Source organism: Aristolochia californica, unplaced genomic scaffold (assembly GCF_029961685.1).
Source record: "Aristolochia californica isolate CCGP_79_NKW_82.1479 unplaced genomic scaffold, dmAriCali1.0.hap1 SCAF_7, whole genome shotgun sequence".
Classification (NCBI taxonomy): Eukaryota; Viridiplantae; Streptophyta; class Magnoliopsida; order Piperales; family Aristolochiaceae; genus Aristolochia; species Aristolochia californica.
The window spans coordinates 16,190,347-16,334,525 of NW_027182268.1; positions in this window are offsets into that span (position 1 = coordinate 16,190,347).

The window sequence follows — 144,179 nt, forward strand, 5'->3', positions numbered from 1 at the left end:
GGGCTATATTTTTGTTAGAAATGACTTATGGATTGGAACTCACTCAGTTAAAAATCCACTGCCTCCCCCTTTTCCCGACTATTGCATAACCTTAGATACAAAAAAGAAAAAGTGCTTACAATCTGTAAAAATTACAGAGACTCTTTGGAATTATCTCTCTCTACATTTGTGCATTGTGTTTTTCCATTTTAGATGTACACTTTTTTTTAAAATCAGAACTTTGAGTTTTCGCCCTCCCTTCATCACGTAAACAAAACAGGCAAATTGATCACAACAAAATGAAAATTTTATAGTTGATGTATGGAAAAACTTTAAAACAATAAAAAATGTAAATAAATAAAATTTATTCACACACCAAAAATGAACACAAAAGTTTTGTTATCCATGTTTGGGAAATTCCACTAGTCCAACACTAATATCTTGGAATTTTACATGAAGGAGATTTTTTCTACACCTGTTTTAAAAATGGATATGCATGCTAGAAACATGTTAAAGATTCAAATGACCTATGGATCCAAATATTTTAAAGAGAATAACAAACCTTCATTAAATTCTCAAGCGAACGTGCGGTGGGATATTTGCCCGAGTCAAACAAGCCAGTATTTTGCCCACTTTGAAAAAATTAACCCAACAATCATAGGTGATTGTAAAGTGGTTTGTCATGCGTAACGTGCTATATTTTTTTAAGCAATGACTTATGGATTGGAAATCAACACTCAGTTAAAAATCCCCCGCCTCCCCCTTTTCCCGACGATTGCAAAACCTTAGATATAAAAACTAAAAAGTGCTTACGATCCCTAAAAATTACAGACACTCTTTGGAATAATCTCTCTTTAAATTTGGGCATTATGCAATTCAATTTTAGATGTACACTCTTTTATTAAATCAAAACTTCGAGTTTTTCGCTCTCCCTTCGTCCCGTAAAAAAAAAGGCAAATAGATCACAACAAAATGAAAATTTTATTGTTGATGTGTGGGAAAATTTTAAAACAATATAAATAGTAAATAACGAAAATTTATTCACACACCACAAATGAACACCAAAGTTTAGTTATCCAAGTTTGGGAAATTCCACTAGTCCAACACTAATATCTTGGAATTTTACATGAAGGAGATTTTTTCTACAGCTATTTAAAAAATGGATATGCATGCAAGAAACATGTTAAAGATTCAAATGACCTATGGATCCAAAGCTTTTAAAAAGAATAACAAACGTCATTAAATTCTCAAATGAACGTGCGGTGGGATATTTGCCCGAGTCAAAAAAGCCATTATTTTGCCCATTTTCAAAGGGTTGACATAACAATCATAGATGATTGTAAACAGATTTATTATGCGTAACGGGCTATATTTTTGTAAGAAATGACTTATGGATTGGAAGTCAACACTCAGTTAAAAATCCTATGCCTCGTCCTTTTCCCGACTATTGGAAAACCTTAGATATAAAAATGAAAAAGTGCTTACAATCGCTAAAAATTATAGACACTCTTTGGAATTATCTCTCTCTACATTTGTGCATTGTGCATTTCCATTTTAGAAGTACACTTTTTTCTTAAATCAGAACCTTGAGTATTCGCTCTCCCTTCATCCCGTAAACAAAACAGGCAAATAGATCACAACCAAATGAAAATTTTATAGTTGATGTATGGAAAAAATTTTAAACAATAACAATTTTAAATAAAGAAAATTTATTCACACACCACAAATCATCTCAAAAGTTTTGTTATCCATGTTTGGGAAATTCCACTAGGCCAACCTTAATAGGTTGGAATTTTACGTGAAGAAGATTTTTTCTACACATGTTTCAAAAAGGGATATGCATGCTTGAAACATGTTAAAGATTCAAATGACCTATGGATCCAAAGCTTTTAAAGAGAATAACAAACGCTCATTAAATTTTCTAGTGAACGTGCGGTGGGATACTTACCCGAGTCTAACAAGTCATTATTTTGCCCATTTTCAAAAAGTTGACCTAAAAATCATAGATGAATGTAAAGTGATTTATCATGCATAAAGGGCTATATTTTTGTATGAAATTACTTATGGATTGCAATTCAAAACTCAGTTAAAAATCCCCCGCCTCCCCCTTTTCCCGACGATTGCAAAACCTGAGATATAAAAACTAAAAGGAGCTTACAATCCCTAAAAAATACAGACACTCTTTGGAATTATCTCTTTCTAAATTTGTGCATTGTGATTTTCCATTTAGATGTATACTTTTTTCTTTAATCAAAACTTTAAGTTTTCGCTCTCCCTTCATCACGAAAACAGAAAAGGCAAAAAATTCACAACAAAATGAAAATTTTATAGTTGATGTATAGGAAAAATTTTAAAAAATAAAATTGTAAATAAATAAAATTTATTCACACACCACAAATGAACACAAAAGTTTTGTTATCCAAGTTTGGGAAATTCCACTAGTTTAATCCTAATAGCTTGGAATTTTACAAGAAAGAGATTTCTTCTACACATATTTTAAAAATGGATATACGTGTTTGAAACATGTTAAAGATGCAAATGAGCTATGGATGCAAAGCTCTTAAAGAGAATAACAAACGCTCATTAAATTCTCAGGTGAACTTGCGGTGGGATATTTACCTGAGTCAAACATGCCATTGTTTTGCCCATTTGCAAAAAGCTGACATTTTTTTATCTTGCATAACGGGCTATATTTTTTGAAGGAAACGACTTTTGGATTTGGAGTCAACACTCAGTTAAAAATCCCCCGCCTCCCCCTTTTCCCGACGATTGCAAAACCTGAGATATAAAAACGAAAAACTTCTTACAATCCCTAAAAATAACAGACACTCTTTGGAATTATCTCTCTCTACATTTGTGCATTGTGCATGTCCATTTTAGATGTACACTTTTTTCCTAAATCAAAACTTCGAGTTTTTCGCTCTCCCTTCATCCCATAAACAAAAAAGGCAAATTGATCACAATAAAATAAAAATTTTATTGTTGATGTATGGAAAAATTATAAAACAATAATAAAAGTAAATAACGAAAATTTATTCACACACCACAAATGAACACAAAAGTTTTGTTATCCAAGTTTAGGAAATTCTACTAGTCCAACACTAATATCTTTCAATTTTACATGAAGGAGATTTTTTCTACAACTGATTTTAAAATGGATATGCGTGCTAGAAACATCTTAAAGATTCAAATGACCTATGGATCCAAAGCTTTTAAAGAGAATAACAAACGCTCATTAAATTCTCAAGAGTACGTGCGGTGGAATATTTTCCCGGGTCAAACAAGCCATTATTTTGCCCACTTTCAAAAAATTGACCCTACAATTATAGATGATTGTAAAGTGGTTTGTCATGCGTAACGGGCTATATTTTTTTACGAAATGACTTATGGATTGGAAATCAACACTCAGTTAAAAATCCTCCGCCTCCCCCTTTTCCCGACGATTGCAAAACCTTAGATATAAAAACTAAAAAGTGCTTACGATCCCTAAAAATTACAGACACTCTTCGGAATAATCTCTCTCTAAATTTGTGCATTGTGCATTTCTATTTTAGATGTACACTTTTTTCTTAAATCAAAACTTCGAGTTTTTTCCTCTCCCTTCATCCCATAAACAAAAAAGGCAAATAGATCACAACAAAATGAAAATTTTATTGTTGATGTATGGAAAAAATTTAAAACAATAAAAAAAGTAAATAACGAAAATTTATTCACAAACCACAAATGAACACAAAAGTTTTGTTATCCAAGTTTGGAAAATTCCACTATTCCAACACTAATATCTTGGAATTTTACATGAAGGAGATTTTTTCTACACCTGTTTTAAAAATGGATATGCATGTTAGAAATATGTTAAAGATTCAAATGACCTATGGATCCAAAGCTTTTAAAGAGAATAACAAACGCTCATTAAATTCTCAAGTGAACGTGCGATGGGATATTTGTCCGAGTCAAACAAGCCATTATTTTGTCCATTTTCAAAGAGTTGACCTAACAATCATAGATGATTGTAAACTGATTTATTATGCGTAACGGGCTATATTTTTGTAAGAAATGACTTATGGATTGGAAGTCAACACTCAGTTAAAAATCCTTTGCCTCCCCCTTTTCCCGACTATTGCAAAACCTTAGATATAAAAACGAAAAAGTGCTTACAATTGCTAAAAATTATAGACACTCTTTGGAATTATCTCTCTCAACATTTGTGCATTGTGCATTTCCATTTTAGAAGTATAATTTTTTCTTAAATATGAGCTTTGAGTTTTCGCTCTCCCTTCATCCCGTAAACAAAATAGGTAAATAGATCACAACCAAATGAAAATTTTATAGTTGATGTTTGGAAAAAATTAAAAAATAACAAATGTAAATAAAGAAAGTTTATTCACACACCACAAATGAACACAAAAGTTTTGTTATCCAAGTTTGGGAAATTCCACTTGCCTAACCCTAATAGCTTGGAATTTTACAAGAAAGAGATTTCTTCTACACATGTTTTTAAAATGGATATGCATGTTTCAAACATTTTAATGATGCAAATGAGCTATGGATGCAAAGCTTTTCAAGAGAATAACAAACACTCATTAAATTCTCAAGTGAACTTGCGGTGGGATATTTACCCGTGTCAAACATTCCATTATTTTTACCATTTGCACAATGCTGACTTAACAATCATAGATGATTGTAAAGAGATTTATCATGCGTAACAGACAATATTTTTGTAAGAAATGACTTTTGGATTGGAAGTCAACACTCAGTTAAAAATCCTCCGCCTCCCCCTTTTCCCGACAATTGCAAAACAGTAGATATAAAAACGAAAAAGTGCTTACAATCCCTAAAAAATACAGACACTCTTTGGAATTATCTCTCTCTAAATTTGTGCATTGTGCTTTTCCATTTTAAATGTACACTTTTTTCTTAAATCAAAACTTTAAGTTTTCGCTCTCCCCTCATCCAGAAAAGAAAAAAGGCAAAAAGCTCACAACAAAATGAAAATTTTGTAGTTGATGTGAGGAAAAAATATAAAAAAATTAAGAATGTAAATAAAGAAAATATATTCACACCCCACAAATGAACACAAAAGTTTTGTTATCCATGTTTGGGAAATTCTACTAGTTTAACCCTAATAGCTTGGAATTTTACAAGAAAAAGATTTCTTCTACACATGTTTTAAAAATGGATATGCATATTTGAAACATGTAAAAGATGCAAATGAGCTATGGATGCAAAGCTCATAAAGAGAATAAGAAACACTCATTAAATTTTCAAGTGAACTTGCGGTGGGATATTTACCCGTGTTAATCATGCCCTTATTTTTCGCATCTGCAAAAGGGTCACATAACAATCATAGATGATTGTAAAGTGATTTTTCATGCGTAACGGGCTATATTTTTGTAAGAAATGACTTTTGGATTGGGAGTCAACACTCAGTTAAAAATGCCCCGCCTCCTCCTTTTCCCGATGATTGTAAAACTTGAGATATAAAAACGAAAAAGTGCTTAAAATTCCTAAAATTTACAGACACTCTTTGGAATTATCTCTCTCTACAATTGTGCATTGTGCATTTCCTTTTTAGATGTACACTTTTTTCTTAAATTAAAACTTTGAGTTTTTCGCACTCCCTTCATCCCGTAAACAAAAAAGGCAAATAGATCACAACAAAATGAAAATTTTTTAGTTGATGTATGCAAAAAATTTTAAAAAATAAAAAAAGTAAATAAAGAAAATTTATTCGCACACCACAAATGAACACAAAAGTTTTATTATCCAAGTTTGGGAAATTGCACTGGTCCAACCCTAATATCTTGGAATTTTACATGAAGGAGATTTTTTCTACACATGTTTTAAAAATGGCTACGTATGCTAGAAACATGTTAAAGATTCAAATGAACTATGCATCCAAAGTCCTTAAAGAGAATAATAAACGCTCATTATATTCTCAAGTGAACGTGCGGTCGATATTTGCCCGAGTCAAACAAGCCATTATTTTGCCCATTTGCAAAGTGTTGACCTAAGAATCATAGATGATTGTAAACTGATTTATTATGCGTGACGAGCTATATTTTTGTAAAAAATGACTTATGCATTGGAAGCCAATACTCAGTTAAAAATCCTTCGCCTCCCCCTTTTCCCGACGTTTGCAAAACCTTAGATATAAAAACGAAAAAGTGCTTACAATCCCTAAAAATTACAGACACTCTCTGGAATTATCTGTCTCTACATTTGTGCAATGCGCATTTCCATTTTAGATGTACACTTTTTTCTTAAATCAGAACTTTGAGTTTTCGCTCTCCCTTCATCCCGTAAAAAAAAAGGCAAATAGATCACAATAAAATGAAAAATTTAAAGTTGATGTATGGAATAAATTTTAAACAATAAAAAATGTAAATAAATAAAATTTATTCACACACCACAGATGAACACAAAATTTTTATTGTCCAAGTTTGGGAAATTCCACTTGTCCAACCCTAATGGCTTGGAATTTTACATGAAGGAGATTTTTTCTACACATGTATTAAAAATGGATATGCATGCTTGAAACATGTTAAAGATTCAAATGACCTATGGATCCAAAGCTTTTAAAGTGAATAACAAACACTCATTAAATTCTCAAGTGAACTTGCGGTGGGATATTTACCCGAGTCAAACATGTCATTATTTTGCCCATTTGCAAAAGGTTGACATAACAATTATAGATGGTAGTAAAGTGATTTATCATGCCCAATGGGCTTTATTTTTTTAAGAAATGGCTTTTGGATTGAGAGTCAACACTCAATTAAAAATCCCCCGCCTCCCCCTTTTCCCGACGATTGTAAAATCTCAGATATAAAAAAGAAAAAATGCCTACAATCCCTAAAAATTACAGACACTCTTTGGAATTATCTCTCTCTACTTTTTTATATTGTTAATTTCCATTTTAGACGAACACTTTTTTCTTAAATCGAAACTTTGAGTTTTTCGCTCTCCCTTCATCCCGTAAACAAAAAAGACAAATAGCTCACAGCACAAGGAAATTTTTTTAGTTAATGAATGGAAAAAATGTAAAACAATAATAAAACTAAATAAAGAAAATTTTTTCACACACCACAAATGAACACAAAAGCTTTGTTATCCAAGTTTTGGAAATTCCACTATTGCAACCCTAGGAGCTTGGAATTTCACATGAAGGTGATTTTTTCTACATGTTTTGAAAATGGATATGCATGCTAGAAATATGTTAAAAATTCAAATGACCTATGGATCCAAAGCTTTTAAAGAGAATAACAAAAGCTCATTAAATTCTCAAGTGAACATGTGGTGGGATATTTACCTGAATCTAACAAGTCATTATTTTTCCCAATTTCAAACAGTTGACCTAACATTGATAGATGATTGTAAAGTGATTTATCATGTGTAACGGGCTAAATATTTTTAGGAAATGACATATGGATTGCAAATCAACAGTCTGTTAAAAATTCCCCACCTCCCCTTTTCCCGACGATTGCAAAACCTGAGATATAAAAATGAAAAAGGTGCTTAAAATCCCTAAAAAATACAGACACTATTTGGAATTATCTCTCTCTATATTTGTGCAATGTGCTTTTCCATTTCAGATGTACACTTTTTTCTTAAATCAAAACATTAAGTTTTCGCTCTCCCTTCATCCCGAATACAAAAAAGGAAAAAACCTCACAACAAAATGAAAATTTTATAGTTGATGTATGAAAAAAATTTAAAACAATAAGAAATGTAAGTAAAGAAAATTTATTCACACTCCACAAATGAACACAAAAGTTTTGTTATCCAAGTATGGGAAATTCCACTAGTTTAACCCTAATAGCTTGGAATTTGACAAGAAATAAATTTCTTCTACACAAGTTTTAAAAATGGATATGCATGTTTGAAATATGTTAAAGATGCAAATGAGCTATGGATGCAAAGATTTTAAAGAGAATAACAAACACTCATTAAATTCTCAAATGAACTTGCGGTTGGATAATTACCCGAGTTTAACATGGCATTATTTTGCCCATTTGCAAAAGGTTGACACAACAATCATAGATGATTGTAAAGTTATTTATCATGCGTAACGGGCTATAATTTTATAAGAATTGACTTTTGGATTGGGAGTCAACACTCAGTTAAAAATCCCCTGCCTCCCACTTTTCCCGACGATTGCAAAACCTGAGATATAAAAACGAAAAAGTGCTTACAATCCCTAAAAATTACAGACACTCGTTGGAATTATCTCTCTCTACATTTGTGCATTGTGCAATTTCATTTTAGATGTACACTTTTTTCATAAATCTAAACTTTGAGTTTTTCGCTCTTCCATCATCCTGTAAACAAAAAAGGGAAATAGATCACAAAAAAATGAAAATTTTATAGTTAATGTATGGAAAAAATTAAAAAAAATAAAAAATTAAATAAAGAAAATTTATTCACACACCACAAATGTTACAAAAAAATTTTTATCCAAGTTTGGGAATATCCACTAGTCCAACCCTAATATTTCGGAATTTTACATGAAGGAGATTTTTTCTACCTATGTTTTAAAAATGGATATGCATGCTAGAAACATGTTCAAGTTTCAAATGACCTATGCATCCATAGCTTTTAAAGAGAATAACAAAATCACAATAAATTCTCAAGTGAACTTGCGGTGGGATATTGGCCAGAGTTAAACAAGCCATTATTTTGCCCATTTTCAAAGAGTTGACCGAACAATCATAGATGATTGTAAACTGATTTATTATGCGAAATGGGCAATATTTTTGTAAGAAATGACTTATGGATTGGAAGTGAACACTTAGTTAAAAATCCACTGCCTCCCCCTTTTCCCGACTATTGCAAAACCTTAGATATAAAAACGAAAAAGTGCTTACAATCCGTAAAAATTATAGAGACTCTTTGGAATTATCTCTCTCTACATTTGTGCATTATGTATTTCCATTTTAGATGTACACTTTTTTCTTAAATCAGAACTTTGAGTTTTCGCTCTCCCTTCATCCTGTAAACAAAACAGGCAAATTGATCACAACAAAATGAAAATTTTATAGTTGATGTTTAGAAAAAATTTAAAATAATAAAAAATTAAAATAAAGAAAATTTATTCACACACCACAAATGAACACAAAAGTTTTGTTATCCATGTTTGGGAAATTCCACTAGTCCAACCCTAATAGCTTAGAATTTTACATGAAGGAGATTTTTTCGACACATGTTTTAAAAATGGATATGCATGCATGAAACATGTTAAAGATTCAAATAACCTATGGATCCAAAGCTTTTAAAGAGAATAAAAAACGCTAATTAAATTCTCAAGTGAATGTGCGGTGGGATATTTACCCGAGTCTAAGAAGTCATTATTTTGCCCATTTTCAAGAAGTTGACCTAACAATCATAGATGAATGTAAAGTGATTTATCATGCGTAACGGGCTATATTTTTGTAAGAAATGACTTAAGAATTGCGATTCAACACTCAGTTAAAAATCCCCCGCCTCCCTCTTTTCCCGACGATTGCAAAACCTGTGATATAAAAATTGAAAAGAGCTTACAATCCCTAAAAAATACAGACACTCATTGAAATTATCTCTCTCTAAATTTGTGCATTATGATTTTCCATTATAGATGTACACTTTTTTCTTAAATCAAAACTTTATGTTTTGGCTCTCCCTTCATCCCGAAAACAAAAAAGGCAAAAGGCTCACAACAAAATGAAAATTTTATATTTGATGTATGGTAAAAATATAAAAAAAATAAAAAATGTATATAAAGAAAATTTATTCACACACCACAAATGAACACAAAAGCTTTTTTATCCAAGTTTGAGAAATTCCACTGGTTTAACCCTAATAGCCTTGAATTTTACAAGAAAGAGATTTCTTCCACACAAGTGTTAAAAATATGCATGTTTTAAACATGTTAAAGATGCAAATGAGCTATGGATGCAAAGCTCTTAAAGAGAATAACAAACACTCATTAAATTCTGAAGTGAACTTGTAGTGGGATACTTACCCGAGTCAAACATACCCTTATTTTGCCCATTTGCAAAAGGCTGACATAATACTCATAGATGATTGTAAAGTGATTTATCAAGTGTAACAGGCTGTATTTTTTTAAGATATGACTATTGGATTGGGAGTCAACACTCAGTTAAAAATCCCCCGCTGACTGTAAAACCTAAGATATAAAAATGAAAAAGTGCTGACAATCCCTAAAAATTATAGACACTCTTTGGAATTATCTCTCTCTACATTTGTGCATTGTGCATTTCCATTTTAGATGTACACTTTTTTCTTAAATCTAAACTTTGGGTTTTAGCTCTCCCTTCATCCCGTAAACAAAAAAGGCAAATAGATTACAACAAAATGAAAATTTTATAGTTGATGTATGGAAAAAATTTAAAACAATAAAAAAATAAATAAAGAAAATTTATTCACACACCACAAATGAACACAAAAGTTTTGTTATCCAAGTTTGGGAAATTCTACCAGTCCAACCCTAATATCTTGGAATTTTACATGAAGGATATTTTTTCTACACATGTTTTAAAAATGGATATGCATGCTAGAAACATGTTAATGATTCAAATGACCTATGCATCCAAAGATTTTAAAGAGAATAACAAACGCTCATTAAATTCTCAACTGAACATGCGGTGGGATATTTGTCCGAGTCAAACAAGGCATTATTTTGCCTATTTTTTAAGAGTTGACTTAATAATGATAGATGATTGTAAACAGATATATTATGTGTAACAGACTATTTTTTTTGTAAAAAATGACTTATGGATTGAAAGTCAACACTCAGTTAAAAATCCTCCGCCTCTCCCTTTTCCCGACGATTGCAAAACCTTAGATATGAAAATGAAAAAAGTGCTTACAATCCCTAAAAATTATAGACACTCTTTGGAATTATCTCTCTCTACATTTGTACATTGTGTATTTCCATTTTAGATGTACACATTTTTCTTAAATCAGAACTTTGAGTTGTCGCTCTCCCTTCATCCCGTAAACAAAACAGGCAAATAGATCACAAGAAAATGAAAATTTTATAGGTTATGTATGGCAAATTTTTTAAAAAATAACAAATGTAAATAAAGAAAAAATTTTCACACACCACAAAAGAACACAAAAGTTTTGTTAGCCTAGTTTTGGAAATTCCACTAGTCCAACCCTAATAGCTTGGAATTTTGTATGAAGGAGTTTTTTTCTACACATGTTTTAAAAATGGATATGCATGCTTGAAACGTGTTAAAGATTCCAATGACCTATGGATCCAAATCTTTTAAAGAGAATCATAAACGCTCATTAAATTCTCAAGTGAACATGCGGTGAATATTTACCCGAGTCTAACAAGTCTTTATTTTGCCCATTTTCAAAAAGTTGACCTAACAATCATAGATGAATGTAAAGTGATTTATCATGTGTAATGGCCTATATTTTTGTAAGAAATGACTTATGGATTGCAATTCAACATTGAGTTAAAAATCCCCCGCCACCCCATTTTCCCGACGATTACAAAACCTGAGATATAAAAACTAAAAAGAGCTTACAATCCCTAAAAAATACAGTCACTCTTTGGAATTATCTCTCTCAAAATTTGTGCATTGTTCTTTTCCATTATAGATGTACACTTTTCTTAAATCAAAACTTTAAGTTTTTGCTTTCCCTTCATCCCGAAAACAAAAAAGGCAAAAAGGTCACAACAAAATGAAAATTATATATTTGATGTATGGAAAAATTTTTTTTTAAAAATGTATATAAAGAAAATTTATTCACATACCACAAATGAACACAAAACTTTCGTTATCCATGTTTAAAAAATTCCACTAGTCCAACCCTAATAGCTTAGAATTTTACATGAAGGAGATTTGTTTTACACATGTTTTAAAAATGGATATGCATGCTTGAAACATGTTAAAGATTCAAATAACCTACAGATCCAAAGCTTTTAAAGAGAATAAAAAACGCTAATTAAATTCTCAAGTGAACATGCGGTGGGATATTTACCCGAGTCTAACAATTCATTATTTTGCCCATTTTCAAGAAGTTGACCTAACAATCATAGATGAATGTAAAGTGATTTATCATGCATAACGTGATATATTTTTGTAAGAAATGACTTATGAATTGCAATTCAACAATCAGTTAAAAATCCCCCGCCTCCCTCTTTTCCCGATGATTGCAAAACCTGAGATATAAAAACATAAAAGAGCTTACAATCCCTAAAAAATATTGACACTCTTTGGAATTATCTCTCTCTAAATTTGTGCATTGTGATTTTCCATTATAGATGTACACTTTTTTCTTAAATAAAAAATTTAAGTTTTCGCTCTCCCTTCATCGCGAAAACAAAAAAGGCAAAAAGCTCACAACAAAATGAAAATTATATATTTGATGTATGGAAAAAATTTTAAAAAAAAAAAATGTATATAAAGAAAATTTATTCACACACCACAAATGAACACAAAAGCTTTGTTATCCAATTTTGAGAAATTCCACTGGTTTAACCCTAATAGCCTTGAATTTTACAAGAAAGAGATTTCTTCTACACAAGTTTTAAAAATATGCATGTTTTAAACATGTTAAAGATGCAAATGAGCTATGGATGCAAAACTCTTAAAGAGAATAACAAACACTCATTAAATTCTGAAGTGAACTTGTGGTGGGATATTTACCCGAGTCAAACATGCCTTTATTTTGCCCATTTGCAAAAGGCTGACATAATACTCATAGATGATTGTAAAGTGATTTATCATGTGTAACGGGCTATATTTTTGTAAGATATGACTATTGGATTGGGAGTCAACACTCAGTTAAAAATCCCCCGCTGACTGTAAAACCTAAGATATAAAAACGAAAAAGTCCTGACAATCCCTAAAAATTATAGAAACTCTTTAGAATTATCTCTCTCTACATTTGTGCATTGTGCATTTCCATTTTAGATTACACTTTTTTCTTAAATCAAAACTTTGGGTTTTAGCTCTCCCTTCATCCCGTAAAAAAAAAGGCAAATAGATCACAACAAAATGAAAATTTTATAGTTGATGTATGGAAAAATTTAAAACAATAAAAAAAAGTAAATAAAGAAAATTTATTCACACAACACAAATGAACACAAAAGTTTTGTTATCCAAGTTTGGGAAATTCCACCAGTCCAACCCTAATATCTTGGAATTTTACATGAAGGAGATTTTTTCTACACATGTTTTAAAAATGGATATGCATGCTGGAAACATGTTAAAGATTCAAATGACCTATGCATCCAAAGATTTTGAAGAGAATAACAAACGCTCATTAAATTCTCAAGTGAACGTGTGGTGCAATATTTGCCCGAGTCAAACAAGCCATTATTTTACCTATTTTCAAAGACTTGACCTAATATTGATAGATGATTTGTAAACTGATTTATTATGCGTAACGGGCTATTTTTTTGTAAAAAATGACTTATGGATTGAAAGTCAACACTCAGTTAAAAATCCTCCGCCTCTCCCTTTTCCCGACTATTGCAAAACCTTAGATATGAAAATGAAAAAGTGCTTACAATCCCTTAAAATTATAGACACTCTTTAGAATTATCTCTCTCTACATTTGTGCATTGTGTATTTCCATTTTAGATGTACACATTTTTCTTAAATCAGAACTTTGAGTTTTCGCTCTCCCTTCATCCCGTAAACAAAACAGGCAAATAGATCACAAGAAAATGAAAATTTTATAGTTGAAGTATGGAAAAAATATAAAAAATAACAAATGTAAATAAAGAAAATTTATTCACACACCACAAAAGAACACAAAAGTTTTGTTATCCTAGTTTTGGAAATTCCACTAGTCCAACCCTAATAGCTTGGAATTTTATATGAAAGAGTTTTTTTCCACACATGTTTTAAAAATGGATATGCATGCTTGAAACATGTTAAAGATTCCAATGACCTATGGATCCAAATCTTTTAAGGAGAAAAATTAATGCTCATTAAATTCTCAAGTGAACGTGCGGTCGGATATTTACCCGAGTCTAACAAGTCATTATTTTGCCCATTTTCAAAAAGTTGACCTAACAATCATAGATGAATGTAAAGTGATTTATCATGTGTAACGGGCTATATTTTTGTAAGAAATGCGTTATGGAGATCAATTCAACACTCAATTAAAAATCCCCCGCCTCCCCCTTTTCCCGAAGATTGCAAAACCTATGATATAAAAATTAAAAAGAGCTTACAATCCCTAAAAAATATAGACACTCTTTGGAATTATCTCTCTCTAAATTTGTGCATTGTTCTTTTCCATTATAGATGTACACATTTTTCTTAAATCAAAACTTTAAGTTTTCGCTCTCCATTCATCCTGAAAACAAAAAAGGCAAAAAACTCACAACAAAATGAAAATTTTATAGTTGATGTATGGAAAAAATTTTAAAAAATAAAAAATTTATATAAAGAAAATTTATTCACACACCACAAATGAACACAAAAGCTTTGTTATCAAAGTTTGAGAAATTCCACTGGTTTAACCCTAATAGCCTTGAATTTTACAAGAAAGGGATTTCTTCTACACAAGTTTTAAAAATATGCATGTTTTAAACATTTTAAAGATGCAAATGAGCTACGGATGCAAAGATCTTAATGAGAATAACAAACACTCATTAAATTCTGAAGTGAACTTGTGGTGGGATACTTACCCGAGTCAAATATGCCTTTATTTTGCGCATTTGCAAAAGGCTGACATAATACTCATAGATGATTCTAAAGTGATTTATCATGTGTAACGGGCTATATTTTTGTAAGATATGACTATTGGATTGGGAGTCAACACTCAGTTAAAAATCCCCCGCTAACTGTAAAACCTAAGATATAAAAATGAAAAAGTGCTGACAATCCCTAAAAATTATAGACACTCTTTAGAATTATCTCTCTCTACATTTGTGCATTATGCATTTCCATTTTAGATGTACACTTTTTTCTTAAATCAAAACTTTGGGTTTTAGCTCTCCCTTCATCACGTAAAAAAAAGGCAAATAGATCAAAACAAAATGAAAATTTTATAGTTGATGTATGGAAAAAATTTAAAACAATAAAAAAAGTAAATAAAGAAAATTTATTCACACACCACAAATGAACACAAAAGTTTTGTTATCCAAGTTTGGGAAATTCCACCAGTCCAACCCTAATATCTATGAATTTTACATGAAGGAGATTTTTTCTACACATGTTTTAAAAATGGATATGCATGCTGGAAACATGTTAAAGATTCAAATGACCTATGCATCCAAAGATTTTGAAGAGAATAACAAACGCTCATTAAATTCTCAAGTGAACGTGTGGTGGGATATTTGCCCGAGTCAAACAAGACATTATTTTACCTATTTTCAAAGAGTTGACCTAATAATGATAGATGATTTTAAACTGATTTATTATGCGTAACGGGCTATTTTTTTGTAAAAAATGACTTATGGATTGAAAGTCAACACTCAGTTAAAAATCCTCCGCCTCTCCCTTTTCCCGACTATTGCAAAACCTTAGATATGAAAATGAAAAAGTGCTTACAATCCCTAAAAATTATAGAAACTCTTTGGAATTATCTCTCTCTACATTTGTGCATTGTGTATTTCCCTTTTAGATGTACACATTTTTCTTAAATCAGAACTTTGAGTTTTCGTTCTCCCTTCATCCCGTAAACAAAACAGGCAAATAGATCACAAGAAAATGAAAATTTTATAGTTCATGTATGGAAAAAATATAAAAAAATAACAAATGTAAATAAAGAAAATTTTTTCACACACCACAAAAGAACACAAAAATTTTGTTATCCTAGTTTGGGAAATTCCACTAGTCCAACCCTAATAGCTTGGAATTTTATATGAAGGAGTTTTTTTCTACACATGTTTTAAAAATGGATATGCATACTTGAAACATGTTAAATATTCCAATGACCTATGGATCCAAATCTTTTAAAGAGAATAATTAACGCTCATTAAATTCTCAAGTGAACGTGGGTGGGATATTTACCCGAGTCTAACAACTCATTATTTTGCCCATTTTCAAAAAGTTGACCTAACAATCATAGATGAATGCAAAGTGATTTATCATGCGTAACGGGCTATATTTTATTATGAAATGACTTATGGATTGCAATTCAATACTCAGTTAAAAATTCCTCGCCTCCCCCTTTTCCCGACGATTGCAAAACCTGAGATATAAAAACTAAAAAGAGCTTACAATCCCTAAAAAATACAGACACTCTTTGGAATCTCTCTCTAAATTTGTGCATTGTTCCTTTCCATTATAGATGTACACTTTTTTCTTAAATCAAAACTTTAAGTTTTCGCTCTCCCTTCATCCCGAAAACAAAAAAGGCAAAAAGCTCACTATGGAAAAAATTTTAAAAAATAAAAAATGTATATAAAAAAATTTATTCACACACCACAAATGACCAGAAAAGTTTTGTTATTCAAGTTTGGGAAATTCCACTAGTTCTCCCTAAGAGCTTGAAATTTTACTAGAAAGAGATTTCTTCGACACAAGTTTTAAAAATGGATATGTATGTTTGAAACATGTTAAAGATACAAATGTGCTATGGATGGAAAGCTCTTAAAGAGAATAACAAACACTCAATAAATTCTCAATTGAACTTGTGGTGGGATACTTACCCGAGTCAAACATGCCATTATTTTGCCCATTTGCAAATGGCTGACATAACACTCATAGATGATTGTAAAGTGATTTATCATGCGTAACGGGCTATATTTTTGTAAGATATGACTATTGGATTGGGAGTCAACACTCAGTTAAAAATCTCTCTCCCCCGCTCCCCCCCTCCCCCTCCCCCCCCCCCCCTTTTTCTAATGATTGTAAAACTTGAGATATAAAAACGAAAAAGTGTTTACAATCCCTAAAAATTACAGACACTCTTTGGAATTATCTCTCTCTACATTTGTGCATTGTGCATTTCAATTTTAGATGTACACTTTTTTCTTTAACCAAAACTTTGAGTTTTTAGCTCTCCCTTCATCCCGTAAAAAAAAAAGGCAAATAGATCACAACACAATAAAAATTTTATAGTTAATGTATGGAAAAATTTTAAAACAATAAAAAAGGTAAATAAAGAAAATTTATTCACACACCAAAAATGAACACAAAAGTTTTTTCTTCCAAGTTTGGGAAATTTCACTAGTCCAACCCTAATATCTTGGAATTTTACATGGAGTAAATTTTTTCTACACATGTTTTAAAAATGGATATGCATGCTAGAAACATGTTAAAGATTCAAATGACCTATGCCTCCAAATATTTTAAAGAGAATAACAAACGCTCATTAAATTCTCAAGTGAACGTGCGGTGGGATATTTACCCGAGTCAAATAAGCCATTATTTTGCCCATTTTCAAAGAGTTGACCTAATAATCATAGATAATTGTAAACTGATTTATTATGCATAACAGACTATTTTTTTGAATGAAATGACTTATGGATTGGAACTCAACACTCAGTTAAAAATCCTCCGCCACTCCCTTTTCCCGACGATTGGAAAACCTTAGATATAAAAACGAAAAAGTGCTTAAAATCCCTTAAAAGTACAGACTCTCATTGGAATTATCTCTCTCTAAATTTGTGCACTGTTCATTTTCATTTTAGATGTACACTATTTTCTTCAATCAGAACTTTGAGTTTTCGCTCTCCCTTCATCCCGTAAAAAAAAATGCAAATAGATAAAAATTTTATAGTTGATGTATGGAAAGAATTTAAAACAATAAAAAATTTTAAATAAATAAAATTTATTCACACTCCACAAATGAACACAAAAGTTTTGTTATCCAAGTTTGGGAAATTCTACTAGTCCAACCCTATTAGCTTGGAATTTTACATGAAGGAGATTTTTTCTACACATGTTTTAAAAATGGATATGTATGCTAGAAACATGTTAAAGATTCAAATGTCCTATGAATCCAAAGTTTTTAAAGAGAATAAAAAATACTCATTAAATTCTCAAGTGAACGTGCGGTGGGATATTTGCCCGAGTCTAACCAGCCATTATTTTGCCCATTTGCAAAGAGTTGACCTAACAATCATAGATAATTGTAAACTGATTTGTTATGCATAACGGGCTATATTTTAGTAAGAAATGACTTAAGGATTGGAAGTCAACACTCAGTTAAAAATCCTCCGCCTCCTCCTTTTCCCAATGATTGCAAAACATTAGATATAAAAACAAGAAAGTGCTTATAATCCCTAAAAATTACAGACACTCTTTGGAATTATCTCTCTCTACATTTCTGCATTGTGCATTTCCATTTTAGATGTACACTTTTTTCTGAAATCAGAACTTTGAGTTTTTGTTGTCCTTTCATCCCGTAAAAAAAAAGGCAAATAGATCACTTAAAAATGAAAATTTTATAGTTGATGTAAGGAAAAAATTTAAACAATAACAAATGTAAACAAAGAAAATTTATTCACACACCACAAATGAACACACAAGTTTTGTTATCCAAGTTTGGGAAATTCTACTAGTCCAACCCTAATTGCTTGGAATTTTACATGAAGGAGATTTTTTCTACACATTTTTAAAAAAGGATATGCATGCTTGAAACATGTTAAAGATTCAAATGACCTATGGATCCAAAACTTTTAAAGAGAATAACAAACGCTCATTAAAGTCTTAAGTGAACTTGCGGTGGGATATTTACCCGAGTCAAATATGCCATTATTTTGCCCCTTTGCAAAAGGCTAACATAACAATCATAGATGATACTAAAGTGATTTATCATGCATAATGGGCTATATTTTTTTAAGAAATAACTTTTGGATTGGGAGTCAACACTCAGTTAAAAATCCCCGTCCTCCCCCTTTTCCTGATGATTGTAAAACCTGAGATATAAAAACAAAAAAAGTGCTTACAATCCCTAAAAATTACAGACACTCTTTGGAATTATCTCTCTCTACATTTGTGCATTGTGCATTTCTATTTTAGATGTACACTTTTTTCTTAAATCAAAACTTTGAGTTTTTCGCTCTCCCTTCATCTCGATTTCAAAAAAGGCAAATAGATCACAACAAATTGAAAATTCTATAGTTGATGTAAGGAAATAATTTTAAACAATAAAAAAAGTAAATAAAGAAAATTTATTCACACACCACAAATGAAAACAAAAGTTTTGTTAACCAAGTTTTGGAAATTCCACTAGTCCTACCCTTATTGCTTGGAATTTTACATGAAGGACATTTTTTCTACACCTGTTTTAAAAATGGATATGCATGCTAGAAACATGTTAAAGATTCAAATGACCTATGGATCCAAAGTTTTTAAAGAGAATAACAAACGCTCATTAAATTCTCTAGTCAACGTGGGGTGGGATATTTACCTGAGTCCAACAAGTCATTATTTTGCCCAATTTCAAAAAGTTGACCTAACAATGATAGATGATTGTAAAGTGATTTATCATGTGTAACGGGCTTAATTTTTGTAGGAAATGACTTATGGATTGCAAATCAACACACAGTTAAAAATCCTCCCCCCCCCCCTCCCCCCCTTTTACCAACGATTGCAAAACCTGAGATATAAAAACGAAAAAGAGCTTACAATAGCTAAAAAATACAGACCCACTTTGGAATTATCTCTCTCTACATTTGTGCATTGTGCTTTTCCATTTTAGATATACACTTTTTTCTTAAATAAAAACATTAAGTTTTCACTCTCCCTTCATCCCGAAAACAAAAAAGGCAAAAAGCTCATAAAAAAATGAAAATTTTATAGTTGTTGTATTGAAAAATTTTTAAATAATAACAAATGTAAATAAATAAAATTTATTCACACTCCACAAATGAACACAAAGTTTTGTTATCCAAGTTTGGGAAATTCCACTAGTTTAACCCTAATAGCTTGGAATTTTACAAGAAAGAGATTTCTTCTACACATGTTTTAAAAATGGATTTGCATGTTTGAAACAAGTTAAAGATGAAAATGAGCTATGGGTGCAAAACTTTTAAAGAGAATAACAAACGCTCATTAAATTCTCAAGAGAACTTATGGTGGGATATTTACCTGAGTCGAACATGCCATTATTTTGCCCATTTGCAAAAGGCTGACATAACAATCATAGATGATTGTAAAGTGATTTACAATGCATAACGGGCTATATTTTTGTAAGAATTGACTTTTGGATTGGGAATCAACACTCAGTTAAAAATCCCACACCTCCCCTTTTCCCGACGATTGCAAAACCTGAGATATAAAAACGAAAAAGTGCTTACAATCCCTAAAAATTACAGACATTCTTTGGAATTATCTCTCTACATTTGTGCATTGTGCATTTCCATTTAAGATATACACTTTTTTCTTAAATTAGAACTTTGAGTTTTTCGCTCTCCCTTCATCCCGTAAACAAAAAAGGTAAATAGATCACAAAAAAATGAAAAATTTATAGTTGATGTTTGGAAAAGATTTATAAAAAATAAAAGTAAATAAAGAAAATTTATTGACACACCACAAATGAACACAAAAGTTTTGTTATCAAAGTTTGGGAAATTCCACTAGTCCAACCCTAATAGCTTGGAATTTTACAAGAAGGAGATTTTTTCTACACATGTTTTAAAAATGGATATGCATGCTTGAAACAAGTTAAAGATTCAAATGACCTATGGATCCAAAGCTTTTAAAGAGAATAACAAACGCTCATTAAATTCTCAATTGAACGTGCGGTGGGATATTTACCCGAGTCAAACAAGTCATTAGTTTACCCATTTTCAAAAAGTTGACCTAACAATCATAGATGAATGTAAAGTGATTTATCATGCATAATGGGCTATATTTTTTTAAGAAATGATTTATGGATTGCAATTTAACACTCCGTTAAAAATCCCCTGCCTCCTCCTTTTCCTAACGATTGCAAAACCTGAGGTATAATAACTAAAAATAGCTTAAAATCCCTAAAAATTACAGACACACTTTGGAATTATCTCTGTCTACATTTGTGCATTGTGCATTTCCATTTTAGATGTACACTTTTTTCTTCAATCAGAACTTTGAGTTTTCACTCTCCCTTCGTCCCGAAAAAAAAAAAGGCAAATAGATCACAACAAAATGAAAATTTTATAGCTGATGTATGGAAAAAATTTAAAACCAAAAAAAATGTAAATAAAGAAATTTTTTTCACACACCACAAATGAACACAAAAGTTTTTTTATCCAAGTTTGGGAAATTCCACTAGTCCAACCCTAAGAGCTTGGAATTTTACATGAAGGAGATTTTTTCTACACATGTTTTAAAAATGGATATGCAGGCTTGAAACATGTTAAAGATTCAAATGACTTATGGATCACAAGCTTTTAAAGAGAATAACAAGCGCTCATTAAATTCTCTAGTGAACGTGCGGTGGGATATTTACCCGAGTGTAACAAGTCATTATTTTGCCCATTTTCAAAAAGTAGACGTACACTTTTTTCTTTAATCAGAACTTTGAGTTTTCGCTCTCCCATCATCCTGATAAAAAAAAAGGCAAATAGATCACAAAAAAATAAAAATTTTATAGTTGATGGGAAGAAAAAATTTAAAACAATAACTAATGTAAATAATGAAAATTTATTCACACACCACAAATGAACACAAAAGTTGTCCAAGTTTGGGAAATTTCACTTGTCCAACCCTAATAGCTTGCAATTTTACATGAATTGAGATTTTTTCTACACATGTTTTTAAAATGGATATGCATGCTTGAAACATGTTAAAGATTCAAATGACCTTCGGATCCAAAGCTTTTAAAGAGAACAACAAACGCTCATTAAATTCTCAAGTGAACGTGCGGTGGGATATTTACCCGAATCTAACAAGTCATTATTTTGCCCATTTTCAACAATTTGAACTAATAATCATTGATGATTGTAAAGTGATTTATCATGCATAACGGGCTATATTTTTGTAAGAAATGACATATGGATTGCAATTCAACACGCAGTTAAAAATCCCCTGCCACCCCCTTTTCTTGACGATTGCAAAACCTGAGATATAAAAACTAAAAAGAACTTACCATCCTTAAAAAATACAGACACTCTTTGGAATTATCTCTCTCTACATTTGTGCATTGTGCTTTTCCATTTTAGCTGTACACTTTTTTCTTAAATCAAAACATTAAGTTTTCGCTCTCCATTCATCTCAAAAACAAAAAAGGCTTAAACCTCACAACAAAATGAAAATTTTAAAGTTGATGTATGGAAAAAATTGAAAAAAATAACAAATGTATATAAAGAAAATTTATTCACACTCCACAAATGAACACAAAAGTTTTGTTATCCAAGTTTGGGAAATTCCACCAGTTTAACCCTAATAACTTGGAATTTTGCAAGAAAGAGATTTCTTCTACACATGTTTTAAAAATGGATATGCATGTTTGAAACATGTGAAAGATGAAAATGAGCAATGGATGCAAATCTTTTAATGATAATAACAAACGCTAATTAAATTCTCTAGTGAACTTGCGGTGGGATATTTACCTGAGTCTGACAAGTCATTATTTTGCCCATTTTCAAAAAGTTGACCTAAAAAAGATAGGTGATTGTAAAGTGATTTATCATGCGTAACGGGCTATATTTAGGTAGGAAACGACTTATGGATTGCAAATCAACATTCAGTTAAAAATCCCCCCCCTTTCCCGACGATTGCAAAACCTGAGATATAAAAATGAAAAAGAGCTTACAATCCCTAAAAAATACAGACATTCTTTGGAATTATCTCTCTGTACATTTTTGCATTGGGCTTTTCCATTTTAGATGTACACTTTTTTCTTAAATCAAAACATTAAGCTTTCCCACTCCCTTCATCTCGAAAGGAAAAAAGGCAAAAACCTCACAACAAAATGAAAATTTTATAGTTGATGTATAGAAAAAATTTAAAACAATAAAAAATGTAAATAAAGAAAATTTATTCGCACTCCACGAATGAACACAAAAGTTTCGTTATTCAAGTTTGGCAAATTTCACTTGTTTAACCCTATTATCTTGGAATTTTGCAAGAAAGAGATATCTTCTACACATGTTTTAAAAATGGATATGCATGTTTGAAACATGTTAAAGATGGAAATGAGCAATGGAAGCAAAGCTTTTAAAGAGAATAACAAACGCTAATTAAATTCTCAAGTGAACTTGCTGTGGGATATTTACTCGAGTCAAACATGCCATAATTTTGCCCACTTGGTAATGGTTGACATAACAATCATATATGATTTTAAAGTGATTTATCATGCATAACGGTCTATATTTTTATGCATTTACTTTTGGATTGGGAGTCAACACTCAGTTAAAAATCCCCTGCCTCCCCCTTTTCCTGACGATTGCAAAACCTGAGATATTAAAACGAAAAAGTGCTTACAATCCCAAAAAATTACAGAAAATCTTTGGAATTCTCTCTCTCTATATTTGTGCATTGTGCATTTCGCATTTCCATTTTAGATGTACAGTTTTTTCTTAAATCAAAATTTTGAGTTTTTGCACTCTCCCTTCATCCCGTAAACAAAAAAGGCAAGTAGATCACAATAAAATGAAATTATTTTTTTTGATGTATGGAAAAAATTTAAAACAATAAAAAAGTAAATAAAGAAAATTTATTCACACACCACAAATGAACAAAAAAGTTTTGTTATCCTAGTTTAGGAAATTCCACTAGTCCAACCCTAATATCTTGGAATTTTACATGAAGGAGATTTTTTGTACACATGTTTTAAAAATGGATATGCATGCTAGAAACATGTTTTAGATTCAAATGACCTATGGATCCAAAGCTTTTAAAGTGAATAAAAAATGCTCATTAAATTCTCGAGTGAACGTGCGGTGGAATATTTGTCCGAGTCAAACAAACCATTATTTTCCTCTTTTTCAAAGAGTTGACATAAAAATCATAGATGATTGTAAAGTGATTTATCATGCATAACGGGCTATATTTTTGTCAGAAATGACTTATGAATTGGAAGTCAACACTCAGTTAAAAATCCCCCACCTCCCCCTTTTTCCCGACGATTGTGAAACCTTAGATGCAAAAACGAAAAAGTGCTTACAATCCCTAAAAATTATAGACACTCTTTGGAATTATCTCTCTCTCCATTTTTGTATTGTGCATTTCCATTTTAGAAGTTTACTTTTTTATTTAATAAGAACTTTGAGTTTTCGCTCTCCCTTCATCTCGAAAACAAAAAAGGCAAATAGATCACAACAAAATAAAAATTTTATAGTTGATGTGTGGAAAAAATTTAAAACAATAACTAATGTAAATAAAGAAAATTTATTCACACACCACAAATGAACACAAAAGTTTTTTTTTTCCAAGTTTCGGAAATTCCTGTTGTCCAACCTTAATAGCTTGCAATTTTACATGAATTGAGATTTTTTCTACACATGTTTTACAAATGGATATGCATGCTTGAAACATGTTAAAGATTCAAATGACCTACGGATCCAAAGCTTTTAAAGAGAATAACAAACACTCATTAAATTCTCAAGTGAACGTGCGGTGGGATATTTACCCGAGTCTAACAAATCATTATTTTGCCCATTTTCAAAAATTTGACCTAACAATCATAGATGATTGTAAAGTAATTTATCATGCGTAACGGGCTATATTTTGGTCAGAAATGACTAATGGATTGCAATTCAACACTCAGTTTAAAATCCCCCACCACCCCCTTTTTTCGACGATTGTAAAACCTGAGATATAAAAACTAAAAAGAGCTTACAATCCCTAAAAAATACAGACACTCTTTGGAATTACCTCTCTCTACAATTGTGCATTGTGCTTTTCCATTTTATATGTACACTTTTTTCTTAAATCAAAATTTTGAGTTTTCGCTCTTCCTTCATCCTGAAAACAAAAAAGGCAAAAACCTCACAACAAAATGAAAATTTTATAGTTGATGTGTGGAAAAAATTTAAAACTATAACTAATGCAAATAAAAAAATTTTATTCACACACCACAAATGAACACAAAAGTTTTGTTATCCAAGTTTTGGAAATTCTACTTGTCCAACCCTAATAGCTTGGAATTTTACATGAAGGAGATTTTTTCTACACATGTTTTAAAAATGGATATGCATGCTTGAAACATGTTAAAGATTCAAATGACCTATGGATTCAAATCTTTTAAAGATAATAACAAACGCTCATTAAGTTCTCAAGTGAACTTGTGGGGCGATATTTACCCGAGTCGAACAAGTCATTATTTTGCCCATTTTCAAAAATTTTACCTAACAATCATAGATGATTTTAAAGTGATTTATCATGCGTAATGGGCTATATTTTTTAAAGAATGACTTTTGGAATGGGAGTCAACACTCAGTTAAAAATCCCTAGCCTCCTCCTTTTCCCTACGATTGCAAAACCTGAGATATAAAAACGAAAAACTGCTTACAATCCCTAAAAATTACAGACACTCTTTGGAATTATCTCTCTCTCCATTTGTGCATTGTGCATGTCCATTTTAGATGTACACTTTTTTATTAAATCAAAACTTTGATTTTTTTGCTTTCCCTTCATCCCGTAAACAAAAAAGGCAAATAGATCACAACAAAATGAAAATTTTAATGTTGATGTACGGAAAAAATTTAAAAAATAAAAAAAGTAAATAAAGAAAATTTATTCACACACCACAAATGAACACAAAAGTTTTTTTATCCAGGTTTTGGAAATTCCACTAGCCCAACACTAATATCTTGGAATTTTACATGAAGGAGATTTTTTCTACACCTGTTTTAAAAATGGATATGCATGCTAGAAACATGTTAAAGATTCAAATGACCTATGGATACAAAGCTTTTAAAGAGAATAACAAACGCTCATTAAATTCTCGAGTGAACGTGTGATAGATGCCATATTCTGACATGAGAACTAGGTTAGTTATAATAAAATAACCTTTATAATTGTGTGATAGGTGGTTATTTATCGATTTTCAAATGAAACATGCATTTATTGAATTTGGCATTAATCACTGTCGATATTGCATATTTTTCTCTCCGGAATTATATTTCATTGTTTTTAAGGTTTATTTCTTTCTTAAATGCTTTTTATGGATTCAATTATGGAATTTTAGGAGAATTTTGGTGGAGAAGGAGATATTTACCAAAATGCCCTTAGTGAAATGGAGGTATTTTTAAGGGAAAATCATATTAAAAGAAAAGTAAAAATTGTATTAAAGGGGGAGAGCATCGAGAGAAGGGGGGGGGGGGGGGGGGGGGGCATCGACCAAAACAGAGGACGAGGGGACCGAAACAGGGGAAGACCCGAGAGGAGTTTGCCACCGTCGTTTGCCACGCCACCATCGTCCACAGCCGTCCACCGCCATCCGGCAACCGAGAACAGACCCGAGGAGAGCTCGATAGAGTCTCCATCGCGGTGAGTTCGACAGTGCCAGTTTCTGCTCGCCAGGCTGATAGGTGATCCGAGAGAGCTTCTCCGGTGCCAATTCTGCATTCCGACCATCCTCCAATGTCGATTACGTATTTCCGACCATTCCCGGAGCTATTTCGACTCCAACCGAGACTCAAGAGAGCCGGTTAGAGGACTTCAGCTTTGTTTTGTTCTTCGCCGGACGTCACCTCCATCCGTCGGCTTATATCCTTCGTCACCGGCGTCGTCTCTACCTTCGGCCACTCACTCTTGCTACCTGAAGCCATCAATTTCGGGAAATTATAGCACCCGTGAGAACGAGTCTGCTGCCCAAGCGAGAGGAAGGAGAAGGGGAGTAATTCGTCATTTTCTAATTTAATTTTTCTATAGTTTGAACTTAGGTCTTGAATGTTTATTAAATGTGATTTGATAATTAGTGTTTATTGAAAATTTGTTTTCCGAATATTTGATTAAATTAGCTAGTTAGGGTAGGATTAAAATTTAGGTTGGATTTTGGTATTTTAATCCGATTTTTGTCTTTCACTCAATGCGCCCAAGAGGGGCTAGACGCAAGGATTGAGAAATCGGATCCGTGGTTATGTGGCGCTCGAGAGAGGCACGAATCACCGTAAAATCCAGAGTTGACGTTTCCTGTTGTGCAAGTAGTTAACCAAATGATTGCTTGATAATTTAGGATATAATTAGTGTTTAGTTCAGATTAATTCATCATATTTGGTTAGGCTAGTTGACTGAAGAATACACAAAATTCAGTCGTCCCTATGGATATGACCCTTGCTTCCCGCTAAATTACATGAACGATTCGTACGCTTGCGAGGTATTAAAGTCGATGTAATTAAATTTTCCATCAACGTGCTGTGGGATATTTGCCCGAGTCAAACAAGCCATTATTTTGCACAGTTTCAAATAATTGACCTCACAATCATAGATGATGGTAAAGTGATTTGTCATGCACAACGGGCTATATTTTTTTAAGAAATGACTTATGGATTGGAAGTCAACACTCAGTTAAAAATCCCCCGCCTCCCCCTTTTCCCGACGATTGCAAAAACTTAGATATAAAAACGAAAAAGTGCTTACAATACCTAAAAATTACAGACACTCTTTGGAATTATCTCTCTCTACATTTGTGCATTGTGCTTTTCCATTTTAAATGTACACTTTTTTCTTAAATCAAAACTTTGAGTTTTCCCTCTCCCTTCAGCCCGAAAACAAAAAAGGCAAAAACCTCACAACAAAATGAAAATTTTGTAGTTGATGTATGGAAAAAATTTAAAACAATAACAAATGTAAATAAATAAAATTTATTCACACAACACAAATGAACCCAAAAGTTTTGTTATCCAAGTTTGGGAAATTCCACTAGTTTAACCCTGATAGCTAGGAATTTTACAAGAAAGAGAGTTCTTCTACACATGTTTTAAAAATGGATATGCATGTTTGAAACATGTTAAAGATGCAAATGAGCTATGAATGCAAAACTTTTAAAGAGAATAACAAACGCTCATTAAATTCTCAAGTGAACTTGCGGTGGGATATTTACCCGAGTCAAACATGCCATTATTTTGCCCATTTAAAAAAAGTTGACATAACAATCATAGATGATTGTAAAGTGATTTATCATGCGTAACAGGCTATATTTTTGTAAGAAATGAGTTATGGATTGGAAGTCAACACTCAGTTAAAAATCCCCCGCTTCCTCCTTTTCCCGACGATAGCAAAACCATAGATTTAAAAAACAAAAAGTGTTGACGATCCCTAAAAACTACAGACACACTTTGGAATTATCTCTCTCTAAATTTGTGCATTGTGCATTCCAGTTTTAGGTGGACACTCTTTTCTTAAATCAGAACATTGAGTTTTCGTTCTCCTTCATCCCCGAAACAAAAATTGCAAATATATCACAAGAAAATAAAAATTTTATAGTTGACGTGTGGAAAAAATTTAAAACAGTAACTAATGTAAACAAAGAAATTTTATTCACACACCACAAATGAACGCAAAAGTTTTATTATCCAAGTTTGGGAAATTCCACATGTCCAACCCTAATAGCTTGGAATTTTACATGAAGGAGATTTTTTCTGCACATGTTTTAAAAATGGATATGCATGCTTGAAACATGTTAAAGATTCAATTGACCTATGGATCCAAAACTTTTAAAGAGAATAACAAATGTTCGTTAAATTCTCAAGTAAACGTGCGGTGCGATATTTACCCGAGTCTAACAAGTCATTATTTTGCCCATTTTCAAAAATTTGACCTAACAATCATAGGCGATTGTAAAGTGATTTATCATGCGTAACGGGCTATATTTTTGTAAGAAATGAATTTTGGATTGGGAGTCAACACTTAGTTAAAAATCCCCCACCTCCCCCTTTTCCCGACGATTGCAAAACCTGAGATATAAAAATGAAAAACTGCTTACAATCCCTAAAAATTACAGACACTCTTTGGAATTATCTCTCTCGATATTTGTTCATTGTGCATGTCCATTTTAGATGTACATTTTTTTCTTAAAGCAAAACTTTGAGTTTTTCGCTCACCCTTCATCCCGTAAACAAAAAAGGCAAATAGATCACAACAAAATGAAAATTTAATTATTGATGTACGGAAAAAATATAAAACAATAAAAAAATTAAATAAATAAAATTTATTCACACACCACAAATGAACACAAAAGTTTTGTTATCCAAGTTTGGGAAATTCCACTAGTCCAACACTAATATCTTGGAATTTTACATGAAGGAGATTTTTTCTACACCCGTCTTAAAAATGGATATGCATGCTAGAAACATGTTAAAGATTCAAATGACCTACGGATCCAAAGTTTTTAAAGTGAATAACAAAATCTCATTAAATTCTCAAGTGAATGTGCGGTGGGATATTTGCCCGAGACAAACAAGCCATTATTTTGCCCATTTTCAAAAAATTGACCCAACAATCATAGATGATTGTAAAGTGATTTGTCATGCGTAACGGGCTATATTTTTTTAGGAAATGACTTATGGATGGGAAATGAACACTTGGTTAAAAAGTCACCTACCTTCCCCTTTTCCCGACGATTACAAAACCTTAGATACAAAAACAAAAAAGTGCTTACGATCCCTAAAAATTAGAGACACTCCTTGGAATAATCTCTCTCTAAATTTGTGCATTGTTCATTTCCATTTTAGGTATATACTTTTTTCCTAAATAAGAACTTTGAGTTTTCGCTCTCTCTTCATCCCGTAAACAAAAACGGCATATAGATCACAACAAAATAAAAATTTTATAGTTGATGTGTGGAAAAAATTTAAAAAAATAACTAATGTAAATAAATAAAATTTATTCACACACAAAAAATGAACACAAAAGTTTTGCTATCCAAGTTTGGGAAATTCCACTTGTCTAACCCGAATAACTTGGAATTTTACATGAAGGAGATTTTTTCTACACATGTTTTAAAAATGGATATGCATGCTTGAAACATGTTAAAGATTCAAATGACCTATGGATCCAAAGCTTTTAAAGAGAATAACAAACGCTCATTAAATTCTCAAGTGAACGTGCGGTGGGATATTTGCCTGAGTCAAACAAGCCATTATTTTGCCCATTTTCAAAAAATTGACCCAACAATCACAGATGATTGTAAAGTGGTTGGTCATGTGTAACGAGCTATATTTTTTTAAGAAATGACTTATGGATCGGAAATCAACACTCAGTTAAAAATCCTCCACCTCCCACTTTTCCCAACGATTGCAAATCCTTAGATATAAAAACTAAAAAGTGCTTACGATCCCTAAAAATTACAGACACTCTTTGGAATAATCTCTCTCTAAATTTGTGCATTGTGCATTTCCATTTTAGATGTACACTTTTTTCTTAAATTAGAACTTTGAGTTTTCGTTCTCCCTTCATCCCGTAAACAAAAAAGGCAAATAGATCACAACAAAATAAAAATTTTATAGTTGATGTGTGGAAAAAATTTAAAACAATTACTAATGTAAACAAAGAAAATTTATTCACACACCAAAAATGAACACAAAAGTTTTGTTATCCAAGTTTGGGAAATTCCACTTGTCCAACCCGAATAGCTTGGAATTTCACATGAAGTAGATTTTTTCTGCTCATGTTTTAAAAATGGATATGCATGCTTGAAACATCTTAAAGTTTCAAATGACCTATGGATCCAAAGCTTTTAAAGAGAATAACAAACGCTCATTAAATTCTCAAGTAAACGTGCGGTATGATATTTACCCGAGTCTAACAAGTCATTATTTTGCCTATTTTCACATATTTGACCTAACAATCTTAGATGATTGTAAAGTGATTTATCATGCGTAACGGGCTATATTTTTTTTAAAAATGACTTATGGATTGCAATTCAACACTCAGTTGAAAATCCCCCGCCACCCCCTTTTCCCGACGATTGCAAAATCTGAGATATAAAAACTAAAAAGAGCTTACAATCCCTAAAAATTACAGACACTCTTTAGAATCATCTCTCTCTACATTTGTGCACTGTGCTTTTCCATTTTAGATGTACACTTTTTTCTTAAATCAAAACTTTGAGTTTTGCTCTCCCTTTATCCCGAAAACAAAAAAGGCAAAACATTCACAACAAAATGAAAATTTTATAGTTGATGTGTGGAAAAAATTTAAAACAATAACAAATGTGAATAAAGAAAATTTATTCACACAACACAAATGAACACAAAAGTTTTGATATCCAAGTTTGGGGAATTCCACTAGTTTAACCCTAATAGCTTGGAATTTTACAAGAAAGAGATTTCTTCTACACATGTTTTAAAAATGGATATGCCTGTTTGAAACATGTTAAAGATGCAAATGAGCTATGGATGCAAAGCTTTTAAAGGCAATAACAAACGCTCATTAAATTCTTAAGTGAACGTGCAGTGGGATATTTACCCGAGTCAAACATACCATTATTTTGCCTATTTGCAAAAATCTGACATAACAATCATAGATGATTGTAAAAGTATTTATCATGCATAACGGGCTATATTTTTGTAAGAAATGACTTTTTGATTGGGAGTCAACACTCAGTTAAAAATCCCCAGCCTCCCCCTTTTCCCTACGATTGCAAAACCTGAGATATAAAAATGAAAAAGTGCTTACAACCCCTAAAAAATACAGACACTCTTTGGAATTATCTCTCTCCACATTTGTGCATTGTGCATTTCCATTTTAGATGTACATTTTTTTCTTAAATCAAAACTTCGAGTTTTTCGCTCTCCCTTCATCCCGTAAATAAAAAAACCAAATAGATCACAACAAAATAAAAATTTTATTGTTGATGTACAAAAAAAATTTAAAACAAAAAAAAGTAAATAAAGAAAATTTATTCACACACCACAAATGAACACAAAATTTTTGTTATCCACGTTTGGGAAATTCCACTAGTCCAACACTAATATCTTTGAATTTTACATGAAGGAGATTTTTTCTACACATGTTTTAAAAATAGATATGCATGTTAGAAACATGTTAGAGATTCAAATGACCTATGGATCCAAAGCTTTTCAAGAGAATAACAAACGTTCATTAAATTCTCAAGTTAACGTGTGGTGGGATATTTGCTAGAGTCAAACCAGCCATTATTTTGCCCATTTTCAAAACGTTGACTAAAATATCATAGATGATTGTAAAGTGATTTGCCATGCATAACCGGCTATATTATTGTAAGAAATGACTTATGGATTGGAAGTCAACACTCAGTTAAAAATCCCCCGCCTCCCCCTTTTCCCGACAATTGAAAAACCTTAGATATAAAAACGAAAAAGTGCTTACGATCCCTAAAAATTACAGACACTCTTTGTAATTATCTCTCTCTACATTTGTGCATTGTGCATTTCCATTTTAGATGTACACTTTTTTCTTATATAAGAACTTTGAGTTTTTGCTCTCCCTTCATCCTGTAAACAAAAAAGGCAAATAGATCACAAAAAAATAAAAATTTTATAGTTGATGTGTGGAAAAAATATAAAACAATAACTAATGTAAATAAAGAAAATTTATTCACACACCGCAAATGAACACAAAAGTTTTGTTATCCATGTTTGGGAAATTCCACTAGTACAACCCTTATAGCTTGGAATTTTATATGAAGGAGATTTTTTCTACACATGTTTTAAAAAAGGATATGCATGCTTGAAACATGTTAAAGATTCAAATGACCTATGGATCCAAATCTTTCAAAGAGAATAACAAACGCTCATTAAATTGTCAAGTGAATGTGCGGTGGGATATTTACTCGACTCTAACAAGTCATTATTTTGCCCTTTTTCAAAAATTTGACCTAACAATCATATATGATTGTAATGTGATTTATCATGCATAACACGCTATATTTTTGTAAGAAATGACTTATGGACTGCAATTAAACAGTCAGTTAAAAATCCCCCGCCACCCCCTTTTCTCGACGATTGCAAAACCTAAGATATAAAAACTAAAAAGAGCTTACAATCCCTAAAAAATACAGACACTCTTTGGAATTATCTCTCTCTACATTTGTGCATTGTGTTTTTCCATTTTAGATGTACACTTTTTTTCTTAAATCAAAACTTTGAGTTTTCGCTCTACCTTCATCTCGAAAAAAAAAAAAGTCAAAAAGCTCACAACAAAATGAAAATTTTATAGTTGATGTGTGGAATAAATTTAAAACAATAACAAATTTAATAAAGAAAATTTATTCACACAACACAAATGAACACAAAATTTTTGTTATCCAAGTTTGGGAAATTCCACTAGTTTAACCCTAATAGCATGGAATTTTACAAGAAAGAGATTTCTTCTACAAATGTTTAAAAAATGGATATGCATGTTTGAAACATGTTAAATATGCAAATGCGCTATGGATGCAAAGATTTTAAAGAGAATAACAAACGCTCATTAAATTCTCAAGTGAACTTGCGGTGGGATATTTACCCGAGTTAAACATACAATTATTTTGCCCATTTGCAAAAAGATGACATAACAATCATAGATGATTGTAAAGTGATTTATCATATGTAACGGGCTATATTTTTGTAAGAAATGACTTTTGGATTGGGAATCAACAATTAGTTAAAAATCCCCCGCCTCCCCCTTTTCCCGTCGATTGCAAAACCTGAGATATAAAAACTAAAAAGTGCATACAATCCCTAAAAATTATAGACACTCTTTGGAATTATCTCTCTCTACATTTGTGCATTGTGCATTTCCATTTTAGATGTACACTTTTTTCTTAAATCATAACTTTGAGTTTTCGCTCTCCCTTTATCCCGTAAACAAAAAAGGCAAATAGATCACAACAAAATAAAACTTTTATAGCTGATGTATGGAAAATATTTAAAACAATAACTAATGTAAATAAATAAAAATTTATTCGCACACCACAAATGAACACAAAAGTTTTGTTATCCAAGTTTGGGAAATTCCTCTTGTCCAACCCTAATAGCTTGGAATTTTACATAAAGGAGATTTTTTCCACACATGTTTTAAAAATGGATATGCATGCTTGAAACATGTTAACGATTCAAAAGACCTATGGATCCAAAGCTTTTAAAGAGAATAACAAACGCACATTAAATTCTCAAGTGAACGTGCAGTGGGATATTTACCCGAGTATAACAAGTCATTATTTTGCCTATTTTCAAAAATTTGACCTAACAATCATAGATGATTGTAAAGTGATTTATCATGCGTAACGGGCTATATTTTTTATAGGAAATGACTTATGGATTTTAAGTAAACACTCAGTTAAAAATCCCCCGCCTCCCACTTTTCCATACGATTGCAAAACCTGAGATATAAAAACTAAAAAGAGCTTACAATCCCTAAAAAATAAAGACACTCTTCTGAATTATCTCTCTCTACATTTGTGCATTGTGCTTTTCCATTTTAGATGTACACTTTTTTCTTAAATCAAAACTTTGAGTTTTCGCCCTCCCTTCATCCTGAAAACAAAAAAGGCAAAAAGTTCACAACAAAATGAAAATTTTAAAGTTGATGTATGGGAAAAATTTAGAAAAATAACAAATATAAATAAATAAAATTTATTCACACTACACAAATGAACACAAAAGTTTTGTTATCCAAGTTTGGGAAATTCCACTAGTTTAACCCTAATAGCTTGGAATTTTACAAGAAAGAGATTTCTTCAACACTTGTTTTAAAAATGGATATGCTTGTTTGAAACATGTTAAAGACGAAAATGAACTATCGATGCAAAATTTTAAAGAGAATAACAAACGCTCTTTAAATTTTCTGGTGAACTTGCGGTGGGATATTTACTTGAGTCAAACATGGCATTTTTTTGCCCATTTGCAAAAAGCTGACATAATCATCATATATGATTGTAAAGTGATTTATCATGCGTAACGGGCTATATTTTTTTAAGAAATAACTTTTGGATTGAGAGTCAATACTTAGTTAAAAATCCCCCATTGCCCCTTTTCCCGACAATTGCAAAACCTGAGATATAAAAACAAAAAAGTACATTCCATCCCTAAAAAATACAACCACTCTTTGGAATTATCTCTCTCTACATTTGTGCATTGTGCATTTCCATTTTAGATGTACAGTTTTTTCTTAAATCAAAATTTCGAGTGTTTCGCTCTCCCTTCATCCTGTAAACAAAAAAGGCATATAGATCACAACAAAATGAAAATTTTATAGTTGATGTACGGAAAAATTTAAAACAATAAAAAAATTAAATAAAGAAAAATTATTCACACACCACAAATGAACACAAAAGTTTAGTTATCCTTGTTTAGGAAATTCCACTAGTCCAATACTAATATCTTGGAATTTTACAAGAAGGAGATTTTTTTACACATGTTTTAAAAATGGATATGCATGCTAGAAACATGTTAATTACTCAAATGACCTATGGATCCAAAGCTTTTAAAGAGAATAACAAATGCTCATTAAATTCTCAAGTGAACGTGCGGTGGGATATTAGCCTAGTCAAACAAGCCATTATTTTGCCCCTTTTCAAAAAGTTGACCTAACAATCATTGATGATAGTCAAGTGATTTGTCATGCGTAACGGGCTATATTTTTGTAAGAAATGACTTATGGATTGGAAATCAACACTCAATTAAAAATCCCCTGCCTCCCCCTTTTCCTGACGATTGCAAAACCTTAGATATAAACACGAAAAACTGCTTACAATCCCTAAATTACAGACACTCTTTAGAATTATCTCTCTCTACATTTGTGCATTGTGCATTTCCATTTTAAATGTACACTTTTTTCTTAAATCAGAACTTTGAGTTTCGCTCTTCGTTCATCCCGTAAACAAAAAGAGCAAATAGATCACAATAAAATAAAAATTTTATAGTTGATGTGTGGAAAAAATTTAAAACAATAACTAATTTAAATAAAGAAAAAATTTATTCACACACCACAAATGAACACAAATGTTTTGTTATCCAAGTTTGGGAAATTCCTCTTGTCCAACCCTGATAGCTTGGAATTTTACATGAAGGAGATTTTTTCCACACATGTTTTAAAAATGGATTTGCATGCTTGAAACATGTTAAAGATTCAAATGACTTATCGATCCAATGCTTTTAAAGAGAATAATAAACGCTCATTAAATTCTCAAGTGAACGTGTGGTGGGATATTTACCTGAGTCTAACAAGTCATTATTTTGCTGATTTTCAAAAACTTGACCAAACAATCATAGATGATTGTAAAGTGATTTATCATGCGTAACGAGCAATATTTTTTTAAGAAATGACTTATGAATTGTAATTCAACACTCAGTTAAAAATCCCCCGCCACCCCCTTTTTCTGGACTATTGCAAAACCTCGGATATAAAAACTAAAAAGAGCTTACAATCCCTAAAAAAAATAGACACTCTATTATCTCTCTCTACATTTGTGCATTGTGCTTTTCCATTTTAGATGTACACTTTTTTCTTAAATCAAAACTTTGAGTTTTCGCTCTTCCTTCATCCCGAAAACAAAAAAGGCAAAAAGCTCACAACAAAATGAAAATTTTATAGTTGATGTATGGAAAAAATTTTAAAAAATAACAAATGTAAATAAAGAATATTTATTCACACAACACAAATGAACACAAAAGTTTTGTTATCCAAGTTTGGGTAATTCCACTGGTTTAACCCTAATAGCATGGAATTTTACAAGAAAGAGATTTCTTCTACACATGTTTTAAAAATGGATATGCATGTTTGAAACATGTAAAAGGTGCAAATGAGCTATGGATGCAAAGCTTTTAAAGAGAATAAAAAATGCTCATTAAATTCTCAAGTGAACTTGCAGTGGGATATTTACCCGAGTCGAACATGCCATTAATTTGTCCATTTGCAAAAAGCTGACATAGCAATCATAGATGATTTTAAAGTGATTTATCATGCGTAGCAGGCTATATTTTTGTAAGAAATGACTTTTGGATTGGGAGTCAACACTCAGTTAAAAATCCCCCGCCTCCCCCTTTTCCCGACGATTGCAAAACCTGAAATATAAAAATGAAAAAGTGCATACAATCCCTAAAAATTACAGACACTCTTTGGAATTATCTCTTTCTACATTTGTGCATTGTCCATTTCCATTTTAGATGTACAGTTTTTTCTTAAATCAATATATGTGATTGTTATGTCAGCCTTTTGCTAATGGGCCAAATAATGGCATGTTTGACTCGGGTAAATATCTCATTGCAAGTTCACTTGAGAATTTAAAACATGTGTAGGATCCTAAAGTCATTTCTTACAAAAATATAGCCCGTTATGCATGATAAATCACATTACAATCATCTATAATTGTTATGTCAGCCTTTTGCAAATGGGCAAAATAATGGCATGTTTGACTCATGCAAATATCCCACCGCACGCTCACTTGAGAATTTAATGAGCGTTTGTTATTCTCTTTAAAAGCTTTGGATCCATAGGTCATTTGAATCTTTAACATGTTTCAAGCATGCACATCCATTTTTAAAACATGTGTAGAAAAAATCTCTTTCATGTAAAATTCCTAGTTATTAGGGTTGGACTAGTGGAATTTCCCAAACTTGGATAACCAAAGTTTTGTGTTCATTTTTGGTGTGTGAATAATTATTTCTTATTTACATTAGTTATTGTTTTAAATTTTTTCCACACATCAACTATAAATTTTTTATTTTGTTCTAATCTATTTGCCTTCTCTATTTACGGGATGAAGGGAGAGCAAAAAACTCAAAGTTTTGATTTAAGAAAAAATTTACAACTAAAATGGAAAAGCAAAATGGGCAAAATAATGGCATGTTTGACTCGGGTAAAGTCATTTCTTAAAAAAATATAGCCCGTTACGCAGGATAAATCACTTTGATTACCTATGATTGTTATGTCAGCCTTTTGCAAATGGGCAAATTAATGGCATGTTTGACTCGGGTAAATATCTTAGTACAAGTTCACTTGAGAATTTAAAACATGTGTAGAATCCTAAAGTCATTTCTTAAAAACATATAGCCCGTTATGCATGATAAATCACTTTACGATCATCTATGATTGTTATGTCATCCTTTTGCAAATGGGCAAAATAATGGCATGTTTGACTCAGGCAAATATCCCACCGTACGTTCACTTGAGAATTTAATGAGCATTTGTTATTCTCTTTAAAAGCTTTGGATCCATAGGTCATTTGAATCTTTAATATGTTTCAAGCATGCATATCCATTTTTAAAACATGTGTAGAAAAAATCTCCTTCATGTAAAATTCCTAGTTATTAGGGTTGGACTAGTGGAATTTCCCAAACTTGGATAACAAAACTTTTGTGTTCATTTGTGCTGTGTGAATAAATTTTCTTTATTTACATTTCTTATTGTTTTAAATTTTTTCCATATATCAACTATAAAATTTTCATTTTGTTGTGATCTATTTGTCTTTTTTGTTTACAGGATGAAGGGAGAGCGAAAACTCAAAGTTCTGATTTAAGAAAAAAGTGTACATCTAAAATGGAAATGCACAATGCACAAATGTAGAGAGAGATAATTCATAAGAGTGTCTATAATTTTAAGGGATTGTAAGCACTTTTTCATTTTTATATCTAAGGTTTTCCAATCGTCGGGAAAAAGGGGAGGATGGGGATTTTTAACTTAGTGTTGACTTCCAATCCATAAGTCATTACTTACAAAAATTTAGCCTATTACGCATGATAAATCACTTTACAATCATCTATGATTGTTAGGTCAAATTTTTGAAAATGGCCAAAATAATGGCTTGTTTGACTCAAGCAAATATCCCACACACGTTCACTTGAGAATTTATTGAGCGTTTGTTATTCTCTTTTAAAGCTTTGAATCCATAGGTCATTTGATTCTTTAAAATGTTTCAAGCATGCATATCCATTTTTAAAACATTGGTAGAAAAAATCTCCTTCATGTAAAATTCCTAGATATTATGGTTGGACTAGTGGAATTTCCCAAACTTCGATAACAAAACATTTGTGTTCATTTGTGGTGTGTGAATAAATTTCTTTATTTATATTTTTTATTGTTTTAAATTTTTTCCAAACATCAACTATAAAATTTTCATTTTGTTGTGACCTATTTGCCTTTTTTGTTTACGGGATGAAGGAAGAGCAAAAAAATCAAAGTTTTGATTGAAGAAAAATGTGTACATCTAAAATGGAAATGCACAATGCACAAATGTAGAGAGAGATAATTCCAAAGAGTGTCTGTAATTTTTAGGTATTGCAAGCTCTTTTTAGTTTTTATAACTCAGGTTTTGCAATCGTTGGGAAAAGGGGGAGGCGGGGGATTTTTAACTGAGTGTTGAATTGCAATCCCTAAGTCATTTCTTTCAAAACTTTAGCCCGTTACGCATGATAAATCAATTTACTATCATCTATGATAGTTAGGTCAACTTTTTGAAAATGGACAAAATAATGACTTGTTAGACTCGGGTAAATATCCCACCGCACGTTCGCTTGAGAGTTTAATGAACGTTTGTAATTCTCTTTAAAATCTTTGGATCCATAGGTCATTTGAATCTTTAACATGCTTCAAGCATGCATATCGATTTTTAAAACATGTGTAGAAAAAATGTCCACCATGTAAAATTCCAAGATATTAGGGTTGGACTAGTGGAATATCCAAAACTCTAATAAAAAACTTGTGTGTTCATTTGGGGTGTGTGAATAAATTTTATTTCTTTACTTTTTTTATTGTTTTAAATTTTTTCCGTACATCAACTATAAAATCTTCATTTTGTTGCGATCTATTTGCCTTTTTTGTATACGGGATGAAGGGAGAGCGAAAAACTCAAACTTTTGATTTAAGAAAAAATTTACATCTAAAATGGAAATGCACAATGCAAAATTTAGAGAGAGATAATTCCAAAGAGTGTCTATCATTTTTAGGGATTGTAAACACTTTTTTTTTTATTTCTAAGGTTTTGCTATCATCGGGAAAAGGGGAGGCGGGGGGATTTTTAATTGAGTGTTGACTCCCAATCCAAAAGTCATTTCTTACAAAAATATAGCCCGTCACGCATGATAAATTACTTTACCATCATCTATGATTGTTATGTCAACTTTTTTCCAATGGGCAAAATAATGGCATGTTTGACTCGAGTAAATATCCCACCGTAAGTTCACTTGAGAATTTAATGAGCGTTTGTTATTGTCTTTAAAAGCTTTGCATCCATAGCTCATTTTTATCTTTAGCATGTTTCATACATGCATATCCATTTTTAAAACATGTGTAGAAGAAATCTCTTTCTTGTAAAATTCCAATCTATTTGGGTTAAACTAGTGGAATTTCCCAAACTTGGATAACAAAATTTTGTGTTCATTTGTGGTGTATGAAAAATTTCTCTTGATTTACATTTGTTAATTTTTTAAATTTTTTCCATACATCAACTATAAAATTTTCATTTTTTTGTGAGTTTTTTGCCTTTTTTGTTTACGGGATGAATGGAGAGTGAAAACTTAAAGTTTTGATTTAAGAAAAAAGTGTACATCTAAAATGGAAAAGCAAAATCCAAAAATGTAAAGAGGGATAATTCCAAAGAGTGTTTGTATTTTTTAGGGATTGTAAGCTCTTTTTAGTTTTTATATCTCAGGTTTTGCAATCATCGAGAAAAGGGGAAGGCGGGGGAATTTTAACTGAGTGTTGAATCCCAATCCATAAGTCATTTATTAAAAAAATATAGCCCGTTACGCATGACAAATCACTTTAAAATCATCTATGATTTTTAGATCAACTTTTTGAAAATGGGCAAAATAATGACTTGTTAGACTAGGGTAAATATCCCACCGCACGTTCACTTGTGAATTTATTGAGCGTTTGTTTTTCTCTTTAAAGGCTTTGGAACCATAGGTCATTTGAATCTTTAACATTTTTCAAGCATTCATATCCATTTTTAAAACATGTGTAGAAAAAATCTGCTTCATGTAAAATTCCTAGCTATTAGGGTTGGACTAGTGGAATTTCCCAAACTTGGATAACAAAACTTTTGTGTTCATTTGTGGTGTGTGAATAAATTTTCTTTATTTACATTTGTTATTGTTTAATTTTTTTTTCCATACTGCAACTATAAAATTTTCATTTTTTTGTGATCTATTTGCCTTTTTTTGTTTACGGGATGAAGGGTGAGCGAACACTCAAAGTTCTGATATAAGAAAAAAGTGACATCTAAAATGGAAATGCACAATGCACAAATGTAGCGAGAGATAATTCCAAAGAGTGTCTGTAATTTTTAGGGATTTTAAGCACTTTTTCATTTTTATATCACAGGTTTTCCAATCGTCGGGAAAAGGGGGAGGCGGGGGATTTTTAACCGAGTGTTTACTCCCAATCCATAAGTCATTTCTTACAAAAATATAGCCAGTTACACATGATAAATCACTTTACAATAATCTATGATTGTTAGGACAACTTTTTGAAAATGGGCAAAATAATGACTTGTTAGACTCGGGCAAATATCCCACCGCACGTTCACTTGAGAATTTAATGAGCGTTTGTTATTCTCTTTAAAAGCTTTGGATCCAAAGGTCCTTTGAATCTTTAACATGTTTCAAGCATGCATATCCATTTTTAAAACATGTGTAGAAAAAATCTCCTTCAAGTAAACTTCCAAGCTATTAGGATTGTTGTGGAATTTCCTAAACTTGGGAAACAAAACTTTTGTGTTCATTTGTGGTGTGTGAATAAATTTTATTTATATACATTTGTTATTGTTTTAAATTTTTTCCATACATCAAGTATGAAATTTTCATTTTGGTGTGATCTATTTGCCTTTTTTGTTTACGTGATGAAGGGAGAGCGAAAACTCAAAGTTTTACTTAAGAAAAAAGTGTACATCTAACATGATAAAGCACGTTGCACAAATGTAGAGAGATATAATTCCAAAGAGTGTCTGTATTTTTTAGGGATTGTAAGCTCTTTTTAGTTTTTATATCTTAAGTTTTGCAATCGTCGGGAAAATGGGGAGGCGGGGGATTTTTAACTGAGTGTTGAATTGCAATCCATAAGTCATTTCTAAAAAAAATATAGCCCGTTACACATGATAAATTAATTTACAATCATCTATAATTGTTAGGTCAACTTTTTGAAAATGGACAAAATAATGACTTGTTAGACTCGGGTAAATATCCCACAGTGCGTTCACTTAAGAATTTAATGAGCATTTTTTATTGTCTTTAAAAGCTTTGGATCCATAGGTCATTTGAATCTTTAACTTGTTTCAAACATGCATATCCATTTTTAAAACATGTGTAGAAAAAATCTCCTTCATGTAAAATTCCAAGCTATTCGGGTTGGACTAGTGGAATTTCCCAAACTTGGGTAACAAAACTTTTGTGTTCATTTGTGATGTGTGAATAAATTTTCTTTATTTACATTTGTTATTGTTTTAAATTTTTTCCATACATCATCTATAAAATTTTCATTTTGTTGTGATCTATTTGCCTTTTTGGTTTACGGGATGGAGGGATAGCGAAAACTCAAAGTTCTGATTTAAGAAAAACCGTGTAAATCTAAAATGGAAATGCACAATGCACAAATGTAGAGAGAGATAATTCCAAGAGTGTCCGTAATTTTTAGGGATTGTAAGCACTTTTTTATTTTTATATCTAAGGTTTTGCAATCGTAGGGAAAAGGGGGAGGCGGGGGATTTTTAACTGAGTGTTCACATCCAATTCGTAACTCATTTCTTACAAAAATATAGCTAGTTACGCAGGATAAATCACTTTACAATCATCTATGATTGTTATGTCAGCTTTTTGAAAATGGGCAAAATAATGGTATGTTTGACTCGGGTAAATATCCCACCACTAGTTCACTTGAGAATTTAATGAGCGTTTGTTATTCTCTTTAAAAGCTTTGCAGCCGTAGCTCATTTGCATCATTAACATGTTCCAAACATGCATATCCATTTTTAAAACATGTGTAGAAGAAATCTCTTTCTTGTAAAATTCCAAGCTGATAGGGTAAAACTAGTGGAATTTCCCAAACTTGGATAACAAAACTTTTGTGGTCATTTGTGGCGAGTGAATTTTTTTTATTTATTTACATTTTTTATTTTTTAAAATTTTTTCCATACATCAACTTTAAAATTTTAATTTTGTTGTGTGCTTTTTGCCTTTTTTGTTTTCGGGATGAAGGGAGAGCGAAAACTCAAAGTTTTGATTTAAGAAAAAAGTGTACATATAAATGGAAATGCACAATGCAAAAATGTAGAGAGAGATAATTCCAAAGAGTATCTGTATTTTTTAGGGTTTGTAAGCTCTTTCTAGTTTTTATATATTAGGTTTTGCAATCATCAGGAAAAGGGGGAGGCGGGTGATTTTTAACTGAGTGTGGAATAGCAATCCATAAGTCATTTCTTACAAAAATATAGCCCGTTATGCATGATAAATCACTTTACAATCATCTATGTTGGTTAGGTCAAATTTTTGAAAATGAGCAAAATAATGACTTGTTAGACTCGGGTAAATATCCCACCACACGTTCACTTGAGAATTTAATGAGCGTTTGTTATTCTCTTTAAAACCTTAAGATCCATAGGTCATTTGAATCTTTAACATGTTTCAAGCATGCATATCCATTTTTAAAACATGTGTATAAAAAATCTCCTTCATGTAAAATTCCTAGCTATTAGGGTTGGACTAGTAGAATTTCCAAAACTTGGGTAACAAAAATTTTGTGTTCATTTGTGGTGTGTGAATAAATTTTCTTTATTTAAAATTGTTATTGTTTTTAATTTTTTCCATACATCAACTATAAAATTTTCATTTTGTTGTGATCTTTTTTGCCTTTTTTGGTTTACGGGATGAAGGGGGAGCGAAAACTCAAAGTTCTGATTTAAGAAAAAAGTGTACATCTAAAATGGAAATGCACAATGCACAAATGTAGAGAGAGATAATTCCAAAGAATGTCTGTAACTTTTCTGGATTGTAAGCACTTTTTCGTTTCTATATCTAAGGTTTTGCAATCATCGGGAAAAGGGGGCGGCGGGGGATTTTTAATTGAGTGTTGATTTCCAATCCTTAAGTTATTTCTTGCAAAAATATAGCCTGTTATTCATGATAAATCACTTTAAAATCATCTATGATTTTTAGGTTAACTTTTTTAAAATGGGAAAAATAATGTCTTGTTTAACTCGGGCAAATATCCCACCCAACGTTCACTTGAGAATTTAATGAGCGTTTGTTATTCTCTTCAAAGCTTTGGATCCATAGGTTATTTGAATATTTAAAATGTTTCTAGCATGCATATCCATTTTTAAAACATGTGTAGAAAAAATCTCCTTCATGTAAAATTTCAAGATATTAGGGTTGGACTAGTGGAATTTCCCAAACTTGGATAACAAAACTTTTGTGTTCATTTGTGGTGTGTGAATAAATTGTCAGTATTTACTTTTTTATTTTTTTTAAATTTTTCCCATACATCAACTCTAAATTTTTTATTGTGTTGTAATCTATTTGCGTTTTTTGTTTACGGGACGAAAGAGAGCGAAAACCTCAATGTTTTGATTTAAGAAAAAAGTGTACATCTAAAATGGAAATGCACAATGCACAAATGTAGAGAGAGATAATTCCAAAGAGTGTCTATAATTTTTAGGGATTGTAAGAACTTTTTTGTTTTTATATCTCTGGTTTTGCAATCGTCGGGAAAAGGGGGAGGCGGGGGATTTTTAACTGAGTGTTGACTCCCAGTCAAAAAGTCATTTTTTACAAAAATATATCCCGTTATGCATGATAATTCACTTTACAATCATCTATGATTGTTATGTAAGCTTTTTGCAAATGGGCAAAATAATGGCATGTTTGACTCGGCTTAATATCCCACCGCAAGTTCACTTGAGAATTTAATGAGCGTTAGTTATTCTCATTAAAAGCTTTGCATCCAAAGCTCATTTGAATCTTTAACATGTTTCAAACATGCATATCCATTTTTAAAACATGTGTAGAAGAAATCTCTTTCTTGTAAAATTCCATGCTATTGGGGTTAAACTAGTGGAATTTCCCAAACTTGGATAACAAAACTTTTGTGTTAATTTTTGGTGTGTGAGTAAATTTTCTTTATTTACATTTGTTATTTTTTGAAAATTTTTTCTGAACATCAACTATAAAATTTTCATTTTGTTGTGAGCTTTTTGCCTTTTTTCTTTTCGGGAAGAAGGTAGAGCGAAAACTCAAAGTTTTTATTTAAGAAAAAAGTGTACCTCTAAAATTGAAAAGCACAATGCAAAAATGTAGAAAGAGATAATTCCAAAGAGTGTCTTTATTTTTTAGGGATTGTAACCACTTTTTTAGTTTTTATATCTCAGGTTTTGCAATCGTCGGGAAAAGGGGGTGGTGGGGGATTTTTAAGTGAGTGTTGAATTGCAATCCAAAAGTCATTTATTACAAAAATATAGCCCGTTACGCATGATAAATCACTTTACAGTCATCTATGATTTTTATGTCAGCTTTTTGCAAATGGCTAAAATAATGGCTTGTTTGCCTCAGGTAAATATCCCACCGCAAGTTCACATGAGAATTTAATGAGCGTTTGTTATTTTCTTTAAAAGCTTTGGATCCGTAGCTCCTTTCCATCTTTAACATGTTTCAAACATGCGTATCAATTTTTTAAAACACGTGTAGAAGAAATCTCTTTCTTGTAAAACTCCAAGCTATTAGGGTTAAACTAGTGGAATTTCCCAAACTTGGATAACAAAACTTTTGTGTTCTTTTGTGGTGTGTGAATAAATTTTCTTTATTTACATTTTTTATTTTTAAAAGTTTTTTCCATACATCAACTATAAAATTTTCATTTAGTTGTGAGCTTTTTGCCTTTTTTGTTTTCGGGATGAAGGGAGAACGAAAACTCAAAGTTATATTTAAGAAAAAAATGTACATCTAAAATGAAAAAGCACAATGCACAAATGTAGAGAGAGATAATTCCAAAGAGTGTCTATATTTTTTAGCGATTGTAAGCACTTTTTAGTTTTTATATCTCAGGTTTTGCAATCGACGAGAAAAGGGGGAGGCGAGAGATTTGTAACTGAGTGTTAAATTGCTATCCATAAGTCATTTCATACAAAAATATAGCCCGTTACGCATGATAAATCACTTTACAATCATCTATGATTGTTTGGTCAACTTTTTAAAAATGGGCAAAATAATGACTTGTTACTCTCAGGTAAATATTGAGCATTTAATGAGCGTTTGTTATTCTCTTTAAAAACTTTGGATCTTTATGTCATTTGAATCTTTAAGATGTTCCAAGCATGCATATCCATTTTTAAAACATGTGTAGAAAAAATCTCCTTCCTATAAAATTCCAAGCTATTAGGGTTGGACTAGTGGAATTTCGCAAACTTAGGTAACAAAACTTTTGTGTTCATTTGTGGTGTGTGAATAAATTTTCTTTATTTACATTTTTTTTGTTTTAAATTTTCTCCATACATCAACTCTAAAATTTTCATTTTGTTGTGATCTATTTGCCTTTTCTGTTTACGGGATGAATGGCAAGCGAAAAACTAAAAGTTTTGATTTAAGAAAAAAGTGTACATCTAAAATGGAAATGCACAATGCACAATTATAGACAGAGATAATTCCAAAGAGTGCCTGCAATTTTTGGGGATTGTCAGCACTTTTTACTTTTTATATCTAAGGTTTCACAATCGTTAGGAAAAGGGGAAGGGTGGGGGGATTTTTAACTGAGTGTTGACTCCCAATCCAGAAGTCATTTCTTACAAAAATATAGCCCGTTACGCATGATAAATCACTTCACAATCATCTATGATTGTTTTGTCAGCTTTTTGAAAATGAGAAAAATAATAGCATGTTTGACACGGGTAAATATCCCACCACAATTTCTCTTGAGAATTTAATGAGCGTTTGTTATTCTCTTTAAAAGCTTTGCATCCATAGCTCATTTGCATCTTTAACATGTTTCAAACATGCATATCCATTTTTAAAACATGAGTATAAAAAATCTCTTTCCATTAAAATTCCAAGCAATCAGGGTTAACTAGTGGAATTTCCCAAACTTGGATAACAAAACTTTTGTGTTCATTTGTGGTGTGTGAAAAAAATTTCTTTATTTACATTTTTTTATTTTTTAAAATTTTTTCCTTACATCGACTTTAAAATTTTCATTTTGTTGTGAGCTTTTGCCTTTTTTATTTTCAGGATGAAGGGAGAGCGAGAACTCAAAGTTTTGATTTAGGAAAAAAGTGTACATCTAAAATGGAAAAGCACAATGCACAAATGTAGAGAGAGATAATTCCAAAGAGTGTTTGTATTTTTTAGGAATTGTAAGCTCTTTTTAGTTTTTATATCTCAGGTTTTGCAATCGTCGGGAAAAGGGGGTGGCAGGGGATTTTTAACTGTGTTGAATTGAAATCCAAAAGTCATTTCTTAAAAAAATATATCCCATTACGCATGATAAATCACTTTACAATCATCAATGATTGTTAGTTCAAATTTTTTAAAATGGGCAAAATAATGACTTGTTAGACTCGGGTAAATATCCCACCGCACGCTCACTTGAGAATTTAATGAGCGTTTGTTATTCTCTTTAAAATCTTTGGATTCATAGGTCATTTGAATATTTCACATGTTTCAAGCATGTATATCCATTTTTAAAACATGTGTGGAAAAAATCTCCTTCATGTAAAATTCCAAGCTATTAGGGTTAGACCAATGGAATTTCCCAAACTTGGATAACAAAACTTTTGTGTTCATTTGTGGTGTGTGAATAAACTTTCTTTATTGACATTAGTAATTCTTTTAAATTTTTTCCGCACATTCACTATAAAATTTTTACTTTGTTAGGATCTTTTTGCTTTTTTTCTTTACGGGATGAAGGGAGATCGAAAACTCAAAGTTCTGAGTTAAGAAAAAAGTGTACATCTAAAATGGAAATGCACAATGCAAAAATGTAGTGAGAGATAATTCCAAAGAGTGTCTGTCATTTTCAAGGATCGTAAGCACTTTTTCGTTTTGATATCTAAGGTTTTGCAATTGTCGGGAAAAGGGGGTGGCGGGGGGTTTTTAACTGAATGTTGACTTCCAATCCATAATTCTTTTCTTACAAAAATATAGTCCATTACGCATGATAAATCATATTGCAATCATCAATGATTGTTAGGTCAACTTTTTGAAAATGGGCAAAATAATGGCTTTTTTTACTCGGGCAAATATCCCACCGCACGTTCACTTGAGAATTTAATGATCGTTTGTTATTCTCTTTAAAAGCTTTGGATCCATAGGTCATTTGAATCTTTAACATGTTTCTAGCACGCATATCCATTTTTAAAACATGTGTAGAAAAAATCTCCTTCATGTAAAATTCCAAATATTAGTGTTGGACTAGTGCAATTTCCGAAACTTGGATAACAAAACTTTTGTGTTCATTTGTGGTGTGTGAATAAATTTTCCGTAGAAAAACATTAAAATTTTCATTTTGTTGTGATATATTTGCCTATTTTTGTTTACGGGATGAAGGGAGAGTGGCAAACTTGATGTTTTGATTTAGGAAAAAACTGTACATCTAAAATGGAAATGCACAATGCACAAATGTAGAGAGAGATAATTCCAAAGAGTGTTTGTAATTTTTAGCGATAGTAAGCACTTTTTCGTTTTTATATCTCAGGTTTTGCAATCGTCGGGAAAAGGGGGAGGCGGGGGATTTTTAACTGAGTGTTGAATTGCAATCCATATGTCATTTCTTAAAAAAATATAGCCCGTTACGCCTGATAAATCACTTTACAATCATCAATGATTGTTATGCCAGCTTTTTGCATATGGGCAAAATAATGGCATGTTTGACTCGGGTAAATATCCCACCGCACGTTCACTTGAGAATTTAATGAGTGATTGTTATTCTCTTTAAAAGCTTTCGATCCATAGCGCATTTGCATCTTTAACATGTTTTAAGCATGCATATCTATTTTTAAAACATGTGTAGAAGAAATCTCCTTCTGGTAAAATTCCAAGCTATTAGGGTTGGATTAGTGGAATTCCCCATACTTGGATAACAATACTATTGTGTTCATTTGGGTTGTGTGAATAAATTTTCTTTATTTACATTTGTTATTGTTTTAAATTTTTTCCTTACATCAACTATAAAATTTTCATTTAGTTGTGAGCTTTTTGCCTTTTTTATTTTCGGGATGAAGGGATAGCGAAAATCAAAGTTTTGATTTAAGAAAAAAGTGTACATCTAAAATGGAAAAGCACATTCCACAAATGTAGAGAAAGATAATTCCAAAGAGTGTCTGTATTTTTTAGGGATTGTAAGCTCTTTTTAGTTTTTATATCTCAGGTTTTGCAATCGTCGGGAAAAGGTGGTCGCAGGGGATTTTTAACTGAGTATTGAATTACAATCCATATGTCATTTCTTACGAAAATATAGCCCGTTATGCATGATAAATCACTTCACAATCATCTATGATTTTTAGGTCAAATTTTAGAAAATGGGCAAAATAATGACTTGTTAGACTCAGCTAAATATCCCACTGTACATTCACTTGAGAATTTAATGACCGTTTGTTATTCTCTTTAAAACCTTTGGATCCATAGGTCATTTCAATCTTTAACATGTTTCAAGCATGCATATCCGTTTTTAAAACATGTGTAGAAAAAATGTCCTTCATGTAAATTCCCAGCTATTCGAGTTGGACTAGTGGAATTTCCCAAACTTGGATAACAAAACTTTTGTGTTCATTTGTGGTGTGTGAATAAATTTTCTTTATTTACATTAATTATTGTTTTAAAATTTTTCCACACATCAACTATAAAAGTTTTATTTTGTAATGATCTATTGGCCTTTTTTGTTTACGGGACGAAGGGAGAGCAAAAACTCAAAGTTCTGATTTAAGAAAAATGTGTACATCAAAAATGGAAAAGCAAAACGCACAAATGTAGAGAGAGATAATTCCAAAGAGTTTAGGTAATTTTTAGGGATTGTAAGCAATTTTCGTTTTATATCTAAGGTTTTGCAATCGTCGGGAAATGGGGGAGGCGGGGGATTTTTAACTGACTGTTGACTTCTAATCCATAAGTCATTTCTTACAAAAATATATCCCTTTACGCATGACAAATCACTTTACAATCATCTATGATTGTTAGGTCAATTTTTTGAAAATGGGCAAAATAATGGCTTGCTTGACTCAGGCAAATATCCCACCGCATGTTCACTTGAGAATTTAATGAGCGTTTGTCATTCTCTTTAAAAGGTTTGGATCCATAGGTCATTTGAATCTTTAACATGATTCAAGCATGCATATCCATTTTCAAAACATGTGTAGAAAAAATCTCCTTCACCTAAAATTCCAAGCTATTAGGGTTGGACTATGGGAATTTCCCAAACTTGGATAACAAAACTTTTGTGTTCATTTGTGGTGTGTGACTAAATTTTCTTTATTTAATTTTTTTATTGTTTTAAATTTTTTCCGTTCATCAACAATAAAATTTTCATTTTGTTGTGAGCTTTTTGCCTTTTTTGTTTTCGGGATGAAGGGAGAGCGAAAACTCAAAATTTTTATTTAAGAAAAAGGTGCACATCTAAAATTGAAAAGCACAATGCAAAAATGTAGAGAGAGATAATTCCAAAGAGTGTCTTTATTTTTTAGGGATTGTAACCTCTTTTTAGTTTTTATATCTCAGGTTTTGCAATCGTCGGGAAAAGGGGGAGGCGAGGCATTTTTAAGTGAGTGTTGAATTGCAATCCAAAAGTCATTTCTTACAAATATATAGCCCGTTAGGCATGATAAATCACTTTACAATCATCTATGATTGTTATGTCAGCTTTTTGCAAATGGCTAAAATAATGGCTTGTTTGGCTCGGGTAAATATCACATGAGAATATAATGAGCGTTTTTTATTCTCTTTAAAAGCTTTGGATCCATAGATCATTTGCATCTTTTACATGTTTCAAACATGCGTATCCATTTTTAAAACATGTGTAGAAGAAATCTCTTTCTTGTAAAACTCCAAGCTATTAGGGTTAAACTAGTGGAATTTCCCAAACTTGGATAACAAAACCTTTTTGTTCATTTGTGGTGTGTGAATAAATTTTATTTATTTGTATTTTTAATTTTTTTAATTTTTTTCCTTACATCAACTATAAAATTTTCATTTAGTTTTGAGCTTTTTGTCTTTTTTGTTTTCGGGATAAAGGGAGAGCAAAAAAAGTTTTAATTTAAGAAAAAAGTGTACATATAAATTGGAAAAGCACAATGCACAATTGTACAGAAAGATAATTTCAAAGAGTGTTTGTATTTTTTAGGGATTGTAAGCTCGGTTTAGTTTTTATATCTCAGGTTTTGCAATAAAATGGTTGGTAGAAAAAATCTCCTTCATGTAAAATTCCAAGCTATTAGGGTTGGACTAATGGAATTTCCCAAACTTGGAAAACAAAACTTTTGTGTTCATTTGTGGTGTGTGAATAAATATTTTTTATTTACATTAGTTATTGTTTTAAATTTTTTCCACACATCAACTATGAAATTTTTACTTTGTTGTGATTTATTTGCCTTGTTTGTTTACGGGATGAAGGGAGTGCGAAAACTCAAAGTACTGATTTAAGAAAAAAGTGTACATCTAAAATGGAAATGCACAATGCACAAATGTAGAGAGAGATAATTCCAAAGAGTGTCTGTAATTTTTAGGGATTGTAAGCACTTTTTCGTTTTTATATCTAAGGTTTTGCAATCGTCAGGAAAAGGGGGAGGCGGGGGGATTTTTAACTGAATGCTGACTTCCACTCCATAAGTCATTTCTTACAAAAATATAGCCTGTTACACATGACAAATCACTTTACAATCATGTATGAGTGTTAGGTCAACTTTTTTAAAATGGGCAAAATAATGGCTTGTTTGACTCAGGCAAATATCCCACCGCACGTTCACTTGAGAATTTAATGAGCGTTTGTTATTCTCTTAAAAACCTTTGGATCCATAGGTCATTTGAATCTTTAACATATTTCTAGCAGGCATATCCATTTTTAAAACAACTGTAAAGAAAATCTCCTTCATGTAAAATTCCAAGATATTAGTGTTGGACTAGTGAAATTTCCCAAACTTGGATAACAATACTTTTGTGTTCATTTGTGGTGTGTGAATAGATTTTCTTTATTTAATTTTTTTATTGTTTTAAATTTTTTCCGTACATCAACTATAAAATTTTTATTTTGTTGTGATCTATTTGCCTTTTTTGTTTACGTGATGAAGGGAGAACGAAAAACTCAAAGTTTTATTATATGAAAAAAGTGTACATTTAAAATAGAAATACACAATGCACAAATGTAGAGAGAGATAATTCCAAAGAGTGTGTAATTTTTAGGGATTGTAAGCACTTTTTTGTTTTTATATCTCAGGTTTTGCAATCGTCGGGAAAAGGGGGAGGCGGGGGATTTTTAACTGAGTGTTGACTCCCCATCCAAAAATCATTTCTTGCAAAGATATAGCCCGTTATGCATGATAAATCACTTTACAATCATCTATGATTGTTATGTCAGCTTTTTGCAATTGGGGAAAATAATGGCATGTTTGACTCGAGTAAATATCCCACCGTAAGTTAACTTGAGAATTTAATGAGCGTTTGTCATTCTATTTAAAAGATTTGCATCCATAGCTCATTTGAATCTTTATCATGTTTCTAGCATGCATATCCATTTTTAAAACATGTGTAGAAAAAATCTCCTTCTTGTAAAATTCCAAGCTATAAGGTTTGGAGTAGTGGAATTTCCCAAACTTCGATAACAAAACTTTTGTGTTCATTTGTGGTGTGTGAATAAATTTTCATTATTGACATTAGTTATTGTTTTAAATTTTTTCCACACATTCACCATAAAAGTTTAACTTTGTTGGGATCTATTTGCCTTTTTTGTTTACGGGATGAAGGGAGAGCGAAAACTCAAAATTTTGATTTAAGAAAAAAGTGTACATCTAAAATGGAAAAGCACAATGCACAAATGTCGAGAGAGATAATTCAAAAGAGTGTTTGTATTTTTTAGGGATTGTAAGCTCTTTTTTGTTTTTATAACTCAGGTTTTGCAATCGTGAGGAAAAGGGGGTGGCGGGGGATTTTTAACTAAGTGTTGAATTGCGATCCATAAGTCATTCCATCCAAAAATATAGCCCGTTAAGTTAGATAAATCACTTTACAATCAACTATGATTGTTAGGTCAATTTTTTTAAAATGGGCAAAATAATGACTTATTAGACTCGGGTAAATATCCGACTGCACGTTCACTTGAGAATTTAATGAGCGTTTGTTATTCTCTTTAAAAGCTTCGGATCCATAGGTCATTTTAATCTTTAACATTTTTCTAGCATGCATATCCATTTTTAAAACATGCGTAGAAAAAATCTCCTTCATGTAAAATTCCAAGATATTATTGTTGGACTAGTGGAATTTCCCAAACTTGGATAACAAAACTTTTGTGTTCATTTGTGGTGTGTGAATAAATTTATTTTATTTAATTTTTTTATTGTTTTAAATTTTTTCCGTACATCAACATTAAAATTTTCATATTGTTGCGATCTATTTGCCTATTTTTGGTTACGGGATGAAGGGAGAGCGCAAAACTTGAATTTTTGATTTAAGAAAAAATTGTAAATCTAAAATTGAAATGCACCATGCACAAATGTAGAGAGAGATAATTACAAAGAGTGTCTGTAATTTTTAGGGATTGTAAGCACTTTTTCGTTTTTGTATCTCAGGTTTTGCAATTGTCGGGAAAAGGGGGAGGCTGGGGATTTAAAACTGAGTGTTGACTCCCAATCCAAAAGTTATTTCTTACAAAAATATAGCCCGTTACACCTGATAAATCCCTTTACAATCATGTATGATTGTTATGCCAGGTTTTTGCATATGGGAAAAATAATGGCATGTTTGACTCGGGTAAATATCCCACCGCACGTTCACTTGAGAATTTAATGAGTGATTGTTATTCTCTTTAAAAGCTTTGGACCCATAGCTCATTTGCATCTTTAACATGTTTTAAACATGCATCTCCATTTTTAAAACATGTGTAGAAGAAATCTCCTTCTTGTAAAATCCCAAGCAATTACAGTTGGACTAGTGGAATTTCCCAAACTTGGGTAGCAATAATTTTGTGTTCATTTCGGTTGTGTGAATAAATTTTCTTTATTTATATTTTTTATTTTTTTAAATTTTTTCCATACATCAACTATAAAATTTTCATTTTATTGTAAGGTTTTTGCCTTTTTTGTTTGCGGGACGAAGGGAGAGCGAAAACTCAAAGTTTTGAATTAAAAAAAAGGTGTACATCTAAAATGGAAAAGCACATTGCACATATGTACAGAGAGATAATTCCAAAGAGTGCCGGTATTTTTTATGGATTGTAAGCTCTTTTTAGTTTTTATATCTCAGGTTTCGCAATCGTCGGGAAAAGGGGGTCGCAGGGGAATTTTAACTGAGTATTGAATTGCAATCCAAATGTCATTTCTTACAAAAATATAGCCCGGTACGCATGATAAATCACTTTACAATCATCTATGATTTTTAGGTCAAATTTTAGAAAATGGGCAAAATAATGACTTCTGAGACTCAGGTAAATATCCCACCGCACATTCATTGAGAATTTAATGAGCGTTTGTTATTCTCTTTAAAAGATTTGGATCCATAGGTCATTTGAATCTTTAACATGTTTCAAGCATGCATATTCATTTTTAAAACATGTGTAGAAAAAATCTCCTTCATGTAAAATTCCAAGCTATTAGAGTTGGACTAGTGGAATTTCCCAATCTTGGATAACAAAACTTTAGTGTTCATTTGTGGTGTGTGAATAAATTTTATTTATTTACATTAGTTATTGTTTTAAATTTTTTCCACACATCAACTATAAATATTTTATTTTGTTGTGATCTTTTCGCGTTTTTTGTTTACGAGATGAAGGGAGAGCGAAAACTCAAAGTTCTGATTTAAGAAAAATGTGTACATCTAAAATAGAAATGCACAATACACAAATGTAGAGAGAGATAATTCCAAAGAGTGTCTGTAATTTTTAGGGATTGTAAGCACTTTTTCGTTTTACATCTAAGGTTTTGTAATTGTCGGGAAAAAGGGTAGGCGGGCGATTTTTAACTGAGTGTTGACTTCAGATCCATAAGTCATTTCTTACAAAAATGTAGCCCGTTACGCAAGACAAATCACTTTACAATCATCTATGAATGTTAGGTCAATTTTTTGAAAATGGGCAAAATAATGGCTTGTTTGACTCGGGCAAATATCCCACCGCACGTTCACTTGATAACTTAATGAGCGTTTGTCATTCTCTTTAAAAGCTTTGGATCGATAGGTAATTTGAATCTTTAACATATTTCAAGCATGCATATCCATTGTTAAAACTTGTGTAGAAAAAATCTCTTTCATGTAAAATTCCAAGCTATTAGGGTTGGACTAGGGGAATTTGCCAAACTTGGATAACAAAACTTTTGTGTTCATTTGTGGTGTGTGAATAAATTTTCTTTATTTACTTGTTTTATTGTTTTAAATTTTTTCCATACATCAACAATAAAATTTTCATTTTGTTGTGTGCTATTTGCCTTTTTTGTTTACGGGATGAAGGGAGAGCGAAAAACTCAAAGTTTTGATTTAAGTAAAATGTGTACATCTAAAATGGAAATGCACAATGCACAAATGTAGAGATAGATAATCCCAAAGAGTGTTTATAATTTTTAGGGATTGTAAACTCTTTTTCGTTTTTATATCTCAGGTTTTGCAATCGCCGGGAAAAGGGGGAGGTGGGGGATTTTTAACTGAGTATTGACTCCCAATCCAAAAGTCATTTCTTAAAAAAATATAGCCCGTTACACTTGATAAATCACTTTACAATCATCTATGATTATAATGTCAGCTTTTTGCAAATGGGCAAAATAATGGCATGTTTGACTCGGGTAAATATCTCACCGCAAGTTCACTTGAGAATTTAATGAGCGTTTGTTATTCTTTTTAAAAGCTTTGCATCCATAGCTCATTTGAATCTTTAGCATGTTTCAAACATGCATATCCATTTTTAAAACATGTGTAGAAGAAATCTCTTTCTTGTAAAATTCGAAGCTATGGGGGTTAAACTAGTGGAATTTCCAAAAATTGGATAACAAAACTTTTGTGTTCATTTGTGATGGGTGAATAAATTTTCTTTATTTATATTTGTTATTGTTTTAAATTTTTTCCATACATCAACTATAAAATTTTTATTTTGTTGTAAGCTTTTTGCCTTGTTTGTTTTCAGGATGAAGGGAGAGCGAAAACTCAAAGTTTTGATTTAAGAAAAAAGTGTACATCTAAAATAGAAAAGCAGAATGCACAATTGTAGAGAAAGATAATTCTAAAGAGTGTCTGTATTTTTTAGGGATTGTAAGCTCTTTTTAGTTTTTATATCTCAGGTTTTGAAATAAAATGGGTGGCGGAGGACTTTTCACTAAGTGTTAAATTGTAATCCATAAGTCATTTCGTACAAAAATATAGCCCGTTACGCATGATAAATCTCTTTACAATCATCTATGATTGTTAGGTCAAATTTTTGAAAATGGGCAAAATAATGACTTGTTAGACTCGGGTAAATATCCCACCGCATGTTCTCTTGAGAATTTATTAAGCGTTTGTTATTCTCTTTAACTGCTTTGGATCCATAGGTCATTTGAATCTTTAACATGTTTCAAGTATGCATATCCATTTTTAAAACTTGTGTAGAAAAAATGTCCTTCATGTAAAATTCCAAGCTATTAGGGTTACACTAATGGAATTTCCCAAACATGGAAAACAAAAACTTTTGTGTTCATTTGTGGTGTGTGAATAAATTTTTTTTATTTACATTAGTTATTGTTTTAAATTTTTTCCACACATCAACTATAAAATTTTTATTTTGTTGTGAACTATTTGCCTTTTGTTTTTATGGTATGAAGGGAGAGCGAAAACTCATTGTTCTGATTTAAGAAAAAAGTGTACATCTGAATAGGTAATGCACAATGCACAAATGTAGAGAGAGATAATTCCAAAGAGTGTCTATAATTTTAGGGATCGTAAGCACTTTTTCGTTCTTATTTCTAAGGTTTTGCAATCGTCAGGAAAAGGGGCAGGCAGGCGATTTTTAACTGAGTGTTGACTTCCAATCCATAAGTCATTTCTTAAAAAATAATAGCCCATTACGAATGATAAATCACTTTACAATCATCAATGATTGTAAGGTCAACTTTTTGAAAATGGGCAAATTAAAGGCTTGTTTGACTCGGGAAAATATCTCACCACACGTTCACTAGAGAATTTAATGAGCGTTTGTTATTCTCTTTAAAAGCTTTGGATCCATAGGTCATTTGAATCATTAACATGTTTCTAGCATGCATATCCATTTTTAAAACATGTGTAGAAAAAATCTTCTTCATGTAAAATTCCAAGATATTACAGTTGGACTAGTGGAATTTCCCAAACTTGGATAACAAAACTTTTGTATTCATTTGTCGTGTGTGAATAAATTTTTTTTATTTACTTTTTTTATTATTTTAAATTTTTTCTGTACATCAACTATAAAATTTTCATTTTGTTGTGATCTATTTGCCTTTTTTGTTTTCGGGATGAAGGGAGAGCGATAAATTCAAATTTTTGATTTAAGAAAAATGTGTACATCTAAAATGGAAATGCACAAAACACAAATGTAGAGAGAGATAATTCCAAAGAGTGTCTGTAATTTTTAGGGATCGTAAACCCTTTTTTGTTTTTATATCTAAGGTTTTGCAATCGTCGGGAAAAGGGGGAGGTGGGCGATTTTTAATAGAGTGTTGAGTTGCAATCCATAAGTCATTTCTTAAAAAAATATAGCCCGTTACGCATGAAAAATCCCTTTACAATCATTTATGATTGTTAGGTCAACTTTTTAAAAATGGGCAAAATAATGGCTTGTTTGACTCGGGCAAATATCCCACCGCACGTTCACTTGAGAATTTAATGACCGTTTGTTATTCTCCTTAAAATATTTTGATCAATAGGTCATTTGAATCTTTAACATGTTTCTAGCATGTATATCCATTTTTAAAACATGTGTCGAAAAAATCTCCTTCATGTAAAATTCCAGGATATTATTGTTGGACTAGTGGAATTTCCCAAACTTGGATAACAAAACTTTTGTGTTCATTTGTGGTGTGTGAATAAATTTTCTTTATTTACTTTTTTTATTGTTTTAAATTTTTTCTGTACATGACCTATAAAACTTTCATTTTGTTGTGTTCTATTTGCCCCTTTTGTTTACGGGATGAAGGGAGAGCGATAAACTCAAAGTTTAGATTTATGAAAAATGTGTATATCTAAAATGGAAATGCACAATGCACAAATGTAGAGAGAGATAATTCCAAAGAGTGTCTGTAATTTTTAGGGATTGTAAGCACTTTTTCGTTTTTATATCCAAGGTTTTGCAATTGTCGGAAAAAGGGGGAGGCAGGGGATTTTTAACTGAGTGTTGACTCCCAATCCAAAAGTCATTTCTTAAAAAAATATAGACCTTTATGCATGATAAATCACTTTACAATAATCTACGATTATAATGCCAGCTTTTAGCAAAAGGGCAAAATAATGACATGTTTGATTCGGGTAAATATCCCACCGCAAGTTCACTTGGGAATTTAATGAGCGGTTGTTATTCTCTTTAAAAGGTTTGTATACATAGCTCATTTGCATCTTTAACATGTTTCAAACATGCATATTCATTTTTAAAACATGTGTAGAAGAAATCTCTTTCTTGTAAAATTCCAAGCTATGGGGGTTAAACTAGTGGAATTTCCAAAAATTGGATAACAAAACTTTTGTGTTCATTTGTGTTGGGTGAATAAATTTTCTTTACTTATATTTGTTATTATTTTAAATTTTTTCCATACATCAACTTTAAAATTTTCATTTTGTTGTAAGCTTTTTGCCTGTTTGTTTTCGGGATGAAGGGAGAGCGAAAACTCAAAGTTTTGATTTAAGAAAAAAGTGTACATCTAAAATGGAAAAGCATAATGCACAATTGTAGAGAGTGATAATTCCAAAGAGTGTCTGTGTTTTTTAGGGATTGTAAGCTCTTTTTCGTTTTTATATCACAGGTTTCGCAATCGTCAGGAAAAATGGGCAACGGAGGATTTTTAACTGAGTGTTGAGTTGCAATCCATAAGTCATTTCTTACAAAAATATTTCCTGTTACGCATGATAAATCACTTTACAATCATCTATAATTTTTAGGTCAATTTTTTTTAAATGGGCAAAATAATGATTTGTTAGACTCGGGTAAATATCCCACCGTACGTTCACTTGAGAATTTATTGAGCATTTGTTATTCTCACATTTGAATCTTTAACATGTGTCAAGTTTGCATATCCATTTTTAAAACATGTGTAGAAAAAAATCTCCTTCATGTAAAATTCCAAGCTATTAGGGTTGGACAAATGGAATTTCCCAAACTTGGAAAACAAAACTTTTGTGTTCATTTGTGGTGTGTGAATAAATATTTTTTATTTACATTTGTTATTTTTTTAAAAATTTTCCACACATCAACTATAAAGTTTTTATTTTGTTGTGATCTTTTTGCCTTTTTTTTACGGGATGAAGGGAGAGCGAAAACTCAAATTTCTAATTTAAGAAAAAAGTGTACATCTAAAATGGAATTACACAATGCACAAATGTTGAGCGAGATAATTCCAAAGAGTGTCTGTAATTTTTAGGGATCGTAAGCAATTTTTCATTTTTATATCTAAGGTTTTTGCAATTGTTGGGAAAAGGGGGAGGCGAGCGATTTTTTACTTAGTGTTGACTTCCATCCATAAGTCATTTCTTACAAAAATATAGCCCTTTACGCATGACAAATCACTTTACAACCATCTATGATTGTTAGGTCAACTTTTTGAAAATGGGCAAAGTAATGGCTTGCTTGACTCGGCCAAATATCCCACCGCACGATCACTTGAGAATTTAATGAGCGATTTTTATTCTCTTTAAAATCTTTGGATCCATAGGTCATTTAAATCTTTAACATGTTTCTACCATGCATATCCATTTTTTAAAACATGTGTAGAAAAAATCTCCTTCATGTAAATTTCCAAGATATTAGTGTTGGACTAGTGGAATTTCCCAACCTTGGATAACAAAACTTTTGTGTTCATTTGTGGTGTGTGAATAAATTTTCTTTATTTACTTTTTTTATTGTTTTAAATTTTTTCCACACATATACTATAAAATTTTCATTTTGTTGTGATCTATTTGCCTTTTTTGATTACGGGATGAAGGGATAGCGAAAAACTCGAAGTTTGTATTTAAGAAAAATGTGTACATATAAAATGGAAATGCACAATGTGCAAATATAGAGAGAGATAATTCCAAAGAGTGTCTGTAATTTTCAGGGATTGTAGGCACTTTTTCGTTTTTATATCTCAGGTTTTGGAATCTTCGGGAAAAGGGGGAGGCGGGGGATTTTTAACTGAGTGTTGACTCCCAATCCAAAAGTCATTTCTTACAAAAATATAGCCCGTTACGCATGATAAATCACTTTGCAATCATCTATGATTATAATGTCAGCTTTTTGCAAATGGAAAAAATAATGACATGTTTCCCACCGCAAGTTCACTTGAGAATTTAATGAGCGTTTGTTATTCTCTTTAAAAGCTTTGCATCCATAGCTCATTTGCATCTTTAACATGTTTCAAACATACATATCCTTTTTTAAAACATGTGTAGAAGAAATCTTTTTCTTGTAAAATTCCAAGCAATGGGGGTTAAACTGGAGGAATTTCCCAAAATTGACTAGCAAAACTTTTGTGTTCATTTGTGTTGGGTGAATAAATTTTCTTTTTTTATATTTGTTATTGTTTTAAATATTTTCCATACATCAACTGTAAAATTTTCATTTTGTTGTAAGCTTTTTGCCTTGTTTTTTTTCAGGATGAAAGGAGAGCGAAAACTCAAAGTTTTGATTTACAAAAAAAATGTACATCTAAAATGGAAAAGCACAATGCACAATTGTAGAGAAAGATAATTCCAAAGAGTGTATGTATTTTTTAGGGATTGTAAGCTTTTTTTAGTTTTGATATCTCAGGTTTTGCAATAAAATGGGTGGCGGAGGATTTTTAACTGAGTGTTGAATTGCAAACTATAAGTCATTTCATACAAAAATATAGCCCGTTACGCATGATAAATCACTTTACAAGCATCTATGATAGTTAGGTCAAATGTTTTAAAATGGGCAAAATAATGACTTGTTAGACTCGGGTAAATATCCCACCGCACGTTCAGTTGAGAATTTAATGACTGTTTGTTATTCTCTTTAAAAGCTTTGGATCCATAGGTCATTTGAATCTTTAACATATTTCAAGCATGCATATCCATTTTTAAAACATGTGTAGAAAAAATCTCCTTCATGTAAAATTCCAAGCTATTAGGGTACGACAAATGGAATTTCCCAAACTTGGATAACAAAACTTTTGTTTTCATTTGTGGTGTGTGAATAAATATTTTTTATTTACATTAGTTATTGTTTTAAAATTTTTCCACACATCAACTATAAAATTTTTATTTTGTTCTCATCTACTTGCCCTTTTGTTTATGTGATGAAGGGAGAGCGAAAACTTAAAGTTCTGATTTAAGAAAAAACTGTACATCTAAAATGGAAATGCACAATGAACAAATGTAGAGAGAGATAATTCCAAAGAGTTTCTGTAATTTTTAGGGATCGTAAGCACTTTTTTGTATTTATTTCTAAGGGTTTGCAATCGTCAGGAAAAGGGCGAGGCGGGCGATTTTTAACTGAGTGTTGACTTCCAATCCATAAGTCATATCTTCCAAAAATATAGCCCGTTACACCGGACAAATCACTTTACAATCATCTAGGATTGTTAGGTCAACTTTTTGAAAAAGGGCAAAATAATGGCTTGTTTGACTCGGGCAAATATCCCACCGCACGTTCACTTGAGAATTTAATGAGCGCTTGTTATTATCTTTAAAAGCTTTGGATCCATAGGTCATTTGAATCTTTAACATGTTTCTAGCATACATATCCATTTTTAAAACATGTGTTGAAAAAATCTCCTTCATGTAAAATTCAAAGATATTAGTGTTAGACTAGTGGAATTTCCCTAACTTGGATAACAAAACTTTTGTGTTCATTTGTGGTGTGCGAATAAATTTTCTTTATTTGCCTTTTTTTTTCCGGGATGAAGGGAGAGCGAAAAACTCGAATTTTTTATTTAAGAAAAATGTGTACATCTAAAATGGAAATGCACAATGCACAAATGTGGTGAGAGATAATTTTAAAGAATGTCTATAATTTTTAGGGATTGTAAGCACTTTTTCGTTTATATATGTCAGGTTTTGCAATCGTCGTGAAAAGGGGGAGGCATTTTTAACTGAGTGTTGACTCCCAATCCAAAAGTCATTTCTTACAAAAATATAGCCCGTTACGCATGATAAATCACTTTACAATCATCTATGATTATAATGTCAGCGTTTTGCACATCGGCGAAGTAATGGCATGTTTGACTCGGGTAAATATCACACTTGAGCGTTTGTTATTCTCTTTAAAAGCTTTGCATCCATAGCTCATTTTCATCTTTAACATGTTTCAAACATGCATATCCATTTTTAAAACATGTGTGGAAGAAATCTCTTTCTTGTAAAATTCCAAGCTATGGGGGTTAAACTAGTGGAATTTCCCAAAATTGGATAACAAAACTTTTGTGTTCATTTGTGTTGGGTGAAAAAAATTTCTTTATTTATATTTGTTATCGTTTTAAATTTTTTCCATATATCAACTATAAAATTTTCATTTTGTTGTGATCTATTTGCCTTTTTTGTTTACGGGATGAAGGGAGAGCAAAAAACTTGAAGTTTTGATTTAAGAAAAAATTGTACATCTAAAATGGAAATGCACAATACAAAAATGTAGAGAGAAATAATTCCAAAGAGTGTCTGCTATTTTTAGGGATTGTAAGAACTTTTTCGTTTTAATGTCTCAGGTTTTGTAATCGTCGGGAAAAGAGGGAGGCGGGGGATTTGTAACTAAGTGTTGAATTGCAATCCATAAGTCATTTCTTACAAAAATATAGCCCGTTACGCATGAAAAATAACTTTACAATCATCTATGATTGTTAGGTCAACTTTTTAAAAATGGGGAAAATAATGGCTTGTTTGACTCGGGTAAATATCCCACCGCAAGTTCACTTGAGAATTTAATGAGCGTTTTTTCATTCTCTTTTAAAGCTTTGGTTCCATAGGTCATTTGAATCTTTAACATGTTTGAAGCATGCATATCCATTTTTAAAACCTGTGTAGAAAAAATATCCTTCATGTAAAATTCGAAGATACTTGGGTTGGACTAGTGGAATTTCCCAAACTTAGATAACAAAACTTTTGTGTTCATTTGTGGTGTGTGAATAAATTTTCTTTATATACTTTTTTTATTTTTTTAAATTTGTTCCGTACATCAACTAAAAAATTTTCATTTTGTTGTGATCTATTTGCCAGTTTGGTTTACGGGATGAAGGGAGAGTGAAAAACTCAAAGTTTTGTTTGATGAAAAAACTGTACGTCTAAAATGGAAATGCACAATGCACAAATGTAGAGAGAGATAATTCCAAAGAGTGTCTGTAATTTTTAGGGATAGTAAGCACATTTTCGTTTTTATATCTCAGGTTTTGTAATCGTCGGGAAAAGGTGGAGGCAGGGGATTTTTAACTGAGTGTTGACTCCCAATCCAAAAGTCATTTCTTACAAAAATATAGCCCGTTACTCTTGATAAATCACTTTACAATCATCTAAGATTGTTATGTCTACTTTTTTCAAATGAGCAAAATAATGGCATGTTTGACTCGAGTAATTATCCTACCGCCAGATCACTTGAGAATTTAATGAGCGTTTGTTATTATCTTTAAAAGCTTTGCATCCATAGCTCATTTGTATTTTGAACATGTTTCAAACATGCATATCCATTTTAAAAAGATGTGAAGAAGAAATCTCTTTCTTGTAAAATTCGAAGCAATTCGGGTTAAACTAGTGGAATTTCCAAAACTTGGATAACAAAACTTTTATGTTCATTTGTGTTGTGTGAATAAATTTTCTTTATTTACATTTTTTATTGTTATAAATTTTTTCCAGACATCAACTATAAAATTTTCATTTTGTTGTGAGCTTTTTGCCTTTTTTGTTTTCGAGATGAAGGGAAAGCGGAATCTCAAAGTTTTGATTGAAGAAAAAAGTTTACATCTAAAATAGAAAGGCACAATGCACAAATGTAGAGAGAGATTATTCAAAAGAGTGTCTGTATTTTTTAGGGATTGCAAGCTATTTTTAGTTTTTATATCTCAGGTTTTGCAATCGTCGGGAAAAGGGGGTGGCGAGGGATTTTTAACTCAGTGTTGAATTGCAGTCAATAAGTCATTTCTTTCAAAAATATTGCCCGTTACGCATGAAAAATCACTTTACAATCATCTATGATTGTTAGGTCAATTTTTTTAAAATGAGCAAAATAATGATTTGATAGACTCGGGTAAATATCCCACCGCACGTTCACTTGAGAATTTAATGAGCGTTTGTTATTCTCTTTAAAAGATTTGGATCCATAGGTCGTTTGAATCATTAATATGTTTCAAACATGCATATCCATCTTTAAAACATGTGTAGAAAAAATTTCCTTCATGTAAAATTCCAAGCTATTAGGTTCGGACAAGTGGAATTTCCTAAACTTGGAAAACAAAACTTTTTTGTTCATATGTGGTGTGTGAATAAATTTTATTTATTTACATTAGTTCATTTTTAAAATTTTTCCCACACATCAACTATGAAATTTTTATTTTTGTTGTGATCTATTTGCCTTTTTTGTTTACGGGATGAAGGGAGAGCGAAAACTCAATGTTCTGATTTAAGAAAAAAGTGTACAACTAAAATGGAAAGGTACAATGCACAAATGTAGATAGAGATAATTCCAAAGGGTGTCAGTAATTTTTAGTGATCGTAAGCACTTTTTTCGTTTTTATATCTAAGGTTTTGTAATCGACGGGAAAAGGGGGAGGCTGGGGATTTGTAATCCACAAGTCATTTCGTACAAAAATATAGTCCGTTACGCATGAAAAATTACTTTACAATCATCTAAGATTGTTTGGTCAACTTTTTGAAATTGGGCAAAATAATGACTTGTTTGACTCAGGCAAATATCCCACCGCACGTTCACTTGAGAATTTAATGAGAGTTTGTTATTCTCTTTAAAAACTAATGATTCATAGGTCATTTGAATCTTTAACATGTTTCTAGCATGCATATCCATTTTTAAAACATGTGTAGCAAAAATCTCCGTCATGTAAAATTCCAAGATATTAGTGTTGGACTAGTGGAATTTCAAAAATTTGGATAAGAAAACTTTTGTGTTAATTTGTAGTGTGTGCATAAATTTTCTTTATATAATTTTTTTATTGTTTTAAATTTTTTCGGTGCATCAACAATAAAATTTTCATTTTGTTGTGATCTATATGCCTTTTTTGTTTAAGGGATGAAGGGAGAGCGAAAAAACTCGAAGTTTTGATTTAGGAAAAAACTGTACATCTAAAACTGGAAATGCACAATGCACAAATGTAGAGAGAGATAATTCCAATGAGTGACTGTAATTTTTTGGGATTGTAAGCACATTTTCGTTTTTATATCTCAGGTTTTGCAATCATCGGGAAAAGGGGGAGGCGGGGGATTTTTAACTGAGTGTTAACACCCAATCCAAAAGTCAATTCTTATAAAAATATAGCCCATTACGCATGATAAATCACTTTACAATCATCTATGATTGTTATGTCATATTTTTACAAATTGGCAAAATAATGGGATGTTTGACTCGGGTAAATATCCAACCGCAAGTTCACTTGAGAATTTATTGAGCGTTTGTTAATATCTTTAAAAGCTTTGCTGCCATAGCTCATTTGAATCTTTAACATGTTTCAAACATGCATATCCATTTTTAAAACATCTGTAGAAGAAATCTCTTTCTTGTAAAATTCCAAGCTATTAGGGTTAAACTAGTGGAATTTCCCAAACTTGGATAACAAAAATTTTGTGTTCATTTGTGTTGTGTGAATAAATTTTCTTTATTTACATTTGTTATTGTTTTAAAATTTTTCCATACATCAACTATAAAAATATCATTTTTTTGTGAGCTTTTTGCCTTTTTTGTTTTCGGGATGAATGGAGAGCGAAAACTCAAAGTTTTGATTTAAGAAAAAAGTTTACATCTAAAATAGAAAAGTACAATGCCCTAATGTAGAAAGAGATAATTCCAAAGAGTGTCTGTATTTTTTAGGGATTGTAAGCTCTTTTTAGTTTTTATATCTCAGGTTTTACAATCATCGGGAAAAGGGGGTGGCGGGGGATTTTTAACTGAGTTTTGAATTGCAATCCATAAGTCATTTCTTAAAAAATATAGCCCATTACGCATGATAAATCTCTTTACAATCATCTATGATTGTTAGGTCAAATTTTTGAAAATGGGCAAAATAATGACTCGTTAGACTCGGGTAAATATCCCACCGCACGTTCACTTGAGAATTTAATTAGCGTTTGTTATTCTCTTTAAAATCTTTGGATCCATAGGTCATTTGAATATTTCACAAGTTTCAACCAAGCATATCCATATTTAAAACATGTGAAGAAAAAATCTCCTTCATGTAAAATTCCAAGCTATTAGGGTTGGACTAGTGGAATTTCCCAAACTTGGATAACAAAACCTTTGTGTTCATTTGTCATGTGTGAATAAATTTTCTTTATTTACATTAGTTATTGTTTTAAATTTTTTCCACACATCAACTATAAATTTTTTATTTTGTAGTCATCTACATGGCTTTTTTGTTTACGGGATGAAGGGAGAGCGAAAACTCAAAGTTCTGCTTTTAAAAAAAAAGTGTACATCTAAAATGGAAATGTACAATGCACAAATGTAGAGAGAGATAATTCCAAAGAGTGTCTGTAATTTTTAGGGATCGTAAGCACTTTTTCATTTTTATAACTTAGGTTTTGCATTCGTCGGGATAAGGGGGAGGCTGGGGATTTTTAACTGAGTGTTGACTTCCTATCCATAAGTCATTTCTTACAAAAATATAGCCCGTTACGCAGGACAACTCACTTGAGAATCATCTATGATTGTTAGGTCATCTTTTTGAAAATGGGCAAAATAATGGCTTGTTTGACTCGGGCAAATATCCCACTGCACGTTCACTTGAGAATTTAATGAGCGTTTGTCATTCTCTTTAAAAGCTTTGGATCCATTGGTCATTTGAATCTTTAACATGTTTCAAGCATGCATACCCATTTTTAAAACATGTGTAAAAAAAATCTCCTTCATGTAAAATTCCAAGCTATTAGGGTGGAATTTCCCAAACTTGGATGACAAAACTTTTGTGTTCATTTGTGGTGTGTGAATAAATTTTCTTTATTTACATTAGTTATTGTTTTAAATTTTTTCCACTCATCAACTATAAGTTGTTTTTTGTTGTGATTTATTTGCCTTTTCATTTACAGAATGAAGGGAGTGCGAAAACTAAAAGTTCTGATCTAAGAAAAAAGTGTACATCTAAAATGGAAATGCACAATGCAAAATGGTAGAGAGAGATAATTCCAAAGAGTGTCTGTAATTTTTAGGGATCGTAAGCACTTTTTCGTTTTTATATCTAAGGTCTTGCAATCGTTGGGAAAAGGGGGTGGCGGGGGATTTTTAACTGAGTGTTGACTTTCAATCCATATGTCATTTCATAAAAAAATATAGCCCGTTACGCATGAACAATCACTTTACAATCATCTATGATTGTTAGGTCAAATTTCTTAAAATGAGGAAAATAATGACTTGTTAGACTCGGATAAATATCCCACCGCATGTTCACTTGAGAATTTAATGAGAATTTTTTATTCTCTTTAAAAGCTTTGGATCCATAGGTCATTTGAATCATTAATATGTTTCAAGCATGCATATCCATTTTTAAAACATGTGTAAAAAAATCTCCTTCATGTAAAATTCCAAGCTATTAGGTTCGGACAAGTTGAATTTCCAAAACTTGGAAAACAAAACTTTTGTGTTCATTTGTAGTGTGTGAATAAATTTTCTTTATTTACATTGTTTATTGTTTTAAATTTTTTCCACACATCAACTATAAAATTTTTATTTTGTTGTGATCAATTTGCCTTTTTTGTTGACGGGATGGAGGGAGAGCGAAAACTCAATGTTCTGATTTAAGAAAAAAGTGTACAACTAAAATGGAAAGGCACAATGCACAAATGTAGAGAGAGATCAATCCAAAGGGTGTCAATAATTTTTAGAGATCGTAAGCACTTTTTTCATTTTTTTATCTAAGGTTTTGTAATCGACTGGAAAAGGGGGAGGCGAGGGATTTTTGATTGAGTGTTGACTTCCAATCCACATGTCATTTCTTAAAAAAATATAGCCCGTTATGCATGACAAATCACTTTTCAATCATCTATGATTGTTTGGTCAACTTTTTGAAATTGGGCAATATAATGGCTTGTTTGACTCGGGCAAAAATCCCACCGCACGTTCACTTGAGAATTTAATGAGAGTTTGTTATTCTCTTTAAAAGCTTATGATCCATATGTCATTTGAATCTTTAACATGTTTGTAGCATGCAAATCCATTTTAAAAACATGTGTAGAAAAAAATCTTCGTCATGTAAAATTCCAAGATATTAGTGTTGGACTAGTGGAATTTCCTAAATTTGGGCAAGAAAACTTTTGTGTTCATTTGTAGTGTGTGAATAAATTTTCTTCATATAATTTTTTTTAGTTTTAAATTTTTTCGGTACATCAACAATAAAATTTTCATTTTGTTGTGATCTATTTGCCTTTTTTGCTTAGGGGATAAAGGGAGAGCGAAAAAACTCGAAGTTTTGTTTTAAGAAAAAACTATACATTTAAAATGGAAATCCACAATGCACAAATGTGGAAAGAGATAATTCCAACGAGTGTCTATAATTTTTTGGGATTGTAAGCACTTTTTCGTTTTTATATCTCAGGTTTTGCAATCGTCGGGAAAAGGGGGAGGCGGGGGATTTTTAACAGAGTGTTTACTCCCAATCCAAAAGTCATTTCTTACAAAAATATAGTCCGTTACGCATGATAAATCACTTTACAATAATCTATGATTTTTATGTCATCTTTTTACAAATTGGCAAAATAATGGCACGTTTGACTCGGGTAAATATCCCACCGCAAGTTCACTTGAGAATTTAATGAGCGTTTGTTATTATCTTTAAAAGTTTTGCTTCCATAGCTCATTTGCATCTTTAACATGTTTCAAACATGCATATCCATTTTTAAAACATGTATAGAAGAAATCTCTTTCTTGTAAAATTCCAAGCTGTTAGGGTTAAACAAGTGGAATTTCCCAAACTTGGATAACAAAACTTTTGTGTTCATTTGTGTTGTGTGAATAAATTTTCTTTATTTACATTTGTTATTGTTTTAAAATTTTTCCATACATCAACTATAAAATTATCATTTTTTGTGAGCTTTTTGCCTTTTTTGTTTCCGGGATGAATGGAGAGCGAAAACTCAAAGTTTTCATTTAAGAAAAAAATGTACATCTAAAATGGAAAAGTACAATGCACAAATGTAGACAGAGATAATTCCAAAGAGTGTCTGTATTTTTTAGGGATCTTAAGCACTTTTTCCTTTTTATATCTAAGGTTTTGCAATCGTCGGGAAAAGGGGGAGGCGGGGGATTTTTAACTGAGTGTTGACTTCCAATCCATAAGTCATTTCTTACAAAAATATAGCCCGTTACACATGACAAATCACTTTACAATCATCTATGATTGTTAGGTCAACTTTTTGAATATGGGCAAAATAATGGCTAGTTTGACTCGGGCAAATATCCCACCGCATGTTCACTTGAGAATTTATTGAGCGTTTGTCATTCTCTTTAAAAGCTTTGGATCCATAGGTCATTTGAATCTTTAACATGTTTAAAGCATGCATATCCATTTTTAAAACATGTGGGGAAAAAATCTCCTTCATGTAAAATTCCAAGCTTTTAGAGTTGGACAAGTGGAATTTCTAAAATTTGGATAACAAAACTTTTGTGTTCATTTGTGGTGTGTGAATTAATTTTCTTTATTTACATTAGTTATTGTTTTAAATTTTTTCCACCCATCAACTATAAATTTTTTTGTTGTGATTTATTTTCCTTTTTTTTTACGGGATGAAGGGAGTACGAAAACTTAAAAGTTCTGATTTAAGAAAAAAGGGTACATCTAAAATGGAAATGCACAATGCACAAATGTAGAAGAGGTAATTCCAAAGAGTGTTTGTAATTTTTAGGGATCGTAAGCACTTTTTCGTTTTCATATCTATGGTTTTGCAATCGTCGGGAAAAGGGGGATGCGGGGGATTTTTAATTGATTGTTGACTTCCAATCGATATGTCATTTCTTTAAAAAATATAGCCCTTTACCCAAGACAAATCACTTTACAATCATCTATGAATGTTTGGTCAACTTTTTGAAAATAGGCAAAATAATAGCTTGTTTGACTCGGGCAAATATCCCACCGCACGTTCACTTGAGAATTTTATGAGAGTTTGTTATTCTCTTTAAAAGCGTCTGATCCATAGGTCATTTGAATCTTTAACATGTTTCTAGCATGCATATCCATTTTTAAAAATTTGTGAAGAAAAAAGCTCCATCATGTAAAATTCCATGGTTTTGCAATCGTCGGGAAAAGCGGGAGGTGGGGGATTTTTAACTAAGTGTTGACTTCCAATCCATAAGTCATTTCTTAAAAAAATATAGCCCGTTACGCATGACAAATCACTTTACAATCATCTATGATTGTTAGGTCAACTTTTTGAAAATCGGCAAAATAATTGCTTGTTTGACTCGGGCTAATATCCCACCGCACGTTCACTTGAGAATTTAATGAGTGTTTGTTATTCTCTTTAAAAGCTTTGGATCTATAGGTCATTTGAATCTTTAACATGTTTCTAGCATGCATATCCATTTTTAAAACATGTGTAGAAAAAATCTCCTTCATGTAAAATTCCAAGATAATAGTGTTGGACTAGTGGAATTTCCGAAACTTGGATAACAAAACTTTTGTGTTCACTGGTGGTGTGTGAATAAATTTTCTTGATTTACTTTTTTATTGTTTTAAATTTTTTCCGTACATGAACTATAAATTTTAAATTTTGTAGTGATCTCTTTGCCTTTTTTGGTTACGGGATGAAGGGAGAGCGAAGTTTTTCTTAATGAAAAAATTGTACATCTAAAATGGAAATGCACAATGCACAAATGTAGAGAGAGATAATTCCAAAGAGTGTGTGTAATTTTTAGGGATTGTAAGCAGTTTTTCATTTTTATATCACAGGTTTTCCAATCGTCGGGAAAAGGGGGAGGTGGGGGATTTTTAACTGAGTGTTGACTCCCAATCCAAATGTCATTTCTTACAAAAATATAGCCAGTTACACATGATAAATCACTTTAAAATCATCTATAATTATTTTTTCAGCTTTTAACAAATGAGCAAAATAATGGCATGTTTGACTCGGATAAATATCCCACTCCATGCGCACTTGAGAATTTATTGAGCGTTTGTTATTCAATTCAAAAGGTTTGCATCCATAGGTCATTTGCTTCTTTAACATGTTTCAAACATGCATAACCATTTTTAAAACATGTGGAGAAGAAATCTCTTTCTTGTAAAATTCCAAGCTATTAGGGTTAAACTAGTGGAATTTTTCCCGAACTTGGATAACAAAAGTTTTGTGTTCATTTGTGTTGTGTGAATAAATTTTTTTTACTTAAATTTATTATTGTTTTAAATTTTTTGCATACATCAACTATAAAATTTTCATTTTGTTGTGTGCTTTTTCCCTTTTTTGTTTCCGGGTTGAAGGGAGAGCAAAAACTCAAAGTTTTAATTTAAGAAAAAAGTTTACATTTAAAATGGAAAAGTACAATGCAGAAACGTAGAGAGAGATAATTCGAAAGAATTTCTATATTTTTTAGGGATTGTAAGCTCTTTTTAGTTTTTTTATCTCAGGTTTTGCAATCGTCGGGAAAAGGGGGTGGCAGGGGATTTTTAACTGAGTTTTGAATTGCAATCCATAAGTCATTTCTTACAAAAATATAGGCCGTTATGCATGATAAATCACTTTATAATAATCTATGATTGTTAGGTCAAATTTTTGAAAATGGGCAAAATAATGACTCGTTAGACTCGGGTAAATGTCCCACCGAACGTTCACTGGAGAATTTAATGAGTGTTTGTTATTCTCTTTAAAATCTTTGGATCCATAGGTCATTTGAATATTTCACATGTTTCAAGCAAGCATATCCATTTTAAAAACATGTGAATAAAAAATCTCCTTCATATAAAATTCACAGCTATTAGGGTTGGACTAGTTGAATTTCCCAAACTAGGATAACAAAATTTTTGTGTTCAATTGTGGTGTGTGAATAAATTTTCTTTATTTACATTAGTTATTGCTTTAAATTTTTTCCCACATCAACTATAAAATTTTTATTTTGTTGTGATCTACATGCCTTTTTTGTTTACGGGATGAAGGAGAGCGAAAACTCAAAGGTCTGATTTAAAAAAAAATTGTACATCTAAAATGGAAATGCACAATGCACAAATGCAGAGAGAGATAATTCCAAAGAGTGTCTGTAATTTTTAGGGATCTTAAGCACATTTTCGTTTTTATATCTAAGGTTTTGCAATCGTAGGGAAAAGGGGGAGGCGAGGGATTTTTAACTGAGTGTTGACTTCCAATCTATATGTCATTTCTTACAAAAATATAGCACGTTACGCATGACAAATCACTTTACAATGATCTATGATTGTTAGGTCAACTTTTTGAAAATGGGCAAAATAATGGCTTGTTTGACTCGGGCAAATATCCCACCGCACGTTCACTTGAGATTTTATTGAGCGTTTGTCATTCTCTTTAAAAGCTTTAGATCCATAGGTCATTTGAATCTTTAACATGTTTCAAGCATGCATATCCATTTTTAAAACATGTGTAGAAAAAATCTCCTTCATGTAAAATTCCAAGCTATTAGGGTTGGACTAGTGGAATTTCCCAAACTTGGATAACAAAATTTTTGTGTTCATTTGTGGTGTGTGAATAAATCTTCTTTATTTACATTAGTTATTGTTTTAAATTTTTTCCACACATCAACTATAAATTTTTTTTTGTTGTGATTTATTTGCCTTTTTTGTTTACAAGATGAAGGGAGTGCGAAAACTCGAAGTTCTGATTTAAAAAAAAAGTGTACATCTAAAATGGAAATGCACAATTCACAAATGTAGAGAGAGATAATTTCAAACAGTGTCTATAATATTTTGGGATCGTAGGCATTTTTTCGTTTTTATATCTATGGTTTCGCAATCGTCAGGAAAAGGGGGAGGCGGGGGATTTTTTTCTGAGTGTTGACTTCCAATCCATAAGTCATTTATTACAAAAATATAGCCTGTTACGCATGACAAACCACTTTACAATCATCTATGAGTGTTTGGTCAACTTTTTGAAAATGGGCAAAATAATGGCTTGTTTGACTCGGGCTAATATCCCACCGCACGTTCACTTGAGAATTTAATGAGTGTTTGTTATTCTCTTTAAAAGCTTTGGATCCATAGGTCATTTGAATCTTTAACATATTTGAAGCATGCATATCCATTTTTAAAACATGTGTAGAAAAAATCTCCTTCATGTAAAATTCCAAGATAATAGTGTTGGAATAGTGAAATTTCCCAAACTTGGATAACAAAACTTTTGTGTTCACTGGTGGTGTGTGAATAAATTTTCTTTATTTACTTTTTTATTGTTTGAAATTTTTTCCGTACATCCACTATAAAATTTTCATTTTGTTGTGATCTCTTTGCCTTTTTTGTTTACAGGATGAAGGGAGAGCGAAAAACTCAAAGTTTTTTTTTATGAAAAAATTGTACATCTAAAATGGAAATGCACAATGTACAAATGTAGAGAGAGATAATTCAAAAGAGTGTCTGCAATTTTTAGGGATTGTGAGTATTTTTCGTTTTTATATCTCAGGTTTTGCAATCGTCGGGAAGAGGGAGAGGCGGGGGATTTTTAACTAAGTGTTGACTTGCAATCCATAAGTCATTTCATACAAAAATAAAGCCCGTTACGCATGATAAATCACTTTACAATCATCTATGATTGTTATGTCAGCTTTTTGCAAATTAGCAAAATAATGGAATGTTTGATAGGGGTAAATATCCCACTACAAGTTCATTTGAGAATTTAATGAGCGTTTGTTATTCTCTTTAAAAGGCTTGCATACATAGCTCATTTGCTTCTTTAACATGTTTCAAACATGCATATCCATTTTTAAAACATGTGTAGAAGAAATCTCTTTCTTTTAAAATTCCAAGCTATTAGGATTAGATAGTGGAATTTCCCAAACTTGGATAACAAAACTTTTGTGTTAATTTGTGTTGTGTGAATAAATTTTCTTTATTTACATTTATTATTGTTTTAAATTTTTTCCATACATCAACTATAAAATTTTCAGTTTTTTGTGAGCTTTTTGCCTTTTTTGTTTCCGAGATGAAGGGATAGCGAAAACTCAAAGTTTTGATTTAAGAAAAAAGTGTACATCTAAAATGGAAAAGTACAATGCACAAATGTAGAGAGAGATAATTCCAAAGAGTGTCTGTATTTTTTAGGGATTGTAAGCTCTTTTTAGTTTTTATATCTTAGGTTTTGCAATCGTTGGGAAAAGGGGGTGGCGGGGCATTTTTAACTGAGTTTTGAATTGCAATCCATAAGTAATTTCTTACAAAAATATAGCCAGTTACACATGATAAATCACTTTACAATCATCTATGATTTTTAGGTCAAATTTTTGAAAATGGGCAAAATAATGACTCGTTAGACTCGGGTAAATATCCCACCGCACGTTCATAGGAGAATTTAATAAGCGTTTGTTATTATTTTTTAAATCTTTGGATCCATAGGTCATTTGAATATTTCACATGTTTCAAGAGAGCAAATCCATTTTAAAAACTTGTGAAGAAAAAATCTCCTTCATGCAAAATTCCAAGCAATTAGGGTTGGACTTGTGGATTTCCCAAACTTGGATAACAAAACTTTTGTGTTCATTTGTGGTGTGTGAATAAATTTTCTTTATTTACATCAGTTATTGTTTTAAATTTTTTGCACACATCAACTATAAAAGTTTTATTTTTTTGTGATCTACATGCCTTTTTTGTGTACGGGATGAAGAGAGAGGGAAAACTCAAAGTTCTGATTTAAAGAAAAAGTGTACATCTAAAATGGAAATGCACAATGCACAAATGTAGAGAGAGATAATTCCAAATAGTGTCTGTAATTTTTAGGGATCGTAAGCACTTTCTGATTTTTATATTTAAGGTTTTGCAATCGTCGGGACAAGGGGGTGGTGGGGGGTTTTTAACTGAGTGTTGACTTCCAATCCATCAGTCATTTCTAACAAAAATTTGCTCTTTACGCATGACAAATCACTTTACAATCATCTATGATTGTTAGCTCAACTTTTTGAAAATGGGAAAAATAATGGCTTGTTTTACTCGGGAAAATATCCCCCCGCACGTTCACTTGAGAATTTATTGAGCGTTTGTCATTCTCTTTAAAAGCTTTGGATCCATAGGTCATTTGAATCTTTAACATGTTTCAAGCACGAATATCCATTTCTAAAACTTGTGTAGAAAAAATTTCCTTCATGTAAAATTCAAAGTTATTATGGTTGGACTAGTGGAATTTCCCAAACTTGGATAACAAAACTTTTGTGTTCATTTGTGGTGTGTGAATAAATTTTCTTTATTTACTTTTGTTATTGTTTTAAATTTTTTCCACGCATCAACTATAAATTTTTTTTTGTTGTGATTTACTTGCCTTTTTTATCTACGGGATGAAGGGAGTACGAAAACTCAAAGTTCTGATTTAATAAAAAAGTGTACATCTAAAATGGAAATGCACAATGCACAAATGTAGAGAGAGATAATTCCGAAGTGTGTCTGTAATTTTTAGGGATCGTAAGCACTTTTTCGTTTTTATATCTAAGGTTTTGCAATCGTCGGGAAAAGGGGGAGGCGGGGGATTTTTAACTGAGTGTTGACTTCCAATCCATATGTCATTTCTTAAAAACATATAGCCCGTTACACATGAAAAATCAATTTACAATCATCTATGAGTGTTAGGTCAACTTTTTGAAAATGGGCAAAATAATGACTTGTTTGACTCAGGCAAATATCCCACCGCGCGTTCACTTGAGAATTTAACAAGAGTTTGTTATTCTCTTAAAAAACTTTGGATCCATAGGTCATTTGAATCTTTAACATGTCTCTAGCATGCATATCCATTTTTAAAACAAGTGTAGAAAAAATCTCCTTCATGTAAAATTCCAAGATAATAGTGTTGGACTAGTGGAATTTCCAAAACTTGGATAAAAAACCTTTTTTGTTCACTGGTGGTGTGTGAATAAATTTTCTTTATTTCAAATTTTTTTCCATACATCAACTATAAAATTTTTAATTTGTTGCGATCTCTTTGCATTTTTAGTTTACGGGATGAAGGGAGTGCGAAAAACTCAAAGTTTTTTTTTTATGAAAAATTTTTTCATCTAAAATGGAAATGCACAATGCACAAATGAAGAGAGAGATAATTCCAAAGAGTTTCTATAATTTTTAGGGATTGTAAGCACTTTTTCATTTTTATATCTCAGGTTTTGCAATCGTCGGGAAAAGGGGGAGGTGTGAGATTTTTAACTGAGTGTTGACTCCCAATCCCAAAGTCATTTCTTACAAAAATATAGCCCGTTACGCATGACAAATCACTTTACAATCATCTATGATTGTTATGTCATATTTTTGTAAATGAGCAAAATAATGGCATGTTTGACTCGGGTAAATATCCCACTGCAAGTTCACTTGAGAATTTAATGAGTGTTTGTTATTCTCTTTAAAAGGTTTGCATCCTCAGCTCATTCGCTTCTATAACATGTTTCAAACATGCATATCCATTTTTAAAACATGTGTAGAAGAAATCACTTTCTTGTAAAATTCCAAGCTATTAGGGTTAAACTTGTGGAATTTCCCAAACTTGGATAACAAAACTTTTCTGATCATTTGTGTTGTGTGAATAAATTCTCTTTATTTACATTTGTTATTTTTTTAAATTGTTTCCAAACAACAACTATAAAATTTTCATTTTGTTGTGAGCTTTTTGCCTTTTTTTGTTTACAGGAAGAAGGGAGAGCGGAAAATTTGTACAACTAAAATGGAAATGCACAATGCACAAATGTAGAGAGAGATAATTCCAAAGAGTGTCTGTAATTTTTAGGGATTGTGAGCATTTTTCATTTTGATATCTTTGGTTTTGCAATCATCGAGAAAAGGGGAAGGTGGGGGATTTTTAACTCAGTGTTGACTCCCAATCCAAAAGTCATTTCTTACAAAAATATAGCCTATTACGTACGATAAATCACTTTAGAATCATCTATGATTCTTATGTCAGCTTTTTGCAAATGAGCAAAATAATGGCATGTTTGATTGGGGTAAATATCCCACTGCAAGTTCACTTGAGAATTTAATGAGCGTTTGTTATTCTCTTTAAAAGGTTTTCATCCATAGCTCATTTGCTTCTTTAACATGTTTCAAACATGCATATCCATTTTTAAAACATGTGTAGAAGAAATCTCTTTCTTGTAAAATTCCAAGCTATTAGGGTTAAACTAGTGGCATTTCCAAAACTTGGATAACAGAACTTTTGTGTTCATTTGTGTTGTGTGAATAAATTTTCTTTATTTACATTAGTTATTGTTTTAAATTTTTTCCACACATCAACTATAATTTTTTTTTTGTTGTGATTTTTTTTCCTTTTTTGTTTATGGGATGAAGGGAGTGCAAAAACTCAAAGTTCTGATTTAAGAAAAAAGTGTACATATAAATTGGAAATGCACAATGCAAAAATAAAGAGAGAGATAATTCCGACGAGTGTCTGTAATTTTTAGGGACCGTAAGCACTTTTTCTTTTTTATATCTAAGGTTTTGCAATAGTCGGGAAATGGGGGAGGCGAGAGATTTTTAACTTAGTATTGACTTCCAATCCATATGTCATTTATTAAAAAAATATAGCCCGTTACGCATGACAAATCAATTTACAATCATCTATGAGTGTTAGGTCAACTTTTTGAAAATGGGCAAAATAATGGCTTGTTTGACTCGGGCAAATATCCCACCACACGTTCACTTGAGAATTTAAAGAGAGTTTGTTATTCTCTTTAAAAGATTTGGATCCATAGGTCATTTGATTCTTTAACATGTTTCTAGTATGCATATCCATTTTTAAAACATGTGTAGAAAAAATCTCCTTCATGTAAAATTCCAAGATAATAGTGTTGGGCTAGTGGAATTTCCCAAACTTGGATAACAAAACTTTTGTGTTCACTTGGGGTGTGTGAATAAATATTCTTTATTTACTTTTTTTAATGTTTTAATTTTTTTTTTTGTAGATCAACTATAAAATTTATTTTGCAGTGATCTCTTTGCCCTTTTTGTTTACGGGATGAAGGGAGAGCCAAAAACTCAAAGTTTTTTTTTATGAAAAAATTGTACATCTAAAATGGAAATGCACAATGCACAAATATAGAGAGAGATAATTCCAAAGAGTTTCTGTAATTTTTAGGGATTGTGAGCATTTTTAACATGTTTCAAGCACGCATATCCATTTTTAAAACATGTTTTGAAAAAATCTCCTTTATGTAAAATTCAAAGCTTTTAGGGTTGGACTAGTGGAATTTCCCAAACTTGAATAACAAAATTTTTGTGTTCATTTGTGGTGTGTGAATAAATTTTCTTTATTTACATTTTTTATTGTTTTAAATTTTTTCACATATCAACTATAAATTTTTTTTGTTGTGATTTATTTGCCTTTTTTGTTTACGGGATGAAGGGAGTGCGAAAACTCAAAGTTCTGATTTAAGAAAAAAGTGTACACCTAAAATGGAAATGCACAATGCACAAATGTAGAGAGAGATAATTCCAAAGAGTGTTTGTAATTTTTAGGGATCGTAAGCACTTTTTCGTTTTTATATCTAAGGTTTTGCAATCGTCGGGAAAAGGGGGTGGCAGGGGATTTTTGACTGAGTGTTGACTTCCAATCTATATGTCATTTCTTAAACAAATATTTACGCATGAAAAATCACTTTACAATCATCTATGAGTGTTAGGTCAACTTTTTGAAAATGGGCAAAATAATGGCTTGTTTGACTCGGGCAAATATTACACCACACATTAACTTGAGAATTTAATGAGCATTTGTTATTCTTTTTAAAAGCTTTGGATCCATAGGTCATTTGAATATTTAACATGTTTCTAGCATGCATATCCATTTTTAAAACATGTGTAGAAAAAATCTCCTTCATGTAAAATTCCAATATAATAGTGTTGGACTAGTGGAATTTCCAAAACGTGGATAACAAAACATTTGTGTTCACTAGTGGTTTACGGGATGAAGGGAGAGCGAAAAACTCAAAGTTTTTTTTTATGAAAAAATTGTTCATCTAAAATGGAAATGCACAACACACAAATGTAGAGAGAGATAACTCCAAAGAGTGTCTGTAATTTTTAGGGATTTTAGGCACTTTTTCGTTTTTATATCTCAGCTTTTGCAATCGACAGGAAAAGGGGGAGGCGGGGGATTTTTAACTGAGTGTTGACTTCTAATGCATAAGTCATTTCTTACAAAAATATAGCCCGTTACGCATGACAAATCACTTTACAATAATCTATGATTGTAAGGTCAACTTTTTGAAAATGGACAAAATAATGACTCGTTAGACTCGTGTAAATATCCCACCGCACGTTCACTAGAGAATTTAATGAGCGTTTGTTATACTCTTTAAAATCTTTGGATCCATAGGTCATTTGAAAATTTCACATGTTTCATGCAAGCATATCCATTTTAAAAACATGTAAAGAAAAAATCTCCTTCATGTAAAATTCCAAGATATTAGGGTTGGACTAGTGGAATTTCCCAAACTTGGATAACAAAACTTTTGTGTTCATTTGTGGTGGGTGAATAAATTTTATTTATTAACATTAGTTATTGTTTTAAATTTTTTCCACACATCAACTATAAAATTTTTATTTTCTTGTGATCTATTTGCCTTTTTTGTTTACTGGAAGAAGGGAGAGCGAAAATTCGAAGTTCTGATTTAAGAAAAAAAGTGTACATCTAAAATGGAAATGCACAATGCACTAATGTAGAGAGAGATAATTCCAAAGAGTGTCTGTAATTTTTATGGATCGTAAGCACATTTTTCATTTTTATTTCTAAGGTTTTGCAATCGTCGGGAAAAGGGGGAGGCGGGGGATTTTTAATTGAGTGTTGACTTCCAATCCATAAGTCATTTCTTACAAAAATATAGCCTGTCACACATGACAAATTACTTTACAATCATCTATGATTGTTTGGTCAACTTTTTTATTATGGGCAAAATAATGACTCGTTAGACTCGGGTAAATATCCCACCGCACGTTCACTGGAGAATTTAATGAACGTTTGTTATTCTCTTTAAAATCTTTGGATCCAGAGGTCATTTGAATATTTCACATGTTTCAAGCAAGCATATCCATTTTAAAAACATGTGAAGAAAAAATCTCCTTCATGTAAAATTCCAAGCTATTAGGGTTGTACTAGTGGAATTTCCCAAACTAGGATAACAAAATTTTTGTGTTCATTTGTGATGTGTGAATAAATTTTCTTTATTTACATTAGTTATTGTTTTAAATTTTTTCTACACATCACCTATAACATTTTTATTTTCTTGTGATCTATTTGTCTTTTTTGTTTACGGGAAGAAGGGAGAGCGAAAATTCATTCTGATTTAAGAAAAAAGTGTACATCTAAAATGGAAATGCACAATGTACTAATGTAGAGAGAGATAATTCCAAAGAGTGTCTGTAATTTTTATGGATAGTAAGCACTTTTTCATTTTTATTTCTAAGGTTTTGCAATCGTCGAGAAAAGGGGGAGGCGGGGGATTTTTAATTGAGTGTTGACTTCCAATCCATAAGTCATTTCTTACAAAAATATAGCCTGTCACACATGACAAATCACTTTACAATCATCTATGATTGTTTGGTCAACTTTTTGAAAATGGGCAAAATAATGACTCGTTAGACTCGGGTAAATATCCCACCGCACGTTCACTGGAGAATTTAATGAACGTTTGTTATTCTCTTTAAAATCCTTGGATCCATAGGTCATTTGAATATTTCACATGTTTCAAGCAAGCATATCCATTTTAAAAACATGTGAAGAAAAAATCTCCTTCATGTAAAATTCCAAGCTATTAGGGTTGGACTAGTGGAATTTCCCAAACTAGGATAACAAAATTTTTGTGTTCATTTGTGGTGTGTGAATAACTTTTCTTTATTTACATTAGTTATTGTTTTAAATTTTTTCCAGACATCAACTATAAATTTTTTATTTTGTTGTGATCTTCATGCCTTTTTTGTTTAAGGGATGAAGGGAATGCGAAAACTCAAAGTTCTGATTTAAGAAAAAAGTGTACATCTAAAATGGAAATGCACAATGCACAAATGTAGAGGGAGATAATTCCAAAGAGTGTCTGTTATTTTTAGGGATCATAAGCACTTTTTCGTTTTTATATCTAAGTTTTTGCAATCGTCGGGAAAAGGGGATGGAGGGGGATTTTTAACTGAGTGTTGACTTCCAATCCATAAGTCATTTCTTAAAATAATAAGGCTCGTTACGCATGACAAATCACTTTACAATCATCTATGATTGTTAGGTCAACTTTTTGAAAAGGGGAAAAATAATGGCTTGTTTGACTCGGGCTAATATCCCACCGCAAGTTCACTTGAGAATTTATCGAGCGTTTGTCATTCTCTTTAAAAGCTTTGGATCCATAGGACATTTGAATCTTTAAGATGTTTCACGCACGCATTTCCATTTTTAAAACTTGTATAGAAAAAATCTCCTTCATGTAAAATTCAAAGCTTTTAGGGTTGGACTAGTGGAATTTCCCAAACTTGGATAACAAAATTTTTGTGTTCATTTGTGGTGTGTGAATAAATTTTCTTTATATACATTTGTTATTTTTTAAAATTTTTTGACCCATGAACTATTAATTTTTTTTTTGTTGTGATTTATTTGCCTTTTTTGTTTACGGGATGAAGGGTGTGCGAAAATTGAAAGTCTTGATTTAAGAAAAAAGTGTACATCTAAAATGGAAATGCACTATGCACAAATGTAGAGAGAGATAATTCCAAAGAGTGTCTGTAATTTTTAGGGATCGTAAGCACTTTTTCATATTTATATCTAAGGTTTTCCAATCGTTGGGAAAAGGGGGTCGCGGGGGATTTTTAACTGAGTGTTGACTACCAATCAATATGTCATTTCTTAAAAAAATAAAGCCTGTTACGCATGACAAATCACTTTACAATCATCTATGAGTGTTAGGTCAACTTTTTTAAAATGGGCAAAATAATGGCTTGTTTGACTCGGGCAAATATCCACCGCACGTTCACTTGAGAATTTAATTAGTGTTTATTATGCTCTTTAAAAGCTTTGGATCCATAGGTCATTTGAAACTTTAACATGTTTCTAGCATGCATATCCATTTTTAAAGCATGTGTAGAAAAAATCTCCTTCATGTAAAATTCCAAGATAATAGTGTTGGACTAGTGGAATTTCCAAAACTTGGATAACAAAACTTTTGTGTTCACTGGTGGTGTGTGAATTAATTTTCTTTAATTAAATTTTTTATTGTTTTAAATTTATTCCGTACATCAACTATAAAATTTTCATTTTGTTGTGATCTCTTTGCCTTTTTTGTTTACAGGATGAAAGGAGAGCGAAAAACTCAAATTTTTTTTTTATGAAAAAATTGTACATCTAAAATGGAAATGCACTATGCACAAAATGTAGAAAGAGATAATTCCAAAGAGTGTCTGTAATTTTTAGGGATTGTGAGCATTTTTTGTTTTTATATCTCATGTTTGGCAATCGTCAGGAATAGGGAGAGGTGGGGGATTTTTAACTAAGTGTTGACTCCCAATCCAAAAGTCATTTCTTACAAAAAAAATAGCCCGTTATGCATGATAAATCACTTTACAATCAACTATGATTGTTATGTCAGCTTTTTTCAAATGAGCAAAATAATGGCATGTTTGATTCGGGTAAATATCCCACTGCATGTTCATATGAGAATTTAATGAGCGTTTGTTATTCTCTTTAAAAGGTTTGCATCCATAGCTCATTTGCTTCTTTTACATGTTTCAAACATGCATTTCCATTTTTAAAACATGTGTAGAAGAAATCTCTTTCTTTTAAAATTCCAAGCTATTAGGGTTAAACTAGTGGAATTTCCCATACCTAGATATCAAAACTTTTGTGTTCATTTGTGTTGTATAAATAAATTTTCTCTATTTACATTTGTTATTGTTTTAAATTTTTCCATACATCAACTATAAAATTTTCATTTTGTTGTGAGCTTTTTGCCTTTTTTGTTTACGGGATGAAGGGAGAGCGAAAACTCAAAGTTTTAATTTAAGAAAAAAGTGTACATCTAAAATGGAAAAGTACAATGCACAAATGTAGAGAGAGATAATTCCAAAGAGTGTCTGTAATTTTTAGGGATCGTAAGCACTTTTTCGTTTTTATATCTTAGGTTTTGCAATCGTCGGGAAAAGGGGATGGCGGGGGATTTTTAACTGAGTATTGACTTCCAATCCATATGTCATTTCTTAAAAAAATATAGCCCATTACGCATGACAAATCACTTTACAATCATCTATGGTGTTAGGTCAAATTTTTTAAAATGGGCAAAATAATGACTCGTTAGACTCGGGTAAATATCCCACCGCACGTTCACTGGAGAATTTAATGAGCGTTTGTTATTCTCTTTACAATCTTTGAATCCATCATTTGAATATTTCACATGTTTCAAGCAAGCATATCCATTTTAAAAACATGCGAAGAAAAAATCTCCTTCATGTGAAATTCCAACCTATTAGGGTTGTTCTAGTGGAATTTCCCAAACCAGGATAACAAAACTTTTGTGTTCATTTGTGGTGTGTGAATAAATTTTTTTGATTTACATTAGTTATTGTTTTAAATTTTTTCCACACATCAACTATAATTTTTTTTAGTTGTTATTTATTTGCCTTTTTTGTTTACGGGATGAAGGGTGTGCTTTCACTCAAAGTTCTTATTTAAGAAAAAACTCTACATCTAAAATGTAAATGCACAATGAACAAATGTAGAGAGAGATAATTCCAAAGAGTGTCTATAATTTTTAGGGATCGTAAACACTTTTTCCTTTTTACATCTAAGGTTTTCCAATCGTCGGGAAAAGGGGGAGGCGGGGTATCTTTAACTGAGTGTTGACTTCAAATCCATATGTCATTTCTTAAAAAAATATAGCCCGTTATGCATGACAAATCAATTTACAATCATCTATGAGTGTTAGGTCAACTTTTTGAAAATGGGCAAAATAATGGCTTATTTGACTCGGGCAAATATCCCACCGCACGTTTCGGTTGAGAATTTATTGAGCGTTTGTCATTCTCTTTAAAAGCTTTGGATCCATAGGTCATTTGAATCTTTAACATGTTTCATGCATGCATATCCATTTTTAAAACAAGTGTAAAAAAAATCTCCTTCATGTAAAATTCCAAGCGATTAGGGTTGGACTAGTGGAATTTCCAAAACTTGGATAAGAAAAATTTAGTGTTCATTTGTGGTGTGTGAATTAATTTTCTTCATTTACATTAGTTATTGTTTTAATTTTTTTTCCACACATCAACTATAAATTTTTTTTTGTTGTGATTTATTTGCCTTTTCTGTTTACGGGATGAAGGGAGTGCGAAAACTCAAAGTTCTGATTTAAGAAAAAAGTGTACATCTAAAATGGAAATGCACAATGAACAAGTGTAGAGAGAGATAATTCCAAAGAGTGTCTGTAATTTTTAGGGATCGTAAACACTTTTTCCTTTTTACATATAAGGTTTTGCAATCGTCGGGAAAAGGGGGAGGCGGGGTATCTTTAACTGAGTGTTGACTTCAAATCCATATGTCATTTCTTAAAAAAAATAGCCCGTTACGCATGACAAATCAATTTACAATCATCTATGAGTGTTAGGTCAACTTTTTGAAAATGGGCAAAATAATGGCTTGTTTGACTCGGGCAAATATCCACCGCACGTTCACTTGAGAATTTAATGAGCGTTTATTATTCTCTTTAAAAGCTTTGGATCCATAGGCCATTTGAATCTTTAACATGTTTCTAACATGCATATCCATTTTTAAAACATGTGTAGAAAAAATCTCCTTCATGTGAAATTCCAAGATAATAGTGTTGGACTAGTGGAATTTTCCAAACTTGGATAACAAAACTTTTGTGTTCAGTGGTGGTTTGCGAATAAATTTTCTTTATTTAATTTTTTACTGTTGTAAATTTATTCCGTACATCCACTGTAAAATTTTCATTTTGTTGTGATCTCTTTGCCTTTTTTGTTTACGGGAGGAAGGGAGAGCCAAAAACTCAAATATTTTTTTTATGAAAAAATTGTTCATCTATTTTTGAAATGCACAATGCACAACTGTAGAGAGAGATAATTCTAAAAAGTGTTTGTAATTTTTAGGGATTGTGAGCATTTTTCATTTTTGTATCACATGTTTCGCAATCGTCGGGAAAATGGAGAGGTGGGGGATTTTTAAATGAGTGTTGACTCCCAGTCCAAAAGTCATTTCTTACAAAAATATAGCCCGTTACGCATGATAAATCACTTTACAATCATCTATGATTGTTATGTCTGCTTTTTGCAAATGAGCAAAATAATGGCATGTTTGATTCGGATAAATATCCCACTGCAAGTTCACTTGAGAATTTAATGAGCGTTTGTTATTCTCTTTAAAAGGTTTGCATCCATAGCTCATTTACTTCTTTAACATGTTTCAATCATGCATATCCATTTTTAAAACATGTGTAGAAGAAATCTCTTTCTTGTAAAATTCCAAGCTATTAGGGTTAAACTAGTGGAATTTCCCAAACGTGGATAACAAAACTTTTGTGTTCATTTGTGTTGTGTGAATAAATTTCCTTTATTTGCATTAGTTATTGTTTTAAATTTTTTCCACTCATCAACTATAAAATTTTTATTTTGTTGTGATCAACATGCCTTTTTTGTTTACGGGATGAAGGGAGAACGAAAACTCAAAGTTCTGATTTAAAAAAAAAGTGTACATCTAAAATGAAAATGCACAATGCACAAATGTAGAGGGAGATAATTCCAAAGAGTGTCTATAAGTTTTAGGGATCGTGAGCACCTTTTCGTTTTTATATCTAAGGTTTTGCAATCGTCAGGAAAAGGGGGTGGCAGGGGATTTTTAAGTGAGTGTTGACTTCCAATCCATAAGTCATTTCTTAAAAAAATATAGCCCGTTACGCATGACAAATCACTTTACCATAATCTATGATTGTTAGGTCAACTTTTTGAAAATGGGCAAAATAATGGCTTGTTTGACTCGGGCAAATATCCCACCGCACGTTCACTTAAGAATTTATTGAGCGTTTGTCATTCTCTTTAAAAGCTTTGGATCCATAGGTCATTTGAATCTTTAACATGTTTCAAGCACACATATCCATTTTTAAAACATGTGTAGAAAAAATCTCCTTCATGTAAAATTCAAAGCTATTAGGGTTGGACTAGTGGAATTTCCCAAACTTGGATAACAAAACTTTTGTGTTCATTTGTGGTGTGTGAATAAATTTTCTTTATTTAATTTTGTTATTGTTTTAAATTTTTTCCACACATCAACTATAATTTTTTTTTTTTTGTGATTCATTTGCCTTTTTTGTTTACGGGATGAAGGGAGTGCGAAAACTCAAATTTTTTATTTAAGAAAAAAGTGTACATCTGAAATGGAAATGCAAAATGCATAATGTAGACAGAGATAATTCCAAAGAGTGTCTGTAATTTTTAGGGATCGTAAGCACTTTTTCGTTTTTATATCTAAGGTTTTGCAATCGTCGGGAACAGGGGGAGGCTGGGGATTTTTAACTGAGTGCTGACTTCTCATCCATATGTCATTTCTTAAAAAAATATAGCCCGTTACGCATGACAAATCACTTTACAATCATCTATGAGTGTTAGGTCAACTTTTTTAAAATGGGCAAAATAATGGTTTGTTTGACTCAGGCAAATATCCCACCGCACGTTCACTTGAGAATTTAATGAGTGTTTTTTATTCACTTCAAAAGCTTTGGATCCATAGGTCATTTGAATCTTTAACACGTTTCTAGCATGCATATCAATTTTTAAAACATGTGTAGAAAGAATTTCCTTCACGTAAAATTGTAAGATAATAGTGTTGGACAAGTGGAATTTCCAAAACCTGGATAACAAAACTTTTGTGTTCACTCGTGGTGTGTGAATAAATTTTCTTTATTTACTTTTTTTTAGTTTAAAATTTTTTTCGTACATCAACTATTAAATTTTCTTTTTTTTGTGATCTCTTTGCCTTTTTTGTTTACGTGATGACGGGAGAGCGAAAAACTCAATGTTTTTTTTTATAAAAGAATTGTTCAACTAAAATGGAAATGTACAATGCAAAAATATAGAGAGAGATAATTCCAAAGAGTGTCTGTAATTTTTAGGGATTGTAAGCACATTTTCGTTTTCATATCTCAAGTTTTGCAATCGTCGGGAAAAGGGGGAGGTGGGGGATTTTTAACTGAGTGTTGACTCCCAATCCAAAAGTCATTTCTTACAAAAATATAGTCCGGTACGCATGACAAATCACTTTACAATCATCTATTATTGTTATGTCAGTTTGTTGCAAATGAGCAAAATCATGGCATGTTTGACTTGGGTAAATATCCCACTGCAAGTTCACTTGAGAATTTAATAAGCGTTTGTTATTCTCTTTAAAAGGTTTGCATCCATAGCTCATTTGCTTCTTTAACATGTTTCAAACATGCCTATCCTTTTTTAAAACATGTGTAGAAGAAATCTCTTCCTTGTAAAATTCAAAGCTAATAGGGTTAAACTAGTGGAATTTCCCAAACTTGGATAACAAAACTTTTCTGTTCCTTGGTGTTGTATGAATAAATTTTCTTTATTTACTTTTGTTATTGTTTTAAATTTTTTCCATACATCAACTATAAAATTTTCATTTTTTTGTGGGTTTTTTGCGTTTTTTGTTTTCGGCATGAAGGGAGAGCGAGAACTCATAATTTTTATTTAAGAAAAAAGTGTACATCTAAAATGGAAAAGTACAATGCACAAATGTAGAGAGAGATAATTCCAAAGAGTGTCTATATTTTTTAGGGATTGTAAGCTCTTTTTAGTTTCTATATCTCAGGTTTTTCAATCGTTAGGAAAAGGTAGTGGCGGGGGATTTTTAACTGAGTTTTGAAGTGCAATCCATAAGTCATTTCATACAAAAATATAGCCCGTTACGCATGATAAATCACTTTATAATCTTCTATGATTGTTTGGTCAACTTTTTGAAAATGGGCAAAATAATGACTCGTTAGACTCGGGTAAATATCCCACCGCACGTTCACTGGAGAATTTAATGAACGTTTGTTATTCTCTTTAAAATCCTTGGATCCATAGGTCATTTGAATATTTCACATGTTTCAAGCAAGCATATCCATTTTAAAAACATGTGAAGAAAAAATCTCCTTCATGTAAAATTCCAAGCTATTAGGGTTGGACTAGTGGAATTTCCCAAACTAGGATAACAAAATTTTTGTGTTCATTTGTGGTGTGTGAATAACTTTTCTTTATTTACATTAGTTATTGTTTTAAAATTTTTCCAGACATCAACTATAAAATTTTTATTTTGTTGTGATCTACATGCCTTTTTTGTTTACGGGATGAAGGGAGAGCGAAAACTCAAAGTTCTGATTTTAAAAAAAAAGTGTACATCTAAAATGGAAGTGCACAATGCACAAATGTAGAGAGAGATAATTCCAAATAGTGTCTATAATTTTTGGGGATCGTAAGCACTTTTTCATTTTTATATCTAAGGTTTTGCAATCGTCGGGAAAAGGGGGAGGCGGGGGATTTTTCACTGAGTGTTGATTTCCAATCCATAAGTCATTTCTTAAAGAAATATACCCCGTTACGCATGAAAAATCACTTTACAATCATCTATGATTGTTAGGTCAACTTTTTGAGAATGGGTAAAATAATGGCTGGTTTGACTTGGGCAAATATCCCACCGCACATTCACTTGAGAATTTATTGAGAGTTTGTCATTCCCTTTAAACCATGTGTAGAAAAAATCTCTTTCATGTAAAATTCAAAGCTATTAGGGTTGGACTAGTGGAATTTCCCAAACTTGGATAACAAAACTTTTGTGTTCATTTGTGGTGTGTGAATAAATTTTCTTTATTTACATTTGTTATTGTTTTAAATTTTTTTCACACATCAACTATAAATTTTTTGTTTGTTGTGATTTATTTGCCTTTTTTGTTTACAGCATGAAGGGAGTGCGAAAACTCAAAGTTCTGATTTAAGAAAAAAGTGTACATCTAAAATGGAAATGCACAATGCACAAATGTAGAGAGAGATAAATCCAAAAACTGTCTGTAATTTTTAGGGATCGTAAGCACTTTTTTGTTTTTCTATCTAAGGTTTTGCAATCGTCGGGAAAAGGGGGAGGCGGGGGATTTTTAACTGAGTGTTGACTTCCAATCCATATGTCATTTCTTAAAAAAATATAGCCCGTTACGCATGACAAATCACTTTACAATCATCTATGAGTGTTAGGTCAACTTTTTGAAAATGGGCAAAATAATGGCTATTTGACTCGTGCAAATATCCAACCGCACGTTCACTTGAGAATTTAATGAGCGTTTGTTATTTTATTTAAAAGCTTTGGATCCATAGGTCATTTGAATCTTTAACATGTTTGTAGCATGCATATCCATTTTTAAAACATGTGTAGAAAAAATCTCCTTCATGTAAAATTCCAAGATAATAGTGTTGGACTCGTGGAATTTCCAAAACTTGGATAACACAACTTTTGTGTTCACTGGTGGTGTGTGTACTAATTTTATTTTTTTACTTTCTTTATTTTTTAAAATTTTTTCCGTCCATGAAAAATGAAATTTTCATTTTGTTGTGATCTCTTTGCCTTTTTTGTTTATGGGAAGAAGGGAGAGCGAAAAACTCAATTTTTTTTTTTTATGAAAAAAATGTTCATCTAAAATGGAAATGCACAATGCAAAAATGTAGAGAAAGATAATTCCAAAGAGTTTCTATAATTTTTAGGGATTGTACGCACTTTTTCGTTTTTATATCTCAGGTTTTGCAATCGTCGGGAAATGGGGGAGGCGGGGGATTTTTAACTGAGTGTTGAGTTCCAATCCATAAGTCATTTCTTATAAAAATATAGCCCGTTACTCATGACAAATCACTTTACAATCTTCTATGATTTTTAGGTCAACTTATTGAAAGCGTGAAAAATAATGGCTTGTTTGACTCGGGCAAATATCCCACCGCATGTTCACTTGAGAATTTAATGAGCGTTTGTTATTCTCTTTAAACACTTTGGATCCATAGGTCATTTGAATCATTAACATGTTTCTAGCATGCATATCCATGTTTAAAAAATATGTAGAAAAAATCTCCTTCATGTAAATTCCAAGATATTAGTGTTGGACTAGTGGAATTTCCCAAACTTGGATAGCAAAACTATAGTGTTCATTTGTGGTGTGTGAAAGCTCAAAGTTCCAATCCATACGTGATTTCTTACAAAAATATAGCCCATTACGCATGACAAATGACTTTACAATCATCTATGATTATTAGGTCAACTTTTTGAAAATGGGAAAAATAAAGGCTTGTTTGACTCGGCAAATATCCCACCGCACGTTCACTTCAGAATTTAATGAGAGTTTTTTATTCTCATTGAAAGCTTTGGATGCATAGGACATTTGAATCTTTAACATTTTTATAGCATGCATATCCATTTTTAAAACATGTGTAGAAAAAATCTCCTTCATGTAAAATTCCAAGATATTAGTGTTGGACTAGAGGAATTTGTGGTTTGTGAATAAATTTTATTTATTTAATTTTTTTATTGTCTTAAATTTTTTCCGTACATCAACAATAAAGTTTTCATTTTGTTGTGATCTATTTGCCTTTTTTTTTTACGGGATGAAGGGAGAGCGAAAAACTCGAAGTTTTGATTTAAGAAAAAAGTGTACATATAAAATGGAAAAGCACAATGCACAAATGTAGAGAGATATAATTCCAAAGAGTGTCAATATTTTTTAGGGATTGTAAGTTCTTTTTACTTTTTATATCTCAGGTTTTGCAATTGTCAGGAAAAGGGGGTGCCGGGGTATTTTTAACTGAGTATTGAGTTGCAATCCATAAGTCATTTCTCACAAAAATATAGCCCATTACGCATGATAAATCACTTTACAACCATCTATGATTGTTAGGTCAAATTTTTGAAAATCGGCAAAATAATGACTTGTTAGACTCGGGTAAATATTCCACTGCACGTTCACTTGAGAATATAATGAGCGTTTGTTATTCTCTTTAAAAGCTTTGGATCCATAGGTCTTTTGAATCTTTAACATGCTTCAAGCATGCATATCCATTTTTAAAACATGTGGAGAAAAAGTCTCCTTCATGTAAAATTCCAAGATATTAGGGTTGGACTAGTGGAATTTCCCAAACTTCGATAACAGAACTTTTGTGTTCATTTGTGGTGTGTGAATAAATTTTCTTTATTGACATAAGATAATGGTTTAAATTTTTACCACACATCAAATATAAAATTTTTATTTTGTTTTGATTTAAGAAAAAAGTGTACATCTAAAATGGAAATGCACAATGCACAAATGTACAGAGAGATAATTCTAAAAAGGGTCTGTAATTTTTAGGGATTGTTAGCACTTTTTTGTTTTTTTATCTCAGGTTTTGCAATCGTCGGGAAAAGGGGGAGGCGGGGGATTTTTAACTGAGTGTTGACTCCAAATCCAAAAGTCATTTCTTACAAAAATATAGCCCGTTATGGATGATAAATAACTTTACAATCATCTATGATTGTTATGTCAGCTTTTTGCAAATGGAAAAAATAATGGCAAGTTAAACTTGGGTAAATATCCCACCGCAAGTTCACTCGAGAATTTAAGGAGCGTTTGTTATTCTCTTTAAAAGCTTTGCATCCATAGCTCATTTGCATCTTTAACCTGTTTCAAACATGCATATCCATTTTTAAAACATGTGTAGAAGAAATCTCTTTCTCTTAAAATTCCAAGCTATTACAGTTAATTTAGTGGAATTTCCCAAACTTGGATAACGAAACTTTTGTGTTCATTTGTGTTGTGTGAATAAATTTTCTTTATTTACATATGTTATTGTTTTAATTTTTTGCCATACATCAACTATAAAATTTTCATTTTGTTGTGAGCTTTTTGCCTTTTTTGTTTTCGGGATGAAGGGAGAGCGAAAACGTAAAGTTTTGATTTAAGAAAAAAGTGTACATCTAAAATGGAAAAGCACAATGCACAAATGTAGAGAGAGATAATTCCAAAGAGTGTCTGTGTTTTTTAGGGATTGTAAGCTCTTTTTAGTTTTTATATCTCAGGTTTTGCAATTTGTCTGGAAAAGGGGGAAGCGGGGGATTTTTAAGTGAGTGTTGACTACCAATCAAAAATTCATTTCTTAAAAAAATATAGCCCGTTACGCATGATAAATCACTTTACAATCATCTATAATTGTTATGTCAGCTTTTTGCAATTGAGAAAAATAATGGCATGTTTGACTTGGGTAAATATCCCATCGCAAGTTCACTTGAGAATTTAATGAGGGTTTGTTATTCTCTTTGAAAGCTTTGGATCCATAGCTCATTTGCATCTTCAACATGTTTCAAACATACATATCCATTTTTAAAACATGTGTAGAAGAAATCTCTTTCTTGTAAAATTCCAAGCTATTCGGGTTAAACTAGTGGAATTTCCAAAACTTGGATAACAAAACTTTTGTGTTTAATTGTGTTATGTGAATAATTTTTTTTATTTAACTTTTAAATTGTTTTAACTTTTTTCCATTCATCAACTATAAAATTTTCAGTTTTTTTGTGAGTTTTTTGCCTTTTTTTTTCGGGATAAAGGGAGAGCGAAAACTCAAAGTTTTGATTTAAGAAAAAACTGTACATATAAAATGGAAAAGCACAATGCACAAATGTGGAGAGAGATAATTCCAAAGAGTGTCTGTATTTTTTAGGGATTGTAAGCTCTTTTTAGTTTTTATATCTCAGGTTTTGCAATTATCGGGAAAAGGGGGTGGCGGGGGATTTTTAACTGAGTGTGGAATTTCAATCCATAAGTCATTTCTTACAAAAATATAGCCCGTTACGCATGATAAATCACTTTATAATCATCTAGGATTGTTAGGTCAACTTTTTGAAAATGGGAAAATAATGACTTGTTAGACTCGGGTAAATATCCCTTCACACGTTCACTTGAGAATTTAATGAGCGTTTGTTACTCTCTTTTAAAGCTTTGGATCCATAGGTCATTTGAATCTTTAACATGTTTCATGCATGCATATCCATTTTTAAAACATGTGTAGAAACAATCTCCTTCATGTAAAATTCCAAGATATTAGTCTTGGACTAGTGGAATTTCCCTAACTTGGATAACAAAACTTTTGTGTTCATTTGTGGTGTGTGAATAAATCTTCTTTATTTAATTTTTTTATTGTTTTAAATTTTTTCTATACATCAAGAATTAAATTTTCATTTTGTTGTGATCTACTTGCCTTTTTTGTTTACGGGATGAAGGGAGAGCGAAAAACATGAAGTTTTGATTTAAGAAAAAAGTGTAGATCTAAAATTGACATGCACAATGCGCAAATGTAGAGAGAGATAATTCCGATGAGTGTCTGTAATTTTTAGGGATTGTAAGCACTTTTTCATTTTTATATCTCAGGTTTTGCAATCGTCGGGAAAAGGGGGAGGCGGGGGATTTTTAACTGAGTGTTGACTCCATATCCAAAAGTCATTTCTTACTAAAACATAGCCCGTTACGCATTGATAATAAACTTTACAATCACCTATGATTTTTATGTCAGCTTTTTGCAAATGGGGCAAATAATGATATGTTTGACTCGGGTAAATATCCCACCGCAAGTTCACTAGAGAATTTAATGAGCGTTTGTTATTCTCTTTAAAAATTTTGCTTCCATAGCTCATTTGCATCTTTAACATGTTTCAAACATGCATATCCATTTTTAAAACATGTGTAGAAGAAATCTCTTTCTTGTAAAATTCCAAGCTATTAGCGTTAAACTAGTGGAATTTCCAAAACATGGATAACAAAACTTTTGTGTTCATTTGTGTTGTGTGAATAAATTTTCTTCATTTACATTTGTTATTGTTTTAAATTTTTTCCATACATCGGCTATAAAATTTTTATTTTGTTGTGACCTTTTTGCCTTTTTTCTTTTTTGGGATGAAGGAAGAGCGAAAAGTCAATATTTTTATTTAAGAAAAAAGTGTACATCTAAAATGGATAGGTACAATCGACAAATGTAGAGAGAGATAATTACAAAGAGTGCCGGTATTTTTTAGGGATTGTAAGCTCTTTTTAGTTTTTATATCTCAGGTTTTGCAATCGTTGGGAAAAGGGTGTGACGGGGGATTTTACACTGAGTGTTGAAAGGCAATCCCTAAGTCATTTCTTACAATAATATAGCCCGTTATGCATGATAAATCACTTTACAATCATCTATGATTGTTAGGTCAAATTTTTGAAAATGGGAAAAATAATGACTTGTTGGACTCGGGTAAATATCCCACTCCACGTTCATTTGAGATTTTAATAAGCGTTTGTTATTCTCTTTAAAAGCTTTGCATCCATAGGTCATTTGAATCTATAACACGTTTCTAGCATGCATATCCTTTTTTAAAACATGTGTAGAAAAAATCTCCTTCATGTATTGTGTGAAAACATTTTTTTTATTTACCTTTTTTATTGTTTTCAATTTTTTCCATTCATCAACTATAAAATTTTCATTTTGTTGTGAGTTTTTTGCCTTTTTTTGTTCGGGATAAAGGGAGAGCGAAAACTCAAAGTTTTGATTTAAGAAAAAAGTGTACATATAAAATGGAAAAGCACAATGCACAAATGTAGAGAGTGATAATTCCAAAGAGTGTCTGTATTTTTTAGGGATTGTAAGCTCTTTTCAGTTTTTATATCTCAGGTTTTGCAATTGTCGGGAAAAGGGGGTGGCAGGGGATTTTTAACTGAGTGTTGAATTTCAATCCATAAGTCATTTCTTACAAAAATATAGCCCGTTATGCATGATAAAACACTTTATAATCATCTATGATTGGTACGTCAACTTTTTAAAAATGGGCAAAATAATGACTTGTTAGACTCGGGTAAATATCCCATCACAAGTTCACTTGAGAATTTAATGAGCGTTTGTTACTCTCTTTAAAAGCTTTGGATACATAGGTCATTTGAATCTTTAACACGTTTCATGCATGCATATCCATTTTTAAAACATGTGTAGAAAAAATCTCCTTCATGTAAAATTCCAAGATATTAGTCTTGGACTAGTGGAATTTCCCTAACTTGGATAACAAAACTTTTGTGTTCCTTTGTGGTGTGTGAATAAATTTTCTTTATTTAATTTTTTTATTGTTTAAAATTTTTTCCAAACATCAACAATAAAATTTTCATTTTTTTGTGATCTATTTGCCTTTTTTGTTTACGGGATGAAGGGAGAGCGAAAAACTCGAAGTTTTGATTTAAGAAAAAAATGTACATCTAACATGGAATGCACAATGCACAAATGTAGAGAGAGATAATTCCGAAGAGTGTTTGTAATTTTTAGGGATTGTAAGCACTTTTTTGTTTTTATATCTCAGGTTTTGCAATCATCTGGAAAAGGGGGAGGCAGGGGATTTTTAACTGAGTGTTGACTCCATATCCAAAAGTAATTTCTTACTAAAATATAGCCTGTTACGCATGATAAAAAACTTTACAATCAACTATGATTGTTATGTCAGCTTTTGCAAATGGGCCAAATAATGGCATGTTTGACTCCGGTAATTATCCCATCGCAAGTTCACTTGAGAATTTACTGAGCATTTGTTATTCTCTTTAAAAATTTTGCTTCCATAGCTCATTTGCATCTTTAACATGTTTCAAACATGCATATACGTTTTTAAAACATGTGTAGAAGAAATCTCTTTCTTGTAAAATTTCAAGCTATTAGCGTTAAACTAATGGAATTTCCCAAACTCGGATAACAAAACTTTTGTGTTCATTTGTGTTGTGTGAATAAATTTTCTTCATTTACATTTGTTATTATTTTAAATTTTTTTCATACATCAGCTATAAAATTTTCATTTTGTTGTGAGCTTTTTGCCTTTTTTCTTTGTTGGGATGAAGGAAGAGCGAAAACTCAATATTTTTATTTAAGAAAAAAGTGTACATCTAAAATGGTTAAGTACAATCCACAAATGTAGAGAGAGATAATTACAAAGAGTGTCTGTTTTTTTTAGGCATTGTAAGCTCTTTTTAGTTTTTATATCTCGGGTTTTGCAATCGTTGGGAAAAGGGTGTGGCGGGGGAGTTTACACTGAGTGTTGTATTGCAATCCCTAAGTCATTTCTTACAATAATATAGCCCGTTATGCATGATCAATCACTTTACAATCATCTATGATTGTTAGGTCAAATTTTTTAAAATGGGCCAAAAGAATGACTTGTTAGACTCGGGTAAATATCCCACCGCACTTTCACTTGAGAATTTAATGAGCGTTTGTTATTCTCTTTAAAAGCTTTGCATCCATAGGTCATTTGAATCTTTAACATGTTTCTAGAATGCATATCCATTTTTAAAACATGTGTAGAAAAAATCTCCTTCATGTAAAATTCCACGATATTTTGTGTTCATTTGTGGTGTGTGAATAAATTTTCTTAATTTACATTTGTTATTGTTTTAAATTTTTTCCATACATCAACTATAAAATTTTCATTTTGTATTGAGTTGTTTGCCTTTTTTGTCTTTGGGATGAAGGGAGAGCGAAAACTCAAAGTTTTGATTTAAGAAAAAAGTGTACATCTTAAATGGAAAAGCACAATGCACAAATGTAGAGAGAGATAATTCCAAAGAGTGTCTGTATTTTTTAGGGATTGTAAGCTCTTTTGAGTTTTTGTTTCTTAGGTTTTGCAATCGTCAGGAAAAGGGGGTAGCGGGGGATTTTTAACTGAGTGTTGAATAGCAATCCATAAGTCATTTCTTACAAAAATATGCCCCGTTATGCATGATAAATCACTTTATAATCATCTATGATTGTTAGGTCAACTTTTCTAAAATGGGGAAAATAATGGCTTGTTAGACTCGGGTAAATATCCCACCGCACGTTCACTTGAGAATTTAATGAGCATTTGTTATTTTCTTTAAAAGCTTCGGATCCAAAGGTCATTTGAATCTTTAACATGTTTCATGCATCCATATCCGTTTTTAGAACATGTGTAAAAAAAATCTCCTTCATGTAAAATTCCATGCTATTAGGGTTGGACATGTGGAATTTCCCAAACTTGGATAACAAAACTTTTGTGTTCATTTGTGTTATGTGAATAAATTTTATTCATTTAAATTAGTTATTGTTTTAAATTTTTTCCACACATCAACTATTAAATTTTTATTTTGTTGTGTTCTATTTGCCTTTTTTTTTTACGAGATGAACGGAGAGCGAAAACTCAAAGTTTTGATTTAAGAAAAAAGTGTATATCTAAAATGGAAATGCACAATGAACAAATTTAGAGAGAGATAATTCCAAAGAGTGTCTCTAATTTTTAGGGATTGTAAGCACTTTTTCGTTTTTATATCTCAGGTTTTACAATCGTCGGGAAAAGGGGGAGGCGAGGGATTTTTAACTGAGTGTTGACTCCCAATCCAAAAGACATTTCTTACAAAAATATAGCCAGTTACACATGATAAATCACTGTACAATCATCTATGATTGTTATATCTACTTTTTGCCAATGGGAAAAATAAATGCATGTTTGACTCGGGTAAATATCCCATCGCAATTTCACTTGAGAAATTAATGAGTGTTTGTTATTCTCTTTAAAAGCTTTGGATTCATAGCTGATTTGCACATTTAACATGTTTCGAACATGCATATCCATTTTTAAAACATGTGTAGAAAAAATCTCCTTCATGTAAAATTCTAAGATATTAGTATTGGACTAGTGGAATTTCCCTAACTTGGATAACAAAACTTTTGTGTTCATCTGTGGTGTGTGAATAAATTTTCTTCATTTACATTAGTTATTGTTTTAAATTTTATCCACACATCAACTTTAAAATTTTTATTTTGCTGTGATCTATTTGCCTTTTTTGTTTGCATGTTGTAGGGAGAGCGAAAACTCAAAGTTCTGATTTAAGAAAAAAGTGTACATCTAAATTGGAAATGCACAACGCACAAATGTAGAGAGAGATAATTCCAAAGAGTAACTGTAATTTTTAGGGATTGTAAGCACTTTTTCTTTTTTATATCTGAGGTTTTGCAATGGTCGAGAAAAGGGGGAGGCGGGGGATTTTTCACTGAGTGTTGACTCTCAATCCAAAGGACATTTCTTACAAAAATATAGCCTGTTACGCATGATAAATCATTGTAAAGCATCTATGATTGTTATATCTGCTTTTTGCCAATGGGAAAAATAAATGCATGTTTGACTCGGGTAAATATCCCACCGCAAGGTCACTTGAGAAATTAATGAGTGTTTGTTATTCTCTTTAAAAGCTTTGGATCCATAGCTCATTTGCATATTTAACATGTTTTAAACATGCATATCCATTTTTAAAAGATGTGTAGAAGAAATGTCTTTCTTATAAATTCCAAGATATTTGGGTTGGACTTCTAGTATTTCCCAAACTTGGATAACAAAACTTTTGTGTTCATTTGTGGCGTGTGAATAAATTTTCTTCATGTACATTAGTTATTGTTTTAAATTTTTTCCACACATCAACTATAAAATTTTCATTTTGTTGTGATCTATTTGCCTTTTTTGTTTACGGGATGAAGGGAGAGCGAAAGCTCAAAGTTCTGATTTAAGAAAAAAGTGTACATCTAAAATGGAAATGCACAATGCACAAATGTAGAGAGAGATAATTCCAAAGAGTGTCGGTACTTTTTTAGGGATCGTAAGCACTTTTTCATTTTTATATCTATGGATTTGCAATCGTTGGGAAAAGGGGGAAGCAGGGGATTTTTAACTGAGTGTTGACTTCCAATCAATAAGTCATTTCTTACAAAAATATAGTCCGTTACGCATGATAAATCACTTTACAATCATCTATGATTGTTCGGTCAACTTTTAGAAAATGAGCAAAATAATGGCTTGTTTGACTCGGGCAAATATCCCACCGCACGTTCACTTGAGAATTTAATGAGCGTTTGTTATTCTCTTTAAAAGCTTAGGATGCATAGGTCATTTGAATCTTAAAAATGTTTCTAGTATCCATATCCATTTTTAAAACAAGTGTAGAAAAAATCTCCTTCGTGTAAAATTCCTAAACTTGGATAACAAAACTTTTGTGTTCATTTTTGGTGTGTGAATAAATTTTCTTTATTTAAATTTTTTATTTTTTTAAATTTTTTCCCTACTTGAACTATAAAATTTTCATTTTGTTGTGATCTGTTTGTCTTTTTTGTTTACGGGATGAAGGGAGAGCATAAGACTCGAAGTTTCGATTTAAAAAAAAAGTGTACATCTAAAATGGAAATGCACAATACACAAATGTAGAGAGAGATAATTCCAAAGAGTGTCTGTAATTTTTAGGGATTGTAAGCTCTTTTTCGTTTTTATATCTCAGGTTTTGCAATCGTCTGGAAATGGGGGAGGCGGGGGATTTTTAAATGAGTGTTGACTCCCAATCCAAAAGTCATTTATTACAAAAAAATATAGCCCATTGCACATTATAAATCACTTTAAAATCATCTATGATTTTTATGTCAATTTTTGGCAAAAGGGCAAAATAATGGCATGTTTTGCTAGTGTAAATATCCCACCGCAAGTTCACTTGAGAATTTAATGAGCGTTTGTTATTCTCTTTGAATGCTTTGCATCCATTGCTCATTTGCATCTTTAACATGTTTCTAACATGCATATCCATTTTTAAATCATGTGTAGAAGAAATCTTTTTCTTGTAAAATTCCAAGCTATTAGGGTTAAACTAGTGGAATTTCCCAAACTTGGATCACAAAACTTTTGTGTTCATTTGTGTTGTGTGATAAATTTTCTTTTTTACATTTGTTATTGTTTTAAATTTTTTCCATACAACAAATAAAAAATTTTCATTTTGTCGTAAGCTTCTTGCCTTTTTTGTTTTTGGGATGAAGGGAGAGCGAAAACTCAAAGTTTTTATTTAAGAAAAAAGTGTACATCTAAAATGGAAAAGCACAATGCACAAATGCAGAGAGAGATAATTCCAAAGCGTGTCTGGATTTTTTAGGGCTTGTAAGCTCTTTTTATTTTTTACATCTTAGGTTTTGTAATCTTTGGGAAAAGGGGGTGGCAGGGGATTTTTAATTGAGTGTTGAATTGCAATCCATATGTCATTTCTTACAAAATATGGCCCGTTACGCAAGATAAATCACTTTACAATCATTGATGATTGTTAGGTTAAATTTTTGATAATGGACAAAATAATGACTTGTTAGACTCGGGTAAATATTCCACCGCACGTTCACTTGAGAATGTAATGAGTGTTTGTTATTCTATTTAAAAGCTTTGGATCCGTAGGTCATTTGAATCTTTAACATGTTTCAAGCTTGCATATCCATTTTAAAAAATGTGTAGAAAAAATCTCCTTCATGTAAAATTCCAAGCTATTAGGGTTGGACTAGTGGAATTTCCCAAACTTGGATAACAAAACTTTTGTGTTTATTTGTGGTGTGTGAATAAATTTTCATTATTTGCATTAGTTATTGTTTTAAATTTTTTCCACACGTCAACTTAAAATTTTTATATTGTTGTGATCTATTTGTCTTTTTTGTTTATGGGATGAAGGGAGAGAGAAAATTCAAAGTTCTGATTTAAGAAAACAGTGTATATCTAAAATGAAATGCACAATGCAGAAATGTAGAGAGAGATAATTCCAAAGAGTGTCTGTAATTTTTAGGGATCGTAAGCACTTTTTTGTTTTTATATCTAAGGTTTTGCAATTGTCGGGAAAATGGGGAGGTGGGGGATTTTTAACAGAGTGTTGAATTTCAATCGATAAGTCATTTCTTACAAAAATTTAGCCCGTTACGCATGATAAATCACTTTACAATCATCTATGATGGTTTGGTCAACTTTTTGAAAATTGGCAAAAGAATGGCATGTTTGACTCGGGCAAATATACCACCACACGTTCACTTGAGAATTTAATGAGCGTTAGTTATTCTCTTTAAAAGCTTTGGACCCATAGGTAATTTTAACCTTTAACAGGTTTCGAGCATGCATATCCATTTTTAAAACATATGTAGAAAAAATCTCCTTCATGTAAAATTCCAAGATATTCGTGTTGGACTAGTGGAATTTCCTAAACTTGGATAATAAAACTTTTGTGTTCATTTGTGGTGTGTGAATAAATTTTCTATATTTACTTTTTTTATTGTTTTAAATTTTTTCCATACGTCAACTATAAAAATTTCCTTTTGTTGTGATCTATCTGGCTTTTTTCTTTACGGGATGAAGGGAGAACGAAAAACACAAAGTTTTGATTTAAGAAAAAAGTGTACATCTAAAATGGAAATGAAAAATGTACAAATGTAGAGAAAGATAACTCCAAAGAGTGTCTATACTTTTTAGGGATAGTAAGCACTTTTTTGTTTTTATATCTTAGGTTTTACAATCGTCGGGAAAAGTGGGAATCGGGGGATTTTTAACTGAGTGTTGACTCCCAATCCAAAAGTCATTTCTTACAAAAATATAGCCTGTTACGCTTGATAAATCACTTTACAATCATCTATGATTGTTATGTCAGCTTTTTGTAAATGGGCAAAATAATGGCATGTTTGACTTAGGTAAATATCCCACCGCAAGTTCACTTGAGAATTTAAAGAGCGTTTGTTATTCTCTTTAAAAGCTTTGCATCCATAGCTCATTTGCATCTTTAACATGTTTCAAACATGGATATCAATTTTTAAAACATGTGTAGAAGAAATCTCTTTCTTGTAAAATTCCAAGCAATTTGGGTTAAACTAGTGGAATTTCCCAAACTTGGATAACAAAACTTTTGTGTTCATTTGTGTTGTGTGAAGAAATTTTCTTTATTTACATTTGTTATTGTTTTAAATTTTTTCCATACATCAACTATAAAATTTTCATTTTGTTTGAGCCATTTGCCTTTTTTGTTTTTGGGATGAAGGGAGAGCGAAAACTCAAAGTTTTGATTCAAGAACAAAGTGTACATCTAAAATGGAAATGCACAATGCACAAATGTAGAGAGAAATAATTCCAAAGAGTGTCTGTATTTTGTAGGGATTGTAAGTTCTTTTTAGTTTTTATATCTCAGGATTTGCAATCGTCGAGAAAAAGGGGTGGCCGGGGATTTTTAACTGTGTGTTGAATTGTAATCCATAAGTCATTTCTTACAAAAATATAGCCCGTTACGCATGATAAATCACTTTACAATCATCTATGATTGTTAGGTCAAATTTTTTAAAATGGGCAAAATAATTACTTGTTACACTCAAGTAAATATTCCACCGCACCTTCACTTGAGAATTTAATGAGCGTTTGTTATTCTCTTTAAAAGCTTTGGATCCATAGGTCATTTGAATCTTTAACATGTTTCAAGCATGCATATCCATTTTTAAAACATGTGTAGAAAAAATCTCCTTCGTGTAAAATTCCAAGCTATTAGGGTTGGACTAGTGGAATTTCCAAAACTTGGATAACAAAACTTTTGTGTTCATTTGTGGTGTCTAAAAAAATTTTCTTTATTCATATAAGTTATTGTTTTAAATTTTTTCCACACATGAACTATAAAATTTTTATATTGTTGATATCTATTTGCCTTTTTAGTTTACGGGATGAAGGGCAAGTGAAAACTCAAAGATCTAATTAAGAAAAAAGTGTACATCTAAAATGGAAAACCACAATGCACAAATGTAGCGAGAGATAATTCCAAAGAGTGTCTATAATTTTTAAGGATCGTAAGCACTTTTTCATTTTTATATCTATGGATTTGCAATCATCGGGAAAAGGGGGAGGCGGGGGATTTTTAACTGAGTGTTGACTTCCAATCCATAAGTCATTTCTTATAAAAATATAGCCCATTACGCATGAGAAATCACTTTACAATCATCTATGATTGTTTGGTCAACTTTTTGAAAATAGGCAAAATAATGGCTTTTTTGACTCAGGCAAATATCCCACCGCACGTTCACTTGATAATTTAATGTACGTTTGTTACTCTGTTTAAAACCTTTGAATCCATAGGTCATCTGAATCTTTAACATGTTTCTAGCATTCATATCCATTTTTAAAACATGTGAAGAAAAAATCTCCTTCGTGTAAAATTCCATGATATTAGTGTTGGACTGGTGGAATTTCCTAAACTTGGATAAAAACTTTTGTGTTCATTTCTGGTGTATGAATTTTTAAAATTTTTCCGTACATCAACTATAAAATTTCCATTTTGTTGTGATCTATTTGCCTTTTTTGTTTACGGGATGAAGGGAGAGCGAAAAACTCGAAGTTTTGATTTAAGAAAAATGTGTACATCTTAAATAAAAATGCACAATGCACAAATGTAGAGAGAGATAATTCTAAAGAGTTTCTGTAATTTTTAAGGATTGTAATCACTTTTCTTTTTATATCTCAGGTTATGCAATCATCGGGAAAAAGGGGAGGCGGGGGATTTTTAACTTAGTGTTGACTCCCAATCCAAAAGTCATTTCTTACAAAAATATAGCCCATTATGACTGATTAATCACTTTACAATCATCTATGATTGTTTTGTCAGCTTTTTACAAATGGGCGAAATAATGGCATGTTTGACTCGGGTAAATATCCTACCGGAACTTAACTTGAGAATTTAATGAGTGTTTGTTATTCTCTTTAAAAGCTTTGTATCCATAAATCATTTGCATCTTTAACATGTTTCAAACATGCATCTCAATTTTTAAAACATGTGTCGAAGAAATCTCTTTCTTGTAAAATTCCAAGCTATTAGGGTTAAACAAGTGGAATTTCCCAAACTTGGATAACAAAACTTTTGTGTTCATTTGTGTTGTGTGAATAAATTTTTTTTATTTATGTTTGTTATTGTTTTAAATTTTTTCCATACATCAACTATAAAATTTTCATTTTGTTGTGAGCTTTTTACGTTTTTTGTTTTCGGGATGAACGGAGAGCGAAAACTTAAAGTTTTGATTTAGTTTTGATTTAAGAAAAAAGTGTACATCTAAAATGGAAAAGCACAATGCACAAATGTAGAGAGAGATAATTCCAAAGAGTGTCTGTATTTTTTAGGGATTGTAAGCTCTTTTTATTTTTTATATCTTAGGTTTTGCAATCGTCGGGAAGAAGGGGTGGCGGGGGATTTTTTACTGAGTGTTGAATTGCAATCCATAAGTCATTTCTTAAAAAAAAAATATAGCCCGTTACGCATGATAAATAACTTTACAATCATCTATGATTGTTAGGTCAACTTTTTGAAAATGGGCAAAAAAATGGCTTGTTTGACTCAGGCAAATATCCCACCGTACGTCACTTGAAAATTTAATGAGCATTTGTTATTCTCTTTAAAAGCTTTGGATGCATAGGTCATTTGAAACTTTAACATGTTTCTTGCCTTTATATCCTTTTTTAAAACATGTGTAGAAAAAATCTCCTTCGTGTAAAATTCCATGACATTCGTGTTGGACTAGTGGAATTTCCTAAACGTGGATAACAGAACTTTTGTGTTCATTTGTGGTGTGTGAATAAATTTTCTTTATTTACATTTTTTATTGTTTTAAATTTTTTCTGTACATGAACTATAAAATTTTCATTTTGTTGTGATCTATTTGTCTTTTTTTGTTTACGGGATGAAAGGAGAGCAAAAAACTCGAAGTTTAGATTTAAGAAAAAAGTGTAAATCTTAAATGTAAATGCACAATGCACAAATATAGAGAGAGATAATTCCAAATAGTGTATGTAATTTTTAGGAATTGTATGTACTTTTTCGTTTTTGTATCTCAAGTTTTGCAAATGTTTGGAAAAGAGGGAGTCAGGGGATTTTTAACTGAGTGTTGACTCCCAATCCAAAAGTCATTTCTTTCAAAAATATAGCCCTTACGCATGATAAATCACTTTACAATCATCTATGATTATTACGTCAGCTTTTTGCAAATGGGCAAAATGTCACTTGATAGACTCGGGTAAATATCCCACCGCACGTTCACTTGAGAATATAATGAGCTTTTGTTATTATCTTTAAAAGCTTTGGATCCAGAGGTCATTTGAATCTTTAACATGTTTCTAGCATGCATATCCATTTTTAAAACATGTGTGGAAAAAGTCTCCTTCATGTAAAATTCCAAGATATTAGTGTTGGACTATTGGAATTTCCCTAACTTGGATAACAAAACTTTTCTGTTCATTGGTGGTGTGTGAATAAATTTTCTTCATTTACATTAGTTATTGTTTTAAATTTTTTCCACACAACAACTATAAAATTTTAATTTTGTTGTAATCTATTTGCCTTTTTTTTTACGAGATGACGGAGAGCGAAAACTCAAAGTTCTGATTGAAGAAAAAAGTGTACATCTAAAATGGAAATGCACAATGCACAAATGTAGAGTGAGATAATTCCAAAGAATGTCTATAATTTTTAGGGATTGTTAGCACTTTTTTGTTTTTATATCTCAGGTTTTGCAATCATCGAGAAAGGGGGAGGCGGAGGATTTTTAACTGAGTGTTGACTCCCAATCCAAAAGTCATTTCTTAGAAAAATATAGCCCTTACGCATGATAAATCACTTTACAATCATCTATGATTATTATGTCAGCTTTTTGCAAATGGGCAAAATATCACTTGTTAGACTCGGGTAAATATCCTACCTCACGTTCCCTTGAGAATTTAACGATCGTTTGTTACTATCTTTAAAAGCTTTGGATCTAGAGGTCATTTGCATCTTTAACATGTTTCAAACATGCATATCAATTTATAAAACATGTGAAGAAGAAATATCTTTCTTGTAAAATTCCAAGCGATTAGGGTTAAACTAGTGGAATTTCCCAAACTTGGATAACAAAATTTTTGTGTTCATTTGTGTTGTGTGAATAAATTTTCTTTATTTAAAATTTTAATTGTTTTAAATTTTTTCCATACATCAACTATCAAATTTTCATTTTGTTGTGAGCTTTATGGCTTTTTTTGTTTTCGGGAAAAAAGGGAGAACGAAAACTAAAAATTTTGATTTAAGAAAAATGTGGACATCTAAAATTGAAAAGCACACTACACAAAAAGTAGAGAGAGATAATTGAGAAGAGTCTCTGTATTTTTTAGGGATTTTAATCTCTTTTTAGTTTTTAAATCTCAGGTTTTGCAATCGTCGGGAAAAGGGGGTGGCGGGGGATTTTTAACTGAGCATTGAATTGCAATCCATAAGTCATTTATTACAAAAATATAGCGTGTTATGTATGATAAATCAATTTACAATCATCTATGATTGTTAGGTGAAGTTTTTTAAAATGGGCAAAATAATGGCTTGTTTGACTCGGGCAAATATCCCATCGCACGTGCACTTGAGAATTTAATTAGCGTTTGTTATTCTCTTTAAAAGCATTGGATCTATAGGTCATTTGAATCTTTAACATGTTTCAAGCATGCATATCCATTTTTAAAACGTGTGTAGAAAAAATCTCCTTCATGTAAAATTCCAAGCTATTAGGGTTGGACAAGTGGAATTTCCCAAACTTGGATAACAAAACTTTTGTGTTCATTTCTGGTGTGTGAATAAATTTTCTTTAATGACATTAGTTGTTCTTTTAAATTTTTTCCACACATCAACTATAAAAGTTTTATTTTGTTGTGATCTATTTGCCTTTTTTGTTTACGGTATGAAGGGAGAGCGAAAACTCAAAGTTCTTATTTAAGAAAATAGTGTACATCTAAAATGGAAATGCACAATGCACAAATGTACAGAGAGATAATTCCAAAGAGTGTCTGTAATTTTTAGGGATCGTAAGCACTTTTTTGTTTGTATGTCTTTATATCTAAGGTTTTGCAATCGTCGGGAAAAGTGGGAGGCGGGGGATTTTTAACTGAGTGTTGACTTCCAATCCATAAGTCATTTCTTACAAAAATATAGCTCGTTATGCATGAAAAATCACTTTACAATCATCTATGATTGTTAGATCAACTTTTTTAAAATGGGAAAAATAATGGCTAGTTTGACTCGGGGAAATATCCCACCACACATTCACTTGAGAATTTAATGAAAGTTTGTTATTCTCTTTAAAAGCTTTGGATCCAATGGTCATTTGAATATTTAACATGTTTCTAGGTTTCATATCCATTTTTGAACAAATCTCCTCCATGTAAAATTCCAAGCTATAAGTGTAGGACTAGTGGAATTTCCCAAACTTGGATAACAAAACTTTTGTGTTCATTTTTGGTGTGTAAATAAATTTATTTTATTTTATTTTTTTATTGTTTTAAATTTTTTCTGTACATCAACAATAAAATTTTCATTATTTGGGATCTATTTGCCTTTTTTGTTTACGGAATGAAGGGAGAGCGAAAAAATCAAAGGTTTGATTTAAGAAAGAAGTGTACAACTAAAATTGAAATTCTTAATGCAAAAAGTGTAGAGAGAGATAATTCCACAGAGTGTCAGTAATTTTTAGGGATTGTAAGCACTTTTTCGATTTTATATCTCCGGTTTTGCAATCATCGGGAAAAGGGGGAGGCGGAGGATTTTTAACTGAGTGTTGACTCCCAATCCAAAAGTCATTTCTTACAAAAATATAGCCCGTTACGCATGATAAATCACTTTACAATCATCTATGATTGTTATGTCATCTTTTTGCAAAAGGGCAAAATAATCGATTGTTTGACTAGGGTAAATATCCAACAGCAAGTTCACTTGAGAATTTAATGAGCGTTTTTTATTCTCTTTAAAAGCTTTGCATCCATAGCTCATTTGCATCTTTAACATGTTTCAAACATGCATATCCATTTTTAAAACATGTGTAGAAGAAATCTCATTCTTGTAAAATTTCAAGCTATTAGGGTTGAACTAGTGGAATTTCCCAAACTTGGATAACAAAACTTTTGTGTTCATTTATGTTGTGTGAATAAATTTTATTTATTCAAATTTATTATTGTTTTAAATTTTTTCCATACATCAACTATAAAATTTTCATTTAGTTGTGAGCTTTTTGCAATTTTTGTTTTCGATAGAAAGGGAGAGCGAAAACTCAAAGTTTTGATTTAAGAAAAAAGTGTACATCTAAAATGGAAAAGCACAATGCACAAAATGTAGAGAGAGATAATTCCAAAGAGTGTTTGTATTTTTTAGGGATTGTAAGCTCTTTTTTGTTTTTATATCTCAGGTTTTGCAATCGTCGGGAAATGGGGGTGGGGGGGGATTTTCAACTGAGTGTTGAATTGTAATCCATAAGTCATTTCTTACAAAAATATAGCCCGTTACGCATGATAAATCACTTAACAATCATCTATGATTGTTAGGTCAAATTTTTGAAAATGGGCAAAATAATGACTTGTTAGACTCGGGTAAATATCCCACCGTACGTTCACTTGAGAATTTAATGAGCGTTTGTTATTCTCTTTAAAAGCTTTGGATCCATGGGTCATTTGAATTTTTAACATGTTTCAAGCATGCATATCCATTTTTAAAGCTTGTGTAGAAAAAATCTCCTTCATGTAAAATTCCAAACTATTAGGGTAGGACAAGTGGAATTTCTCAAAGTTGGATAACAAAACTTTTGTGTTCATTTTTGGTGTGCGAATAAATTTTCTTTATTGACATTAGTTATTGTTTTAATTTTGTTCCACACATCAACTATAAAAGTTTTATTTTGTTGTTATCTATTTGCCTTTTTGGTTTACGGGATGAAGGGAGATCGAAAACTCAATGTTTTATTTAAGAAAAAAGTGTACATCTAAAATGGAAACGCACAATGCACAAATGTAGAGAAGAGTGTCTGTAATTTTTAGGGATCGTAAGTACATTTACATTTTTTATATCTAATGTTTTGCAATAGTGAAGAAAGGGGGGAGGCAGGTGATTTTTAACTGAGTGTTGACTTCCAATCCATAAGTCATTTCTTAAAAAAATATAGCCCATTACGCATGACAAATCACTTTACAACCATCTATGATTGGTAGGTCAACTTTTTGAAATTGGGCAAAATAATGGCTTCTTTGACTCGGGCAAATTTCCCACTGCACATTCACTTGAGAATTTAATGAGCGTTTGTTATTCTCTTTAAAAGTTTTGGATTCATAGGTCATTTGAATCTTTAACATGTTTCTAGCTTGCATATCCACTTTTAAAACATGTGTAGAAAAAATCTCCTTCATGTAAAATTCCAAGATATTAGTGTTAGACTAGTGGAATTTCCCAAACTTGGATAACAAAACTTTTGTGTCCATTTTTGGTGTGTGATTAAATTTTATTTATTCACTTTTTTATTGTTTTAATTTTTTTCCGTAGATCAATAATAAACTTTTTATTTTGTTGTGATCTATTTGCCTGTTTTGTTTACGGGATGAAGGGAGAGCGAAAAACTCGAAGTTTTGATTTAAGAAAAAAGTGTACATCTAAAATGGAAATGCATAATGAAAAAATGTAGAGAGAGATAATTCCAAAGAGTGTCTATAAGTTTTAGGGATTGTAAGCATTTTTTTGTTTTCATATCTCAAGTTTTGCAATCGTCGAAAAAAGGGCGAGGCGGGGGATTTTTAACTGATTGTTGACTCCCATTCCAAAAGTCATTTCTTACAAAAATATAGCCCGTAACGCATGATAAATCACTTTACAATAATCTATGATTGTTATGTCAGCTTTTTGCAAATGGGAAAAATAATAGCTTGTTTAACTCGGGTAAATATCCCACCGCAAGTTCACTTGAGAATTTAATGAGCGTTTGTTATTCTCTTTAGAAGTTCTGCATCCATAGCTCATTTGCATCTTTAACATGTTTCAAACATGTATATCCATTTTTAAAACATTTCTAAAAGAAATCTCTTTCTTGTAAAATTGCAAGCTATTAGGGTTAAACTAGTGGAATTTCCTAAACTAGGGTAACAAAACTTATGTGTTCATTTGTGTTGTGTGAATAAATTTTATTTATTTACATTTGTTATTTTTTTAAAATTTTTCCATACATCAACTATAAAATTTTCATTTTCTAGTGAGCTTTTTGCCTTTTTTTTTTTCGGGATGAAGGTAGAGCGAAAACTCAATGTTTTTATTAAAGAAAAAAGTGTACATCTAAAATGGAAAAGCACAATGCACAAAATGTTGACAGAGATATTTCAGAAGAGTGTTTGTATTTTTTAGGGATTGTAAGCTCTTTTTAGTTTTTATACATTAGGTTTTGCAATCTCGGGAAAAGGGGGTGGCGGGGGACTTTTAACTGAGTGTTGAATTGCAATCCATAAGGCATTTCTTACAAAAATATAGCTAGTTACGCATGATAAATCACTTTACAATCATCTATGATTGTTAGGTAAAATTTTTGAAAATGGGCAAAATAATGACTTGTTAGACTCGGGTAAATATCCCACCCACGTTCACTTGAGAATTTAATGAGCGTTTGTTATTGTCTTTAAAAGCTTTGGGTCCATAGGTCATTTGAATCTTTAACATGTTTCAAGCATGCATATACATTTTTATAACAAGTGTAGAAAAAATCTCCTTCATGTAAAATTCCAAGCTATTACGGTTGGACAAGTGGAATTTCCAAAACTTGGATAACAAAACTTTTGTCATGATTTGTGGTGTGCGAATAAATTTTCTTTATTGGCATTAGTTATTGTTTTAAATTTTTTCCACACATCAACTATAAATGTTTTATTTTGTTGTCATCTATTTGCCTTTTTTTCTACGGGATGAAGGGAGAACGAAAACTCAAAGTTCTGATTTAAGAAAAAAGTGTACATCTAAAATAGAAATGTACAATGCAAAAATGTTGAGAGAGATACTTTTTTGTTTTTATATCTCTAGTTTTGCAATCATCGGGAAAAGGGGGAGCATGGGAATTTTAACTGAGTGTTGGCTCCCAATCCTAAAGTCATTTCTTACAAAAATATAGCCCCTTACGCATGATAAATTAGTTTACAATCATCTATGATTTTTAGGTCAGCTTTTCTCAAATGTGCGACATAAAGGATTGTTTGACTCGGGTAAATATTCCACTGCAAGTTCACTTGAGAATTGAATGAGCGTTGCTTAGTCTCTTTAAAATATTTGCCTCCATAGCTCATTTGCATCTTTAACATGTTTCAAACATACGTATCCATTTTTAAAACATGTGTAGAAGAAATCTCTTTCTTGTAAAATTTCAAGCTATTAGGGTTAAACTAGTGGAATTTCCCAAACTTGGATAAAAAAACTTTTGTGTTCATTTGTATTGTGTGAATAAGTTTTCTTTATTTACATTTGTTATTGTTTAAAATTCTTTCCATACATCAACTATAAAATTTTCATTTTGTTGCAAGCTTTTTGCCTTTTTGGTTTCGGGATGAACGGGATTAAGGAAGAGAGAAAACTCAAAATTTTGATTTAAGAAAAAAGTGTACATCTAAAATGAAAAAGAACAATGCAAAAATGTAGATAGAGATACTTCCAAAGAGTGTCTATATTTTTTAGGGATTGTAAGCTCTTTTTATTTTTTATATCTCTAGTTTTGCAATCGACAGGAAAAGGGGGTGGCGGGGGATTTTTAATTGAGTGTTGAATTGCAATCCATATGTCATTTCTTACAAAAATATAGCCCGTTACGCATGATAAATCACTTTACAATCATCTATGATTCTTAGGTCAAATTTTTGAAAATGGGCAAAATAATGACTTGTTAGACTCGAGTAAATATCCCACCGCACGTTCACTTGAGAATTTAATGAGCGTTTGTTATTCTCTTTAAAAGCTTTGCCTCCATAGCTCATTTGCAACTTTAACATGTTTCAAACATGCATATCCATTTTTAAAACATGTGTTGAAGAATTCACTTTCTTGTAAAATTCCAAGCTATTAGGGTTAAACTTGTGGAATTTCCCAAGCTTGGATAAAAAAATTTTGTGTTCATTTTTGTTGTGTGAATAAGTTATCTTTATTTACATTTGTTATTGTTTCAAATTTTTTCCATACATCAACTTTAAAATTTTCATTTTGTAGTGAGCTTTTTGCCTTTGTTGTTTTCGGAATGAAGGGAGAGTGAAAACTTAAAGTTTTGATTTAAGAAAAAAGTGTACATCTAAACTGGAAAAGCACAATACAAAAATGTAGAGAGAGATAATTCCAAAGATTGTTGGTATTTTTTCGGGATTGTAAGCTCTTTTTAGTTTTTATATCTCAGGTTTTGCAATCGTCGGGAAAAAGGGGTGGCGGGGGATTCTTAACTAAGTGTTGAATTGCAATCCATAAGTCATTTCTTACAAAAAATGTAGCCCGTTACGCATGATTAATCACTTTACAAACATTTATGATTGTTAGGTCAAATTTTTGAAAATGGGCAAAATAATTACTTGTTAGACTCGGGTAAATATCCCACCACACGTTCACTTGAGAATTTAATGAGTGTTTGTTATTCTCTTTAAAAGCTTTGGATCCATAGGTCATTTGATTCTTTAACATTTTTCAAGCATGCATATCTATTTTTAAAACATGTGTAGAAAAAATCTCCTTCATGTAAAATTCCAAGCTATTAGGGTTGGACAAGTGGAATTTCCCAAACTTGGATAACAAACATTTTGCGTTCATTTTTGGTGTGTGATAAATTTTTTTATTGACATTAGTTATTGTTTTAAATTTTTTCCGTACATCAACTATAAAATTTTTATTTTGTTGTGATCTATTTGCCTTTTTTGTTTACGGGATGAACGGAGAGCGAAAAAGTCTAAGTGCTGATTTACATCTAAATGGAAATGCACAATGCACAAATGTAGAGAGGGATAATTCCAAAGAGTGTCTGTAATTTTTATGAATCGTAAGTACTTTTTCGTTTTTATATCTCAGGTTTTGCAATCGTCGGGAAAAGGGGGAGGCGGGGGATTTTTAACTAAGTGTTCACTCCCAATCCAAAAGTCATTTCTTAAAAAAATATAGTCCATTATACATGATAAATCACTTTACAATCATCTATGATTATTATCTCTGCTTTTTGCAAATGGGAAAAATAATGGATTGATTGACTCGGGTAAATATCCCACCACAAGTTCACTTGAGAATTTAATGAATGTTTGTTATTCTCTTTAAAAGCTTTGCCTCCATGGCTCATTTGCATTTTTAACAAGTTTCAAACATGCATATTCATTTTTAAAACATGTGTAGAAGAAATCTCTTTCTAGTAAAATTCCAAGCTATTAGGGTAAAACTAGTGGAATTTCCCAAACTTGGATAAAAAAACTTTTGTGGTCATTTGTGTTGTGTGAATAAGTTTTCTTTATTTACATTTGTTATTATTTTAAAAATTTTCCATACATTAACTATAAAAGTTTCATTTTGTTGTGAGCTTTTTGCCTTTTTTGTTTTCGGGATGAAGGGAGAGCGAAAACTCAAAGTTATGATTTAAGAAAAAAGTGTAGATCTAAAATGGAAAAGTAAAATGCACAAATGTAGAGGGAGATAATTCCAAAGAGTGTCTGTATTTTTTTGGGATTGTATGCTCTTTTTAGTTTTTATATCTCAGGTTTTGCAATCGTAGGGAAAAGGGGGTGGCGGGGGATTCTTAACTGAGTGTTGAATTGCAATCCATAAGTCATTTCTTAAAAAAATATAGCCCGTTAAGCATGATAAATCACTTTACTATCATCTATGATTGTTAGTTAGAATTTTTGAAAATGGGAAAAATAATGACTTGTTAGACTCGGGTAAATATCCCTCCGCACGTTCACTTCAGAATTTAATGAGCGTTTGTTATTCTCTTTAAAAGCTTTGGATTCATAGGTCATTTGAATCTTTAACATGTTTCAAGCATGCATATCCATTTTTAAAACATGTGTAGAAAAAATCACCTCCATGTAAAATTCCAAGCTATAAGGGTTGGACAAGTGGAATTTAAAAAACAATGATAACAAATTTTTTGTGTTCATTTTTGGTGTGTGAATAAATTTTTTTTTATTGACATTAGTTATTGTTTTAAATTTTTTCCGTACATCAACTATAAAATATTGATTTTGTTGTCATCTATTTGCCTTTTTTGTTTAAAGGATGAACGGAGAGAGAAAACTCAAAGTTCTGATTTACATCTAAAATGGAATTGCACAATGCAAAAATGTCGAGAGGGATAATTCCAAAGAGTGTCTGTAATTTTTGGGGATCGCAAGCACTTTTTCGTTTTTATATCTCAGGTTTTGCAATCGTCGGGAAAAGGGGGAGGCGGGGGATTTTTATCTGAGTGTTGACTCCCAATCCAAAAGTCATTTCTTACCAAAATATAGCCTGTTACAATTATAAATCACTTTACAATCATCTGTGATTGTTATGTCAACTTTTTGCAAATGGGCAAAATAATGGATTGTTTGACTCGGGTAAATATCCCACCGCAAGTTCACTTAAAAATTTAATGAGCGTTTGTTATTCTCTTTAAAAGCTTTTCGTCCATAGCTCATTTGCATCTTTAACATGTTTCAAACATGCATATCCATTTTTAAAACATGTGTAGAAGAAATCTCTTTCTTGTAAAATTCCAAGCTATTAGTGTTAAACTAGTGGAATTTCCCAATCTTGGATAACAAAACTTTTGTGTTCATTTGTGTTGTGTGAATATGTTTTATTTATTTACATTTGTTTTTGTTTTAAATCTTTTCCATCCATCAACTATATAATTTTTATTTTGTTGTGATTTTTTTGCCTTTTTTGTTTTCGAGATGAAGGGAGAGCGAAAACACAAAGTTTTGATTTAAGAAAAAAAGTGTACATCTAAAAGGGAAAAGCACAATGGACAAATGTAGAGAGAGATAATTCCAAAGAGTGTGTGTATTTTTTAGGGATTGTAAGCTCTTTTTAGTTTTTATATCTCAGGTTTTGCAATCGTCGGGAAAAGGGGGTGGCGGGTTAATTTTAACTGAGTGTTGAATTGCAATCCATAAGTCATTTCTTAAAAAAATATAGCCCGTTATGCATGATAAATCACTTTACAATCATCTATGATTTTTATGTCAAATTTTTCAAAATGGGCAAAATAATGACTTGTTTGACTAGGGTAAATATCCCACCGCACGTTCACTTGAGAATTTAATGAGCGTTTGTTATTCTCTTTAAAGGCTTTGGATCCATAGATCATTTGAATCTTCAACATGTTTCAATAATGCATATCCATTTTTAAAACATGTGTGGAAGAAATCTCCTTCGTATAAAATTCCAAGCTATTAGGGTTGGACAAGTGGAATTTCCCAAACTAGGATAACAAAATTTTTGTGTTCATTTGTGGTGTGTGAATAAAATTTTTTTATTAACACTAGTTATTGTTTTAATTTTTTTTCGAACATCAAGTATAAATTTTTTATTTTGTAGTGATCTATTTGCCTTTTTTGTTTACGGGATGAAGGGAGAGCGAAAACTCAAAGTTCTGATTTACAACTAAAATGGAAATGCACAATGCACAAATGCAGAGAGAGATAATTCTAAAGAGTGTTTGTAATTTTTAGGGGTCGTAAGCACCTTTTCGTTTTTATATCTCAGGTTTTGCAATCATCGGGAAAAGGGGTCGGCATGGGATTTTTAATAGAGTGTTGACTCCCAATCCAAAAGTCATTTCTTACAAAAATATAGCCCGTTACGCATGATAAATCACTTTACAATCATCTATGATTTTTATGTTAGCTTTTTGCAAATGGGCAAAATAATGGATTGTTAGACTCGGGTAAATATCCCACCGCTAGTTCACTTGAGAATTTAATGAGCATTTGTTATTCTCTTTAAAAGCTTTGCTTCCATAGCTCATTTGAATCTTTAACATGTTTCATACACGCATAGCCATTTTTAAGACATGTGTAGAAGAAATCTTTTTCTTGTAACATTCCAAGCTATTAGGGTTAAACTAGTGGAATTTCCCAAACTTGGATAACAAAACTTTTGTGTTCATTTGTGTTGTGTGAATAAATTTTCTTTATTTACATTAGTTATTGTTTTAAATTTTTTCCATACATCAACTATAAAATTTACATTTTGTTGTGAGTTTTTTGCCTTTTTTGTTTTCGGGATGAATGGAGAGCGAAAACTCAATATTTTGATTAAGAAAAAAGTGTACATCTAAAATGGAAAAGCACAATGCAAAAATGTAGAGAGAGATAATTCCAAAGAGTGTTTGTATTTTTTAGGGATTGTAAGCTCTTTTTAGTTTTGATATCTAAGGTTTTGCAATCGTCGGGAAAAGGGGGTGGTGGGGGATTTTTAACTGAGTGTTGAATTGCAATCCATAAGTCATTTCTTACAAAACTATAGCCCGTTACGCATGATAAATCACATTACAATCATCTATGTTTGTTAGGTAAATTTTTTGAAAATGGGCAAAAATAATGACTTGTTAGACTCGGGTAAATATCCCACCACACGTTCACTTGAGAATTTAATGAGCGTTTTTTATTCTCTTTAAAAGCTTTGGATCCATAGGTCATTTAAATCTTGAACATGTTTCAAGCATGCATATCCATTTTTAAAACATGTGTAGAAAAAATCTCCTTCATGTTAAATTCCAGGCTATTAGTGTTAGACAAGTGGAATTTCTCAAACTTGGATAACAAAACTTTTGTGTTCTTTTGAGGTGTGTGAATAAATTTTCTTTATTGACATTAGTTATTGTTTTAAATCTTTTCCACACATCAACTATAAAAATTTTATTTTGTTGTGATCTATTTGCCTTTTTTGTTTACGGGGTGAAGGGAGAGCGAAAACTCCAAGTTTTGATTCAAGAAAAAAGTGTACACCTAAAATGGAAATGCACAATGCACAAATGTAGAAAGATATAATTCCAAAGAGTGTCTGTAATTTTTAGGGACCGAAAGCACTTTTGAGTTTTTATATCTAAGGTTTTGCAATCATCGGGAAAAGGGGGAGGTGGGTGGTTTTTAACTGGGTGTTGACTTTCAATCCATAAGTCATTTCTTACAAAAATATAGCCCGTTATGCCTGACAAATCACTTTACAATCATCGATGATTGTTAGGTCAACTTTTTGAAAATGGGCAAAAGAATGGCTTGTTTGACTCAGGCAAATATCCCACCGCACGTTCACTTAGAATTTAATGAGTGTTTTTTATTCTCTTTAAAAGCTTTGGATCCAAAGGTCATTTGAATCTTTAAGATGTTTCTAGCATGCACATCCATTTTTAAAACATGTGTAGAAAAAATCTCCTTCATGTAAAATTCCAAGATATTAGTGTTGGACAAGTGGAATTTCCCAAACTTGGATAGCAAAACTTTTGTGTTCCTTTGTGGTGTGTGAATAAATTTTCTTTATTTAATTTTTTTATTGTTTTAAATTTTTTCTGTACATCAACAATAATATTTTCATTTTGTTTTGATCTATTTGCCTATTTTGTTTATGGGATGAAGGGAGAGCGAAAAACTCGATCTTTTGATTTAAGAAAATTGTGTAAATCTAAAATGGAAATGCACATTGCACAAATTTAGAGAGAGATAATTCCAAAGAGTGTCTTTACGTTTTAGGGATTGTAAGCACTTTTTCGTTTTTATATCGCAGGTTTTGCATTCGTCGGAAAAAGGGGGAGGCGAGGGATTTTTAATTGAGTGTTGACTCCCAATCCAAAAGTCATTTTTTACAAAAATATAGCCCGTTACGCATGATAAAACACTTTACAATCATCTATGATTGTTACGTCAGCTTTTTGCTAATGGGAAAAATAATGGATTGTTTGACTCTCGTAAATATCCCACCGCAAGTTCACTTGAGAATTTAATGAGCGTTTGTTATTCTCTTTAAAAGCTTTGCCTCCTTAGCTGATTTGCATCTTTAACATGTTTCAAACATGCGTATCCATTTTTAAAACATGTGTTGAAGAAATCTCTTTCTTGTAAAATTCCAAGCTATAAGGGCTAAACTAGTGGAATTTCCCAAACATGAATAACAAAAATTTTGTGTTCATTTGTGTTGTGGGAATAAATTTTCATTATTTACATTAGTTAACGTGTTAAATTTTTTCCATACATCAACTATAAAATTTTCATTTTGTTGGGAGCTTTTTGCCATATTTTTTTTTTTTGGGAAGAAGGGAGAGCGAAAACTCAAAGATTTGATTAAAGAAAAAAGTGTACATCTAAAATGGAAAAGCACAATGCACAAATGTAGAAAGAGATAAATCCAAAGAGTGTCTGTATTATTCAGCGATTGTAAGCTCTTTTTAGTTTTTATATCTCAGGTTTCTCAATCGAAGGGAAAAGGAGTGGTGGGGGATTTTTAACTGAGTGTTGAATTGCAATCCATAAGTCATTTCTTACAAAAATATAGCCCGTTACGCATGATAAATCACTTTCCAATCATCTATGATTGTTAGGTCAAATATTTGAGAATGGGCAAAATAAGGACTTGTTAGACTTGGGTAAATATCCCACCGCACGTTCACTTGAGAATTTAATGAGCGTTTGTTATTCTCTTTAAAAGCTTTAGATCCATAGGTCATTTGAATCTTTAACATGTTTCAAGCAAGAATATCCATTTTTAAAACATGTGTAGAAAAAATCTCCTTCATGTAAAATTCCAAGCTATTAGGGTTGGACAGGTGGAAATTCCCAAACTTGGACAACAAGACTTTTGTGTTCATTTGTGGTGTGTGAATAAATTTTATTTATTGACATTAGTTATTATTTTAAAATTTTTCCACACATCAACTACAAAATTTTTATTTTGTTGTGATCTATTTGCCTTTTTTGTTTACGGGATGAAGGGAGAGAAAAAACTCAAAGTTCTGATTTAAGAAAAATGTACACAAAAGAATTCGAAATGCACAATACACAAATATAGAGGGAGATAATTCCAAAGAGTGTCTGTAATTTTTAAGGATCGGTAGCACTTTTTCATTTTTATATCTAAGGTTTTGCAATTGTCAGGAAAAGAGGGAGGCGGGGGATTATTAACTGAGTGTTGACTCCGAATCCAAAAGTCATTTCTTATAAAAATATAGCCCGTTACGCATGATAAATCATTTTACAATCATCTATGATTGTTATGTCAGCTTTTTGCAAATGGGCAAAATAATGGGATGTTTGACTCGGGTAAATATCCCACCGCAAGTTCACTTGAGAATTTAATGACCGTTTGTTATTCTCTTTAAAAGCTTTGAATCCATAGCTCAATTGCATCTTTACCATGTTTCAAACATGCAAATCCATTTTTAAAACATGTGTAGAAGAAATCTCTTTCTTGTAAAATTCCAAGCTATTAGGGTTAAACTAGTGGAATTTCCCAAACTTGGATAACAAAACTTTTGTGTTCATTTGTGCTGTGTGAATAAATTTCCTTTATTTGCATTAGTTATTGTTTTAAATATTTTCCATCCATCAACTATAAAATTTTCATTTTGTTGTGAGCTTTTTGCCTTTTTTGTTTTCGAGATGAAGGGAGAGCGAAAACTCAAAGTTTTGATTTAAGAAAAAAGTGTACATCTAAAATGGAAAAGCACAAAGCAAAAATATAGAGAGAGATAATTCCAAAGAGTGTCTATATTTTTAAGGTATTGTAAGCTCTTTTTATTTTTTATATCTCAGGTTTTGCGACCGTCGGGAAAAGGGGATGGTGGGATTTTTAACTGAGTGTTGAATTGCAATCCATAAGTCATTTCTTAAAAAAATATAGCCCGTTAGACATGATAAATCACTTTAAAATCATTTATGATAGTTTGGTCCAATTTTTGAAAATGGGCAAAATAATGACTTGTTAGACTCGGCTAAATATCCCACCGCACGTTCACTTGAGAATTTAATGAGCGTTTGTTATTCTCTTTAAAAGCTTTGGATCCATAGGTCATTTGAATCTTTAACATGTTTCAAACATGCATATCCATTTTTAAAACATCTGTAGAAAAAATCTCCTTAAAGTAAAATTCCAAGCTATTAGGGTTGGACAAGTGGAATTTCCCAAACTTGGATAAAAAAACGTTTGTGTTCATTTGTGGGGTGTGAATAAATTTTCTTTATTGACATTAGTTATTCTTTTAAATTTTTTCCACAGATCAACTATTAAATTTTTATTTTGTTGTGATATATTTGCCTTTTTTGTTTACGGGTTGAAGGGAGAGCAAAAACTCAAAGTTCTGATTTAAGAAAAAAGTGTACATCTAAATTAGAAATGCACAATGCACAAATGTAGAGAGAGATAATTCCAAAGAGTGTCTATAATTTTTAGGGATCGTAAGCACTTTTTCGTTTTTATATCTAAGGTTTTGCATTTGTCGGGAAAAGGGGGAGGCGGGGGATTTTTAACTGACTGTTGACTCCCAATCCAAAAGTCATTTCTTAAAAAAATATAGCCCGTTACACATGATAAAACACTTTACAATCATCTATGATTGTTATGTCAGTTTTTTGCTAATGGGCAAAATAATGGCTTGTTTGACTCGGGTAAATATCTCTCCGCAAGTTCACTTGAGAATTTAATGAGCATTTGTTATTCTCTTGAAAAGATTTGCCTCCTTAGCTCATTTGCATCTTTAACATGTTTCAAACATGCATATCCATTTTTAAAACATGTGTTGAAGAAAATCTCTTTCTTGTAAAATTCCAAGCTATAAGGGTTAAACTAGTGGAATTTCCCAAACATGGATAACAAAACTTTTGTGTTTATTTGTGTTGTGTGAATAAATTTTCATTATTTACATTAGTTAATGTGTAAAATTTTTTCCATACATAAACTATAAAATTTTCATTTTGTTGTGATCATTTTGCCTTTTTAGTTTTTGGGAAAAAGGGAGAGTGAAAACTCAAAGATTTGATTAAAGAAAAATTGTACATCTAAAATGGAAAAGCACAATGAACAAATGTAGAGAGAGATAATTCCAAAGAGTGTCTATTTTTTTTAGCTACTGTAAGCTCTTTTTAGTTTTTATATCTGAGGTTTCCCAATCATCGGGAAAAGGGGTGGCGAGGGATTTTTAACTGAGTGTTGAATTGCAATCCATAAGTAATTTCTTACAAAAATATAGCCCGTTACGCATGATAAATCACTTTCCAATCATCTATGATTGTTAGGTCAAATTTTTGACAATGGGCAAAGTAAGGACTTGTTAGAGTCGGGTAAATATCCCACCGCACGTGAGAATTTAATGAGCATTTGTTATTCTCTTTAAAAGCTTTGGATCCATAGGTCATTTGAATCTTTAACATGTTTCAAGCATGAATATCCATTTTTAAAACATGTGTAGAAAAAATTCTCCTTCATGTAAAATTCCAAGCTATTAGGGTTGGACAAGTGGAATTTCCCAAACTTGGATAAGAAAACTTTTGTGTTCATTTGTGGTGTGTGAATAAATTTTCTTTATTGACATTAGTTATTGTGTTAAATTTTTTCCACACATCAACTACAAAATTTTTATTTTGTTGTGATCTATTTGCCTTTTTTGTTTACTGGATGAAGGGAGTGCAAAAAATCAAATTTCTGATTTAAGAAAAATATCTACAACAAAATTCGAAATGCACAATGCACAAATATAGAGAGAGATAATTCCAAAGAGTGTTTGTAATTTTTAGGGATCAGAAGCACTTTTTTGTTTTTATATCTAAGGTTTTGCAATCGTTAGGAAAAGAGGGAGACGGGGAATTTTTAACTGAGTGTTGGCTTCCAATCCATAAGTCATCTCTTGCAAAAATGTAGCCAGTTACACATGACAAATCACTTTACAATCATCTATGATTGTTAGGTCAACTTTTTAAAAATGGGCACAATAATGTCTTGTTTGACTCGGGCAAATATCCCACCGCACATTCACTAGGGAATTTATTGAGCGTTTGTTATTCTCTTTAAAAGGTTTGGATCCATAGGTCATTAGAATCTTTAACATGTTTCTAGCATGCATATCCATTTTTAAAACATGTGTAGAAAAAATCTCCTGCATGTAAAATTCCAAGATATTAGTGTTCGACTAGTGGAATTTCCCAAACTTGGATCACAAAACTTTTGTGTTCATTTGAGGTGTGTGAATAAATTTTCTTTATTTACTTTTGTTATTGTTTTAAATATTTTCTGTACTTCAACAATAAAATTTTCATTTTTTTGTGATCTATTTGCCTTTTTAGTTTATAGGATGAAGGGAGAGCGAAAAACTCGAAGTTTTGATTTAAGAAAAAAGTGTACATCTAAACTGGAAATGCACAATGCACAAATGTAGAGAGAGGTAATTCCTGAGAGTGTCTGTAATTTTTAGGCATTGTAAGTACTTTTTCATTTTTATATCTCAGGTTTTGCAATCATCGGGAAAAGGAGGAGGAGGGGATTTTTAACTGAGTGTTGACTCCCAATCCAAAAGTCATTTCTTACAAAAATATAGCCCATTACGCATGATAAATCACTTTACAATCATCTATGATGGTTATGTCAGCTTTTTGCAAATGGGCAAAATAATGGGATGTTTGACTCGGGTAAATATCCCATTGCACGTTCACTTGAGAGTTTAATGAGCGTTTGTTATTCTCTTTAAAAGCATTGAATCCATAGCTCAATTGCATCTTTACCATGTTTCAAACATGCATATCCATTTTTAAAACATGTGTAGAAGAAATCTTTCTTGTAAAATTCCAAGCTATTAGGGTTAAACTAGTGGAATTTCCCAAACTTGGATAACAAAACTTTTGTGTTCATTTGTGTTGTGTGAATAAATTTTCTTTATTTGCATTAGTTATTGTTTTAAATCTTTTCCATACATCAACTATAAAATTTTCTTTCTGTTGTGAGCTTTTTGCCTTTTTTGTTTTCGAGATGAAGGGAGAGCGAAAACTCAAAGTTTTGATTTAAGAAAAAAGTGTACATTAATGGAAAAGCTCTGTATTTTTAAGGTATTGTAAGCTCTTTTTAGTTTTTATATCTCAGGTTTTGCAATCGTTGGGGGATTTTTAACTGAGTGTTGAATTGCAATCCCTAAGTCATTTCTCACAAAAACTATAGCCCGCTAGGCATGATAAATCACTTTAAAATCATTTATGATAGTTTGCTCAAATTTTATAAAAATGGGCAAAATAATGATTTGTTAGACTCGGGTAAATATCCGACCGCACGTTCACTTGAGAATTTAATGAGCGTTTGTTATTCTCTTTAAAAGCTTTGGATCCATAGGTCATTTGAACTTTAACATGTTTCAAGCATGCATATCCATTTTTAAAACATCTGTTGAAAAAATCTCCTTAAATTAAAATTTCAAGCTATTAGGTTTGGACAAGTGGAATTTCCCAAACTTGGATAAAAAAACGTTTGTGTTCATTTGTGGTGTGTGAAAAAATTTTCTTTATTGACATTAGTTATTGTTTTAAATTTTTTCCACATATCTACTATTAAATTTTTATTTTGTTGTGATCTATTTGCCTTTTTTGTTTACGGGTTGAAGGGAGAGCAAAAACACAAAGTTCAGATTTAAGAAAAAAGTCTACATCTAAATTGGAAATGCACAGTGCACAAATGTAGAGAGAGATAATTCCAAAGAGTGTCTGCAATTTTTAGGGATCGTAAGCACTTTTTCGTTTTTATATCTAAGGTTTTGCAATCGTCGGGAAAAGGGGGAGGCAGGGGATTTTTAACTAAGTGTTGACTTCCAATCCATAAGTCATTTCTTACAAAAATATAGCCCGTTACGCATGACAAATCACTTTACAATCATCTTTGATTGTTAGGTATACTTTTTGAAAATGGGCACAATAATGGCTTGTTTGACTCGGGCAACTATCCCACCGCACGTTCACTTGAGAATTTAATGAGCGTTTGTTATTCTCTTCAAAATCTTTGGATGCATAGGTCATTTGAATCTTTAACATGTTTCTTGCATGCATATCCATTTTTAAAACATGTGAAGAAAAAATCTCCTATATGTAAAATTCCAAGATATTAGTGTTGGAGTAGTGGAATTTCCCAAACATGGAAAACCAAACTTTTGTGTTCATATGTGGTGTGTGAATAAATTTTCTATATTTTTTTTTATGGTTTAAAATTTTTGCCATACATCAACAATAAAATTTTCATTTTGTTGTGATCTATTTTCCTTTTTTGTTGACGGGATGAAGGGAGAGCGAAAAACTCGAAGTTTTGATTTAAGAAAAAAATGTACATCTAAAATGGAAAAGCACAGTGCACAAATGTAGAGAGAGATAATTCCAAAGAGTGTATGTATTTTTTAGGGATTGTAGGCTCTTTTTAGTTTTTATATCTCAGGTTTTGCAATCGTCGGGAAAAGGGGGTGGCGGGGGATTTTTAACTGAGTGCTGAATTGCAATCCATAAGTCATTTCTTACAAAAATATAGCCCGTTACGCATGATAAATCACTTTACAATCATCTATGATTTTTTGGTCAAATTTTTGAAAATGGGCAAAATAATGACTTGTTTGACTCGGGTAAAAATCCCACCACACGTTCACTTGAGAATTTAATGAGTGTTTGTTATTCTCTTTAAAAACTATGGATGCATAGGTCATTTTAATCTTTAACAAGTTTCAAGCATGCATATCCATTTTTAAAACATGTGTCGATAAAATCTCCTTCATGTAAAATTCCAAGCTATTAGGGTTGGACAAGTGGAATTTCCTAAACTTGGATAACAAAACTTTTGTGTTCATTTGTGGTGTGTGAATGAATTTTCTTTAATTACATTAGTTATTTTTTAAAATTTTTTCCACACATCAACTATAAGACTTTTATTTTGTTGTGATCTATTTGCTTTTTTGTTTACGGGATGAAGGGAGAGCGAAAACTCAAAGTTCTGAGTTAAGAAAAAAGTGTACGTCCAAAATGGAAATGCACAATGCACAAATGTAGAGAGAGATAATTCCAAAGAGTCTCTATAATTTTTAGGGATCGTAAGGACTTTTTAATTTTTATTTATTAGGTTTTGCAATCGTCGTTGAAAGGGAGAGACGGGGGATTCTTAACTGAGTGTTGACTTCAAATCCATAAGTCATTTCTTAAAAAAATATAGTTCGTTACACCTGAAAAATCACTTTACAATCATCTATGATTGTTACGTCAACTTTTTTAAAATGGGCACAATAATGGCTTGTTTGACTCGGGCAAATATCCCACCGCACGTTCACTTGAGAATTTAATGAGCATTTGTTATTCTCTTTAAAAGCCTTGGATAACAAAACTTTTGTGTTCATTTGTGGTGTGTGAATAAATTTTCTTTATTTACTTTTTTTATTGTTTTAAATTTTTTCCGTACATAAACAATAAAATTTTCTTGTTGTTGTGATCTATTTGTCTTTTTAGTTTACAGGATGAAGGGAGAGCGAAAACTCAAAGTTCTGATTAAAAAAAAAAGTGTACATCTAAAATGGAAATGCACAATGCACAACTTTAGAGAGACATAATTCCGAAGAGTGTCTGTAATTTTTAGGGATTGTACAAACTTTTCCATTTTTATATCTCAAGTTTTGCAATCGTCGGGAAAAGGGGGAGGCTGGCGATTTTTAACTGAGTGTTGACTCGCAATCAAAAAGTTATTTCTTGCAAAAATATAGCCTGTTACACATGATAAATCACTTTACAAATCAACTACGATTGTTATGTCAGCTTTTTGCAAATGGGCAAAATGATGGATTGTTTGACTCGGGTAAATATCCCACCCCAAGTTCACTTGAGAATTTAATGAGCGTTTGTTATTCTCTTTAAAAATTTTGCATCCATAGCTCATTTGAATCTCTAACATGTTTCTAACATGCATATCCATCTTTAAAACATGTGTAGAAGAAATATCTTTCTTGTAAAATTCCAAGCTATTAGGGTTAAACTAGTGGAATTTCCCAAACTTGGATAACAAAACTTTTGTGTTCATTATTGTTCTGTAAATAAATTTTCTTTATTTACATTAGTTATTGTTTTAAATTTTTCCCATACACCAACTATAAAATTTTCATTTTGTTGTGAGCTTTTTGCCTTTTTTTTTCGAGATGAAGGGAGAGCGAAAACTCAAAGTTTTGGTTTAAGAAAAAAGTGTACATCTAAAATGGAAAAGCACAATGCACAAATGTAGAGAGAGATAATTCCAAAGAGTGTCTGTAATTTTTAGGGATCGTAAGCACTTTTTTATTTTTATATCCTGGGTTTTGCCATCGTCGGGAAAAGGGGGAGGCGGCGGATTTTTAACTGACTGTTGACTTCCAATCCATAAGTCATTTCTTACAAAAATATAGCCAGTTACGCATGACAAATCACTTTACAATCATCTATGATTGTTAGGTCAACTTTTTGAAAATGGGCACAATAATGGCTTGTTTGACTCGGGCAAATATCCCACCGCACGTTCACTAGAGAATTTATTGAGCGTTTGTTATTGTCTTTAAAAGCTTTGGATCCATAAGTCATTTGAATCTTTAACTTGTTTCTAGCATGCATATCCATTTTTAAAACATGTGTAGAAAAAATCTCCTTCATGTAAAATTCCAAGATATTAGTGTTGCACTAGTGGAATTTCCCTAACTTGGATAACAAAACTTTTGTGTTCATTTGTGGTGTGTGAATAAATTTTCTTTATTTACTTTTTTTATTGTTTCAAATTTTTTCCGTAGATCAACAATAAAATTTTCATTTTGTTGCATCAATTTTCCTTTTTTGTTTACGGGACGAAGGGAGAGTGAGAAACTCGAAGTTTTGATTGAAGAAAAAAGTGTACATCTATTTGCCTTTTTTGTTTACGGGATGAAGGGAGAGCGAAAAACTCGAAGTTTTGATTTAAGAAAAAATTCTATATCTAAAACTGAAATGCACAATGCACAAATGTAGAGAGAGATAATTCCAAAGAGTGTCTGTAATTTTTAGGGATTGTTAGCACTTTTTCGTTTTTATATCTCAAGTTTTGCAATCATCCGGAAAAGGGGGAGGGGGGGGGGGGGGGGGGGGGGGGGGTGGATTTTTAACTGAGTGATGACTCCCAATCCAAAAGTCATTTCTTAGAAAAATATAGCCCGTTATGCATGATAAAACACTTTAGAATCATCTATGATTGTTATATCAGCTTTTGCTAATGGGCAAAATAATGGATTGTTTGACTCGGGTAAATATTCCACCACAAGTTCACTTGAGAATTTATTGAGCGTTTGTTATTCTCTTCAAAAGCTTTGCCTCCTTAGCTCATTTGCATCTTTAACATGTTTCAAACATGAATATCCATTTTTAAAACATGTGTTGAAGAAATCTCTTTCTTGTAAAATTCCAAGCTATAAGGGTTAAACTAGTGGAATTTCCCAAACATGGATAACAAAAATTTTATGTTCATTTGTGTTGTGTGAATAAATTTTCTTTATTTACATTAGTTAATGTTTTAAATTTTTTTCATACATCAACTATAAAATTTTCATTTTGTTGTGAGCTTTTTGCCTTTTTTGTTTTCGGGAAGAAGGGAGAGCGAAAACTCAAAGATTTGATTTAAGAAAAAAGTGTACATCTAAAATGGAAAAGCACAATGCACAAATGTAGAGAGAGATAATTCCAAAGAGTGTCTATATTTTTTAACGATTGTAAGCTCCTTTTAGTTTTTATATCTCAGGTTTTGCAATCATCGGGAAAAGGGGTGGCGGGGGATTTTTAACTGAGTGTTGAATTGCAATCCATACGTCATTTCATAAAAAAATATAGCCCGTTACGCATGATAAATCACTTTCCAATCATCTATGATTGATAGGTCATATTTTTGAGAATGGGCAAAATAAGGACTTGTTAGACTCGGGTAAATATCCCACCGCACGTTCACTTGAGAATTTAATGAGCGTTTGTTATTCTCTTTAAAAGCTTTGGATCCATAGGTCATTTGAATCTTTAACATGTTTCAAGCAAGAATATCCAATTTTAAAACATTTGTAGAAAAAATCTCCTTCATGTAAAATTCCAAGCTATTAGGGTTGGACAAGTGGAATTTCCCAAACTTGGATAACAAAACTTTTGTCTTCATTTGTGGTGTGTGAATAAATTTTCTTTATTGACATTAGTTACTGTTTTAAATTTTTTGCACACATCAACTACAAAATTTTTATTTTGTTGTGATCTATTTGCCTTTTTTGTTTACGGGATGAAGGGAGAGCAAAAACTCAAAGTTGTGATTTAGGAAAAAATTGTACATCAAAATTGGAAATGCACAGTGCACAAACAAACAGAGAGATAATTCCAATGAGTGTGTCCAATTTTTAGGGATCGGAAGCACTTTTTCATTTTTATATCTAAGGTTTTGCAATCGTCTGGAAAAAAAGGAGGCGGAGGATTTTTAACTGAGTGTTGACTTCCAATCCATAAGTTTTCTCTTACAAAAATATAGCCAGTTACGCATGACAAATCACTTTACAATCATCTATGATTGTTAGGTCAACTTTTTGAAAATGGGCACAATAATGACTTGTTTGACTCAGGCAAATATCCCACCGCACATTCACTTGAAAATTTATTGAGCGTTTGTTATTCTCTTTAAAAGCTTATGATCCATAGGTCATTTGAGTCTTTAACATGTTTCTAGCATGCATATAAATTTTTAGAACATGTGTAGAAAAAATCTCCTTCATGTAAAATTCCAAGATATTAGTGTTGGACTAGTGGAATTTCCCGAACTTGGATAACAAAACTTTTGTGTTCATTTGTAATGTGTGAATAAATTTTTTTTATTTACTTTTTTTATTTTTTTTAATTTTTTCCGTACATCAACAATAAAATTTTCATTTTGTTGTGATCTATTTGCCTTTTTAGTTTACAGGATAAAGGGAGAGCGAAAAACTCAAAGTTTTGATTTAAGAAAAAAAAGTGTACATCTTAAATGGAAATGCACAATGCACAAATGTAGTGAGAGGTAATTCTAGAGAGTGTCTGTAATTTTTAGGCATTGTAAGCACTTTTTCGTTTTTATATATCAGGTTTTGCAATCATCGGGAAAGGGAGGTGGGGGATTTTTAACAGAGTGTTGACTCCCAATCCAAAAGTTATTTCTTAAAAAAATATAGCCCGTTACGCATGATAAATCACTTTACAGTCATCTATGATTGTTATGTGAGCTTTTTGCAAATGGGCAAAATAATGGGATGTTTGACTCGGGTAATATCCCACCGCAAGTTCACTTGAGAATTTAACGAGCGTTTGTTATTGTCTTTAAAAGCTTTGCATCCATAGCTCAATTGTATCTTTAACATGTTTCAAACAAGCATATCCATTTTTAAAACATGAGTAGAAGAAATCTCTTTCCTTTAAAATTCCAAGCTATTAGGGTTAAACTAGTGGAATTTCCCAAACTTGGATAACAAAACTTTTGTGTTCATATGTGTTGTGTGAATAAATTTTCTTTATTTACATTAGTTATTGCTTGAAATTTTTTCTATACATCAACTATAAAATTTTCATTTTGTTGTGAACTTTTTGCCTATTTTGTTTTAGGGATGTAGTGAGAGCGAAAACTCAAAGTTTTGATTTAAGAATAATGTGTAGATCTAAAATGGAAAAGCACAATGCAAAAATGTAGAGAGAGATAATTCCAAAGAGTGTCTGTATTTTGTAGGGATTGTAACTCTTTTAAATTTTTATATCTCAGGTTTTGCAATCGTCAGGAAAAGGGGATGGTGGAGGATTTATATCTGAGTGTTCAATTGAAATCCATAAGTCATTTCTTACAAAAATATAGCCTGTTAGGCATCATAAATCACTTTACAATCATTTATGATTGTTAGGTCATATTTTTTAAAATGGGCAAAATAATGACTAGACTCGGGCAAATATCCCACCGCACATTCACTTGAGAATTTAATGAGCGTTTTTTATTCTCTTTAAAAGCTTTGGATCCATAGGTCATTTTAATCTTTAACATGTTTCTAGCATGCATATCGATTTTTAAAACATCTTGAGAAAAAATCTCCTTCATGTAAAATTCCAAGATATTAGTGTTGGACTAGTGGAATTTCAAAAACTTGGATAACAAAACTTTTGTGTTCATTTGTGGTGTGTGAATAAATTTTATTTATTTAATTTTTATGGTTTTAGATTTTTTCCGTGCATCAACAATAAAATTTACATTTTGTGGTGATTTATTTGCCTTTTTTGTTTACGGGATGAAGGGAGAGCGAAAAACTCAAAGTTTTGATTTAAGAAAAAAGTGTACATCTAAAATGGAAAAACACAATGCAAAAATTTAGAGAGAGATAATTCCAAAGAGTGTATGTATTTTTTAGGGATTGTAAGCTCTTTTTAGTTTTTATATCTCAGGTTTTGCAATCGTCGGGAAAAGGGGGTGGCGGTCGATTTTTAACTGAGTGTTGAATCCCAATCCATAAGTCATTTCTTACAAAAATATAGCCCATTACGCATGATAAATCACTTTAAAATCATCTATGATTGTTAGGTCAAATTTTTGGAAATGGGCAAAATAATGACTTGTTAGACTCTGGAAAATATCCCACCGAAAGTTCACTTGAGAATTTAATGAGCATTTGTTATTCTCTTTTAAAGCTTTGGATCCATAGGTCATTTGAATCTTTAACATGTTTCAACCATGCATATCCATTTTTAAAACATGTGTAGAAAAAATCTCGTTCATGTAAAATTCCATGCTATTAGGGTTGGACAAGTGGAATTTTAAATATTTGGATAACAAAACTTTTGTGTTCATTTGTGGTGTGTGAATAAATTTTATTTATTGACATTAGTTGTTGTTTTAAATTTTTCCACACATCAACTATAATATTTTTATTTTGTTGTGATCAATTTGCCTTGTTTGTTTACGGGAAGAAGGGAGAGCGAAAACTCAAAGTTCTGATTTAAGAAAAAAGTGTACATCTAAAATGGAAATGCACAATGCAAAAATGTAGAGAGGGATAATTCCAAAGAGTGTCTGTAATTTTTAGGGATTGTAAGCACTTTTCCATTTTTATATCTCAGGTTTTACAATCGTAGGGAAAAGGGGGAGGCGGGCGATTTATAATTGAGTGTTGACCCCCAATCCAAAAGTCATTTCTTACAAAAATAGAGCCCGTTACGCATGACAAATCACTTTAGAATCATCTATGATTGCTAGGTCAAATTTTCGAAAATGGGCACAATAATGGCTTGTTTGACTCGGTCAAATATCCCACCGCATGTTCACTTGAGAATTTATTGAGCGTTTGTTATTCTCTTTAAAATATTTGGATCCATAGGTCATTTGAATCTTTAACATGTTTCTAGCATGCATATCCATTTTTAAAACATGTGTAGAAAAAATCTCCTTCATGTAAAATTCCAATATATTAGTGTTGGACTAGTGGAATTTCCCAAACTTGGATAAAAAAACTTTTGTGTTCATTTGTGGTGTGTGAATAAATTTTCTTTATTTACTGTTTTTATGGTTTTAAATTTTTTCCGTACAAAACCAATAAAACTTTCATTTTGTTGTGATCTATTTGCCTTTTTTGTTTACGGGATTAAGGGAGAGCGAAAATCTCATAAGTTTTGATGTAAGAAAAAAGTGTACATCTAAAATGGGAAAGCACAATGCACAAATTTAGAGAGAGATAATTCCAAATAGTGTTTGTATTTTTTAGGTATTGTAAGCTCTTTTTAGTTTTTATTTCTCAAGTTTTGCAATTGTCGGGAAAAGATTTGGATCCATTGGTCATTTGATTCTATAATATGTTTCAACCATGCATATCCATCTTTTAAACATGTGTAGAAAACATCTCCTTCATGTAAAATTCCAAGCTATTAGTGTTGGACAAGAGGAATTTCCCAAACTTGGATCACAAAACTTTTGTGTTCATTTGTGATGTGTGAATGAATTTTCATTATTGACATTAGGTAATGTTTTAAATTTTTTCCACACATCAACTATAAAATTTTTATTTTGTTGTGATCAATTTGCCTTTTTGTTTACGGGATTAAGGGAAAGCAAAAACTCAAGCTTCTGATTTATGAAAAACTTAAGCTTCTGATTTATGAAAAAAGTGTACATCTAAAATGGAAATGCACAATGCACAAATGTAGAGAGAGATAATTCCAATGAGTGTCTGTAATATTTAGGGATCGTAAGCACTTTTTCATTTTTATATCTAAGGTTTTGCAATCGTCCGAAAAAGCGGGAGGCGCGGGATTTTTAACAGAGGGTTGACTACCAATCCATACGTCATTTCTTACAAAAATATAGCCCGTTACGCATGACAAATCACATTACAATCATCTATCATTGTTAGGTCAACTTTTTGAAAATGGGCACAATAATGGCTTGTTGGACTCGGGCAAATATCCCACCGCACCTTCACTTGAGAATTTAATGAGCGTTTGTTATTTTATTTTAAAAGTTTTCGATCCATAGGTCAATTTAATCATTAACATGTTTCTAGCATGCATATCAATTTTTAAAACATGTGTAGAAAAAAACTCCTACATGTAAAATTCCAAGATATTAGTGTTGGACTAGTGGAATTTTCCAAACTTGGATAAAAAAACTTTTGTGTTCATTTGTGGTGTGTGAATAAATTTTCTATTTTTACTTTTTTGATTGTTTTAAATTTTTTTCGTACATCTACAATAAAATTGTCATTTTGTTGTGATCTATTTGCCTTTTTTGTTTACGGGATGAAGGGAGAGTGAAAAACTCGAACTTTTGATTTAAGAAAAAGTGTACTTCTAAAATGGAAATGCACTATGCAAAAATGTACAGAGAGATAATTACAAATAGTGTCTGTAATTTTTAGGGATTGTAAGTACTTTTCCATTTTTATACCTCAGGTTTTGCAATCGTCGGGAAAAGGGGGAAGTGGGCAATTTTTAACTGAGCATCGACTCCCAATGCAAAAGTCATTTCTTACAAAAATATAGCCCGTTAGGCAAGACACATCACTTTACAATCATCTATGATCGTTAGGTCAACTTTTTGAAAATGGGCACAATAATGGCTTGTTTGACTCGGGGAAATATCCCACCGCACATTCACTTGAAAATTTAATGAGCGTTTGTTATTCTCTTTAAAAGCTTTGGATCCTTAGGTCATTTGAATATTTAACATGCTTCTAGCATGCATATCCATTTTTAAAACATGTGTAGAAAAATTTTCCTTCATGTAAAATTCCAAGATATTAGTGTTGGACTAGTGGAATTTCACAAACTTGGATAACAAAACTTTTGTGTTCATTTGTGGTGTGTGAATAAATTTATTTATTTACTTTTTTTAGGGTTTTAAATTTTTTCCGTATATAGACAATAAAATTTTCATTTTGTTGTGATCTATTTGCCATTTTTGTTTGTTGATTTCCAATCCATAAGTCATTTCTTAAAAAAATATAGCCCGTTACGCGTGACAAACCACTTTACAATCATCTATGATTGTTGGGTCAATTTTTTCAAAGTGTTCAAAATAATGGCTTGTTTGACTTGGGCAAATATCCCACCGCACGTTCACTTTAGAATTTAATGAGCGTTTTTTATTCTCTTTAAAAGCTTTGGATCCATAGGTCATTTGAATCTTTAACATGTTTCTAGCATGCATATCCATTTTTAAAACAGGTGTACCAAAAATCTCCTTCATGTAAAATTCCAAGATATTAGTGTCGGACTAGTGGAATTTCCCAAACTTGGATAACAAAACTTTTGTGTTCATTTTTGGTGTGTGAATAAATTTTAGTTATTTACATTTTTTATTGTTTTTAATTTTTTCCATACATCAACATTAAAATTTTCATTTTGTTGTGATCTATTTACCTTTTTTGTTTACGGGATGAAGGGAGAGATCAGAACTCGAAGTTTTGATTTAAGAAAAAAGTGTACATCTAAAATGGACATGCACAATGCACAAATGTAGAGAGAGATAATTCCAAAGAGTATCTATAATTTTTAGGGATTGTAAGAAGTTTTTCGTTTTTAAATCTCAGGTTTTGCAATCATCAGGAAAATGGGGAGGCGAGGGATTTTTAACTGACTGTTGACTCCAAATCCAAAAGTCATTTCTTACAAAGAATATAGCCCGTTATGCATGATAAATAATTTTACAATCATCTATGATTGTTATGTCATCTTTTTGCAAATGGGAAAAATAATGGCATGTTTGACTGGGGTAAATATCCCACCGCAAGTTCACTTGAGAATTTAATGAGCGTTTGTTATTCTCTTTAAAAGCTTTGCATCCATAGCTCATTTGCATCTTTAATATGTTTCAACCATGCATATCTATTTTTAAAACATGTGTAGAAGAAATCTCTTTCTTGTAAAATTCCAAGCTATTAAGGTTAAACTAGTGGAATTCCCCAAACTAGGATAACAAAACTTTTGTGTTCATTTGTGTTGTGTGAATAAATTTTCTTTATTCACATTTTTTATTGTTTTAAATTTTTTCCACACATCAACTAAAAAATTTTCATTTTGTTGTGTGCTTTTTGCCTTTTTTGTTTTCGGGATAAAGGGAGAGCGAAAAACTTAAAGTTTTGATTTAAGAAAAAAGTGTACATCTAAAATGGAAAACCACAATGCACAAATGTAGAGAGTGATAATTCCAAAGAGTGTATGTATTTTTTAGGGATTATAAGCTCTTTTTAGTTTTAATATCTCAGGTTTTGCAATCGTCGGGAAAAGTGGGTGGCGGGGGATTTTTAACTAAATGTTGAATTGCAATCCATAAGTCATTTCTTACAAAAATATAGCCTGTTACGCATGATAAATAACTTTACAATCATCTATGATTGTTAGGTCAAATTTTTGAAAATGGGCAAAATAATGACTTGTTAGACGGGTAAATATCCCACCGCACGTTCAATTGAGAATTTAATGAGCGTTTGTTATTCTCTTTAAAAGCTTTGGATCCTTAGGTCATTTGAATATTTAACATGTTTCTAGCATGTATATCCATTTTTAAAACATGGGTAGAAAAATTTTCCTTCATGTAAAATTCCAAGATATTAGTGTGGAACTAGTGGAATTTCTCAAACTTGGATAACAAAACTTTTGTGTTCATTTGTGGTGTGTGAATAAATTTATTTATTTACTTTTTTTAGTGTTTTAATTTTTTTCCGTATATCAACAATAAAATTTTCATTTTGTTGTGATCTATTTGCCTTTTTTGTTTGTTGATTTCCAATCCATAAGTCATTTCTTAAAAAAATACAGCCCGTTACGCATGACAAACCACTTTACAATCACCTATGATTGTTGGGTCAATTTTTTCAAAGTGGGCAAAATAATGGCTTGTTTGACTCGGGCAAATATCCCACCGCACGTTCACTTGAGAATTTAATGAGCATTTGTTATTCTCTTTAATAGCTTTGGATCCATAGGTCATTTGAATCTTTAACATGTTTCTAGCATGCATATCCATTTTTAAAACAGGTGAAGAAAAAATCTCCTTCATGTAAAATTCCAAGATATTAGTGTCGGACTAGTGGAATTTCCCAAACTTGGATAACAAAACTTTTGTGTTCATTTTTGGTGTGTGAATAAATTTTAGTTATTTAATTTTTTTATTGTTTTAAATTTTTTCCATACATCAACATTAAAATTTTCATTTTGTTGTGATCTATTTGCCTTTTTTGTTTACGAGATGAAGGGAGAGCTCAAAACTCGAAGTTTTGATTTAAGAAAAAAGTGTACATCTAAAATGGACATGCACAATGCACAAATATAGAGAGAGATAATTCCAAAGAGTGTCTGTAATTTTTAGGGATTGTAAGAAGTTTTTTGTTTTTAAATCTCAGGTTTAGCAATCATCAGGAAAAGGGGGAGGCGAGGGATGTTTATCTGACTATTGACTCCAAATCCAAAAGTCATTTCTTACAAAGAATATTGCCTGTTATGCATGATAAATAATTTTACAATCATCTATGATTGTTATGTCAGCTTTTTTCAAATGGGAAAAATAATGGCATGTTTGACTGGGGTAAATATCCCACCGCAAGTTCACTTGAGAATTTAATGAGCGTTTTTTATTCTCTTTAAAAGCTTTCCATCCATAGCTCATTTGCATCTTTAACATGTTCAAACATGCATATCTATTTTTAAAACATGTGTAGAAGAAATCTCTTTCTTGTAAAATTCCAAGCAATTAGGGTTAAACTAGTGGAATTCCTCAAAATTGGATAACAAAATTTTTGTGTTCATTTGTGTTGTGTGAATAAATTTTCTTTATTCACATTTGTTATTGTTTTAAATTTTTTCCATACATCAACTAAAAAATTTTCATTTTGTTGTGTGCTTTTTGCCTTTTTTGTTTTCGGGGTAAAGGGAGAGCGAAAAACTCAAAGTTTTGATTTAAGTAAAAAGTGTACATCTAAAATGGAAAACCACAATGCAAAAATGTAGAGAGTGATAATTCCAAAGAGTGTATGTATTTTTTAGGGATTATAAGCTCTTTTTAGTTTTTATATCTCAGGTTTTGCAATCGTCGGGAAAAGTGGGTGGCGGGGGATTTTTAACTGAATGTTGAATTGCAATCCATAAGTCATTTCTTACAAAAATATAGCCTGTTATGCATGGTAAATAACTTTACAATCATCTATGATTGTTAGGTCAAATTTTTGAAAATGGGCAAAATAATGACTTGTTAGACTCGGGTAAATATCCCACCGCACGTTCACTTGAGAATTTAATGAACGTTTGTTATTCTCTTTAAAAGCTTTGGATCCATAGGTCATTTCAATCTTTAACATGTTTCAACCATGCATATCCATTTTTAAAACATGTATAGAAAAAATCTTCTACTTGTAAAATTCCAAGCTATTAGGGTTGGACAAGCGGAATTTCCCAAACTTGGATAACAAAACTTTTGTGTTCATTTGTGGTGTGTGAATAAATTTTCTTTATTGACATTAGTTATTGTTTTAAATTTTTTCCACACATCAACTATAAATTTTTTATTTTATTGTGATCAATTTACCTTTTTTGTTTACGGGATGAACGGAGAGCGAAAACTCAAAGTTCTGATTTGAGAAAAAAGTGTCCATCTAAAATGGAATTGCACAATGCACAAATGTAGAGAGAGATAATTCCAAAGAGTGTCAGTAATTTTTAGGGATCGTAAGCACTTTTTTCGTTTTTATATCTAAAGTTTCGCAATCGTCGGGAAAAGGGGGAGGTGGGGGATTTTTAACTGAGTGTTGACTTCCAATCCATAAGTCATTTCTTACAAAAATATAGCCCGTTATGCATGACAAATCATTTTACAATCATCCATCATTGTTAGGTCAACTTTTTGAAAATGGGCATAATAGTGGCTTGTTTGACTCTGGCAAATATCCCACCGCACTTTCACTTGAGAATTTAATGAGTGGTTGTTATTCTCTTTAAAAGCTTTGGATCCATAGGTCATTTGAATCTTTAACATGTTTCTAGCATGCATATCCATTTTTAAAACATGTGTAGAAAAAATATCCTTCATGTAAAATTCCAAAAAATTAGTGTTGGACTAGTGGAATTTCCCAAACTTGAATAACAAAAATTTTGTGTTCATTTGTGGTGTGTGAAAAATTTTCTTTACTTACCTTTTTTATTGTGTTAAATTTTTTCGGCACATCTACAATAAAATTTTCATTTTGTTGTGATCTAATGCCTTTTTTGTTTACTGGATGATGGGAGAGCAAAAACTCGAAGTTTTGATTTAAGATAAAGTGTACGTCTAAAAGGGAAATGCGCAATGCACAAATGTAGAGAGAGATATTTCCAAAGAGTGAGTATAATTTGTAGGGATGGTAAGCACTTTTCCATTTTTATATCTCAGGTTTTGCAATCGTCGGGAAAAGGGGGAGGCGGGCGATTTTTACCTTAGTGTTGACTTCGAATCCAAAAGTCATTTCTTACAAAAATATAACCCGTTACGCATGTTAAAACACTTTACAATCATCTATGATTGTTATGTCAGCTTTTTTCAAATGGCCAAAATAAAGGATGGTTTGACTCGGGTAAATATCCCACCGCAAGTTCACTTGAGAATTTAATGAGCGTTTGTTATTCTCTTTTAGAACTTTGCATACATAGCTCATTTGCTTCTTTAACATGTTTCAAACATGCATATCCATTTTTAAAACTTGTGTAGAAGAAATCTCTTTCTTGTAAAATTCCAAGCTATTAGGGTTAAACTAGTGGAATTTCCCAAATTTGTGCTGTGTGAATAAATTTTCTTTATTTAAATTAGTTATTGTTTTAATTTTTTTCCAAACTTCAACTATAAAGTTTTCATTTTGTTGTGAGTTTTTTGTCTTTTTTGTTTTCGGGGTGAAGGGAGAGCGAAACCTCAAAGTTTTGATTTAAGAAAAAAGTGTACAATGGAAAAGCACAATGCACAAATTTAGAGAGAGATAATTCCAAAGAGTTTTTGTACTTTTTAGGTTTTGTAAGCACTTTTTAGTTTTTTTATCTCAAGTTTTTCAATCGTCGGGAAAAGGGGGTGGCGGGGGATTTTTAACTGAGTGTTGAATTGTAATCCATAAGTCAATTCTTAAAAAAATATAGCCCGTTATGCATGATAAATCACTTTACAATCATAGATAATTGTTAGGTCAAATTTTTGAAAATGGCCAAAATAAAGACTTGTTAGACTCAGGTAAATATCGCACCGCACGTTCACTCAAGAATTTAAGGAGCGTTTGTTATTCTTTTTAAAAGCTTTGGATCCATAGGTCATTTGAATCTTTAACATGTTTCAAGCATGCATATCCATTTTTAAAACATGTTTAGAAAAAATATCCTTCATGTAAAATTCCAAGCTATTAGGGTTGGACAAGTGGAATTTCCCAAACTTGGATAACAAAAATTTTGTATTCATTTGTGGTGTGTGAATAAATTTTCTTTATTGATGTTAGTTATTGTTTTAAATTTTTTTCCGCACATCAACAATAAAATTTTTATTTTGTTGTGATCTGTTTGCCTTTTTTGTTTACGGGATGAAGGGAGAACGAAAATTCAAAGTTCTAATTTAAGAAAAAAGTGTACATATAAAATGAAAATTCACAATGCACAAATGTAGAGAGACATAATTCCGAAGAGTGTCTGTAATTTTTATGGATCGTAAGCACATTTTTGTTTTTATATCTAAGGTTTTGCAATCGTCGGGAAAAGGGGGAGGCGGAGGATTTTTAACTGAGTGTTGACTTCCAATCCATATGTCCTTTCTTACAAAAATATAGCCTGTTACGCATGACAAATCACTTTACAATCATCCATCATTGTTACGTCAACTTTTTGAAATTGGGCACAATAATGGCTTGTTTGACTCGGGCAATTATCCCATCGCACATTCACTTGAGAATTTAATGAATGTTTGTCATTCTCTTTAAAAGCTTTGGAGCCATAGGTCATTTGAATCTTTAACATGTTTCTAGGATGCATATCCATTTTTAAAACATGTGTAGAAAAAATCTCCTTCATGTAAAATTAAGAGATATTAGTGTTGGACTAGTGGAATTTCCCAAACTTGGATAACAAAACTTTTGTGTTCATTTGTGGTGTGTGAATAAATTTTCTTTACTTGTTTTATTGTTTTAAATTTTTTCCATACATCAACAGTAAAATTTTCATTTTGTTGTGATCTATTTGCCTTTTTTGTTTACGGGATGAAGGGAGAGCGAAAAACTCGTAGTTTTGATTTAAGAAAAAATTGTACATCAAAAATGGAAATGCACAATGCACAAATGTAGAAAGATAATTCCAAAGAGTGTCTGTAATTTTTAGGGATTGTAAGCACTTTTCCATTTTTATACCTTGGGTTTTGCAATCGTCAGGAAAAGGGGGAGGTGGGCAGTTTTTAACTGAGTGTTGACTCCCAATCAAAAAATCATTTCTTACAAAAATATAGTCCGTTATGCGTGATAAATCACTTTATAATCATCTATGATTTATATGTCAGCTTTTTGCAAATGGGCAAATAATGGATTGTTTGACTCGAGTAAATATCCCACCATAAGTTCACTTGAGTATTTAATGAGCATTTGTCATTCTCTTTAAAAGCTTTGGATCCATATGTCATTTTAATCTTTAACATGTTTCTACATTGCATATCCATTATTAAAACATATGTAGAAAAAATCTCCTTCATGTAAAATTCCAAGATATTAGTGTTGGACTAGTGGAATTTCCCAAACTTGGATAACAAAACTTTTGTGTTCATTTGTGGTGTGTGAATAAACTTTCTTTATTTTCTTTTTTTATTGTTTTAAAATTTTTCCGTACATCTAATTTAAAATTTTCATTTTGTTGTGATCTATTTGCCTTTTTTGTTTACGGGATGAAGGGAGAGCGAAAATCTTGAAATTTTGATTTAAGAAAAAGTGTACTTCTAAAATGGAAATGCACAATGCAAAAATGTAGAGAGAGATAATTCCAAAGAGTGTCTGTAATTTTTAGGGATTGTAAGCACTTTTCCATTTTTATATGTCAGGTTTTGCAATCGTCGGGAAAAGGGGGAGGTGGGCGATTTTTAACTGAGTGTTGACTCCCAATCCAAAAGTCATTTCTTACAAAAATATAGCCTGTTACGCATGACAAATCACTTTACAATCATCTATGATTGTTAGGTCAACTTTTTGAAAATGGGCAGAATAATGGCTTGTTTGACTCTGGCAAATATCCCACCGCACGTTCACTTGAGAATTTAATGAGCGTTTGTTATTCTCTTTAAAAGCTTTGGATCCATAGGTCATTTGAATCTTTAACATGTTTCCAGCATGCATATCCATTTTTAAAACATGTGTGGAAAAAATCTCCTTCATGTAAAATTCCAAGATATTAGTGTTGGACTAGTGGAATTTCCCAAACTTGGATAACAAGACTTTTGTGTTCATTTGTGGTGTGTGAATAAATTTTATTTATTTACTTTATTTAAGGTTTTAAATGTTTTTCGTACATTGATCTATTTGCCTTTTTTGTTTACGGGATGAAGGGAAAGCGAAAAACCCAAAGTTTTGATTTAAGAAAAAAGTGTACATCTAAAATGGAAAAGCACAATGCCCAAATGTAGAGAGAGATAATTTCAAAGAGTGTATGTATTTTTTAGGGATTGTAAGCTCTTTTTAGTTTTTATATCTCAGGTTTAGCAATTGTCAGGAAAAGGGGGTGGTATGGATTTTTAACTGAGTGTTGAATTACAATCCATAAGTCATTTCTTAACAAAATATAGCCCATTATGCACGATAAATAACTTGACAATATAATGTATGATTGTTAGGTCAAATTTTCGAAAATGGGCAAAATAATGACTTATTAGACTTGGGTAAATATCCCACCGCATGTTCACTTCAGAATTTAAAGAGCGTCTGTTATTCTTTTTAAAAAGCTTTGGATCCATAGGTCATTTGAATCTTTAACTTGTTTCAACCATGCATATCCATTTTTAAAACATGTGTAGATAAAATCTCCTTCATGTAAAATTCCATGCTATTAGGGTTTGCCAAGTGGAATTTACCAACTTGGATAACAAAAATTTTGAGTTCATTTGTGGTGTGTGAATAAATTTTCTTTATTGACACTTTTTATGGTTTTTAATTTTTCCATACATCAACTATAAAATTTTTATTTTGTTGTGATCAATTTGCCTTTTCTGTTTACGGGATGAAGGGAGAGCGAGAACTCAAAGTTCTGATTTAAGAAAAAAGTGTACATCAAAAATGGAAATTCACAATGCACAAATGTAGAGAGAGATAATTTCAATGAGTGTCTCTAATTTTTAGGGATCATAAACACTTTTTCATTTTATATCTAGGGTTTTACAATCGTCGGGAAAAGGGGGAGGCGGGAGATTTTTAACTGAGTGTTGACTTGCATTCCATAAGTCATTTCTTACAAAAATATAGCCCGTTACGCATGACAAATCACTTTACAATCATTTATGATTGTTAGGTCAACTTTTTCAAAATAGGCACAATAATGGCTTGTTTGGCTCGAGCAAATATCCCACCGCACATTCACTTTAGAATTTATTGAGCATTTTTTATTCTCTTTAAAAGCTTTGGATCCATAGGTCATTTTAATCTTTAACATGTTTCTATCATGCAAATCCCTTTTTAAAACATGTGTAGAAAAAATCTCCTTCATGTAAAATTCCAAGATATTAGTGTTGGACAAGTGGACTTTCCCAAACTTGGATAACAAAAATTTTGTGTTCATTTGTGTTGTGTGACTAATTTTCTTTATTTACTTTTTTTATTGTTTTAAATTTTTTCCGCACATCCACAATAAAATTTTCATTTTGTTGTGATCTATTTTCCTTTTTAGTTTGCAGGATGAATGGAAAGCGAAAAACTCGAAGTTTTGATTTAAGAAAAAAGCGTACATCTAAAATTGAAATGCACAATGCACAAATGTAGAGAGAGGTATTTCCAAAGAGTGTTTGTAATTTTTAGGGATTGTAAGCACATTTTCATTTTTTTATCTCAGGTTTTACAAAATCGGGAAAAGGAGGAGGCGAGGGATTTTTAACTGAGTGTTGACTCCCAATCCAAAAGTCATTTCTTACAAAAATATAGCCCATTATGCATGATAAATAAATTTACAATCATCTATGATTGTTATGTGAGCTTTTTGCAAATGGGCAAAATAATGGGATGTTTGACTTGGGTAAATATCCCACCGCAAGTTCACTAGAGAATTTAATGAGCGTTTGTTATTCTCTTTAAAATATTGGAATCCATAGCTCAATTGCATCTTTACCATGTTTCAAACATGCATATCCATTTTTAAAACATGTGTAGAAGAAATCTCTTTCTTGTAAAATTCCAAGCTATTAGGGTTCAACTAGTGGAATTTCCCAAACTTGGATAACAAAACTTTTGTGTTCATTTCTGTTGTGTGAATAAATTCTCTTTATTTACATTATTTATTGCTTAAAATTTTTCTATACATCAACTATAAAATTTTCATTTTGATGTGAGCTTTTTGCCTTTTTTGTTTTCGAGATGAAATGAGAGCGAAAACTCAAAGTTTTGATTTAAGAAAAAAGTGTAGATCTAAAATGGAAATGCACAATGCACAAATGTAGAGAGAGATAATTGCAAAGAGTACCTATATTTTTTAGGGATTGTAAGCTCCTTTTAATTTTTATAGCTTTGGTTTCACAATCGTCGGGAAAAGGGGGTGGTGGAGGATTTTTACCTGAGTGTTGAATTGCAATCCATAAGTCATTTCTTAAAAAAATATAGCCCGTTAGGAATCATAAATCACTTTACAATCATTTATGATTGTTAGGTCAAATTTTTGAAAATGGGCAAAATAATGATTTGTTAGACTCGGGTAAATATCCCACCGCACGTTCACTTGAGAGTTTAATGAGCGTTTGTTATTCTCTTTAAAAGCTTTGGATCCATTGGTCATTTGAATCTTTAACATGTTTCAAGCATGCATATCCATTTTTAAAACATGTATAGAAAAAATCTCTTTCATGTAAAATTCCAAGCTATTAGGATTGGACAAGTGGAATTTCCCAAACTTGGATAAAAAAACATTTGTGTTCATTTGTGGAGTGTGAAAAAATTTTCTTTATTGACATTAGTTATTGTTTTAATTTTTTTCCACACATCAACTATAAAATTTTTATTTTGTTGTGATCTACTTGCCTTTTTTGTTTACGGGTTGCAGGAGAGCAAATACTCAAAGTTCTGATTTAAGAAAAAAGAGTACATCTAAATTTGAAATGCACAATGCACAAATGTAGAGAGAGATAATTTCAAAGAGTGTCTGTAATTTTTAGGGATCCTAAGCACTTTTTTGTTTTTATATCTAAGGTTTTGCAATCGTCGGGAAAAGGGGTGGCAGGGGATTTTTAACTGAGTGTTGAATTGCAATGCATAAGTCATTTCTTAGTAAAATATAGCCCATTATGCATGATAAATTACTTTACAATTATCTATGATTGTTAGGTCAAATTTTTGAAAATGGGCAAAATAATGACTTATTCGACTCGGGTAAATATCCCACCGCACGTTCATTTGAGAATTTAATGAGCATTTGTTATTCTCTTTAAAAGCTTTGGATCCATAGGTCATTTGAATCTTTAACATGTTTCTATCATGCATATCCATTTAAAAACATGTGT